General features: G+C 38.6%; 5 protein-coding genes across 7 annotated transcripts; 4 read left to right on the plus strand and 1 right to left on the minus strand.

Moving 5' to 3' along the window:
• Positions 1 to 63,103: 63,103 nt before the first annotated feature.
• gpx9 (glutathione peroxidase 9) lies at positions 63,104 to 65,553 on the minus strand. Its single transcript, XM_057359132.1, has 5 exons — positions 65,422 to 65,553; positions 64,646 to 64,739; positions 64,084 to 64,214; positions 63,604 to 63,734; positions 63,104 to 63,375 (listed from the first exon to the last, which is right to left on the minus strand). Exons 1-5 carry the CDS (start codon positions 65,551 to 65,553, stop codon positions 63,300 to 63,302), a joined length of 564 nt encoding a protein of 187 aa, XP_057215115.1. The 3' UTR covers positions 63,104 to 63,299.
• A 628-nt stretch (positions 65,554 to 66,181) lies between these two features.
• fbxl15 (F-box and leucine-rich repeat protein 15) lies at positions 66,182 to 70,024 on the plus strand. Its single transcript, XM_057359120.1, has 5 exons — positions 66,182 to 66,298; positions 67,339 to 67,498; positions 67,638 to 68,140; positions 68,351 to 68,545; positions 68,865 to 70,024. The coding sequence occupies exons 1-4, from the start codon at positions 66,234 to 66,236 to the stop codon at positions 68,538 to 68,540; spliced, it is 918 nt and encodes a 305-aa protein (XP_057215103.1). The 5' UTR covers positions 66,182 to 66,233; the 3' UTR covers positions 68,541 to 68,545; positions 68,865 to 70,024.
• A 1,482-nt stretch (positions 70,025 to 71,506) lies between these two features.
• On the plus strand, positions 71,507 to 114,052 carry LOC130569438 (PH and SEC7 domain-containing protein 1). Its single transcript, XM_057359092.1, has 17 exons — positions 71,507 to 71,795; positions 82,903 to 85,208; positions 85,629 to 85,746; positions 86,707 to 87,205; positions 87,764 to 88,210; positions 93,558 to 93,749; positions 94,313 to 94,393; positions 95,466 to 95,578; positions 95,668 to 95,726; positions 97,079 to 97,168; positions 102,855 to 102,898; positions 106,597 to 106,769; positions 107,550 to 107,620; positions 108,350 to 108,507; positions 109,279 to 109,423; positions 109,652 to 109,795; positions 110,982 to 114,052. The coding sequence occupies exons 2-17, from the start codon at positions 83,571 to 83,573 to the stop codon at positions 111,249 to 111,251; spliced, it is 4,242 nt and encodes a 1,413-aa protein (XP_057215075.1). The 5' UTR covers positions 71,507 to 71,795; positions 82,903 to 83,570; the 3' UTR covers positions 111,252 to 114,052.
• Positions 114,053 to 122,982: 8,930 nt separating this feature from the next.
• Positions 122,983 to 135,142, plus strand: LOC130569459 (uncharacterized). Its single transcript, XM_057359134.1, has 7 exons — positions 122,983 to 123,023; positions 123,320 to 123,362; positions 123,556 to 123,672; positions 133,122 to 133,208; positions 133,854 to 134,123; positions 134,223 to 134,276; positions 134,483 to 135,142. Exons 3-7 carry the CDS (start codon positions 123,609 to 123,611, stop codon positions 134,656 to 134,658), a joined length of 651 nt encoding a protein of 216 aa, XP_057215117.1. The 5' UTR covers positions 122,983 to 123,023; positions 123,320 to 123,362; positions 123,556 to 123,608; the 3' UTR covers positions 134,659 to 135,142.
• LOC130569457 (uncharacterized) lies at positions 123,560 to 129,279 on the plus strand. Of its 3 annotated transcripts, none has more exons than XM_057359130.1 (6): positions 123,560 to 123,674; positions 124,871 to 124,941; positions 127,390 to 127,677; positions 127,759 to 127,782; positions 127,912 to 127,956; positions 128,242 to 129,279. In XM_057359130.1, the coding sequence occupies exons 2-6, from the start codon at positions 124,881 to 124,883 to the stop codon at positions 128,424 to 128,426; spliced, it is 603 nt and encodes a 200-aa protein (XP_057215113.1). In that variant the 5' UTR covers positions 123,560 to 123,674; positions 124,871 to 124,880; the 3' UTR covers positions 128,427 to 129,279. The 3 variants fall into 3 exon arrangements, with proteins under 3 accessions (XP_057215113.1, XP_057215111.1, XP_057215112.1); XM_057359128.1 differs by lacking the exon at positions 123,560 to 123,674 and adding an exon at positions 123,681 to 124,680; XM_057359129.1 differs by lacking the exon at positions 123,560 to 123,674 and adding an exon at positions 123,681 to 124,680 and having other exon boundaries at positions 127,762 to 127,782.
• Positions 135,143 to 144,179: the final 9,037 nt, after the last annotated feature.

Below are 144,179 nucleotides of genomic sequence, written 5' to 3' on the forward strand. Positions count from 1 at the left end.
GTTTTCTCCAGCTCCTCCCACATTATCATCTGTTTAAAGTAATTCTTTCATAAATTTAAATTTATTCTTTGAATTGTTTCAGAGCTGCAGAATCTCTCCTCTCAAACCACTGTGATAATAAATACATTTACATCCATTACTTTACAGTACATCTATAAATACACTGTAAAAAACAAATAGTAAGATTTACTTAATTTTGGTGTCATTTTTGCACACAGTTTTTACGTAAATTGTAAAAGTTTTCAAAAACTTTACAAACAAGTAAAATTTACTTGAAAAATTGTGTGGGGAAAAAAACTTTACAAAAAATGTTTAAAGGGGTCATATGGTGCAAATACGTGTTGTTCTGTGTCTTTGGTGTGTTATAAGTTGCTCATGCATGTATTAGACACGTAAAATTGCAGAAATGAAAGTGTGGGAACAAAAGATGCATTCTATTTAAAAGCGAATGCTCACCCAGACCTGCCTGAAACGCCTCGTGTAACCACACCCCCACAAATCTATGTCAGTTCCTGGTATGACTTGACCAAGACCGCCCAAATGTATATACAAGTAAGGTGATGTTACACTTGCAGTATTCGACCAATCACTTCGCACTGGTTAACTGGCCAATCATAGCACACCTGGCTTTTCAGAGCCATGAGCTTCGTAAAAAATCTGCACGTTTCAGAGAGGCGGAGCAAAGAGGAGATACAAACATGCACCGTATGTGGAAAATGAAGCGTTTTTTAACCTTAAATCATGCATACACATTGCGTTACATCTAAAAACAAACCATAATATTTCTTTTAGCCGTGTCATATGACACCTTTAAGTAAAATTTTCTTTATGCAAAACTTGCGCAAATAAACACAAAAAAATAAGTAGATCCTACTAGTTATTTTTTACAGTGTATCATTCCTGCTATGCAGTACATTTTCTCTCCATCAGATATGTTTTCATATATTTGATGTTTTAGAGTACTAAACTATTTTGAATAATTAAATAAATCTTTTGATTATAGGATTGAATTTAAAGTGATTGGAGAGTTTTTGTGTATAGGCAGATGTTGTCCTTTTTGCATCTGTATGTCTGGTGTTGAAGCATATTCTTTTTTTAAGTTGAAGAGATCAAAAGGTGTTTCATGTCAATAATGACCCTTGTAATAATGATGTGTTAATGTGCTTCTGTTATGTTTTATCCTTTCTTCCTTTAATAAAAATCTAGACATATTGAGTTCAATGTGGATCCGCAGCAGTTTGAGTGCTTTCAGAAAGCATTGTGCACATCAACATCTCGACCGCAGCTTGTCACTTCAACTGTATATAAAGATGAATTACATTATGTTAAAAGCCACTTAATTACAAATTAAAATTTTCTGAACGTGGTCATTTTCGAGCTGCCGAATTAAGTGTAAGGAGCTCATTAGGAGCATTTCATTGGAAAAATAGCGGCTCATTTTCAAGGATAATGAAAGTGAAACACTGCGGATTAATGGCACTATTTATCTTTTTTAAATTTCTATCTTTCTCTGCTGATGTCTGCCATCCCTAAGGAAAATATTCATAAAATGAAATTGAAGTAGGAACTTAATAGCATATTAAAATTTTCTGAGTGCACATCACTTCCACCGCCTGTAAATTCAATTTCTGTTTTTTTTCTTTACTTGATGAAGGTACAGCGCGCATGAATGTGTGTGAGTGTGTGTGCTCTAATCAAATAGCACTTCAGATTATCATGCAGACGTGTAGTTTGTGAGCAATACAAAAGTGTAAGTGATTTATTTAGAAATAAAGAGTCTGACTGTTTATGTGAGTCTGAAGTAATACAATCTCAGACGACAGCAAAAGCCACCGTCTAGGTAGATTGTAAACAAACATAAGCACTAACTGAAAAGTACCAGTTCGAATGTGATTGGCTGGCTTTATATAACTGATACTGAGTAAACAAAAGTCTCAGATCTGTGTTTGTCAAAACACAAAAGTATAGTCAAAAGTGTGACTGACCCACATTATTTTTTATTAGAAAAATGTAAAACTGCAGAAAGTTTTCTGTTAGAGTTGGGTGTAGGAGTGTGATTAGCGGATAGAAACATATTATTATGTCAGTATAGAAACATTAGATGTCTATGGCAAGTCTCTTTTTCTGAGTACATGTATCAAGGTCAGAGTGATAAATCTGTTCCTCTGAATCTTATGATGTTGAAGACGGTGCTCTGCGCTCACGACAGACTTGCTGTAAATATGTTGCCATAATTTAGCACCTACAGCGTTTTATTTGGCCTGCAAGGACACACCAGCACGCATCCGTTTACAGGCAACTTGTATTAAACATGACATGATTATCTCACAGCATTTTTTAAAACAACCTAGAGATAAAAGTGTTGATTATTTGATACTTTGTGCTGAAGTGCTAAAGTGTATTTGAGTTGATGGCATTGCTTTAAGAGGAACATGACGGTAAACATTTAACATGGGGTCTTGGTGTGTTAATTTATTTCTTAATGTTAAAATACTTCTCTTACACGCGTTTACTATGCAATTATATTCATGGGTGTTTGATTGCATCGGCCGTCCAACATTTCTGTCGACGGTGGGTGGGGGGAGTTGTGGGTGTTGTATGTAGCGTGTCATTGTGTTACATGTATACATGTCATACATTAGCGGCCCACCGGGAAAAGTTCTGATACTCCAGATGGCCGCTCCGCCCCTGGTCACGGCTGTAGGCCGTCGGTGAGATGGCCGTTCTGGACTTTCACAGAATGTCCTACTGGTCAGTCCACCCCTGTATTTGGGTCTACAAAACAACACATAACTTTTGATGTTCATACATGTGTTCAACTATAGCTGCAACTTTTGACTGTTCCAATATGGCGGACGACTTGTGTATAGCGGCCCATAGAAATGAGGAATCTGTGAATGATAATTTTTTCATTTTCTTTTTCCTTAATGCACACAAAATTGTTAGTTAATTTATATGTTGACATACATGAAGCAATAAAACATTGCGGCTCATTTTGTGAGTTCCGTCATTACAGAACACAAGTGGCCACACACAGCCTGCCACTCTTTTCCAAAATAGGCGTCGTCACTCACCGTCTGTCAGTTGTATTACTTACTGGAGACTGTTGTGCGCCGCTCTCCCATCAGTTTGAAAATTAATAACATTTTGTTCACCCGTTTCAGGAGCGGATGGCACGCAGATTCATCATTTCCGAGCTCAACGCTTCGTTCCCCCAAGGTTTGTCTCCTCGATCTCTGCTTAGAAATTCTGCATGCCGAAAACCTTCAAGTAGAACATATTGAAGTGCTCAGACAAACCGACCGTGTTTATACAGCAGGAAGCCGATAGGCTGTCGGACCCCCAGCGGGCAGGTCCTGAATGCAGAGAAACCATCCTTTAAACTGCCGAGCTGATGCTGCTGGATAATGTAACAGATAAATCAGACAATAGACCTGAATATTTCATTTCACATCCATATTCCTCATGGGCAGAAATGATAGCCAAATGTAAAAACAGCGATTGCGGCCCCTCCGGAGAGGGAACGTGCTGCTGTTTTTCGGTTTGGGGATGGAGGTGCTTTGATGGCCCTGCCTGAACCGCATCCATCTCTCAGGCAGCTGGAATCGCATGTTTTAATGCAATCGCATGTGATCGCTGTCTCTCAGCGGTCCTTTGTAATGCCTTTAGCTTTGCCATGTGAATTAAAGGAAGGAAAAAACATGAAAGCCATACAGTGACAAACTGAGAAATCGGATTATTGTTGCATTATAACAACCCGTATGAAAAATATCCAGGGGTTTTATTACAGTAAAAGTGTAGTAAACATTGTACGATCACATTCGCATGCTTTCATTTGATCTGATTTTGCACCCATGCCCAGTATCACTGTAAAAAAAAACGTAATTTTTCACATTTCATGTATTTTTGAAATACGCTCAAAAACCGTTAAATTACAGACAAAGACCGCACATTTACAAGAAAAACTGGAAACCATGTAATTTTACAAAGACACAGTTTATTTCTGTCGCCCCAGACTTTTCAAAAGTTAATTTTTGGAAATGTGGTCAAAATCCGTAAAATTACAGAAAAGGACAGCAATTTTACAAGAAAAACTAGGAAAACTATTTATTATATATCCTTATATTCTGTAATTTTACAGGTATTTTTTTTTATTTTATAGTATATTTCTGTCGCTCCTGCTGACAGAAAATGTTGTTTTTTACAGAATAGTTTTTTTACAGTGTAGGTTTCTTCACGTTGTATAAATGTATACACATTTGCAGCGTTATTACGAATTCCTGTGAGATCAGGGTGGCAAAATATAAAAATGAGATCTTGATTTATTTTGAACCCAGAACATTCCATTCTAAGTCTACAGATCCAGGTTTAAAGTGAACTGTGCCCGTGATGACATCACTTCCTCTTAACTCTCTTGACTTCCTGTCCTGATTCTTTCCCGTCTCTGATTCACCTTCCCAGCTGCCCTCCTGCAATCTCTCACCTCCTCCTCATAAACTTCAGCTCATTTTCCACCATCTGCTTCAGCATCTGCTCAGGGGGCAGAAAGAGGAATAAAAAATGATCATGAAACAGAGAACATCTCCCTTCCTTCCTTCTTCCTGCTCTCGTCGTCTCTTCTCAATCTCAGTCTTTTCTCGTGCCTGGGTGTGCTCTCTGCTCTTTTAATCCTCTTTAAAGTTTAATTCAACATTTAAAGCTGATCCCCCTCAGTGAGGGGCAACTTTACACATGAGAATAAAGAGCTTTCTTTGTTTGGGGGGGTCACTTCCTTTCCGTGTCCAGTCCGTTTGCTTTGTAGATGCAGTCAACAGAATATCACAATAGATCAAAAAAAGTGTTATTGTAATATTTGAACAAAAGCTTGGGGTGTTTTCAGAAGGGGAACAGGCCGTGTGGGCTTTTGCTGTCTTTTTGCCCCAATCCAAAGCTTCCTCTCTCTGTTCTCTTTGATGAAGAAAGACAATGGGACGGGCCGTTTCAATGGTAAGGGGGCAACAGAGCCCCAAACCTTGAGGATTACACATTCTTGGAGGCCCTGGCTATCTGTAATACCTCAGCTGCTCTCTCTCTCTTTCTCTGTTTGTGTATGTGTGTATATTGCCAAAATATTGTAAATAATGCAAGAAGTGACAAGTAACCAAAGGATCAGAAAAGATAAAAAAATATGTAATATACAGACAATATGACATTATAAACTTTTAATAATATTTTGAACCCCCAAAATACACAGTGGAACAGTTGTTGGTTTCTAAGGATGTAAAGTTTTCTCTCTCTCTCTCTCTCTCTCTCTCTCTCTCTCTCTCTCTCTCTCTCTCTCTCTTTCTCTGTTTGTGTATGTGTGTATATTGCCAAAATATTGTAAATAATGCAAGAAGTGACAAGTAACCAAAGGATCAGAAAAGATAAAAAAATATGTAATATACAGACAATATGACATTATAAACTTTTAATAATATTTTGAACCCCCAAAATACACAGTGGAACAGTTGTTGGTTTCTAAGGATGTAAAGTTTTCTCTCTCTCTCTCTCTCTCTCTCTCTCTCTCTCTCTCTCTCTCTCTCTCTCTCTCTCTCTCTCTCTCTCTCTCTCTCCCTCTCTCTTCCTTCTCTTCTTTTCTCTCTTCTCATCTATCTCCACCATTTTTTCCTTCTTTAAACTCTTTACTCTCCTCTCTCTCTCTCTCTCTCTCTCTTCATCTCTCTCTCTCTCTCTCTCTCTCTCTCTCTCTCTCTCTCTCTCTCTCTCTCTCTTCTCTCTCTCTCTCTCTCTCTCTCTCTCTCTCTTCTCTCTCTCTCTCTCTCTGTCTCTCTCTCTCTCTCTCTCTCTCTCTCTCTCTCCTCTCTCTCTCTCTCCTCTCTCTCTCTCTCTCTCTCTCTCTCTCTCTCTCTCTCTCTCTCTCTCTCTCTCTCTCTCTCTCTCTCTCTCTCTCTCTCTCTNTCTCTCTCTCTCTCTCTGTCTCTCTCTCCTCTCTCTGTCTCTCTCTTCTCTCTCTTCTCTCTCTTCGTCTCTCTTCTCTCTCTCGTCTCTCGTTTCTCTCTCTCTGTCTCTCTGTCTTCTCTGTCTCTGTCTCTCTTGTCTCTCGGTGTTCTCGTGTCTCTCTCTCGTCTGCGTTCTCTCTCTCTGCTCTCTCTTCTGTCCGTCTCTTGTTCTCTCTCTCTGTCTCTCTCTTCGTCTCTCTGTTTCTCTCTCTCTCTCTCTCTTCTCTTCTCTGTCCTTGTCTCTCTCTCTCTGTGCTCCTGGTCTTCTTATGTCTCTTTAATGCATTTGGGAAAGATCTGGTGAAATGAAAATTGCCGTTTTGTTGCTTAAAGTCTAGAATTACGTTGATAGTGTTGCTGCTCGTGAAAGTTGTCAAAATGACCTTTTATTATTTCTTTTTAAATGTATTTTCTCTTCCAGGTAAACGGACCAATCATTGTGCACTACACCACCACCATCCGATCATTTGTTGTGTAGAACGTGATCGCTTCTCTCCTGAAAACATCTGCAGACAACTTGCAGGTAAAGAAAACATTTTTACACATCCGGATCGAATGCTTTAAAATACACTGTAGAAATTCCCTCCTATTTCAACTTTACAACTTCAGCTCAACATTTTTAAGTCAAATGTCATTTCAAGTTGATTGGTGTTGAAAGAAATTACATTTTCAAATTATTTAGATGAGTTGATGTAATCTAAAACATCTTACCATAATTACACAATTTTTACAGTTTTTATGATTGTGTTTTTTTTTTGTTGCCATATTTACTTATTATTAGTCACCTTTTATGTTTGTCACTGGGTTTTGCAAATATCCAACCAATAAAAAGTATTAAAAAGTTCTTGTCAACTTTGACAACACATTATGTAATCGTTTAAAAATATAGTGTTTTTTCCGAAGATGGCGATTTTGAACATCCGAGGTTCGTGTTTTTATGTACAGTATGACTGTAAATGTGTTGTTTGTAAATGCTATCATGACTTATTCTTCATATGAAGAGTTTGCAAAAACAACTCCGTTATAACAAATGTTTAAAGAACATGTATTATGTTATCATGTTTCTATTGTGTTAGTTAGCTGTATTTTGAGTTATTATTACTTAATCGAAAAACCCATCTGCAGTTTGATTGATATTACTCTAGTTGGAGTGCACAATAAATTGCTCAGTCAATTAAAACATATTTTTTATATTATTTTGTGTAAACATGCATGTGACACGAAGGCAAAACATTCAAAACTCTTGTGAAGGAGAATGTGTGTCCACTGGAATCTGAATTGTGTTTTCAGTCTTTGGTTGGACAATATTGGTTTTAAACAGCATGAGGGTATGTAAATAATAAAGGTCTTTTAAAAGTTAAGTCTAAACTTACAAAATCTTCTTAAATGTGTAACAATAACAGAGAGACATTTTGGTATAGTGCATTATAGATTTCGTTTATGCATTTGTCAGATTCTTTTATCCAAAGCCATTTACAGTGCTTTTAAGATATACACTTGTGACGCAAACCCATCACCTAAGAGTAGGGTTTTTTCTGAGCAGCCGCGGTTCTGCATTTACGGTCGATCGCTTCATCTCTAAAGCATGGGCGTTTGTGACCATGATAAGTTTCAGTTCTCTCTCTCTCTCTCTCTCAGCTTCATAATCGTGATAAGGAGCAGATGCCTCGGGCGATTCCCGTGCAAATAAATAAAAGCTGACACGGTCCTTTCTGCAGATTCTCTCTCGTGAGATTAAGCCTGCAACAACAATTATTCCAAATGTCAGTGATTCATGCCCAAAGGGCCTCGGGCAAACGAGGATTAAATCTTTAACACAGTGAGGAATTAAAATATGCTGCTCTAGAGAGAAGAAACAAGTGTGGGCTTCACATCACACGCGCTTTTGGCTGACTGGTGTTTTCCTTTCCTGAGTCAGACGTGATGTGGAGTGTATTAGTGCCGCTGACGGCTGTTAACCTCTCTGTGAGAGACGGGCAGCGTGTTTGATCGTGAGCAGAGGACACATTAATGCAGCCAAGAGACTGAAGATCATGACTTCATCTAACGTGGACTTAAATGAACAGTTTGTCATATAGTTCACTGTTGGAGAAGCTGCTTGCCAAGTTACATGCTACTCATAATTTAAAGGGATAGCTCTGCCAAAATTCAAATTCTTTCTCTCCCGTGTCACTTCAAATCCGTATGACTTTCTGTCTTCTGCAGAACACATGAGAAGATATTTTGAAGAATGCTGATAATCAAACAACATTAACGAACACAAAACCGCTTAGACATTTCTCAAAATATCCTCTCTTGTGTTCCACTGAAGAAAGCAGGTCATACAGGTTCACAACCACATGAGGGGAAATAAATGATGACAGAATTTATATTTTTGAGTGAGCTATCCCTTTAATAGTAATATTGTCATCAGTCAGTTGTGTGTCTCTTGACTAATCGCTTTAAAATGAAAAAGCTAGAATCCAAATCTGCTGTATAGCCAGTTGTGAATTGACTATAAGTTCTTGCCTATGTAGAGCATTTCAAGTCATTGGTTCATGACAGGCCCGGCTCCAGATATGAGATGAAAGGTGGGCCAAGTGATTTTCCAGGTGGGCGGAGGGGGACATTTTTTTGCCCCAAACTATTTACTATAAACGAACTATTTACAAAATAACTATTTAGCTTTTTGAATTATTCTTAAGTCTAGTATTTATATTGTATAACATTTTTATTTTTACATGCTTATGTGTATACATATTTTTTTTACATTTACATTTATTTTACAATTTAGTAACTTTAGATTTGATAAAAAGAGCTATAATATTCACACCATTATAACTTTCTGCTCATTTTAGAGAATTCTGTCACAAATTCCTCCATGTCCAGTCCATGTTATTGCTTTTTCATGAGCTAAAACATAATTTCCGTCCTTCGGATGAGACGTTAAACCGAGGTCCTGATTCCCTGTGGTCATTAAAGATCCCATGGCACTTCTCTTAAAGAGTAGGGGTGTAACGCCGTGTCCTGGCCAGATCCCCTCCACTGGCCCTTGTCAATCATGGCCTCCTAATAATCCCCACCCTCTGAATTGGCTCTATCTCTCTCTCTCCTGTCCACCTATAGCTGGTGTGTGGTGAGCGCCGTTGTGGCTGCCTTCGCATCATCCAGGTGGATGCTGCACACTGGTGGTGGTTGAGGAGAGACCCCCCTCATATGATTGTACAGCAATACACAGAAAAGCGCTATATATAAATGCCTCATTCATTCATTCATTCAAAAGTACAAGTGTTTTCCTCTCATGAAGCGTTGTTCTTCGGAGTGGTGTCAAAACCATCACCCGTCAGGGTAAACCGCTATTATTTGATGTAATGGATGGAATAATTATTCATGTGTCATTTGGGGTTCGGGTGCCGGTCGGGAAATAAGACGCGCAGGCGGAACGCGGATCCAGTAGCCAAGACTATTTCGACTCACCTCACGAAGCTGCTTTTACACGGTCCTGTGCTTATTGTGTTCAAGCTCTGAAGAGCTGATTTCTAATTGCAGCGTTGAGCATTGTTGCCAATCGCGTGCAACTGATGGACAGCGATGAGGACTCGATACTCTTATCACAATTTAAATAAACGTTTTAGCTCATAATGCTCCTGGTCCTTTCTGCATTAAGCTTTATTTCGCCTTGATGGCAGCTTAGACTTTATCGGCTTGGTATAATTTTACAGAAAGAGGTCAGGGAAACTTGAACATATCACATGAACAATATAATACACATTTCATAAATCACTAATCAAATATTGAATAGCTACTATAAGCTAACAATATTTTAGTGGTTTTCTTGGTGGTCTCCCGAAACTCTGCATATTTAGTTACTACATGTTTAAAAACGCATTACCCAGGAACTCCTAATATTTTGATACTTGTGTGAGAAAATAAATGGTTTACTTTTGCCTACATCATGTAGATGTAATGCGGGTGCGGTTCGGGTCGTGGCATTTTTGTCAAACGGGTAGGGTCGGTACGGGGTACAGCGACAAAACGTTGCAAAACATTTTTTAAACGGAAACAGTGGTGCGGTTTTGAAATCCTTGTTGTTTCGAGTCTGACGTCATCACGCAACAGTGCGCAACAGTGTTTTTTAGACGATTTTAACAATCATAGGTAGTTTAGATGGTTAGAGTAAGGTTAGGGTTAGGGTGTGGGTTAGGGTAAAGGTTTCGTAAGACTTGAAACACCAAAGATTTAGTCAAAACCAACAAGCCACGCCCACGGATCTGACTCGAAACACCAAGGATTTAGTGAGAGCCGCGGTTTTTTTGAACACCCTGTTGTGATGACGCAAGAGTTGAACTATGGCAGCTCAGAAGGCCATGCTTTGTGTTTGTGAGAATTTTCGGAGCCTGATGAAATCGGTATAAATACGTGTTGAATACTGCAAAATACATCTCTTCTAATATCTTCAATTGTTGCGTATACCGAGCTGCAGCGGACACATTTGAATTTACAATGCGGGATGTTTTGTATGATCTATCAACAGAAATGCAATATAACATACAAAACTGTGTCTTTAGATGTGTATAAAAACTTTACATAATGAAAAGTTATGTTTTTATTACCTTAGAATAAACCAGTTGTATCTACATAGGGAGCTGGCCTATCTACATGGTATTTGTTATGTTGCGCAGCCATGTTTTGTACAGTAAGCTCTAACGGACAAACAGCTCTACAGAGCGCGTTTCGTATATGTTGGTCTTCGTGTGTGTTTTTAGACGCAGCTTGCGTCATCACTGAGTTGAAGACGCACAAAGTAGTAAGTCGTAGTACGGAGAGAAGGAGGAGTAGTCGTCGTTTAGCTGAAGCAATTGATTGTTCTGTCTTAGAAGTTTTGATAAAATGGAGGACCATGCGTATTGTGCACAAGAGCTGACAGAGCGTGAATCTCCGTCGTCAAAGAAGCGCAAACGTGATGCTGCCAGACGAATTAGAGACAAACAGCGGCAGAAATCCAGGATACACATCGGTGTATCTATTACCAGATGGAAGGCACTGTTGAAAGACAAATGTTTTCAAGGCGACGCCGAAGTTGCCTGTTTTCTGCTAGACTGGTGAGATAATTCAACATTTTCAATTTTTCCACTTTTTCAATGTTTACCAAACAACTGTTTTGTTGAAACGGAAACGTTAGCATTTTATACAAATGGCCATATAACCTCCGAATAATAATGTTTTTCCGTCCCTGCGGATGTACTCCGGTTGTTCCTGACTTTACAAAGGGGGAGACAAACGTCTACTAACTTACACCTAACTGCCTATGTGACTGTCAGATCAAACGCTTTGAACAGCGTTGCTATTTACGATTAGCTAACTTTAGTTACTTCACTACTCTCAGCGTGTACTAGATAGCACGCAAGAAATATATCTAATTATAGAATTGTAACAGTAACTTTCGCAATAGAATACATGTTAAATGATTAATTACGTTAATATATTGCCTTAACTTTGCAAAGAAACATCGTTGCTTGTATCACTGCTATCCTCTGTCTCAGTAGACGACATCTTTTTTTACTGTTGCGGCCACCGTCGTACTTCGTAAGGGAGGGGTGGGCAAATGACTCAGAGATTCGTTGCAAAACTATAATACAACGCTAGTGGCCGCTGATTTTCAAGAACTGCGCCTTTAAACGACTTTACTTGGACCCATTATGTGAGCTGTCTCTTTAATACCGCGTGGGTTACGTGTTGCTGCTGATTGGACCGACATTCTTGACACACCCACCAAACAAGAGAAAACGTATCTCAAACCTGGTGCACACCGTTGCAAACCGTTTCCAGGAAACGTGTCGTTCAACCCGGAAACGTTGCGCACTGGTTTGAGCTTGAACATGCCCCTGCTGTCGGATGTCGGGTGTTCTTTTAATTACTACGGGTGTGGGTTTATCAAACAGGAACCGTGCAGGCTGAGGCAGAGTCGCTGAGAGAGAGAGTCGCGCCAAGTCTGTTCACTGCAATGGAACAGTTTTTTCACAGCAATGGCGGTTCACGGATCCTCTCTCTCTCAACGGCTCTGGGTGGAGGCATGGGTGGGCAAAGCTTCTGATAAGGTGGGCAAAGCCCACCCTGGCCCCCCTGTGGAGCCGGGCTGGTTCATGAGCGTATCACTGTTAGGATATTGACTGAGATGGCAAAGCAGCGGGTTGCCAGTTATTTTGTTAATTTTTCATTGCAAATAAAAATCCTCCTAAACAAGCAAATTAAGTTTAAATGTTTTATTGAAAATAAGATCTTTTATATGGTGAAAGTTAATCCCATGACACAATATCTGATTGCACACATACAGTAGTGGCCACGAAGGATGTCCAGAGGGTATATTTGTACAATATTTGCTGTTTATTTCTCCCAGATTTGAAAAGAAGTAAAATACAAAATGGAGAAAACAAAATTACTCTGCAAAAAACATACATATAGCATATTTAAAAATGTTGGGTTTATTAAATAAAAAAGCAAAAACAAAAAGCTGACAGTAAATTAAGCAAACATTGAGTTTGGGCAGTCATTCTCCTGGCTCTTGACCCTACAAGTTTAACAAATTTTTCACCAAACCACCTTTTAATTATTTTCAAAGCTGAACTTAACGGTCCTAGTACAGCTACCCAACATGCATACAAAAACACTCAACACACCTTTAACAGTCTTATTTGAATTAAGAGGCGACATCACTTTTGATCACATGTTTGATTTTTATCACTTTTAATTCAAAGTTATGCATGAAACGCATATTAATTAGACAATCATCTTTTTCACCTGCAAACAATAATTCGATCTTTCTCTCTCTTAATATACATATATACAAAGTAGGAAAATCATGCTGGTCAGCAAACTGTAAGCTTGAATGAATAAATGGTTAGTTGGTGCAGAATTGCCCAGCGGTCATAAACATTCTTAATTATCTTGCTCACCCAACCTCAGTGCATGTGGATTTTGCTGTTTTAAAAGAAATCAAGGCAAATGTGCGTATTTGTGTGAATTTATCCACCCGGCGTTATAATTGCCGCATTTTCCGAAAAAATTGTAACTTTTGTATGTTTGGGTTTGTACAGTATATTGTTGGTTAACATCAACCTTAAGAAAGAAAAAAAACGTAACATTTCTCCTAGACATCAGCGAGATTGAATGAAGAGCAAACTGAAATTTTAGCTCAAGTCTCATTTGTGTCTCAGATATTTCTCCTGAGAAAAAGAGTCCGAAATCTCAGAAATGTCTCTGTCGTCATTAAAGTTTCAGAGGAGATGTCAACAGTGTCTCGAGTCAGTAGTATTAAAGATCTCAATGTGAAGGCAAATATTTGTTAAATTTAAGGAGACTTTAGCACCGGCTGCCATTTGCGCTGCAAGTAACGTTGATTTTAATTCACGGATTCAGACGTTTCGTGATTCTCAATGAGGATGAATCAAGAGTTCAGGAGCTGTCAGAGGAGGTGAAACACTTTGTATATTGAGAATAAGTGCGCGGCGAGGCCGTTTTCCATTTTAATTGTAAAACAGATAAACGCTAAACACTCCTCAAGAACAAATGACTTGTGAGTAATTATTGTCTAATAGCTCTCCTCCCTCGAGAGCTGTTTACGTGGCCCAGATGGCTTCCAGAATGGGATTTAGGGAGAAAATTGACAACATTATTCACTCAGACATTATCAATTACCTGCGTATCAATTGTACTGTAATCAAGTTGAATATGAGGAGGGATTCTCAGAGTCAACGTAATTAAACTTTTTCGAGATTGTGGACATTTGGGTGTCGTTTGTTATTGAGATTTATACGGCGGCCTCGGACGGCCCTCCTTCTTTTGTAATGGATGAATGTTGAAGGGAAGACACGGATAGTCCATAAAGAACAAAGAAAATGGCTTTTATGTGCCGTGTACGGGCTCCATTACCGCGGACGGCCTCGGCAGGGCACGACGCAGCCGCCGCTATTAAACCAAAGTACCCCAATTCCCAGCGAGCATTGGAGAGAAGCTACATTAGACCTGGGTTTAGTAGCCTCATTAGAGAGGTTTAATTAACCTGCTCAACTCGACTGTGACTTTCATTTTCCACAGAGCTAGGTGCTTTATTTGGGCTTTATGCCGTGGCGTGCCTCTGTGTGATCGTAATGATCCTTCCAACCTGTATGGAGAAACCTAATGGCTTTAGTATGATAATGCCGGCTCTTCTGCGGCGTCGAGTTGAAATTCTCTCCGATTGACCGAGCGAATTAAAGCCCGCGTCTGTTTTTCGACGCAATGCTGCTCTGTTTTTATTCGCAGAGGACAGAAAAGTACAGGTTTATAGTGCAGTAAGGTGGAAGTGTCATTTTTGGGTGAGTTGTCCCTTTAAGACTGAGATCAGACTTCAAGATGATGGGGCAGTTTCCAGGGATTAGTTTAAACCAGGACTAGGCTTTAGTTAAATTAGGATATTTAACTCATTTTTAAAAACAGTTTACAAAAAAACATTACTGGTGTACATCTTGAGACAAAACAATCACGCTTGTATATTTTAAGAAATGTCATTGCAAGTTGTTTTCAATCAGGAGACTTAAACCCTGTCCGGGAAACCGCCCCGACGACCTATATGTGAATTCTCGAGATATTTTCACCTTATTCCAGTTTGTGTGCACCCTCATGAAAACGGACAGTTTAAAGAAGTAGTTCACTTTAAAATAAGTCCCCGTTGACTCCAGGAATAAAAATACTATGGGAAGCCAATGGGGACTCATTTTGAAGTGAACTACTCCTTTAACGATGGCGTTTGTTGTAAATTAGTAACCACAAATTTACCACGGTCTTAATAGTAACCGTAATTTAACCCAGAGCCATTGAGAAAGAGAGTTGCGTCAACTCCGTTGACTCCAATGGAACAGTTCTTTTCACAGCGGTTCATGGAGCCTCTCAACAGTTCCCGGAAGTTGCTAGTAACTCATGGCGCTGCGGCAAAACAGACCGATTGTGACGAACGCATTTAAAGACGTAAGTCATTTAATGAATAAAATAATGAAAGAAATAAAGCATTTAAAGAGAAAACATAACTTCCTGGAACTATCTGAAGGCTCCATGAGTCATGTGACAGGCAAAAATTTTGAACTTTTGAACTGGTTTAATCGTAATATTTGTAGTGAAACTATGGAGATGCAAATAGTAACATGGTTATTGTACTTTTACTATAGTAAAATTATGGTTAATTTGCCTAAAGACACGTCTACTGAACCTGCTGAAATGCATACCCTGTTGATAATTATTATTTATGTTTAATTAATTTAATAATCTTTATTGTTGAATACTGTCATATAAGGGGAGTTACAAACTTAGAGGATATCCATACAAAGATTTTGTATAGTATCGGAGTTTCGTCCAGACGGATCGGGCGTTTTGGGAGCCTGAAATTGCTATTTTTTTTAAACCTGGTCACAGAGTGGATAAATCTGAAAACAACACCCTTGCATTTTCGTTTGTACAGCCGTCCTAAAACGATGATGTCAGAATCAGAAAGAGCTTTATTGCCAAGTATGTTTGCACATACATGGAATTTGTTTTGGTGACAGGAGCATCCAGTACACAGAAACAGCAACAACAGTACACAGAGACCATAACACAATAGAATACAGTACACAATGATTTAAATAAGGGCCTATGGGTGTAAAAAATGAAGAAATACAATACAATAAACATAAGATAAAGATAGAGAGAGTGTAAAGCTGTGTGTGTATGTAAATATGTACAAGTAAAAAATAATAATAGACTATTGTAGTACAAGGTATGTGCTATATACAGCTTAATTAATGAAATATAATTTACAGAAAAAGTTGTATAAAAATAGATAGTGTATTATCTGGAGGATATAATTAATATTGCACTTAATTATTATTGCACAGAGTTATTAATTGCACGGTGTGTAAAAACATTGAACTGTTCAAGAGGTAGATGGCCTGAGGGAAGAAGCTGTTTTTGTGTCTGGTTGTTTTGGTGCTCAGTGCTCTGCAGCATTGTGAAGAGATGATGGCTTGGATGTGAGAGGTCCAGGGTGACGTTCTGAGCCCTTTTCCTCACTCTGGATGTATACAGTTCTTGGAGGGTGGGCAGGGGAGCACCAATGTCTTCTGATGTCTGACTTTGTGGCTGAGCCAAACCAGACAGTGATGGATGTGCAGAGGACAGACTCTATGACAGCTGAGTAAAACTGTTTTAATAGAGTTTGTGGTAGGTTGAACTTCTTCAGCTGATGTAAGAAGTACAACCTTTGCTGGGCTTTTTTAGCAATGGAGCCAATGTGATTGTCCCACTTCAGGTTCTGAGAGATGGTGGTGCCCAGGAACCTGAATGACTCCACTGCTGCCACAGTGCTGTTCATGATGGTGAGAGGGGGGAGTGCAGGGGGGTTTCTCCTGAAGTCCACAATCTTCTCCACTGTTTTAAGTGTGTTTAGCTCCAAGTTGTTATGACTGCACCAGACAGCCAGCTGCTCAGCCTCCTGTCTGTACGCAGACTCATCACCATCCTGGATGAGGCCAATGAGTGCGGTGTCGTCTGCGAACTTCAGAAGTCTGACAGAAGGGTCCTGGGCAGTGCAGTCATTTGTGTACAGGGAGAAGAGCAGTGGGGAGAGAACGCACCCCTGGGGGGTGCCAGTGCTGATTGTGCGGGTGCTGGATGTGAGTTTCCCCATTCTCACGAACTGCTGCCTGTCTGTCAGAAAGCTGGTGATCCACTGACCAGTACCAGTCTCTCGAATGACTTAATGACCACAGATGTGAGAACGACGGGTCTGTAGTCATTCAGTCCTGTGATTTTGGGTTTCTTTGGGATGGGGATTATGGTGGAGCGCTTGAAACAGGAAGGAACTGTGCACAGCTCCAGTGATCTGTTGAAGATCTGTGAGAAGATGAAGGCCAGTTGAATAGCACAGCTTTTAAGACAGGCTGGGGAGATACCATCTGGGCCTGGTGCTTTTCTTGTCTTTTGTTTCCTAAAGACTCAGTACACATCCTCTTCACTGATCTGAAGTGCAGTAGGTGGGGTGACTGAAGGTGATAGGTGTTGTGTAGAGAGAATGTCAGAGTTGGTGTTAGGTGTAAAGTTAGCATTTTCAAATCTGCAGTAAAAGTCATTCAGATCATTGACCAGGTGTTGATTGCCTGCAAAATTGGGGGATGGTGGCTTGTAGTTGGTGATGTCTTTAAGGCTTTTCCACACAGACGCAGGGTCGTTGGCTGAAAACTGGTTTTCCAACTTTTTAGAGTAGTTTCTCTTAGCCACTCTGATCTCCTTTGTCAATGTGTTCCTAGCCTGCTTGTACAAGACGTTGTCCCCTTTTCTGTAGGCATCCTCCTTGGCTTGGCGAATCTGTCTGAGTTTTGCTGAGAACCATGGTTTATCATTGTTGTATTTTAAGGAAGTCCTGGTAGGAATGCACAAATCCTCACAGAAACTGATGTATGATGTTACAGTCTCTGTGAGCTCTTCCAGATTGCTGGTAGCAGCCTCAAAAACACTCCAATCGGTGCACTCGAAACAGGCTTGTAAGGCCCTCTCTGTTTCGTTGGTCCATCTTTTAACAGTCCTTACCATAGGTTTGGCAGCTTTTAGTTTCTGCCTGTAGGCTGGGATAAGGTGAACCAGGCAGTGATCAGACAGTCCTGAAGCTGCTCTAGGGACAGAGCGATGTCATCACCCCAGCGAGTTTATGCGCATGCTTCAAATCTTCTTCTCCGTTTTTAGTGTATCATTGTGGCAGAATTACAGCGCCACATACTGATTTGACGTGTATGTATACTACATCGTTTTCAGTCGGTTTAGCGGTTTTGTGAGTATTCAGATATTTCTTGAAACGACGCCGGATGCTGTGAAAAGGAAAAAAAAGATAGTATACGGAAAGCTCTGGCTTCATGTGGATGTGGCCTTAATTTCTTTGTATTTGTGCAATAATAATTGATACCATACAATTGCAAAAAATATTTATTCGTTCATTGTCATTCATTGTCACAATTGACTGTGCAGAAAACACTGAAAAAAATATTCACAAATATATATATAGACTTTTAATTAATGTCCGATAAAAACATTTGGTAAAAATTGTCTTCTGATTATTTTGTCTTGCCTAGTTTATCTTTATTTTGTGTGTGATAAGAGCCAGTGAGCGAGAGAGTCGCGTCCACTCCGTTGACTCCAATGGAACAGTTTTTTTTCACAGCAATGGTGGTTCGTGGAGCCTCTTGATAGTTCCTGGAAGTTACTAAACGCATGGAGCTACGGCGAAACAGACCGATTAAGGTAAAGTTTTAACACATTTAAAAACGTAAGTCTTTAAATGAATAAAACATGAAAGAAATAAAGAATTTAAAGAAAACCATAACTTCCTGTAACTATCTGAAAGCTCCATGAATCACGTGACGCTCGAAAAATTGAGATTTTACGGTTTGGCGACTCTCTCTCTCTCAACGGCTCTGTGTTTGATGAAGTGACGCAAACTTTTGTTTCAGTCAGACAGGTCCGCTTTAAAGTCAGATAAATCGGGTTGCTTGACCCGATGTCGTCCTGCTCAATTGCTTTTGTGCGACAGATTCTTTCATCGAACATAATCCAAACATTTTGATGACATTGATAAATGCTTATAAACCTTAAAAGATTTGTGAACCTGAGAGCACAATTAGACCCTGAGATCATAATTCCTTTTAATTTGTGTCAGTGACGTGAAGAGGATTCTAGTTAGTTAATTAAAATCATGGCAGTGTAAATGATTTGTTCAGGCCATCTGACAGTGATGTATATTACAGCCTTCATCTTCAGCTGCTCCGACTGGATAATTCATCAGTTTTATTTATGCAAGAACATTACGAGTAATAACTTGATTTATCACAACAGTGTCTGCGGAATCATTAAAGGCATTTAGGGAAAAAACTTACGATTTCAAATGCTTCTGGTGTTTTTCTCTGGATATCTTATTAAATATGAGAGATGATTTTAACTGGATCAACTCGACCAATTACCAGTTTTTTTGTCGATGATAATAAAGATAAGATAAAAAGAAATTTATACAAATGTTTTATTCTTTGATTAATTAAGTTTAGCCATTCCTTAATCATTTAATCACATGTAGGATTGGTGTAAATGGTGTAAATACTTTAGTTTTAGTTTAAATTCATAGATTGTTTTAAACCTTACCGTAGTAAATATTAAATTATGCAACAGTTTTCTACTACAGTTATTGAATTACTATATGTGTAAATACTGAAGAATAAATGTATTGTACATTACCAACGTTTAGTAAGTGCTATAATTTACTACAGTGTACTGCAATTTACTACAGTTTTCTATAGTAAATATTTAAACATACTATAGTATTTACTACAGTTTATTATTTAGTATAAGTAACACTACTGAATACTGTAGTATACTTTCACAAAGTGTAGGAAATCCTAGAACGTTCTACAGTATACTACAGTTTACTATAGTAAATACTACATGTATACTACAGTTTTTACTTCAGTCTGTCAATTCATTATAGTAAAGAACACTACCGAATACTGTAGTATACATTGACTAAATTCTACAGTACAGTTCAATTTACTACATTTACTATAGTAAATATTAAAATATACTATAGTATTCACTACAGTTGATCATTTACTATAGGTAATACTACAAAATACTAGTATACATTTACAAAGTGTAGGAAACCCTATAATATGCAGTATACTGCAATTTACTACAATTTACTATAGTAAATACTAATGTATACTACAGTTTTTACTACCTGTCGATATCAATTCACTATAAAACAACACTACAGAATACTGTAGTATTTATTAACACAATTTTAGGAATAACTACTACATTACAATTTACTACAGTAAATACTAAAGTATACCCCAGTATTTTTCTTGCGGGGACATTTTATGTCATGAGAGTAAACCTTGAGCAGAGGTCGTATCCTGAGTGTAAACCTCAGTTTTACAGTGAATACTATTATAAAGTAAATACTAATGTAATATTGTAGTGAACTGTCACGCTGGAGTAAAGTGTGGAGATTTGTCAGATGAAGGTCTTCAGGAGGAAGGGCTGTTCAGCTGGCCGTGTCTGTAGTCCATGAGTCTCTCCCGCGGTGAACTTATCAAAATCTCACTCTGTATCAAACTGTGACCGGTACAACGAGATCCATCTTCATGATGTTTTTCTTAACATTCTTTATATGTGATAATCAATATCTGCGTTATGTGTGTGTGTGTGGTGACCTTAGGACTGCACCGTTCTGTTGCGTGTCTCCTTGAGCACATGAACACGTGCTCAATCATTCAGCGAGCCTTGGCGTTACCTGACCGCAGCGGTGCCAGCTTTTCTACTGTCTCTGTTTGCGAGAGATACCTTAGAGAGCGTTTGTTTGATGAGGAAATTGAAAAATGTATCTTTATTTGGTGGTTTTCCTTTAGGGTTTTAAAGCTTTGGAAAAAGAACTTTTGTGACAACCAAACAATAAATGTATGTACTTGTTAGTGGCTTTTGTTTTTAATATTGACAGATATAGACAGGGTCAGTTTAATCAAATAATTTAAAATTATTATACATTCATAAATCTCTTTGTATGGCAAAATCTATAGCTGGCACATAATGCATCACGGCTCACATCCTGTTCTGAAACCAATTGATTTCTTTGTTGTGTTATTTTAGGCTAAATCTTTAATAGTTGTAACAAAAGCATATTGTGTTATATCTTGGGGCCAAATAAATGCTGTATGTGGCAAACAAATAAAATAATAATTGATTTCAGGTAAACATTCTGTTTTGTTTGCAACCCATTGAGAGCCAGATGTGTGTAGAGCGCACTAGATTTCGTTTTTCTGTGTTTATGGAGAACAGACTCCTGTTTAATTGTCAACATCACACCATTGACCAGATCTGATCGCTGTAGATGCATTGAATGTAAGATCAGGTCTTGAGTTCATCATATCGCTTCACATGAACTGGATCATATAGAGTCATTTTGAGCGCCACAGAGAGCCTCATGCGAGTAGATGGCCATTAAATCATTTTGTAATCGCTTTCTGTGTCCTGATTTACTCATGCATACTCAACATCCCATTCCAGAGAGGTCTGTGTGATCCCACACTACGTTTGACCCCCATCTGCACTGTAACCCCCAATACCCGTAAATCAAGACTATATGATCGCCTTTGTTTTTTTAAAGCTTTGAATGGATCACCAAACTTTGAAAGACTCCATGAAAGCAACTCCATCTGTATGCGCTATTAGAGTTCAATTTAGATATTTACACATTTAAATCGTTTTTTTTTGTTGTTGTCCACAGCCTCACATAAAAGAAGAAAGACTGGCACGGCGGGTATAGTGCTGTTTTTGAAGGAAACACCAATTCAAAGGTAAGAATCATTACTTTCTCTGAAGTATTTATGTGATGCAAGATTACTAGAATTTACAGAATAATGTTACACATTTCTTCAAAAAAATAACACTGGTTCTTATGTTTTTGTGAAGGGTTTTCATGTGTTTCATGGCAATATTTTATCTATTTTATGAAGTGGCTGATTGGTATGAATTTGTCTCATTCGCTTTGTTTTAGTGGTGAAAATGCGTTTGCACCAGTTAGGTTTAGGCTTGATGGATCATTTTATTACATATACAGGCGCGGTAAAAAGTAAGAGACCTTTTTTTTTAATCATAGATATGTGTTAGGGTAAAATGATCATTTTGTTTAATTCTGTGAACTACTAATAATATTTCTCCCAAATTTCACATAAAAATATTGTTTCTATTTGCATTTATGAAGTTATTTATTTATATATTATTTATATTTATTAAAGTTCACTTTTAAGCAATACAACAGTAATATTTGTATTTAAGTTCAAAAATTATTTTCCTATGTGATAACCTGGATTTTGATCACAGTTTCCATGTGTCTTGTCATGCTGTCAGTCTTTCACAGTGCTGTTGGATGACTGTATGTCACTCCTGACGTTTGATTTTGTTGAAATTCAACATACACTGTACTCGAATGACCACAATACATCTAGAAATTTTGATTAAATGGATGTTTGGAATGGTCTCTTAATTTTTTCTGTGGCTTTAATTGTACATTCTTGTACGTTTAGCCACTTAAAAAAAACAGTAAGATCAAGTTGGGTTGTCTCAGATTCCTCCTTGTGTTACTTGTGCAGTTTATAAATATTTGAAATATACATTTCTGCCCAAATAATTACAAGACTCACTTGATTATTGTTTTGAATGATTATATATTTAAATCATTATAAATGTAATATCTGGCTCGTGGTTTGAGACGGTGTGTTTCTGAAAGACGTGTCGTGGGCTGACGGAGCGAGTCTCTGGTTCTCTCGGTCATGTCGTTATCTGACAGCTCTTGATAGAAATCAGTGACAATCTGTCTGTAACAGATCACCAGCTGTACAGGTATCAGGGCTTTAGATTAACTCCAAACCGTGATCATTTCTCTGTCACTTACCTGCAGACCGAGGGCTTGAAATGTCACGCATCGGGTCCCATCTGAACTGTCCATTACTACAGAGAGAGGAGAGACGGCCGTATTACACCTGAGGGATGAAGAGATCTCTATATTCAAGACTTCAGGACTGACCAATCTTCAGAGAACTCAGTCAAGTCATTTGTTAGTTTCTGAGAGGTTTTTACAAATGTTCAGATATTTCTCCTGAGAAAAAGAGTCAGAAATGTCATAAATGTCATTAGAGTTTGAGAAAAGATTTCAACAATGTGTCAAACTGAGCTCAGATTTGTCAAGTCTGCAATCAAAAGTTAATATTATTGAAGATCTCAATATGAAGTCTCACCAAATTTACTCAAATCCAGATTATTTTGCCCCAACAATTTTACACCCCCATTACACCTCCTCCTCACCTCCTTATCTCTCCTCAGTCATTTTAAGAGAAACATCTGAGACTTAAAGTTATTCTTGTGTTCTCCACATAAATCCTCATAAAATCTTCACAATCTCACTGCTGATATCTTGTGACCTGTTTCAATCACCGACCTCAATTCTGACTAGAAAAACGTTTGAAGAAATCTGGAGAAGTCTTCGTCGGTTTACAGGACACAAACATTTAGGTTTCAGCAGTCATTTAAGGTTCATTACATACAGTTATGTGCAGTTTGTCAATCTATTGCAGACCCATCTTGAAAACTTGTTGAGGAGCTCCGCCCCTCATTATGTAGTCAAGGTAAAGATTTAAATATCACTCAAACGCCACTCCAAGTGTAAAAGAAAATATGCAAATGAGCGCATATCCATCAAAGAATGTTTCTGCCGTGGCAGAAAGCTATTAATTTTTTTCCATCGGTTACTGACACTTGAACGTGTACATCACCCTCCGATCGCAAATGATTTCTCTCGTGCGTGCGCGCGTCCTTCCCCCTTATTGACGCGTTTTATTTTCTTTGCGTTCGCATCTTGTTATTGTTCTAAAGTTTCCCTGTCTAGTGTGCATTAGTGCGGCCTGATTGAAATTTTTCCCACAAACTGAAATATGACGCTGTGTTTAATGGAAAAAATAATTACACGTCAGGTGAAACAAAGCATGACTCATAGTTACCGAGGAAAGTGACTGGAGACACGCGCCGGCAATGAGGTCAACAAGCGCGCGCACACAATTTACAATCTTCTCACTCGCTATCTCCTGAACTACCTAATTTCATTTCATAAACATCTTCATAAAGCTCTTCTAAACGTTTATCCTGTCTTTGGTGTTGGCTGCGTCTTAATTTGCACTAAATGTATGCACTAGATTTGCCGGTAAAGGAAAGGACGTATGCCAGTTTTGGGCATTGCATCTTACCCTGTATGTCAAATATTATTTTGCATGCATTACTTCAATATTAGGTTTATAAATAAGAAAATTGGGCAATAGTTTAATAAAAATGGAACATGTTATTGCTCAGATGTTGCTGTTTTATAAGATTTGATGGAGTTCTCATTTGTTTCATTGAAGTATCAACTTAGTCTTTAAAAATGGCTTAGAACAAACAAAAAGAGAAACAAATGAGACATATGAAGAGTATGGAGGTGTAAAATGAATGTAGATTGTAGAGGTAAAATAATCTGGATTTGAGTAAATTTGATGAGAAATGTTTGAGTTCATATTGAGATCTTCAATAATATTGACTTTTGGTGGCAGACGAGACAAATCTGAGCTCCGTTTGACACTTTGTTGACATCTCTTCTCAAACTCTAATGACATTTGTGAGATTTCTGACTCTTTTTCTCAAGAGAAATAACTGAGACACAGATGAGACATGCGTTTCTGTTTGTTCTCCATTTATTTTCATTGGTGTCTTTGAGAAATCATTGAGAAAATAAAGAAAATCTGTGTCTTTTCTTTCTTGTAGGCATTTACAAATATTGCTCTGGGAACTTAAAGTTAGCAAGCGTATGTGCTTTAAATGGACCTGAGGTCTCGGATCTGTCTCGCTTCACTTCTCCGTCGTTATTTCCATTGTGTCACCGACTTCTCGGCTTTGCGTTTAATTAGTGGTGAAACAGGAGACGCTTCCAGTGCCAGATGGCAGAATTATTTCATATTTTCCTAAATCGGCTGCAGAGCCTCATTGTTGGTCTTGATATTTTTAATTAAAACTGCTTGTCGAAAAAGGCAATCTAAGGCTAAATTGATGTTACGCGAGATACAATTAATAAAATGTCCCTGACGTTCCTGTTAATTATTCAGAGCGGGTACATTTGTTATCGAGTCAAACATCAAGTAGAACTGAAAACCTTATCAAATTTTCCTGTTTCGCTTTCTGTTTGATTATAAAATGAGCGCACGCTCGAGTAGAAACTACATGACACGCGTGGATGTTGTTCACACCTTGTTGTGCGATCTGACCCAGAATTCTCATCTGACACTGAACGCTGTGGTTCAAAGCAAGCAGCAAACATGTCACATGGTTTGTTAAACAATCGGAGCCGCTCGTGACACCTGCACGGACTAAATGCCCATTAGAAAGAAAAATCACAGATGAGAGCTCTTTAATATCTCAGGTATTTCTCATAGACATCAATGAGAAGAAATTCAGAGCTTTGCTTAAGTCTCGTCTGCGTCTCAGATATTTCTCCTGAGAAAAAGAGCCAGAAATCTCACAAATGTGTCTGTCATGAGAGTTTGAGAAGAGATGTCAACGATGTCTCAAACTGAGCTCAGATTCGTCGAGTCTGCAATGAAAAGTCAATATTATTAAAGATCTCAAAATGAACTCAAACATTTCTCATCAAAATTGTACCCAAATCTTTATCACACTGAACACTACGTGGGGTATTTTGTGAATGGTGGTTTGGTATCGGTGTGTGTCCGATGTCTCAGTTGGTTGGTGTTTGTCAGGTGTAGTCATCTTCATTGTGTTTGTCCTTGCTGTGGAGAGCCGAGACCTATATTTATTTCAGATTCTTTTCCTGCTTGAGCATCTCATCTTTTGGCCTGTTTGACAGATTGTCGCTGTCTGTGAAGATCAGAGAAGATTTACATTCATGAAGATGCTTTAATATGTGGGGTGGAAGTCACAGTTTCGAGGACAATTGCAATGAGTGCAGAGAAATGTGACCTAGAAGCTAAAGTATCAGAGAGACTGAAAATTAAATGAACACTTTCGCTGCGTCCGAAATCGCCTACTTCCATACTATATAGTAGGCGAAAACGAGTATGAGTCATGATAGTATGTCCGAAACCTCAGTACGCAAAAAACAGTTGGCGAGAAATACCCGGAGGGTCTACTACTTCCGCCGAGATTCCTGAGTGTGGATCGGATGGACACTTATCTATCCCATGATGCCACGGGAGCTCAGCAATGGTCGAATTTCAAAAGTATTTCAAATAAATACTACTACCCACTCATACTACTGTATATAGAACGTACTGTTTTAACGGCCGACAGGTAGCTACTTATTCAAATTCAGTACGTACTGCACAGTATGCGATTTCTGACGCAGCGTTTGAAACTGTGCTCCTAGAGGTCAGAGGTCAGCGTGTGTGTTTGCGACGGCGGTTTAATGATGTTTATTTAACCTGTTTTACTTTTGTTTATGAGGTTACTTGTGTGCTTGCCCTGGATATGATGAGACATTACCTTCTCAACATCTACCAGTCAAGGTCAGGGGTAAGAGAGGATTACCCCCAACTAAAACTCTCTCTCACAAACACGAATTAAGAATTAAGATTACGTACAGCTGCAGCAGAAAAAAAGAGAGACCATTCCTAATTTTAATTTAATGAGCATTTTTAGATGTGTTGTGGTCATTCCGGTCCAATTTTTTGTTGAATTTCAACATTTTGAGGTTTGAAAAAATACACAGCATCTTTTCTGTTATTATTGTTTCTCCAGTTTTCATTTTCTGCAAATAAATGCAAATAGAAACGAGATTTTTATTTGAAATTTGGTAGAAATATTGTTAGTAGTTCACAGAATGAAACAAAAATTACCATTTAACCTTGACACATACCTATAAATAGTCAATAAAAAAAACCTGAAAATAATTTTGAAATGGTCTTCTAATTTTTTTCCATGATTGTGTGCTGTGTTTTTTTATATATAAAAAAAGAATATGTTTAAAAATATTAATTCCAAAGTCAACTATCCCCAACATCTTAGATGTACTCTTTTTACTAAGCTCATCGCAATGCATTATGGGATTGTACTTGCCAAATGACACAAGATAAGATGCTGTCTTAGAATGTGGTGTAAATGTCTCAAATCGTGTGCAGTGGAAGCGCACTAAGCATGCTCAGTAAATGTAAACGTTCACGACTGAACATCAGACAGCGCTGCACGTCACACAAACATCTCCACGCAGCTGTACCGCTTCTTTCATGTGTTTGCTGATGGGACAACAGGTTTGGCACATTGCATAGAGAGTCTCAATACGTGTTTTATCACCTGAAACCCCAATGAGTGAACGTGCGGAAACAAGCTTCGAAGTCTGACATCTGCAGTGCGTGTCTGAGCCGCCACACGCTACGCTGCCCAAGTGTGTGTGCTTCTGGAGAGGACTGAATCAATACCATTTTGACACGACTTGTTGGAACCGGCCTCTGTATTTCACACCATACCTTCCGTTTGCTCTGGGAACATTTATCATCTGTCAGCTAATAGAGATTGCTCTTTAGTCTGCGTGTGATGGAGGACTGAGGTTATGATACATGTTGATGGTTTGGGAAGATATTGACACCGGGACAAATGCAGGACCACACTGCCTGAAAAACTGCTCAGTAGTTGCTCTTTCATAGCTCAGGAGATTTGATGGAGATCTCACTTGTGGTTCATTGAAGTATAAATCTGGTCTCAGAGGAGAAATAAAAAAAATCTAATGAGTATAGAGGTGGAAATGAATGTAGATTGTATAGGTGAAATCCTCTGAATTTGTGTAAATTTGATGAGAAATGTTTGAGTTCATATTGAGATCTTCAATAATATAGACATTCAGTTTCAGTTTGACACATCGTTGACATCTCTTCTGAAACTCCAATGACAGAGACATCTGTGAGATTTCTGACTCTTTCTCTCATGAGAAATATCTGAGACACAAATGAGACATTGGCAAGTTTCTCATCTGTGATTTTTCTTTTTTAGTACATTAAATGTTACATTTCAAATGATTTCAAAGCTTTCTAAAAACAAGTTTAGAGAATAATAGTGCTGTTCAGCAGGAGTGCAGGTGTGGCAGAGAGAACAGACTGCGTTCACAGCACATCTGGGAGAAAATGCAAATAAAACAAGAGAAAAGAGGCCAAAAACAAATGACACGCTCCTCCTAGAAATTCCTCATCCTGTACAGGTCCGATCGGAGCAGCTCTCCTGGCTCCTCTCGCCCGTGACTTAACATCTAATCCTGTGTGTACGTTATTTTTTTATCTTCCACAAAAGTTTGTCAAAGCCGGGCTTTGATTTTTTCCCCGGCCTGATTTTCCCCCGGTGGCCGGCGCTGCGCCCGCGCAGACACATAATTTATGAGCTACCCGCTTCCTCCTGACACATTATTAAAAGCAGAATTAGTTTTTTGCCTGGGATCTGTCCGCTGGGAATAGAGAGGGCTGCGCTCAGGGCTGTGCGGTCCAGCGTGGGGGCTCGGCCGTGAGCGCGAGGGGCTGTGATGGGCGTCGAGCCACTAATGAACAGAACGCACGCTGGCAGCCATCATGCGGCGGTCAAAAGATGCATCCGGTGCTCTGGGAGGAGGTTAACCTCCTGCCTGCTAAGACCTTTATTAGATTGTTTAGAAGCATGATGTTGTTGTCATGGACTAGTGCAGCGTCTTGGGGGAACGTGTGTGTTTGTGTGTGTGACAGAGAGAGAGAGAGAGAGAGAGAGAGAGAGAGAGAAGCAGCACAGCTGAGCACTTGAGTTTAATCTTATGCATCATTAACCTCTCAGCAGTGCATAAGCTCCACCCACAAACACCATCTATAGCCAATCAATATAATGATGACATAACGTTTCATTTCAAAATAATTTATATTGTGGAAAATAAAAGGAAATAAAATATTTGTAAATACTATATTTGAGGTTTTATAAAGCAGTCTGCTTCTCATGATTAGGCCCTCAAACCTGTTTAAACGGACAGTTCAACCAAAAATAAAAATTCAATCATCATTTATTCAACATCATGTGGTTCCAAACCTGTATGTGACTCTTTCTTCTGAAGAACACAAAATAAGATATTTTCAGAAATGTCTCAGTTGGTTTTGGAGTTCAGTGTTGTTTGGTGACCAACGTTCTTCAAAATATCTTCTTTTGTGTTCTGCTGAAGAAAGTCACTTGAAGGAGAATAAAGGAAATCCCTCTTGGCTGTTTCTGGTTGCCACATATTAACAGTAAGAAAGGAAGATGAAATGGAAGATGAAGCTCTCTCTTTGTGTTTATGTGTGTACAAGTTTTGCTGTACTTGGGACAAATCATCAAAACTGCCCTATTTTTGTCACTTAATGAGTGAGTGATTTTGGCTAGTCGTCATCCTGTAAAACGGACCGAAGAAAATATGTAGGTTAATCTTCATATTTTTGGTTTGTATTTAACGTTCTGAATGAGTAAAACATTTTATTAGCTTGCTACAAAACAATGAAATCTATGAGATGACCTCACTAATGAATGTGAGTTTGTAAAATGTGAAACGTGCGTGTGTGTGTGTGCGTGTGTGTGTGTTGATGGAAGTTCATAGCTCAGCAGGTTTGAACTCAATGGTGCATGTGAGCCAGTGCCAAACAGCCAGTCAAGAACAGCACGGCATCATTCCCATTCTCCCACTCGCTCACTTACACACTCTCTCTCTCACCCACCCACTCACTCTCTCACCCAAATCACCCACTCACTCACTCACTCACTCACTCACTCACTCACTCACTCACTCACTCACTCACTCACTCACTCACTCACTCACTCACTCACTCACTCACTCACTCACTCACTCACTCACTCACTCACTCACTCACTCACTCACTCACTCACTCACTCACTCACTCACTCACTCACTCACTCACTCACTCACTCACTCACTCACTCACTCACTCACTCACTCACTCACTCACTCACTCACTCACTCACTCACTCACTCACTCACTCACTCACTCACTCACTCACTCACTCACTCACTCACTCACTCACTCACTCACTCACTCACTCACTCACTCACTCACTCACTCACTCACTCACTCACTCACTCACTCACTCACTCACTCACTCACTCACTCACTCACTCACTCACTCACTCACTCACTCACTCACTCACTCACTCACTCACTCACTCACTCACTCACTCACTCACTCACTCACTCACTCACTCACTCACTCACTCACTCACTCACTCACTCACTCACTCACTCACTCACTCACTCACTCACTCACTCACTCACTCACTCACTCACTCACTCACTCACTCACTCACTCACTCACTCACTCACTCACTCACTCACTCACTCACTCACTCACTCACTCACTCACTCACTCACTCACTCACTCACTCACTCACTCACTCACTCACTCACTCACTCACTCACTCACTCACTCACTCACTCACTCACTCACTCACTCACTCACTCACTCACTCACTCACTCACTCACTCACTCACTCACTCACTCACTCACTCACTCACTCACTCACTCACTCACTCACTCACTCACTCACTCACTCACTCACTCACTCACTCACTCACTCACTCACTCACTCACTCACTCACTCACTCACTCACTCACTCACTCACTCACTCACTCACTCACTCACTCACTCACTCACTCACTCACTCACTCACTCACTCACTCACTCACTCACTCACTCACTCACTCACTCACTCACTCACTCACTCACTCACTCACTCACTCACTCACTCACTCACTCACTCACTCACTCACTCACTCACTCACTCACTCACTCACTCACTCACTCACTCACTCACTCACTCACTCACTCACTCACTCACTCACTCACTCACTCACTCACTCACTCACTCACTCACTCACTCACTCACTCACTCACTCACTCACTCACTCACTCACTCACTCACTCACTCACTCACTCACTCACTCACTCACTCACTCACTCACTCACTCACTCACTCACTCACTCACTCACTCACTCACTCACTCACTCACTCACTCACTCACTCACTCACTCACTCACTCACTCACTCACTCACTCACTCACTCACTCACTCACTCACTCACTCACTCACTCACTCACTCACTCACTCACTCACTCACTCACTCACTCACTCACTCACTCACTCACTCACTCACTCACTCACTCACTCACTCACTCACTCACTCACTCACTCACTCACTCACTCACTCACTCACTCACTCACTCACTCACTCACTCACTCACTCACTCACTCACTCACTCACTCACTCACTCACTCACTCACTCACTCACTCACTCACTCACTCACTCACTCACTCACTCACTCACTCACTCACTCACTCACTCACTCACTCACTCACTCACTCACTCACTCACTCACTCACTCACTCACTCACTCACTCACTCACTCACTCACTCACTCACTCACTCACTCACTCACTCACTCACTCACTCACTCACTCACTCACTCACTCACTCACTCACTCACTCACTCACTCACTCACTCACTCACTCACTCACTCACTCACTCACTCACTCACTCACTCACTCACTCACTCACTCACTCACTCACTCACTCACTCACTCACTCACTCACTCACTCACTCACTCACTCACTCACTCACTCACTCACTCACTCACTCACTCACTCACTCACTCACTCACTCACTCACTCACTCACTCACTCACTCACTCACTCACTCACTCACTCACTCACTCACTCACTCACTCACTCACTCACTCACTCACTCACTCACTCACTCACTCACTCACTCACTCACTCACTCACTCACTCACTCACTCACTCACTCACTCACTCACTCACTCACTCACTCACTCACTCACTCACTCACTCACTCACTCACTCACTCACTCACTCACTCACTCACTCACTCACTCACTCACTCACTCACTCACTCACTCACTCACTCACTCACTCACTCACTCACTCACTCACTCACTCACTCACTCACTCACTCACTCACTCACTCACTCACTCACTCACTCACTCACTCACTCACTCACTCACTCACTCACTCACTCACTCACTCACTCACTCACTCACTCACTCACTCACTCACTCACTCACTCACTCACTCACTCACTCACTCACTCACTCACTCACTCACTCACTCACTCACTCACTCACTCACTCACTCACTCACTCACTCACTCACTCACTCACTCACTCACTCACTCACTCACTCACTCACTCACTCACTCACTCACTCACTCACTCACTCACTCACTCACTCACTCACTCACTCACTCACTCACTCACTCACTCACTCACTCACTCACTCACTCACTCACTCACTCACTCACTCACTCACTCACTCACTCACTCACTCACTCACTCACTCACTCACTCACTCACTCACTCACTCACTCACTCACTCACTCACTCACTCACTCACTCACTCACTCACTCACTCACTCACTCACTCACTCACTCACTCACTCACTCACTCACTCACTCACTCACTCACTCACTCACTCACTCACTCACTCACTCACTCACTCACTCACTCACTCACTCACTCACTCACTCACTCACTCACTCACTCACTCACTCACTCACTCACTCACTCACTCACTCACTCACTCACTCACTCACTCACTCACTCACTCACTCACTCACTCACTCACTCACTCACTCACTCACTCACTCACTCACTCACTCACTCACTCACTCACTCACTCACTCACTCACTCACTCACTCACTCACTCACTCACTCACTCACTCACTCACTCACTCACTCACTCACTCACTCACTCACTCACTCACTCACTCACTCACTCACTCACTCACTCACTCACTCACTCACTCACTCACTCACTCACTCACTCACTCACTCACTCACTCACTCACTCACTCACTCACTCACTCACTCACTCACTCACTCACTCACTCACTCACTCACTCACTCACTCACTCACTCACTCACTCACTCACTCACTCACTCACTCACTCACTCACTCACTCACTCACTCACTCACTCACTCACTCACTCACTCACTCACTCACTCACTCACTCACTCACTCACTCACTCACTCACTCACTCACTCACTCACTCACTCACTCACTCACTCACTCACTCACTCACTCACTCACTCACTCACTCACTCACTCACTCACTCACTCACTCACTCACTCACTCACTCACTCACTCACTCACTCACTCACTCACTCACTCACTCACTCACTCACTCACTCACTCACTCACTCACTCACTCACTCACTCACTCACTCACTCACTCACTCACTCACTCACTCACTCACTCACTCACTCACTCACTCACTCACTCACTCACTCACTCACTCACTCACTCACTCACTCACTCACTCACTCACTCACTCACTCACTCACTCACTCACTCACTCACTCACTCACTCACTCACTCACTCACTCACTCACTCACTCACTCACTCACTCACTCACTCACTCACTCACTCACTCACTCACTCACTCACTCACTCACTCACTCACTCACTCACTCACTCACTCACTCACTCACTCACTCACTCACTCACTCACTCACTCACTCACTCACTCACTCACTCACTCACTCACTCACTCACTCACTCACTCACTCACTCACTCACTCACTCACTCACTCACTCACTCACTCACTCACTCACTCACTCACTCACTCACTCACTCACTCACTCACTCACTCACTCACTCACTCACTCACTCACTCACTCACTCACTCACTCACTCACTCACTCACTCACTCACTCACTCACTCACTCACTCACTCACTCACTCACTCACTCACTCACTCACTCACTCACTCACTCACTCACTCACTCACTCACTCACTCACTCACTCACTCACTCACTCACTCACTCACTCACTCACTCACTCACTCACTCACTCACTCACTCACTCACTCACTCACTCACTCACTCACTCACTCACTCACTCACTCACTCACTCACTCACTCACTCACTCACTCACTCACTCACTCACTCACTCACTCACTCACTCACTCACTCACTCACTCACTCACTCACTCACTCACTCACTCACTCACTCACTCACTCACTCACTCACTCACTCACTCACTCACTCACTCACTCACTCACTCACTCACTCACTCACTCACTCACTCACTCACTCACTCACTCACTCACTCACTCACTCACTCACTCACTCACTCACTCACTCACTCACTCACTCACTCACTCACTCACTCACTCACTCACTCACTCACTCACTCACTCACTCACTCACTCACTCACTCACTCACTCACTCACTCACTCACTCACTCACTCACTCACTCACTCACTCACTCACTCACTCACTCACTCACTCACTCACTCACTCACTCACTCACTCACTCACTCACTCACTCACTCACTCACTCACTCACTCACTCACTCACTCACTCACTCACTCACTCACTCACTCACTCACTCACTCACTCACTCACTCACTCACTCACTCACTCACTCACTCACTCACTCACTCACTCACTCACTCACTCACTCACTCACTCACTCACTCACTCACTCACTCACTCACTCACTCACTCACTCACTCACTCACTCACTCACTCACTCACTCACTCACTCACTCACTCACTCACTCACTCACTCACTCACTCACTCACTCACTCACTCACTCACTCACTCACTCACTCACTCACTCACTCACTCACTCACTCACTCACTCACTCACTCACTCACTCACTCACTCACTCACTCACTCACTCACTCACTCACTCACTCACTCACTCACTCACTCACTCACTCACTCACTCACTCACTCACTCACTCACTCACTCACTCACTCACTCACTCACTCACTCACTCACTCACTCACTCACTCACTCACTCACTCACTCACTCACTCACTCACTCACTCACTCACTCACTCACTCACTCACTCACTCACTCACTCACTCACTCACTCACTCACTCACTCACTCACTCACTCACTCACTCACTCACTCACTCACTCACTCACTCACTCACTCACTCACTCACTCACTCACTCACTCACTCACTCACTCACTCACTCACTCACTCACTCACTCACTCACTCACTCACTCACTCACTCACTCACTCACTCACTCACTCACTCACTCACTCACTCACTCACTCACTCACTCACTCACTCACTCACTCACTCACTCACTCACTCACTCACTCACTCACTCACTCACTCACTCACTCACTCACTCACTCACTCACTCACTCACTCACTCACTCACTCACTCACTCACTCACTCACTCACTCACTCACTCACTCACTCACTCACTCACTCACTCACTCACTCACTCACTCACTCACTCACTCACTCACTCACTCACTCACTCACTCACTCACTCACTCACTCACTCACTCACTCACTCACTCACTCACTCACTCACTCACTCACTCACTCACTCACTCACTCACTCACTCACTCACTCACTCACTCACTCACTCACTCACTCACTCACTCACTCACTCACTCACTCACTCACTCACTCACTCACTCACTCACTCACTCACTCACTCACTCACTCACTCACTCACTCACTCACTCACTCACTCACTCACTCACTCACTCACTCACTCACTCACTCACTCACTCACTCACTCACTCACTCACTCACTCACTCACTCACTCACTCACTCACTCACTCACTCACTCACTCACTCACTCACTCACTCACTCACTCACTCACTCACTCACTCACTCACTCACTCACTCACTCACTCACTCACTCACTCACTCACTCACTCACTCACTCACTCACTCACTCACTCACTCACTCACTCACTCACTCACTCACTCACTCACTCACTCACTCACTCACTCACTCACTCACTCACTCACTCACTCACTCACTCACTCACTCACTCACTCACTCACTCACTCACTCACTCACTCACTCACTCACTCACTCACTCACTCACTCACTCACTCACTCACTCACTCACTCACTCACTCACTCACTCACTCACTCACTCACTCACTCACTCACTCACTCACTCACTCACTCACTCACTCACTCACTCACTCACTCACTCACTCACTCACTCACTCACTCACTCACTCACTCACTCACTCACTCACTCACTCACTCACTCACTCACTCACTCACTCACTCACTCACTCACTCACTCACTCACTCACTCACTCACTCACTCACTCACTCACTCACTCACTCACTCACTCACTCACTCACTCACTCACTCACTCACTCACTCACTCACTCACTCACTCACTCACTCACTCACTCACTCACTCACTCACTCACTCACTCACTCACTCACTCACTCACTCACTCACTCACTCACTCACTCACTCACTCACTCACTCACTCACTCACTCACTCACTCACTCACTCACTCACTCACTCACTCACTCACTCACTCACTCACTCACTCACTCACTCACTCACTCACTCACTCACTCACTCACTCACTCACTCACTCACTCACTCACTCACTCACTCACTCACTCACTCACTCACTCACTCACTCACTCACTCACTCACTCACTCACTCACTCACTCACTCACTCACTCACTCACTCACTCACTCACTCACTCACTCACTCACTCACTCACTCACTCACTCACTCACTCACTCACTCACTCACTCACTCACTCACTCACTCACTCACTCACTCACTCACTCACTCACTCACTCACTCACTCACTCACTCACTCACTCACTCACTCACTCACTCACTCACTCACTCACTCACTCACTCACTCACTCACTCACTCACTCACTCACTCACTCACTCACTCACTCACTCACTCACTCACTCACTCACTCACTCACTCACTCACTCACTCACTCACTCACTCACTCACTCACTCACTCACTCACTCACTCACTCACTCACTCACTCACTCACTCACTCACTCACTCACTCACTCACTCACTCACTCACTCACTCACTCACTCACTCACTCACTCACTCACTCACTCACTCACTCACTCACTCACTCACTCACTCACTCACTCACTCACTCACTCACTCACTCACTCACTCACTCACTCACTCACTCACTCACTCACTCACTCACTCACTCACTCACTCACTCACTCACTCACTCACTCACTCACTCACTCACTCACTCACTCACTCACTCACTCACTCACTCACTCACTCACTCACTCACTCACTCACTCACTCACTCACTCACTCACTCACTCACTCACTCACTCACTCACTCACTCACTCACTCACTCACTCACTCACTCACTCACTCACTCACTCACTCACTCACTCACTCACTCACTCACTCACTCACTCACTCACTCACTCACTCACTCACTCACTCACTCACTCACTCACTCACTCACTCACTCACTCACTCACTCACTCACTCACTCACTCACTCACTCACTCACTCACTCACTCACTCACTCACTCACTCACTCACTCACTCACTCACTCACTCACTCACTCACTCACTCACTCACTCACTCACTCACTCACTCACTCACTCACTCACTCACTCACTCACTCACTCACTCACTCACTCACTCACTCACTCACTCACTCACTCACTCACTCACTCACTCACTCACTCACTCACTCACTCACTCACTCACTCACTCACTCACTCACTCACTCACTCACTCACTCAGTCAATCCTTGACTCCTTCGCTAGGATTGACAGTTTATCCTGATCATGTTGTGTACGATCATGGCCGTACTAAACCTGACAGATACACAAACCTGCTGTGACATCACTGTGCACACACACACACTCACACAGATTGATTAATGAATAAGTAGGGGCGAGCTCTAATGAACCTGTAGAGTTAATTGCATCCAGCAGCAACTGGCTCAATTGTAAATTAAATGATCACAAAAGTCACAAAAAAAGAAACAAAATGAATGAATGCTGAAGAACAGAAAAATCAATAGCCGTCAAATCTTCTTCTAACCGTCTAAACATTTAATAATTAAATATGTAAGTTCAATTTTAATCTATAAATATACTAAGCGTTTGACTTGAATTTTAGGAGCATTTACACAAGACCCAGCTGCTTTCCTTATAGTAACCTGCACGTCTTTTTTATTCTCTATCGCTTTTGTATCTATTTTCATGCCTGTTGACTTATTGTTGAAATATTCATAAATATTATAAATAAAATAGTCTGATTATTTAATGCAGGAACCATTTAAAAAAGCATTCATTTTTGGTTCCTTGTAAACTCTTAAAGCAGCTAAAAGCCGCATTATGCAAACTAAAGTGATGGCAGGACGCATTTGTCTGCAAATCGCCTTTCAGGTCTGTCTGGTTGAAGCGTCGCGGCCACCAACACTGAAAACATTTTTCTTTCCCGAGCAGGAAAAAATGAACTGTCAGCCTTTAATGACAGATATTTGCATTGTGATACAAATTGTGTCCTTGGCCATGAGCATACGATACGGAGCCATTAATAACCAAAGCAGATGATGGCTTGGCTTTTTTTCCTGCACCGCTGTCGAAACATCTTCATGGATATATGCACCTATCAGCGGTGAGCGCCGAGAAAGTCAGGACAGGATGAGGCCGTCCATTCATCATGCTTTGCTCTCTTTATTGCATATTGTTCACATCCGATATCATTGTACAGCTTTCCATTTATTTTCACTTGCAGCATTGAGTTCTCGTGGTTTAGTGTTTCGTACGTCCGCGTTTGGGTGGAATCTTTTACCGCGGTATGGGTCATTTTAAAACAGCTCGAGCAATGGTCCTTCAGATTTAAAGCTGGAGGCATGTCGACCATCATACCCCGCGTTCACATACAGTACATTTACATGAATCTCACATTCTTCGCTCTGTTTCTTCACTTTTAAGTGTCCTGGGGAGACATGGGGAGGGGGTGAGAGACATTAGCTTCGACTCATCATTAAACTGAGCGTGTGTGTGTGGACCACAATATTTATATCTTTGTTGGAGTCTAGCTGGGCTGTTCTGATAGCCTTCATAATGACTGCCAATGGGACACTTACCCTCCCTCTAATGGTGTCTTCTGGAGAAGAATAAATAAATGTTAGCCGCGCACCCCCATCCTTCGCTTTTTAAGTCCGTCTCTCTGCAATTTAAGATCAGGAAGAAGGGATCGCGCTTCTTCATTACGCCGTTATTTACTTTATGACTTCTAATGCTTGGGTGGTGAAGAGGAATTGTGCCTAAACCCACAGTTCATTAGCGCCGACACCACAGAGCAATGAAAGCGTGCTGTCGTATGGAGATGAGTTTTAAGCATGCAAAGCATTATGGGCTCTAAATGATTCCAGCTCTGATTTTAACACTCGGGGTAAATGTATTGGAAATTTGAAATGGTTTGATTTTGGTGTAGTGAACGTAATCGCTGGTTGAGTTTTAAATGAATTATACTTCAATTTAGTCAAAATCGGATTTTTTACAGCAAGCGGTGTAATCTTCATCAGCAGATATCGAGGTCTACACTACCTGGAGAGAATTGACTCATCTGACATTAGCTGTGTAATATTCTCAAGACGTTTAAAGAACTTTGACAGAAATACAGAGAGAAAACTTTCAGCCATGAGAATTTAATTCACATTATATACATCAATTCAACTCAACTCACATTAATTCTCACGCTGTAAAAAATCCAACTTTCTCCTTACAAAGATAAATAAGTAACTGGAACGTATAATTTTTAGTTAAAGGAGTCAAATGATTGTTTTGCTTATACTAAACAAAATTAGTCTAAACATGTTTCTAACAAAGATTATTTTGTTGACTGGATTTAGATTCTCAAGGTTTTGGCCAAAATGCGTCCGAAAGTTTGCCCAACTTACAAAACAGAGTATTCTGAACAAACAATATTGCAAGAGTTTGAAAGTTCCCAAGATGCATTGCAGCATGTCCAATTCTGTGTTTCTTATTTGTTTTTCTTTTAAAGATTAGTGTTGTAGTTCTTGCTGGCTTAATTTATGCTTGAATATCGTTGTTACTGTTAGTTATCTGTTGTGTTCAGAGTTTTTTAAATGAATTTAGGTATTTGATTGTTACCGTGGTTGAGGTTTGTGTGATCAATGTTGAGGCGTAAGTGCATGACACAATGGCACAGCAGGTATAAATGCACTCAACACAATCTGTTACACAGTTATTTGATCAACGTTTTGGTCTATTTGAGGGAGAAAACATGTGCAATTGTAGTAAATGACAAATACATTTAAATAACCTTGACCATATAATCTATATATTATTTATGTTCAGCCAATAAAAAAATGATGTTCCGTTGTTCATTAAAAAAACTCGACTATGTTGTGACAACTAATGACTTAAACTAGGGCTGTTCGATTCTGAATTTTTTGGAGTCGATTCCAATTCCTGGTTTGGGAATCGAAAGAATCGATTCCAAGAATTGATTCCTATAGCTGCGGTTTTCGATTCCTGCTCAATTCCCTGTTTTACTACAGATTTTTATTTATTATTAAAAAAATAAAAAAATTTAATGCATTACAATTTTCTAAGCTATCACTTTTTACATGTATTAATTGTTAATTGTTTCTAACAAAAACCTTATTCCAATTCCATTGTTTCATTAATAATATCATTCATAATCTAATTTACTAGCTGTTTTCAAAAATAAGCATGTCAAATTACTATTTTTCAAATTTCATACTTTAGGAATATAGATAGACAGATCGATAATCAGTTAATTGTATTAAAATATGTAAGAATACTGTAATATTACTGTTGAATCTTAGTCTCTTGTTGAGTTAACTCAAAAGCTTGTGATAGGTTGCCTTATTATTTTAAGTTGACTCAACTATTTGTTTTTACAGTGCAGTTATAGTTTTAGTTCCAGGTAAAGTAATATATAATATAATAATGTTTATATTTTATATATGAGTGTAAAAAAATAAAAATGCGATACAGAGTGTAATGTTGCTTTATGTGATGTTAAATAATGAACGTTGGTCTTGGTGTTGATATTGTGCTGGTTGATATTTGCAGGAAAACATCAGATTGTATGATTTTTTAAGTGAGTAATATCAACATTGAAGCTTGAGACTCTAAGAACCGGCGAGAGCTTTGAAAACACAAACCGTCTGATTTCACAGCCATGTCTCAATTATGTTTCAATTTTTGTAGCAATGACTTGAAATAAAAATCCCAAGTTTAGCATTATTTCCCCGTTTGCTTCTGGTTAGTTTCATAAACCTCATTCAATTTAAAAACGGATTATTGACTTATAGACTAAATTAGTCTTAATTGTACAGTCTTGGAATGTTCACGCGTCTCTGATTCGGAGTCCAACTCGAGTCTAAAATCAATTGCATATGAGTCCAAGTCCTTTGTTTTGTGAATCAAAGTCATACTCACAAAAGCTGGACAATTCCAGTCAAATACACCTGACGTTGAGTCTCACACCTGTATTTCTGTCTCTTGTGTTAGTAACTGGTCTGGTTTTGTCTGACTGATTCCACATCAAGAGAAAAGTCTGTGTTGCTCAGGCAGCAGGACAGAAATCCATCTGGCGGATGCATTGACGTATCAGACAGAGCAGCCGAGCAGAAATGGCCCTCATTGGTTTCTGTAGCTGATCTAATGGCAGCTCGTGTTCACTGGGCAAACATTGACACACTCCGAGTACTGGTGAGCGGACGCTCTTCAAACTCGTACTGGAACCACCTGAATGTGGTTCAAACTGTATATGTTGTGTTCCTTATCGATGTGTTTTAGGATTTTAATGGACACATTGGTTTTCATAAGCTTTGTTATTGAACCTAGTATGCTGCCTACCTAGTGTCCTGAGTGCACTCCTGACACAAGTTTTCACAGGTGTTGATCAGGAGTCAGACCGTTACAGATGCTTTCATTAACCTTGATTTCACTTGCATCACTCGGGATTGGGTTTGTGATCGGCACAACATCTCTGAACATGTGAGCTCACGGAAGGATTGAAACTCATTTTCATGTCTCTCTGTGTCTTCCTGTCTCTCGTTTATGATTACTCACTTTTTGAATATTACACTGTCGGAAAAAAATACAAAATTGTACCTTTTTCCATAGCTGGTACTTTTTGTTCAATAAAATGTTGTACTTTTTTGGGTTCATAATTGAACCCTAAGGACCTACTGTGTACCTTTAAAGGTATAGTTAAATGTACCCTTTAACTACCACTTCAGCAACAGTAAAACGGAGCATTTTGTGTTTTTTCCTGAAAGTTTAGGATGCATTGGTATTATTGTGCTGTTAGAAAAAGAAAGAAATATTTGAACACTAATGAAATAACTTTGTATGTATTATAACTTATTTGTTCTATTCTATTCTATACCATGGTCTTTTTGAATACTTGATTCTGATTGGCTGGAAGGTGTGCGTTAAAGGATTTTAATGCACTTCGCAGAGGCGACCAGAGGTTCTTGGCCTCCACGTCGTGCATTAAAACCCTTTGGCTAGCTGTGGATTATCCCTTACTTAATAAGTATAAGCACAAAATTATTGGTTTTATTTATATATTTATACAATAATAATATTTTTATTGACCATTGCAGCTATTATGTTTTTGGAACAGTTGGGCTGTTAAAATTATTATAATTACAATTGATTAAGTTTAAATATTTTTTTATATTTATATAATCGTTTTATTTATTTGCATTTTATTGAGACAGATACAGAGATCAGACTTCCGGTCATCTGTCATGACTCATTATATTTGGAGTCGATTTGCATAATGCAAACGGAAATCTAATTATATTAATATAATGTATTTGATTAGACTTGTTATTGGCTTTGAGTGACATTGATTTAGTAAACAGGTTGATTTAAGGTTAATAGTGTCTGTCACCCAGCAGGAGAGCTTCAGTATATTGATCATTATTAACAAGTTTCTATCCTCTCGCTCCTGTATGAGCGACATCCCCTAAAATCTGAGAAACCCAAATAAACACCCTTTATCGCTAGCTAAATAATACAAATATTTTCTACAGGTGAGATCGGTTTCTCCGGACATCTTTATGGCTGGTCTGTGTTTTTTTACTGGACACAGCTGTAGCAATTTTACATTGACCTTTGAGTGCATAATATGAATGTTTCACCCCATCCTCATATAAAACCTTTTTTGTAACAAAAGAATTTCATTTCATTGACCGGTCGCATACACGCAGCCACATTAATTCATGATAATTGCCTTTAGAAGGGCAAATAAAGAAGGGCTAATGGTCAGCGTGATTATCAGTTTCCCTCCGGAACGGTCTACATTTCTAAATGGGAAGTTTCTCATTCCAGCGCTGTTGACTGGGACGTCCAGTTAAGTATAAATTAGCCCGTCCTTCACTAGCAAAACACAGAGAGAAATCATTGAAGCAAATGAGACTATTAACATTGTAAAGAGAGTTTGCATTGAGGATCAATAGAGGCTGGTCTTCTTTAGAGGACCCTGCTGCGTCCTAAAGTCTTAAGAGAGAGATTATGAGTCCGTTCATTCATTACGCGCAGATGGACCGATAATTATCGACACCATCCGCACTGATAATTAAACTACAGCCACAGCTTTTCATTTAGGTGTTTATTTATTCGTTTATACATCGGGCATGCTTTAATGTATTTGTTTTTCTCTTTTATAAAACTACTGCAGTGGTATCCGGTGAAAATGAATAATTATATTTCTATACTGTGTACAAAAGCCATGGTAATGGTAAGACACGTTTATGAGGCAATTAGTGAACGAAGTGAGAGATGGAACATGAAAATGAAAGATGTCTTATGTTGACATCAGTAAGACTAAATGGAGAGCAAATTGAAAAGTCTCATCTGTGTCTCAGATATTTCTCCTGAGAAAAAGAGTCAGAAATCTCACAAATGTCATTAGAGTTTGAGAAGAGATGTCAACAGTGTGTCAAACTGAGCTCGGATTTGTCTCGTCTGCAATCAAAAGTTAATATTAGTGAAGATCTCGATATGAACTCAGACATTTCTCATCAGATGTACACAAATCCACATTATTTGACCTCTCAATTACACTCTCATTTGTTTCTTTTATTATATCTCCCAAGAGAAACATCTGAGACTAAGTTGATACTTAAATGAAACAAAACTGAGCCATTAAAGAGCAACATCTAAGCAAGAACATTTTTCTTTGGGTTAGTTGGAGATCTTTATGACACTATGGCCCGGTTTCACAGACAAGGCTTAAGGCAAGTCCCAGACTTAAATGAATGTTGGAGCTGTCTCGACTGAAAATAACTTGCCCTAACATATCGTAAAATATGTCAGTACCTGTGTGCATCTTTAGACAAAACCATGGCAATGTTTCTTTCTAAAGTTTTTTATAAAAGTGACTCAAATATCCTAATCCAACTAAGGCATAGGCCTGTTCTTTGCTGATTGTGTGACTTAAGTCTGTTGTTTTGTAGTTTTTTCAGTAATCCACTTCATTAATGAAATGTTATTTGTCGTTGTGTTTGTTATTTAGACCACGTGTTGTCACCTTGTTAAGACAAATCACATTTCAACAAAGGAAAAGCTGGCGGTGCAGTGTGTGTGTGGGGGGGAATTAAATAAATAAATAAGTTATGTTTTCATTATCTATCTCGTGCTATTCTCTGGGCCACCCTGTCCACACAGCTCAACTGCTAATCACAATGAACGCTGCCTCCGCCTGCGCCCGCCCGCCGCAATAATGCCTCTAAATGGGAATAAAATGGCTTTTCACTTTCATTTGTTGTTATGCTAAGGCGCTAACCCTAAAGTGACCGTGGTGGTGGGGGGTGTTCGGGGTAGTTGTGAGGAGGGGTGGGAGGTTTGACCAAATGCTAAATGAGAAAATAAGAGCCGTCTGTTCTCCATATGGCTGTATTGTGTTGATAATGCTGCACGCTTCAGGCCCGCAGCTAAAGAATCAACTGCTGCTTTCATTCACACACACACACACACACACACACACACACACACACTCACACACACAACATGATCCAGTCATATACATATATGCACAGACACTCATGTTCATCTGTATGACATCGTGTTTTTTTCTCACAATACAGTGGGACAGCAGGGTTTCAGAAGTCATTTTAGTGGTAATGTATGAATATACATTATCTCGGGATCGGTTCCACATTTTTGGAATGATCTGCCCGCTGCTACAAGATCAGCAGATTCTGTGGCCATCTTTAAGAACCGTCTGAAAACACATCTCTTCCGTCAGCACCTGACTGATCAGCTCTGACTTCTATCTCTTTTCTACTCTTTCAAAAAATAAAAGCTCTTAGCTCTGTATACTGTGATACCAATTTTCTTTTTGCACTTATGCTTTTTTTTGTCCTTATGTTGTTCCAATTGCTTCCATTGTTTCCCTCATCTGTAAGTCGCTTTGGATAAAAGCGTCTGCTAAATGACTAAATGTAAATGTAAACGTAATATTTCTGGATAGATCAACCATTAGCTCTGATGTTGTGCTAATATTCCTGGCGAAGAATAAAGTACTGTATTTATAATCCTGAGAATCATTTCTTTTACACTCAAATGTCATCGCTCAGATGTTGCTCTTTCATAGCTCAGCAGATTTGATGGAGCTCTCACTTGTGGTTCATTTAAGTATCATTCGTCTCAGATGTTTCTCTTAAAATTGTTTGGGAGGTATAAAAAGATAAACAAATGAGAGTGTAATTGTTGAAACACAAGAATATGGAAATATGTAGAAAATATTTGATTAAATTTGATGAGAAATGTGTGAATGGCTGAATGTTTTCCTTTAGCTCAGTGGTAAGAGCATGATTGGTTGAATTTGACTGGATTTCCGGGAGACATGCGTGTCGCGTTCTTTAACGGTCCGCCTGGAAACAACACGAACTATGTTAAATGCAAAGGTTCAAGTTACTTCATTAATAAGTGAGTCATTCATTTATAAGCTTTCCAAGATTCCATGAAAATGTCAACCTTACCATGAAAAAGAAAAGGTTTTTACTATGCTAACAGCACAGATGTCAACATTTGGTGGTTCAAAAACCCATGTGAGGTCTCTCTTCAAGTTTTTAAAGCATTTGTTTTATTATTTGTGCATGATTTTTCATAGTCAGGAATGTGCCGTATTTAGGATTTTCACATCCATGGGTGCGTTTCCCAAAAGCATGGTTAGCCAACTTTGGTCGCAAGTTCCGTCGTTTCAGCATAGTACAACGATTCAAGTGTTTCCCGAGACGCTTGTTCCAACGATCAATCGCAAGCAGCATCGCAAAGTTGTGTGGTTGGAGCTACAGGTCTAGAGCTGTGGTTAGAAGCATAGTTCCTTATTATTATGACATGTAGACTTACATACATCATGCTTTTGAGCAAGGTAAACAAGCAACATGCAGTGCATTCTATAACCATCCTTCGAAATCTACAAATTTAATTTTACATCTTTTAGTTTGTCAAGAAAATACAAGCGTTTTTTTTTTTAAAGTGCGCATGCGCCTGGATCTACATGCTCTAGGACCCTGGGGAATCCCTGGTGATCCCCGTTGAACCAACGTGGTTCAAACAACAGATATGCGACAAAGTTACTATGTTTTCGGGAAACAGTCGTGAGTAGCTAGTTAGTTTCTCAAACGATGCATCGTACTATGGTGGTTAACCAGCAAGTTATGTCGTTGTTGGGGAAACGCACCCCATAACGGTATATATTCCTCATAAATGGACACATGAAAAGTCAAATAAAGCAACTATTTTTTGTTCATCCCTTCTCCAGTTGTTGTGTATGTCACATCCATAACGCTGGAATTGCCCAGCCTGTTTCGGTGGAAATTGACTGTTTATATGTTTTGTATGAAGTTAACCTAAACAAGTTGCCCGGTTTTAATATAAATATATGTACAGTATATTGCACAATATTCTACATTAAAATATGTATGAAAAAGGGGTAAACAGAAATGTGTTTACTTTTTTTGAAGCGGCGTGCTTTTAAAGAATATGTGTAAAATAATTATATAATGTTGAAAAGTTAATTCGTAAATGTACGGAATGATAACATTCACTTTTTCATTAACCTGTTTACAGTAACTTTCTTACTTTCTTTTTGCTTTTCTTTATAAACTCTTCTTCTTCTGTGTCCAGTATGGAGAGTAAATAGTTTGAAGTCGTCTGGCTGTACACCGAGGGCCCGGCAGCGCTGAGGGGTCACCTGGTCAATGAATATGAAGGTGCTTCCTATTACAACTCTGTCAAAGACAAATAACAAAGGAGGGCTAAATGAAATGCTACATTGCACCATTTTGTGGAGGACAAGAGACATTTTCAGCTTGGCTGATCGCGCACTCGCCTCATGGCGGGCCCGGGAAAACCACTTTGTTTGACCCTAAGGAGTGAGAATTGACAAAGTAAGCCGGGAGCATTTGTTTCATCTGCTAAGTCAAAGATTGAAAATGATTTCCCAACGTGCCGTCTGAGGATCCCGTGAAGGGGGTCATCAATTATTTCCTCCAATGTGTCTGAGAGCTGGAGCTGTTCTACTGCAGGGGATCGCAGTGATACCGAAAGCTTTACCTTATTGAAGAAACAGAAATTAAAGACTAAACAGAGCTCCCGCAGTCACAGGCGTGAAGTTTTATCTCATTGTTTTTTTAGACTCAATTCATATGATTTCCGTGATGCGGAAAAACCGTGGATGGAATCGTTGAAATCCATGGATTAAAATGGAATTTGATGAACAACGCGGAATGGAGCGGAATCTTGCAAAGGTAGAACGTCTTAATCAGAAAATAGCACTGAACAGCTAATAAATAAAATAATAAATACATTTGTGCTTTGAATAACATCGATAGTGATTCAGATGCGGTTTGAATATGTAATCCGCCTGTTCTGCGTGTTTCCTGTAACTTACTGCACACATGACACTTCTGTTTACAGCATCTCACTATATGGGGATGCGAACACATCTCCAGAGCTGGTCTGAGAGTTGACTATATGAGCATTTCACCGTTTCATTTGAGTAAAGCTACTGTCAAACATGCACTAAAAAGCTCTTTGCGACAACACTTCAAAATAAAAGTCCTGTTAACGTAAATTAACTATGACACACCCACATGAATAAACTATGGTATATTATATTATTTCCTTTGTTAAAGTAAATGTACTGAAATAAAATAAAAATCTAACATTTAAGTAGGTGTGAAAACAAAACAAAAGAAAAACAGAAAATGCACTGGAGAGATGCTGGTTTAAGCCATATTTTATGGGGGGGTTTTTTACGTAAGGTTCAAAAACACTGTAGTATCTAGTTGTCTTACTATAGTTAATGAGTAAATGCTATAGTATAGGCCTACTGAAGTATTTTTCATGTGGGCAAAAATATTACTATTATATAATATATAATATTACTACTAATTAAAGTTATAAACAATAGAAGAACATCTTAAGCATACTGTCAAAAAACAAAAGTTGACTTAACTTAAAATTTCAAGGCAACTCACTGCACGTCGTTTTTGAGTTTACTCAACTTTTGGCCAAGTAGTTTACCTAACTCAATTAACTAAGTAATGACACATGACTCTCAACTGAAAAAAAATAGTTGAACCAACTGTGAGCAACACTCAAATTTTTTTGTTCACTCATCTATGGATTTGTTTGACCCAACTGAAGAGATTCATTACGAAAGGCGACAAACAACGGTAAAACTGAGGATCAATCAGGATTTCTGCTATGTTAAGTTACATTAGCCTAAGTAGTGGCGGACAGGGCCGCTGCTCCTTAATTCCTGCTCCTTATTTTGCCGTCACTGCTTCAGAACCGGGTCGGCCACCGACATTTACGTTCTCTGTGCTCTCTCTGTGCAGCTGGCTGCTAGCCTGCTACGACTCCTGACCCCGGCCCCGGGGTCCTACGAGGAGCTGTTAGCTGCCTCAATTGTGCCTGTAGTAGCGGTAACCATAGTGATCAAATGCCATCGTCGATGACTGAGCTGGTGATTTTTCTGGACTGAAAAAAAATGGACTGCACAACTGCCACATAAAGGCGATGAAGAGAAAAAAGCAATCACCTCGTTTTTCAAAAACCAAACAATATAAGTGTCCTATGCCTGTTGACTTTTCCCAGATGTGGCAGATTAGTTTTGTTATATTTGTATAGCTAGTCTTTTGCACTTAGCAAACACAGCAAAATGTGGAGAGCAGACTATGCAATTAGGGGAGTGGACAGAGGCAAATAGCGAAATAACACAAAAAGAATGGTTGGATAAATCAATCTGAAAATGTATCTGGACTTGCAAGACTAAATTAGGGTCCTGGCATAACATTATTATCTAACCCAATGTGCTCTATAGGTTGACTGAGGTAAATTGACTGATTTATGTTTAAATAAAACATATTTTGCAGAAGGCATGAAGTTTTGGTGGGTGATAAGCATACTAGACAAATAACCGTTTGATCATGCATTGCTAGTGTTGATAGGTAGGCCTTTGTTCATTGTTGTTTATCCATGATTTCAAATAAGAATCCTCCAATGGCTTTTTAGTGCAAACCATTAGCCCAACTTACGCTAAGTAAATACTTGAGCAGCCCAATTTACGCAAAATAACTAACTGAGTTGAAATCATTTGCTGACAGCTTGGTCCCCCCCAGTTAAAAAATCCCATCTGCGCCCCTGATTATAGAGTTTGAGAAGAGATGTCAACAATGTGTCAAACTGAGCTCAGATTTGACAGTCTGCAATCAAAAGTCAATATTATGGAAGATCTCAATGTGAACTCACACATTTCTCATTAAATTTATCCAAATTCAGATTATTTTACCTCTACAATCTACATTCATATTACACCTCCATACTCTTCATGTGTCTCGTTTGTTTCTCAGTTAAGTGTATTTTTCCTTAGAAATTTTTAGAGATACATCGGAGACCAAGGTGAAACACAAGCGAGAACTCCATCAAATCTCCTGACGTAAGAGCAACGTCTGAGCAAAAACGTTTTCTCTGCACAGGTTTGTGTTTTCGCTGAGTGTGAAGAGTCCCATCCACTAACTGCAGTTTCTCTGTATAAATGGGTTTTTAAATTGAAGCTCTTTTTTTCTGTGTGGGAAGCTAATTTGTGGATCTCAGACTCGGTGGCTGGCCTGGCAGTGATTTATTGCCTGCTCCGGACACAAATTGACTTGTATGCAAGAAATGTAAATGGAAGTTGGACATTTGATGGAGAAGCTTGTTCTTCTGCTTTAATGTTTTAAATGAACCACAGAAAGTCGTGCAGAAGTTAAACGCCGCCCGGCCTCTTTTCAGCCCCAAACATCAGATAAATCATAAGTCAATTTATTAAACAAACAGTCATATTGCGCCAGATTCACAAGGATCAATGAGTTTGATGAAGAGGTTTCATTTTGGGAGATCAACCTGTGAAATTAGCCCTGGAAAAGAGTAAATATGTAAACTGATTTATGGAAATGGGGTGTGCTTCTGTTCAGTTTTCACAAAACTCCAACATTACAGCATAACACCACTCACAAAATACTAAATAAAGTAAGTGAGCAAGCCTACTAATTCATTACATTAATAATAATTAATCATTAATATTAATGACTTTATTATGCACCTTTCCAAAATAAACGTGTTTTAAAAATATTTTTACTATCCTTATCCGTCACTTCACATGTTTTGTCAGAAGTCATAATTGGTATAAAATCATGTGCATTAACTCAGAGATCATACAGTAGTGTGTTTTTCGGGGGGTTTGAAAGGATCCTGCTGTGAGAAGAGCAGTCAGTGGGGTATAAAGCCTCTCAAAAGCCCCTCGGTTCCCTCTGGACCCTCATTAAATGTTATTCCATCAATACACAGACACTTTACAAGCTGCTGCTTTTGTAATGTTATCGTGTTTGAGACTCTTGAGCTTTTGTGTCGTTCTCTGTTGGTGTTTGAAATGCTCAGCAGGGCTGTTTGATCGCATCGATGTGTTCAGAATGAGAAGACGTTTTATGCCAAATCTGCGTTAAAAAAAACGTGAATGGCTTAAAGACAAATAAGAGTGTCCTGATATGTATTAAGAGCATGTTGTTAAATTAAAATACCTCCTCCTATCCCTGCTGAGTATACAAAAATTATTTCAAAATGATTTAAAGAATTTACTATAGGTATGTGTTTAGGTAAAATTGTCATTTTTGCTTCATTCTCTGAACTACTTATAATATTTGTCACGAATTTCAAATCAAAATATTGTTTCTATTTGCATTTATTTGCAGAAAATGAAAACTGGCGAAACAGGTGAAAATAACAGAAAAGATGGTGTGTATTTTTTCAGACCTCAAATACTGCAAAGAAAACAAGCTCAGATTCACTTTTGCGATACAACAGTCATTGTATCATTAAAATTCAACAAACACCGGACTGGAATGACCACAATACATCTAGAAATGCTGCTGAAATAACAAATGTGGAATGATATATGGAAGATTATCAAATCTTATCCCCCATTGACTCCCATAGTATTTATTTTCCCTACTATGGCAGTAATTCGTGGATGAGATCTGACATTCTTCCAGATTTCTTCCTGTGTGTTCAGCAAAACAACGAAATGTATACAGTTATGGAACTATCTAAGGGTGAGTAAATGATGACAGAAGTATCCTTTTATTAATTAAATTGTGTCAAATGTGTAAAAGCGTATTGCTACATTTCATTCATAACATGCTGCATGCATCTCATTTCTTTCTTTAGACACTTTTGCTGTGAAGCAGAGGAACAGTAAGGATGAAGTGGTGTACTGAAAATGCTCAGAGGTTGCTCTTTCATTGGAGTTCTCTGTAATGTTTCATTTAAGCATCAACTTTTGTCAGAGATCTAGACACACAAAAACGCTAATGTTGACAGAGTAAAAGTGTAAATCTATAAAATAACGTGGACAGCTCATGATATTTGGTCTTGACGTGTGACCTTTAACATATGGAATACGTTTTATTTCAGTATATCTGGAGTATCTTCTTAGCCATGTTTAGTGTACTGTATGTGCTCTATTTGTATGTTTTAGTATTGCACATAAACATACACACAAGAGTGCATTAACATTTTTATCCCCTGTAACACAACCAATATGCTTCTCATACTGAAACCAGACCTTCACTAATGCACTGCCCCAGGCCATGAGAACACACACGCACACAAAACACACACTTAACAGGCTTGTCCTCACTGCAATCATTTTCGTGTCATTTTGAGATCTCGTGTTTTGAACAGAGTGTCTAGATGATTCTGGAGACACAGACTGACAGATTTTACAACAAACTGTAAACCCCGATTAACTCAAAAGATTTGTGGAAACGTATTACCTCAAAACTTTTAAGTTGATAAACTCAATTTTTTGAGTAAAGAACACTAAACACATAAGAACAGTATACTCAAAATAATTAATTTTTTATAAACTTCATTTTTCATTATACCATTTTTCAACTTGAGTTTCACTTTGAACAATGATCAATGTTGTCATGAAGGAACAACAGCCAATTACAGCTGTAGCATCACCAATGTAGTGCCTTCAGATCACACAATCAAGATTTGAAAATCACTAAAATCACTAATGTTACAAAACTCTTTAAATAACAGAATACTAAACATTTTAAGCCTCCTCTCGTGGTCATTTTGATATAAATAAGTAAAATAACAATTTTATTAAAAATCTTAGTGTTCAGATGTTGCTCTTCAGTTCATTGATCTGGAGATTTGAGTTCTCAGTTTTAGTCGCCAAAAATGACTTTGAAATAAAAGAGAAACACATGAGTAATGAATGAACAATCTTTATTTATTTATTTATTTATGTTGCGATCTTCAATAATATAGATTTTTTGACAGGGACATTTGTGAGATGTATGACTCTTTCTCAGGAGAAACATCTGAGATGCAGATGAGACTTCAGCAAAAAGTTTCAACAATTGGAGAGCGATTCAACCACATATTTTGGCTGTATATAAAACATACCAGATTCAACAATCAATACATTTCTCCAATGCTGTTGTTTACATTCATAATAAGCGAAACCCAATCCAAGTTAAACGTTTTCAACTAAACACACGCCACTGCACCAAGACGAACTTTTCCATCCCAACCCAATAACCGCGTGACTCCCGCTGCGTCTCATATGCACTTTAATGTGCTCTTATTTGAGCGAAACTTTTCTGTCAACAGAAATAAAGCTACAGGGATCTTCCTCGTCTTTTGCACGGGCCCATTGAGATAACCATTAAGCAACACGCGCTCTCGCTGCGTCAGGATCACGGTAATAATAATAATCCAGAAATAAATCCTTGAGTTTGGGCCGGTTAATCGCGTGGCTCCTGGAGGGGGCCACATTAACAGTAAGTGAGTATAAGTGACAGAGATTGTCCTAAATACGATCCCAGCGTGAGTCCGGTTTTTGGCTCTAATTCACATCTGAATGAAATACCCCCTGCTAAGATCTCATCAGCGTTATTGCCCCCGCGTTAGCCTGCGTTTATACTGATGTCCGCCAGCGGATGCGCGGGCCTGTGGACCGCTACACTCGATATTTAGATGCGTCAAAGATGCGGCCTAATGTCGGTTTTGTGGATTTTGGGAAAAATTTAGAAAAAAAGAGATTGGATTAGATTCGTGATGTGAATGTTTGTGACTTTTATGATTAAAAATGTGTTAAAAGTATTCATATATGTATTTACGCACGTATATAAAATGTTATCCAGAACCTCTCATAGTGCATTTAATTTTTATGTATTACTTTTTTCCATTTTATTGTTTAATTTTTATTTTATCCTGGATGACCCATGTTTGTTAAAATACATATATGCACATATTAACCCACATGAAAAAACATAGTAGTATACTCTTGTATTTCCTATAGTAAACAATAGTAAATTGGAGTATAGTGTAGTATATTATAAGGGTTCAATATTACTATAATACATAAAAAGTGCTATAATGTATTATCTAGAAACTTTACCACAGTTTACTATAGTAATTACCACATATATACAAGTTTAGTACAGTATTTTTTCGTTTGGGAATATTTGGGAATTTTTTCTACTAAAACTATTTTTACATCTGTTAAAGTGATTTATTAATTTTTTATTAATTTTTTATTAATGTCTTGTTGCTTTTATTCTAAAACTGCAAGGAGCAAGTCATCACATGTACATTTAATCTGAGAGCAGTAAGGAATGATCTGAAAGGCCAGAGAAGATCAAGACTGTGTTTGACTCCAGGCCAGCACAGAAACTCGTCTGTCCAGTTGATTTAATTCACTCTTTGATAAAGAAGCCTCTCACGGAGAGCCGCTCAGATAAATTGATCTGTTGGGTCACCCACGGCTCTGACTCCTCACGGCAGGGCAAACGGAGAGCTCAGTTACCTCACAGCGATATCAATAAAACTCAACAGTACACACCCACTGAGCTGTGTACACTGAGAGAGAGCCCGAGAGCTCAAATGAAATTGTCGTGCAGAACCGTTGGGCCATGACCGACAAAATGGGGTGTAAATGTTAAATACAGTCAGATATAGCACACCGGCGCATTAGACGAGCCGTGTAAAAAAGCACAATCCAACAAACTGCAAACAATCACTATCTGAAACCAGTGAAATGATCCTCTCTGCCAGTTTAAATGCGTATGCAAAGTAAAGTTGGGCAAGATAATAAGACTTTGTCTTGAGTTGAGGTTTAGACAGACAGACACTTTTAATAACAACAGTAATCAATGATTCAAAGGAATGATTAACGTTTGTCTTAAAGTGAAGGACTGGTTGAAAAGTTCATGTGATGTGACGGTGGCCTTTAGTGGAGTTTTAATGACAGTTCTGGCCTTTAGAAGAACATCATGGCACTCTTCATTTGGTTTGTTGCAGCTCAGCAGTACATCTACCGTTAATGAAGTTTTAATATCCTTAATGACAGCAAAAGAATGATGTAATTAAGGACGCCATGTTTGGAGAAACGCTGACCGACACTTTTTTTGCACAATATCTTGATAGCACTTCCAATAAATGAACATATTATATTAATGGAGCGATTGCCTTCGAGGAAACGTTCGTGACCAGGTTGAGATCATAAATTAATTGAGCTAAATTATATATATGTGACACTGGACCACAAAACCAGTCTTGAGTAGCACGGGAACAACAGCCAAAAATACATTGTATGGATCAAAATGATAGATTTTTCTTTTATGCCAAAAATCATTAGGATATTAAGTAAAGATCATGTTCCACGAAGATATTTTGGTAATTTCCTACCGTACATATATCAAAACTATATATTTGTGAGTAGGCCATGCTAGGGACTTGATTTTCTCAATGTTTTTATTTTTTGTTCCCTCAGATTCCAGATTTTCAAATTTTTGTATCTCGACCAAATATTGTCCTATCCTAACAAACCATACATCAATGGAAAGCTTATTTCTTCAGCTTTCAGAAGATGTAAAAAGCTCAATTCGAAAAACTGACCCTTAAGACTGTTGTCCAGGGTCACATATATATGTATGTAAATAGATTTTTTATTCTGCTATTGTTGGATTCCTATTAAAAAAGTACAAAAATGTTCTTTAGAAACAGATATTCCAGTCTACCTTTTACAACTACAACAAATACATATTGAGGGTTGGATAACGTAGAAATATACTTTGCATTGTATATCTGCATTGTATTGCATTACTTGCTATTGTTTTTAAGTGGCGGGTGGTTTCATTGGTAGAGACATACTGTACATGTTTAAAGCATTTTATTGGACAAAAAATGTTCATGTTTATGCATTCTTCTGAAGTTTTTTTTTTGTCTTTTAACTCTAAACACTGTTGTGTTAAACACAACGCAACATAAACTGTCCTTAACTGATCTCAGTGTCTCTTTAAGGACGACAATATTACTTTTAACCCAACCTTTTGTTGTTCCTTTTTTTTATTTAAAGTGATAGTTCACCCAAAATTCTGTCATCACTTACACTTTCAAACCTGCATGAATAACGACGGTACCCCTTGACTTGGATTGGCTTTGAATGGATACCGCCGTTGTTCAGTTACCAACATTCTTCAAAATATCTTCTGTTCTGTTCTGCAGGAAAATGAGTCATACAAAATAAATTAAAAAGGATGACTGAGTTTTCGTTTCTGAAAGAACTTTAACTAGGGATGAAACGATTAACCTGAGCCGGTTGAAAATCGATTATAATATGTGACGATTCTAGTCGGTTGAGATGTTATTTGAATCGCAATGCATGTTTTGAACAGCAGAGGCCGCTGTGTTTACTGCAAACTTGGAAAACATGGATATGCTGATATTTCTTAAATGTAAAAAAATCCAAGAAAAGCACAGATAAAGTCTTAGTTTGTTTATTTTAAAGATACTTTTGTATTATTATTATTTTTATTTGATTTGGAATTTGTTTTAAATTTGCATTTTAGTTTCGTTATTTGACATAAATATATTTTTAGTTTATTAAGAAATGTGCAGCATTTTAGGAATAATAAAAGCGCGGTTGTTCATTTCTAATTTATCTCAACTCAATTTTGTAAAAGTAAATGGTGAATGAATCGTATAGTGAGCTCAGTATCGTGAATCGCATCGCATCCTGAGCTGAGCGAATCGTTACATTCCTCCCTTTAACACAAAACCAACAAAACTTATGGCTAACCAATTTTACACCAGAAAATGTTTAGTTTGTTTAGATCTTTGACCCGAGCAGGTAAAACTAAACTGTGATGTGGGTACAGAGAGTAGATGTCCTTTAACCGTTTCATCTTACTCCGAGAAGGAGGAGTCTTTGTGTTATTGATTCAAAGAGAAGGAAGAATCCCACAGGCACTAAAAGGAACAGGCAATGATTAATGTCCCTCTCGGAAAGAAGAAATTATATGGAATAAATTAAACTACTGCAGCAGCAAATTGAAAAATAAGGACGCAAATGAGGTTTGAATACTTAATATCTTATGAAGAGAAATAGTCAATGGAGCACAAAAACGTTGAGGGATTGGCAAAGAAATGTGACATTAGCACTAAGGACCCGGTTTGTCTGTCCTGTCAGAATTCACCTGTCACAGCGTGCCGAAATAAATAAACATTTTAAAATAGAAGAACAAGATGCTTGGTGTATTATTTGTTGTTGATATGATATGCATTCAATCAAACCGTACGGTATATATTTTTTTATCTGTCACAAATACATGCATGAAAAAGTTTTTCATTCTTTTCATCAAACTACGGTTCAAACTATGTCAAAACAAGTTTACATGCAACAAAGAATGAAAGTGTTGCTCTGCCGATTAAACGGTAACATCTCTGTTTAGTGGTTTTGTTCAATATGTCGCGATTTGAGCCTTGAAATTAAACGCTGTCGGTTTTATTTAACATTTCTGAATGTAAGATGGATCGATATCTCTCATCAATCTTGAGAACTTTTAAGAGTTCCTCGCGCTGTCCTCGTGCTTGTGCGGCGTTCATAACAAATGATTTCCAATGCAAATGATTTATACAACACCTCAACAACTTATAACAAATGATTCATATTTTATCGACGCTTATTCTTTTTTGTCTTTCCCGAAAAAGGTCAGACTGTTAAAATAGGCCTCCGATGCATCACGCGTTGTCATCGCGCCACTGTTTTAGCTCTCGAGGTGCCATCAATTAGATGCTGCTGATGACATATCTATCCCACAATGCACCTGTGACGCTGGTTTCAGGAGCAGCACTTCTCCAGCGAGGCGTACGGCCGTAAATGAAGTGTTTTAGATGTTGGGGGAGTGTTTGGTTGGAGGATGCTGGATAGCCACACCCATTACCTGAGACGGATGTTTGGGGAGGGATGTTAAAACACTGATCGGCCGCATGTACCACTTTAAGTACTTTCATTCTGGAGCAGCATTCACATCTGCGTGCACACACACACACACACACACACACACACACACACACACACACACACACACACACACACACACACACACATGAGGGGTTTCTATGTTTTATGGGGACATTCCATAGACGCAATGGTTTTTATACTGTACACACTGCATGTCATATTCCCTACCCCTAACCCACACACAACTGTCTGCTCTTTTAGATTTTCAAAAAAGTTCATTCTGTATGATTTATAAGCGTGTTTCCTCATGGGGACAAAAAATGTCCATCTTTGTGGGGACATTCTGTCCCCATACCGTAGGGTTTACCCTTCCCACACACACTCACGCACACACTCACACACACACACACACACACACACACACACACACAGCGTCCTTACCAAAATGAACCCTTTCAAAGTTAACCTAGTTCCTTTTATGATAGAATATTTTGAAATATATCTTTATTATTTGCATAAATGCAAAAAATGTATCATTGAAACTAATTTAATTTAATTTGATTTAATAATTGTTGTTTATTTTGTTGTAAGGTTTATAATTTGCTGTGGTTAACAGTAATACTACACAGTGACTATTTGCAAGACATGATGTGAAAATACAAACACCTCACACATCTACAGGGTTTGCGTATCGTTTAAATTTTAAGAGGTTCCAGCACAAATTGCTTGTGTTCTCTAAACTCTTATTAAATAATGTTTATTGCCATAAAAACCTCTGAACCAAAGAGCAAAAACAAACATGTAACATTTTATCTCCCCGTAATGGTTTGTTATGAGGTCATTTTAATACGTATAAAATCTTTTCAAATGACTGTAACTTTAATTTGCTCAAAGGTTTTAAACATTTCATTACTATGATTGTCCCACCACACAACTTCAAATGAATGACTCACTTCTGTTGATGGACAATCTTTAACAGTTTACCTGTAACTCTTCTATTGGATTGAGGTGTGTTAATCTCGTAGTAAAAGTTTATTAGAAAGTGTCTGACTAAGTACTCTGTATTTTACGAGCCAGCTGACTCTTGCATGAAAATAATATTAAAAAGTGTTATGAAGATTCTTCAGTGCCAAAAGGTGAAACAGATTCATAACTCTAAGTTCTGATAGCAGGCTTCGTTTTGAAAGTTCTGTGAATCCAAGAATCGTTTTTTTAACTTCATGCATTTAGGCATTAACTCCTGTGCTATTCAAAAGTTGAGGGTCACTCATTTATTTTGTTTTTTTACCTTTTAGAACAATAGTAAACTCAATCCAAACTGAATGTTATATTTCCAGTGTAGTCACCCTTTGTCTGGAAATTGTAGAAATTTTCTCTTGCCATTTTATTTTTTTAAGGAAAAATATTTTTTTTTTTTTTATTGAAGGATTCATCTTGATATGCTATATGAACAGTATTAAATTAATTCTATTATGAGCTTTTTTTGGCAGTTTTTTATTTTTCAGTCAAAGCACCTTAAAAACATTTAATTGTTTTGTTTTATATAATGAAATAATGACTTGGCACAATTATATGTGTATCTGCAAAAATAAGTTTAGACTTTTAAGTCTCTCTCTCTCTCTCTCTCTCTCTCTCCCCCTCTCCTCTCCTCTCTCTCTCCTCTTCTTCTCTCTCCTCTTCTTCTCACACTCTCTCTCTCTCTCTCTCTCTCTCTCTCTCTCTCTCTCTCTCTCTCTCTCTCTCTCTCTCTCTCTCTCTCTCTCTCTCTCTCTCTCTCTCTCTCTCTCTCTCTCTCTCTCTCTCTCTCTCTCTCTCTCTCTCTCTCACAAACACACACACACACACACCGGTTGGAGTGTTGTTGTACCTGAACATGTACGGTGCCTGAATTGGTCCACATGTCAGTTTTGGCCCATTGGTCTTCTGAGGTGATGGAAAAATGTCAAAAAGACATGCAGCAATTTGCTCCCTGCACAAAATAATCATGTTTTACTCCGGGAACAAGGATTGAGGATATTAAAACGGATGCAAGGACAACGTTTTAAAAACAACATTTCCAAGTGAAAGGAGTGAATGACAACAGCATGTTTATTTGTGTCTCATTCACCGGTTTTCTTTCTCTCACTGGGTTTTTTCTCTCTCAAACCCCATATAAACAAGAACATTTAGAGAGAGAAAAAATCACTTGAAAGATATCACTGCTTTACCAAATGCGTAAAATAAAGGGTAATGTTTGTTATTAGTAGAGAGCATGTCAGGTATTTTGTGCATGGATGTGTAATTTTGCAGGCAGGGAGAGTTTGTAAAGTAGAGCGGTGCATTAAGCGTTTTTCTCTTTTAGGTGGTTTCATTCATCAGTGTCACACACACACAGGGTTTATAAATTTAAATGCACTCAAGCATGCTGTTGTCTCCAACCTCCTGTGGCACTCAATAGGACGATGTGTGTGTATATTAGCCATGGAAATTCATGCTGCAATGTTTCCCAGCATTGTCCAGTCAGACAATAATAACAAAGGCAATGTGTTTGTGAAAGTAATATTTTTGTTTGTAGGTTTTCTATAACATGATATGGAACAGTCTGAGATTGTGTGATCCGCTTACACAATTGCTTATTTTCTGTAGCAGTGATTTATGCTGCATTCACATACAGTCTGAAATAATAATGTGAATTCTGTCCTTCTATATCCAATTTATGGTTGATATGTGTGGAATATAATAAAATAGATTTTAACTGTGTATTTTTAACAAATGTCATGTTTTGGCAGATTGACACATGACCATAACCGTTCCATAACAAATTGATTTGGCATTATTGCCAAGTGGTGACCGAAAGAATGACAAAAGTAATGACATTTTAAGTGCATTTTGAGCAAAAAATACATAATAGGACATGGTTCTAAAAATACAGTTTTGTGACAACTTGCCCCGGTGTAATTTCTACTGTATGTCTGAAACATCGCACCTGATTTCCTCCACAATTAGGATTCAGTAATGGCTTCTGGGTAAATGACTCCAGCACAAACATGTCAATGCAACAGAGCACACACTTTCATTGACTTACCTACTATCTATACCTATTATCTTCTAATGTTGTTTGCATTTAGTTTTATTATTATAATTCTTGAAGGCTGTGATTTTAAACTGGAATAAATTATCATAGTCACAATTCCATTACAAACAAAACTTAAAATGCCACTGATTGAGAGATTGTTAAATATATTTAAAAATATATAGTTAGGTTCTAAATGATTATTCCCTATTTAAATAAAAAAAGGATTATGTAAAGTGGTTTGAACAGTTTAGGATTGGGTTAAGCGTATTTCAACTTTGGACACTTTGCGTTAGCAGACAAAGAGAAACATACAGTCAAATGCATGTGACCTTTATGAAAAATATGTGTACTTGTCATTTTTAAGAAAAGTTTGTTATCTTAAGTATACAACTAGTGTACTTGCAAGGGTACTATTTTATTACTACTAGTAAACTAAATTGGCTAAATGTTTAGTTTATGAAAGTATACTTTTAGTGAACAGTAAACGTTTTAGTGTAACGCTGACTTTGAGTGCACAACTAAGTATAAAAGTATAGACTGAAAGTATACTTTCTAATTTTAAGTTGAAAAGAAGTGTACACTTGAGTAAACTTCTTTTTCTGTATGGGTTTACTCTTATTTGTTATCAAAGATGTGCTTATAGGCCTAACATAAAATCTTTTGAGTCATAACTAATAATATTCAGCTCATATTGGCCAGTGGCTCTTGTAGTGTAGATGTATAGAGAGTGTGCGGTGAGCAGTCCTGCATTCATAAATCACATCTCAGGCACAGGGACACATCATTGACTCTCATGTCTGTGTTAAATGTGCTGCTTATAACTCTTTGTGTTGTGTAACGGATGATACAGTGAGGTACAGGACGGATGTCCACCCGCTGAACACCAGGAGAATATGAATCAATAAATCTCACAACGTTGGGACTCAATGAGATAAATCTGATCTGCTGTTCTGGTCACTTCTACACCGATGAAAAAAAAACATTTCATTTGACATCTGCTCATTTATTATTTATTACCCAAGATGTTGAAGCAGAGCAAAACAAATAATTGCTTTTGTGCATACAGTATATGTAAATATACAGTATGTGTGTATTTAAAGATTTTTTAAGTTTGCATCTGCGCAGTAACATTTTTCTCTGTTTTAGAATGCATTGTATTAATAAATGTAAAATGGTAAAAATGTACTTAATGAAAAGTTCCAGACATGTCAAACATACAGTGTGTGATAGTTCAAATTGTTCCAATTATTGTGTGTGAATTATACACCTCCCAACTTCTCACTAATGAGAGTCACTGCTGGATTTAAAAAATCTTCATTATAAAGACAGAAATGATGACAGCTCACATGTTTCAGCACTATATTCAGATCTGTCAGGACCTGCTGCTGGCTCACAGAATAATTACAGCCGTTTCACATTTATTTTTACCAAAGAGAACAATTACATCAGTCAGAAACATGCAAATGCTCCTGTACAGATCATCTGAAACATGTTCTTCTGTGAGCAGGTCATTAACAGAATTAGAATACGTTTTATTTGCTATGTGTGCTCACACACAAGGAAATTGTTGCGGTTACAGGAGCTCTAAGCAGAATGACTTGGATAACAGAAAACAAATTTAGATATGCAATGCAATTTTATGCTTCGCAACCACCATGCATGTGAAAACGTATGCTATGTTTTAAGAAACACTGTTCTGCTTTCTTGTTTTCATCAGTAAACTAAAATAGGTATTTAATAAAGGTAATGCAGTATAAGAAGCAAACCATATTTAATAGATGTACTGTAATCAGCCTGTCCAACACTGCCATCTAGTGGATAACCAATGCCATCACAGACAAATTTACTCAACGGTACAGTACAGTTCACTGGAAGAAAAAAATCTGTCATCATTTATTCCCTCTCATGTGTTTGTAAACCTGTATGTGACTCTTTCTTCATTGGAACACAAAATAAGATATTTTGTGAAATGTCTCTCTGGTTTTGCGTTCACAATGGAAGTCAATGGGGTTCTGTTTTGTTTGATTATTAACATTCTTCAAAATATCTTCTCTTGTGTTCTGAAGAGGACAGAGTTTTGTAATGACATGAGTATAGGAAATGATCGAATAGTTTTAGTTTTGTGTAAACTCTCTCTCTTTAAATATCAGCATGCTATCCTATTGTCTTTATTCAAGCAACATAACACACTTCTGTACAAATGCAAGTACTAGCCTATCCTGAGTAGCCATGTCCCACAATGCAATGTGCTCAACGTTCCTTTTCTGTGGAATTTGTTTGTTTACAGTATGAGTATAGCCTATTTATGTCACATAGAAGTTACATTTTTAGTTTTAATTAGTTAGATGTATATCTACGGTTAAATGACTTCTTTCATTGTGTTTATACTGTATAACTCTGGTCCTGTGAGGCGCAACGTTTAGTTTTCTTGTATGTATTCAATGACAGTAAAGCTCATGGACTTAAACTTGAAACTTGGACTGCCACACTTTTAAACAAATTCATAACTATGTTTTTTCATGTATGATAATTTGAAGGCAACAATGACAACACTGATTGAAATGTTTATCGTTGCAGAGAATATGGCTTTGAGAAGAAGGGCTTTGGATCATTTGGAAGGTTTTAAATTTGTGTGGATCGTAGATTTAATAAAAGAAAGAATTCTCTGACATGAAAATAAATCCAAAGAGTTAAAAGGATCTTTACTGTTCTTTAGGTGTCATTGTAACATCATTGAGGTATTTGACGGAGATCTTCTCTCAGTGCGTAGTGTCGGGTCAGGAGAGGAGCGGAGTGAATGCACTAAAGATCCGATCTTCTCTTTTCCCCTTCAGATCCATCAGCTTCTAGTGTTTACTGAAGGACCGTCACTGTGACACCTCACTGAGAACAGATCACAGGAGCGAATCTTAAGTATCAATGCTCTGTGATTGTATGATAAATCTGTATTATGATCCGTGGCTTCCCTTCACAAGCATCGCAATATGCTTCTCCACGGCTTCAGAAGGACAACGAAGATCAAACCTGCAATACAGAATTCAGAGAGACATACTTATTGTTTTTGGCTTGTTGATATACGTAATTCTGATTGGTCTATAAGCATTCAAACAAATATTTTTAACTAAAACGTCCATTAAAATGGTTGGCAAATGGCTTAAAGCAGGATCTCTTTGCACAATACATTTTCAAAAACGAAAAGTGAATTTGATTATAAATTTGAGAAAGTTGAAAGTGAATTGTGAATCTTGATACCGTCTGTAAGGAACTCCGTCTGCTCCGATGAGGAACTTCTCAAAGTTCCATCGGACGTCATTCACTTTAATGGGAGACCAGTGGAGTTTCTTGATGTCTCCAACGACAGGGTTTACAAATGGAAGAGATTCCTGAAAGAACAAGGTGGTCAACAAGAACTGTTTTCCCATCGCAACAGCTAGATTTCAACTGAATCGATTAAACTGAATTGAATCGACATTATCTGTTCCACATGATGGTGACAGCACGAGACTACGAGAAACCCAACCCTCATTTTATTCTGCTCGCTTCACTGCACAATGTCAAAAACTTGATTCAATTAGAAATTTAAGTGAATTTCATAGAAACCCTCCAAGAACATGTCAAAGTCATAATTTACCCCCAAAATCAATATCAAGAAATAAGTTTAATTATATTTTGCTGAAATGAAATGAAGTCTTGGTTTGTATTGTAACATTATTTGATATATATTTGAATTACCTTCAGGAAGGCATACAGAGGATTCTCATCATCACCGTTCACCTCGATCTTACTGAAGATGGGGAACTGGGGCGTGTAACCTCCTCCCGGCCTCACGCACCTCAGAACATTAAGAGTTTCATGATTCTCTTCTGAAGGAGAGGAAACCCGAATTATTGTCAGGGTTTAAAAATTAGGGACAAAATGTTGGAATGAACAGACTTATTTGCTTTTCAGCGAAAAGAATGAATTATAGTAAATAATAGTGAAAGCAAAACAATTCATGTAAAAGTAAAATGAATTCCAACCCTTATGACAACTTCCCCAACCTGAGACTTTTAACAGTTTATTCTGTCATTAAAATAAACTTGTCTCTATTTAATAAATACACAAAAATCACAGTTTGAATGATGTCATCATGTCATTTGAGATATTTGATGTAACTGGCAGTACTGTCTGTTGTATTATGTCTTGTGTGGAAAAGCACTCAAAAATGTTTTTCATTATAGGCTACTTTGTACACAGTACACATAATAAACAATAAATCACTCTGACGTTAAATAAGACCACATGCAGGTGTTACCAGGTGACTGTAGTCCAAACTGATTGCATGGGAACCCGAGGATGACGAAGTTCTGATCTCCATACATCTTCATGAGTGCATTCATCTTGTGATACTGTTCAAAAGGCACATTCAGAGGAATTATCATAATATCAAATCAAATCAAAATTTATTTATAAAGCACTGTTATAAAAACAACAGCAGTTGACCACCGTGCTATATCATACTAAAATGATCATGAAAGGAAAATGTAATAAAGGCCGCAATGCATTGAGAAAAAAAAGAAAATAAATCAAACACCAATAAATAATGAGGCCTCAAAAACTTTAGAAACAGTTATCTGCCTGTGTGAAAAGATATGTTTGAATTTAGATTTATTCAGATGAATTTATTTTGAGGGAAACCGGAAGATTATTCCACAGTTTTGGCCCAACATCTGAAAAAACTTGGTCGCCTCTCAACTTTAACCTGGAACTCGGGACCATCAACAATCTTTGTTAATATGTATATATAATATAACATATTATATTATAATACATATCACAAACAAAAGTATTCCTTGTATTCTCAGTATGTACGTCTTTAAGACAAGTTACATGTTTCAAACTTGACAGTATTTTGTGTTGTGACATAAAAGCCATAAACAGTAAATATCATCACAGATTCTTGTGTGTGTCATTATACTGTAAGGCGTTCCACGACTTCTTTATATCAAACTTTTTTTTAATTATGTGTTTGAGATAGTTTTCTCCATTTTAGATTCAATTCAAACAGTCACAGGGTTTACACACACGCACCTCTTCAATGGTGGACCCTCAGAAGGTCGCCACGTTCACAATGAGAAGAACTTTTCCTTTGAACATGTTGAGTGGAACTGCTTTCTTCTCCAGGTTCTCCGCAGTGAAGTCATTAACTGAATTTGCTGTCATATTTGCTGTAATATGTTGTATCAGAGTGCTCAATCTGTGCTAACCCGTGCCTCTCGGCTGCGTTTCATTCAGTGTTTGTACCTCTCGGCTCAGCAGTGGTTCTGCATGGATGAATCTATTGTTTCTCTCACCCCAGTGAATTGAGCTGTGCGTTTGTTCTAGGTTTGCAATGCTGACCCCAATGGTCATGTGACTATTCTCTTCTTTAACAGCCAGGTATAGTATTACTGGTCAACACAATCCTTAAAGCAGCCACTAATAAATCTATTGATAATAAATAGGCCTATTTTTTCTATGAGTAAAACTTAAAAATAAATTCATTATTTATCTGTACTTTTGGTTTGTACTTTAGTGTGCTTTTGTGTGTCTATCAATATTACAGGTGCATTCAATCATTCTTTCAGTATTAGAAACTTTACAGATAAAAAACTAACTAACTATGATGTTAATTATGTTCAAATATGTGCGTAACACCCTGACGTTTATATGGGTTAAACATTTAAGTGTGTTTTTTTAACAGTACCGATTCAATCTGTAAAGTAACGGTTTGCTGTAATGCTGGCGCACCTAATCCTCCAGGTCGCTAGATGACAGCAGTGCGCCACCGCGTCCTCGTGAATCAGGCTTAGCGCGCGCCGAAGCAGAACCCGGATGTTCGGGTGGTCAGCTGTTAATCAATAATGACAAATAATGAAGAAAAACTCAGCATGGAGCAAAATCCTGATGATCGCTTGCCGTGCAATAGGTATATTTATACTTCCTAAAGAGAGACTTATTAAACGGAGACCCAGATATTTGTGCACGTATTTAAAAATAAACGCGCATCATCCACATCAGTACTCAAACGCTTGCAGTCAGTGTATGAAACTGTGTCAGCTGATTTGAATGCATGCTGTATTGTTCCTCATGTGTAAAGTCATATTTACACCGTATCGCAGTGCAAATGAAGAGTTTGGTTCCAAAATGAGATAACTCCGTTTTTATTTTTTTTACAAAAATCATGTTTTTTATTATTGTGCATTGACTGCATTCCAATTAATATCAATCAAACTGCAGTTGATTTGTTTCGATTTAAGCCATAATAACAAAAAAATACGGCTAAATAACACGATTAAAACATGATAACAAAATAAAAAATCATGGTTTTTGATTTATTTTTAAAAGGGGGTTATCTCGTTTTGGAACCAAACTCTTCAAATACTGAACAATATAACAGTTAGTGTAATATACACTTTCATATAAAAACGGCCAGTTAACATGTAATTTATTTTTTAGTGTTTTGTGCATTCTGCTAGAAAGTACAAGTAGTGCAAATAAATACGGGGTTTTTTTGTTAATCAAAGTTGTGCAAATGTATATATACAGTACATATGATATTTACTACAAATATATATGTCATATACTGTATATATACATGAAATAGTAGAATATAGAAATAAAAATACAGTGAAAACAGATTTACAAAAAATACACATTTAAATAAGAGAAGTGACATAATATTAGTTAGATATGCTGGAAACATCGATTAAGGGCAAATGTCTGCGGAATGCACTTAAAAAAAAAAAAAAAACATCTAAAATTCTGTGTTTTGTGTGCAGCTCAGTTTCGTTTTGATCACATCATGGACATAACCTTTCTTCCTGTGGCATCCATGTTTTTCTGTGTCTGTCCTTCTCTATATTCTTTATGTTTAAAACAAAATGTCCATTTGTGAGCTACACTACTGTGGTGTTGTCAGTCAGATTGCTGATTCATGTGTGCGTTGTGTATTTTGTGTTATGACAGTTGTCAGCTGCTGGATTTGCCCTGGGAGGATGTTTTAGTTACACACGTCTTCTGCTACCTGCCGCTGCGTCACCTGGTCAGCCTGCAGCACGTCAGCAAGAGTTTTCGCTCTCTCGTTCAGGTGTACCTGGCCAACTGCCGCACATTCGACCCTGCACAGGTGAGACGCTTTTCACACCCGCAGCGATCAGTCTTATAATATTTCTTAGATTCCACACTGACTGGCGTTTATGATAATAGCTGATATGGATATCTAACGTTTTGGATGCCACTATATTTACCCTTCTTGCATTACTCAGACCGGACCTCACATTCCCAAAGAAGCGTTCTGCTCCATGCTTCACAACAATCAAGTTCTCCATCACCTCTGCATCCACAACTGCTCTGATTGGATCACAGACAAAGAGCTGTTGCCCGTGATTGGTCAGAACCAGCACCTGCTGCGCGTGGACTTGCGGGGCTGCGTGCACTTGAGCCGTCACGCTCTGGTAGCCGTGTCTCTCAGCTGTCTTCGTCTGCAGCACCTGAATCTTGCTCACTGCGAGTGGGTGGACGTCTTGGCGCTCCGGAGCCTGGCGGATCACTGCTCGGACCTACGCTCGCTGGACCTGACCGCCTGCAGACAGCTGAAGGACGACGCCGTGTGTTACGTGGCCGGGAAGTGCCCGGCGCTTCGTTCGCTCTCGGTGGCCGTTAATGCGAATATAACAGACACAGCGGTGGAGGAAGTGGCCAAACGCTGCAGAGATCTGGAGACGCTGGACCTCACTGGCTGCTTACGAGTACGAAATGAAGCTATCAGGTGTGTTGTGTGATTTTTCAGTGCACCCAGAATTTCTTTTGAAACTAAACTGGAAAAGCATTTGTTCGGGAACAGACAAGACCACATTAATGAGTCATTTTTATAGTTGTGGATGGTTGTGTGTTGACGCACTCGTCTGTGTTATAAAGATGCAAAAACTTTGTTTAGATCTTGACTAATTTTGGATGAGACATTGTGGTGTGTTTGCAGGACGCTGGCAGAGTACTGTCCCAAACTGAAATGTCTTAAAGTCAACCACTGTCACAACGTAACAGAGTCCAGTCTCGGTGTCCTGCGCCGACGTAATGTGGATATTGATGTGGAACCTCCGCTGCAGAGAGCGCTAGTGCTGCTGCAAGATGTCGTGGGATTCGCTCCGTTTATTAACCTGCAGATTTAACAGGAGTGAGTTACTGGTTTAGAACTAACATCCACATCAACACAAACTCAAATCTCACCTTGTGTCATTTCATAATTCATGTTTCTGGTGTTTTGTGTATTGTGTTTCTGTGTACAATATTGCAGATGAAAGTAAAATAATTTGCTTTTCATATGACGTTCCCTAGACAGTAGGCCTATAGCCAAACAATGAAATTCAAAATCAAAATATGTGTCATTTCAGCTAACTTCAGATGAGCATTCGAGAGGATTTTGTACAGTTTTTTGAATCCCATCATGGAGATTTGTGCGCATGTCTTAATTGAATGTTTGTTTTGTTTTATAGGAATTGTCTCTGGAATACCGACACGCACATTTTTACACCGATGCAATTTCACTGGACATGAAATCGACAGTAAATCCACAAGCGCTTGTGTGATTTGGCGTATTTTAGCATTCAGGCTGTATTAGATCTGCTCCCCAACTTTATTTTTGAAATACTCCAGGAATACGGAGGAACGTTTGGGAAATCCATCTTATTTATTGATGCAGCTTTCCTTGTTTTCATGCAGATACCAAATGCTGTATAATTTTGCACTCATGAAATACTGAAATACTTGCACTTTTTCAATACATCTTTTGGACTAACAGCATCCCCCAGCATTATTAAACCACAGGATTTCCTTTCTGTTTAATATCACTTATGAAAAAAACAGATAGCGGATCTTTCAAGAATGAATCCTGGAACAATCGAGTTATGTTTTACAGAATGCACACTGTGTTGTTTTTAGTTCCATTCATTTAGTAATGGAAAATAATGTGCTAGCATTACGTTAAAGAATTACATTTCCAAAACAATTCGGACTTTTATTACATTTGAATGATAGTCTCGAATGGAAAACAATTAAGTGAACTTCAGTTTGATATTTCAGACTACTAAAATTCACTCTTGTGTTTATGTGGAAAATACAGTATAACATTGTTTTATTACACATGAGAATGCAATTTGTCAGACCATTTTCATGTTTAAATAAGACAAATTGTACTTTGTATATTTGATCCACTAACACACACAGAAATGTTAACTGTCAAACTAGATTTTTTTCTGCTGGTTTTGCTCCACATGTCGTTTTGGTTATATTTCATAAAGATCAAAAATGAACATAATTCTTCATAAACTGAGGTGAGTTCAGTTTAAAGGTTTATAAGTGTGCTTATTTCAAATGCTGGGGGTCTATTTAGGACCACTATACTATACAATGTTGCTTTATTCTGAGTATTTCAATAAGACAGCAGGGCAGTTGTTTTGTTTTCATTTGTATTTTTTATTTTGGGTAAAAAAATGTATCACGTTTTACAGTATCACAAGTGATGTTTGCACATGGGCTTTGCTTTAATGTTTATTGCTTTTGTATAATTGTGAAAGCACTTGTTGCAAACGGGCGATTGTAAATTATTAAGTGAAAATTAATGCAAAGTGCTGAGAAAGTATAAAGTGGTATGTAAAACGACAAATGTTTGTTATTTCTTGGTGGGGTGACATGACATTTAAACACGGAGATTTGAATGACACTCATTTACCACCAGAGTGCATATGAGGTCAACAAAAGCAGTTTTTCACTTAATGTATACACAAAGCCATCTTACTTATGATCCATGATAGGACAGGGTTGTCACAGCACTGCAAGTGTTGAGTGCTCCACATTAACAGAGGAAAGGTGGTGCCCAAATGACCTGAATTACAGAAATTTTAGGCATGAAACGTATACTGGTGTAAAACAGTTTTCATGTGCAAAATAAAGAAATAGGGAAAGAAAATGTCAATATAGGCAAGGAAAGGTGTAAAATATTAACCTGGCTGGCACCATATGCTGTGCGTTTGAACCTTTAGCTCAGTAGGTTTAACGTCATACTGTGAATATGAATGTTTATGTGAGCAACTTTCATACATTCTTGTAAAATCTAGTCAAAGATTATTTATGCAAATGGACAAACACAGCATGCATAGCTCCTGGCAAAGCAGCTGTATCTTGTGCCAACACTTCTGTATATGCGTAATTATGTGTGCGTGAGAGTGATGCACGAGACAGACGTGTGAAAACGCATTCTGTCCTTTCTACTGAGAGAGAAAAGAAACTTGTTTTGCATCTTTATCATTAACAGTAGTGAAAAATCTCATTCATTAATCAATCTATAATTTTATTAATGTGGTTGAGTCTGTGTGCCTGCTGAGACTCGACCTGAAAAACTCGTCACAACTGTCACGAGAGCGCGCACTAAGCATGCGTGCGTCCGGATTGCCATACTAACGCCATAAACGCCCTGCCTACTTCGAACTACATTTAGAAATATAAAAAGTGTGCAGAATGGATATTGACAAGGTGTCTCGAAATGGGCAGGACATAACAGCCCGTAAGGTATGGAATTTGATGTCCTTTTTTCGTATGCTTGTTTTTTTGTTTGTTTGCATAAGCTTCCAGAGCACAGAAGACAGATGAAAAGGTCCAAGAATGATTGTAATAAAAATGTTAGGCTATACAGAAGATAAGTACATTTCATACAAATGTGACATGTCACAATGTGTAAAAGTAGTTATAGCTATACAGAAAAAGCAATATAGAAACAAGTTAACATTAAATGATAGAAAATTATCAAATATATAGAACATTTTGAAAAAAAAAGTTGTACAACATTGCATAATTGTCTTGCAATTTCATCATATTATGTCTTGGAATTCACAGATTGAAACAATTGATGTGCAATCATGAAGCCAGAAAGTCCCAATGAAGGTTTTTTGAGCCAGTAAGCGCCACCTGAATGGAAACAAACCTTCTGTCTAATATAAAACACTAACAGTTTTGGCCACTGCGCGCGCTGCACGACTTTAGGAGCAGTGCGGTAGCGCGTCATTTAGGACACGCCCGGTGCGTTACCGGTGGGGCGGGTGAGAGAGAGAGAGAGAGAGAGAGAGAGAGAGAGAGAGAGAGAGAGTGAGTGAGTGAGTGAGTGAGTGTCGGCGCGCTCGCGCTGGTACACGCCGATGTGCGACTCTTATTAGTTACAAACACACTCTGCACTCTACTTTCCTTCTTCCCCTAAAACACGAATGCAGGGCAGTGGCGAAGCACAGACTGGACTCCCCACACAGACCCGGTTAGAGTCCTCGGATGATAGAGATGAAGAGGATGATGATGATGATGCGGTACGCACGCGGACTGCAGTAACAGCAGCAGGGACAGACCGCATTCCGGTATCCATCTCTCCACCTGAGACCCCGGTGAGGCTCGATGTGTTTCTTGCGTGTTTGCTGGGTTATTTATAGATCGAGTATCCCATGCATTGGTGATGGTGCTGATGCATGCTGCATGCAGAAGCGTTTTCAGCTGACTGTCATGATCAGATTCGTGCTGGATTAGTGTTGATTTACATGAGATGTGGCCTGATATTGCACGTGCTTTACAATTGGCCTTTAAGGCACAAATGGGAGATTAATTTGCCACTGTTGTAAAGCAGTGGGTTTGTACGTTTGTGTTAGAAAATAATGCTGGAAGTTTTTCATGGAGATTGTGGGAATCAACCAGTTGATCATTCTAGGACATCGAGGTCATAACTCAGAGATGTGTGCATTCATTGTGACTGATGCTCCGCACACCTAAATGATTTTATTCTGTTTAACCGTAGTCTGTTTTTATGTACTCTTATGTTGTATTATTTGACGTGTCTGTCAAATGTTTGTTGTGTTTTACATGGCCTTAAAAAAGTCCTGCAGGTGTTTGGATGAAAATCTCTGCAAGTTGCTGTAACATCGGCTGCAGGTGCGACATTACACTGAATTGAGTCTTTGAAATTCCAGTTTGTCTCCTGAATTAAGGTAGACAACAAGATGCAGAATGGGGAAAATTATGATGTAAAGAAATTCAGATAATGCCGGAAGAGTGGATTCGAGCAATATATTTCTTGCTGAAGAAAGGCCAGTACTCGAAAAGCTCCCCAAAGTCTCCAAAATGGAGGCAAACATCATGAAACAGCTGAAGGCTTGTCTTGCAATCTAAGAAGTTTTTTATTCCTATTTTGTTGAAAAACCTGTTGTGTCGTCCTCCTGTTATTCCAATTCAACGTCGTATGGGGTGTGACCGCCTTTCATTCAAATCCCAACCCGAGATTGGTAAAGAAGTTCATTCTTAAATTCAGACTTGACCAACAGATCAGTCCTGGAATCTGTAATAATGTGTTAAAGCCGCAAAACTCTGTTAGGTCCGATTTCATCTGGTTCGGCGGCTCTGCGTTGATTCCACCCTGTTGTCTGTCCGCTGGTGGCAGAACAGATGTTGTCCCCAGAACGACATTCTACTCCTTAAGGATGATGAATTGGAGAGGCTGAGAGAGAGCTGCAGGTTTCATCGCTGCGGGTTACGAACGGCACGACCTTTAGCGTGCGAGAAAGAGCCGTAGAACACAGAACCTGTGCAAAATGACAGACGGAGGCTTTAAACAGAGGAACAGGAGAGCGATGGAGTTGTGTGGTGTCTGTCTGAGGGCCAGCGATGATGTTTCGTCTTCATTAGCTGATGTTGCCTAGAGGTTTCAGACAGCTTGACGAGACTGAGATGTTATCCCGGTACAAACATCACTCTCTGTCTTAATCTCAACACTTTGTGTTCTGCGTGACCTCTCGAGGCTGGGATTCCTGTCATGTTTGCTCTTTATCATTTAATGATGATCAGACTTTGTGCTGGCACCATAAATGTTGTTTGTGTATGCATGCACATGTCGGTATGTGGACAACTCTTATTTTTTTAACACGGTGTTTTCTCTAAATATGAAAGTTGACATTCGTTTCAGACTTTACAGGTTGTAAATGTACCTTCATTTCAGTGATTCAGAGCACATATTTATTTACATATATTTGATTTCTTATTTGCTAAGAGCCATTATCTGTCCCGCTCTCTGTCTCACATGTGTCATTCTGATCTCTCTCTCTCTCTCTCTCTCTCTCATCAGTATGTTGTCCCGCCTGTCGTCCTCTCGCGTAACGTGCTTTTTATCAGGCCTGAGAAAATGAGCCGTCATGAAAACCTCATCTTTCCGCCTGCTGCCCACACGCGCCACTTTCTTCTCTTTCTCCTTCACACTTTCAATAACCTTTCGTACGTTTTCTTTCACACGCTCCCGTCTTGCTCCCACTCGCACCATCTGTCTTCAGACGAAATGAATCGGTCCTATTGGAAGTGCAATTTCGTTGGATGTGTAGCATGTCATGGCATTACATGAGTGAGATTTAAACAGATGTTTAGGCGTCCTGATAGAGGTGTGCCGGATGAGAGCAGGGAGCTGTTCTCCTTCATCTTCAAGTCTGTTGCTAAGCTGACATGATGTGACGCCAACGATCACCGCCCTAGACAATATAATGATGTTATGGAGTTCAATTTCATGCAACTAAAACTCAATAGAACAATACACACGTGCCCAATAACACAATGAGCATATGTTTGCTATTGTTTATAGATAGCTTACTTGAAGAAGTTTTTAAATCATTAGGTCCCCATCAGTTGATTTGCTGTCTAATACATGACATTTTATTTTAAGTTTGCTTAATTTGATCTCAAGTTAACTCACATTTTTCATTTGTTATGCACACATTTTCGTTTTGCATGCTCAAGTTTATGATTAGTCAAGCTAAAATGTTCTCGTAGAAGTAATCATAATAATAATTGATACAACACATCACTTTTGGTTATTTTCCTTGATTCATTTGCTTAAGTGTTGAACCCTACTCCATTACTCACCTCTTGTTGACATCTCGCATTAGAAATGAGACTCCAGGTATTTATTACAAAGTGTTTTTTTTAATTTAGATGGTCTGTCGGGCAATGTGAGTGACCGACTGTTAATCCTAAATGTAAATAATGACTCTAAAAGCATGTGTGTAATAGCTTTTGCGTGATTTGTTCTGTGTCGTGGCGCCCAGTTAAGTGTATAATTGTGTTATTTTGTGAAGTGGACATCATGAGGACTGAATTACAGAATTAGTTTTTGTGTGCGTGCATATGCATTCATGAGGTCTAATGTGACAGGTTGAGGGCCGAGGTGCTGTTTGAAGGTTGTTTATTGTGCTGATGAATCACGTTTTGGAATGAGATCAAATCTCATTTGGGGCCACTTGATTTTATTGTAAAATTGTTTCATCGGGTAAGTTTTCACCAAAGTCAAGGAGAGACTTGCTTCGCTGACACTCTTGTGTGCTTTGAGTCATTGCCATTGTATTAAATTCACCCACCCGGATAGTCGATAAATGAAATACTTTTTGTGTTTCACGCATAAAAGACGACTTCGGAACGACACAAAGTGTCGATGAGTAAATCATTACGGAGCTGAAGTTTTTGGGTGACCTGATTCATTGCTAGTCATACTGTAGAAATATGCTTTATTTTCTTGGAGGAAAATATGATTTCTTATTTTGGTAGGACACGCAGGTTAGGAATAGAGACACAGATGGATAGGAAGGTGTGGATGGGGCGTGTTTGCTCCCGGATGGTCTCAGATTAGCCGTGTTAATGGAAGAGCTTGGCTCAGACCTGCAGGTGTGTCTGTGTATCACAGGAGGAGGATATAAATCCTATTAAGTAGAGAAGGAGAAAGTAGGTCTTTAGCAACTGTGTGTGTGTGAGAGATTGTCTCAACCTTATACGACATTGGACCACATCAGCGCATGCTATTTTTGGCTCCTTATTTCTAATCTTTGCCTCACAAACACAAACACATACACGGATTCTTGCATGAAGCCGTATTTCATGACAGAAGATATTAAAATCAATATGAAATGTCACTCACACAACCTGTTTTGCTTCTGTAATCTGACATTATGAGTCAAACAGGATAGTCAGGTTGCAAAAAATGAGACTGGATTTTTTCCATCGGGGCCGGGCTGGATTGTGAGAAGTGGCCATTACGTATAGCAAAATAGACGTGGGTTGTTGGAAAGAGGTTTTCAGGGGGTGAAAAGTAATTGATATGCTGCACATGATGTCATTAGATAAAACGTTGTTTGAATTTATTAAATTGTTCATTATAAGACTTGAAATGAATGGGATAGTTCATCCAAAAGTAGAAATTCTCTCATCATTTATTCGCCCTCGTGTGTAAACCAGTATGTGACTCTTTCTCCAGTGGAACATAAAATAAGTTATTTTGAGAAATGTCTCTGTGGTTTTGTGTTTCATACAATAGAAGTCATTGGGGATCAATGTTGTTTGATTATCAACATTCTTCAAAATATCTTCCTTTGTGTCCTGCAGAAGAAAGAAAGTCATTCAGGTTTGAAATGACGAGATTGGGGAATAAACTGAACTATCCGTTTAAGAAAGTGGGGTCAATTATATTATTTTTAAATTGAAGCCCAAACTCTCTTTTTGTTTCTCTCTGTGTGAGTGTACGATTATTTTTCTTCCTGTTGTGTTGAAATAATATGTAGTTATTTGTTTTATAATAATTAATGCAAAATATTGCTGATTTGAACCATCACATGTAGCCCTTAAGGGTCCAGTATGAAATTTAGCGGCATCTAGTGGTGATGTTGCGAATTGCAACCAACGGCTCACTCCACCGTTCAGCCCTCCCTTTTGAAGCACTACGGTGGCTGACACAGCACTGCGATGTCGTCACGTTTTCTCTTCTATGCTAGTCTCTCAAGTTCTACAAATAATACACACCTACAAATACACAAACACTGGCCAATGTTACTTGCATGTAGCTTTGAACACACACAGAACTGTAAAGACAGGTGGTTTCAGACTGGTTCAACCATTACTGACTTCTGACCTTAAGGCTGATGGTATTATTATGGTAATTTAATATATAAAGTCACCTCTATCCCCTGACTCATACGTCTTTTTGACAGCACAGAACTGGTGTGGGAATTAAATGATTAGTTTTCTAACGGCTTGTTCTGGCGGATTAGATGTACCTGTGACTAAACTTTACGTTCCAGGTTGCTGCAGGTTTTCAACCTCTCATAAGGTTAAAATGCAGACTTTTTATTTCACCTCTCAGTTGAAAAAAATATCTATGCCGTTGTAAAATGTTCTAGATACTCGAGGATGAGCTGTAAGGCCTGACCCTGGAGAAAATGACATCACTTGTTTTTACAAATATATTTCAGAAATGAAGGCTAGTCATGGCATGTTCACGATGACACATCTCCACATTTTCTCCTCTGGAGCACAAGGACAGTTGATAAATGGCATGTGCATTCATGAACATTGCCAACTAGTACACGTCAAATCTTTGCCGTGTTAGTACAGTAGTGTGCTTATTTGGGACATTGCAATTTCCCAAGAAAACATGTTTGTTTGGTCGTCCAGTATTATAAGTCATCCCACATCACCTGTTGCAACCTGCTCTATTCATAGAAACATTTGAGATGTTGTGCTTTGTCGGTTTCTTTGGATGGAAATATTTAAGTGGAGAAAGAGAACGAGTGACAGAGAGAGATGGAGAGAGAGAGAGGCTTTTCATTCACATCGAGCTGTCTCTATGACTACAGCTGTCTGCTCGCTGTGCTCAACAAAACAAGTTTATAATTCAAGGCAAACATGCATCCATAAAAGTGCTAAGAACCATGTGGATTAGTCTGTGCAGAGCTTCACTGTAATAACTCGCTTTACTTGTATTCTTTTTATCGTCGTGTTCGTCTCGGCTACATCAACTCAACCAGAGGTGCACAGCTTACATTTTTGAAAAAAGCCCTTTTTATGTTCCTTTTCCAAAGTTTGCATGCATATATTTCAAGAAGATTTAAACGTATTTTAATATTAGATTCAGGTTCTTAACAAACTTGTATTTTGATACCTTCTTTTTACGAGACACTACATTTACATTCACCCATTTTTGTCAATCCGAATGAATTCAATCTGATTGCAGATACTTTCAGTGCTGTTTACATGTCCCCTAAATGTTGCAATACGATTCAAAAACTTGTTTACATGTACATTAAATTCATTCCGAACAGAACTTCTGTGCAAGCGCACAGCTAGGTTGCCAGATTCGTGTAATAAATCCACTCCAATGGCTATTCAAAACAATCCAAAAACTAGCTCAAATGACCTTGCATAGCCCAAATATCGACATCTGATGAACTACATTATTCCTCTTTTAACCCGAAAGAAACCGTTTAAAAACTTTTCCGACCATCCATGTACTTTAAGCATAGCGGGGCCTGGCAACACTGCACACGCATCTAACATCTCACTTCAAACTTCATCTTTGGATGGATGTATGTACTGTATGATCTCAATATATTCAGTATTTTCACATTTGGAATGAAAACATTATTATTTCGAATAATACTATGTACACGAAGGCTGTTCAGTCCGATTGAGCCATCAATCCGATCGCAAGTGGATTAATTGGTTGCATGTAATCGTGGCCATTGTGCATTTCTAAAGACGCGGGGATCTGAATATAGCCCAAACAAAAAACATAAAAAATAGACCAATAAATTAAAAAAGTGACAAAAACCAAAATTGCTAAAACTTTTAACTAAAATTAACACAAAAACGTAAGTTAACTAAAATTAACACAAAAACGTAAGTCTAAAAATAAAAGCTAATGTAAAACTATTAATAAAACTAAAGTCAAAACTATAATAACTCTGAATTGTATAATTGTACCCAAATATACTCATTTTCAATTGTCATGAATCAAAATCGCCTACAGTACCAATCTCTGAGTTTTTTATCCATTAAAATTGACCAAATTCTATGTGAACAAAGTCATTTTGACTCCATCTAGCAACGGGTTACTCTATAAATATTCATCCATGCCATTCTCCAGAAAAAAGCCAAGGACATTTCCAAATAAATGACATACGCAAATGCATTTCATTTATTTTGAGGTGAAACAGAATAGTCCACACATGATTCCATATGACATTTGGTTGTGTTCAAAACTCAGGCTGTGATATTGTTGCTCAAAGCTGTAGCTTGTTATTATAGTGTTTAATGCGTTCTTATTTTGTAATGTACTGTAAATAGGGTCCGTTTTAATTTCACGTTGTTGAAGGCATTCAGCAGTCGCGTGTTGTCCTCAGAAGGCCTGTCTCTCTCTCTCGGTAAGTGCTGAAGTGTCATGACTGTGGTCAGTCTGTCACTAATATTAGCACACTATCTTGTGCTCTATAAAGAGATGTGCTGCGTGCTTCTGGCTCAGTCAACCTGTAAACAGGCAAATACAGACACTTGGGAGGCACTGAGGCCTCAGAGGGACCATTAAATCTTCTCCGTCTTTCCTCCTTGACTGTTACATCAAGTGTTTGTGTTGCAGGTGACTTGTTATGGTGAGAGGAAGATCAGTCTGAGATGCACGGCCGCGAAAATAAAGCAAACGTATTATTAAACCTGTGCATATTTGACTCTAGAAATAAGATATTTTGCTTAAAGAAAAATAAAGCCTTTTTAGAACCATTAGGTTTTCTTTTTTATGTTAATGCTGATGTGTTATGTATTCTTTTCTTGACAATTAATTGCATATATTCAGTGGTCGAATTGTAAAAAAAATTCAAGGGGGATGGTGCGGTCAAATTTTTGGGTGTTAGGGGAGTGTATGTCTCGTACCTTAAACAACAATTACAAATTATGTGTAATTTATAAATAAATATTAAGAATTATTTAGGGCTGCTCGATTATGACAAAAATCTTAATCACGATTATTTTGGCCAATATTTAGATCCCGATTATTTAACAAAATTACTCATTATCTTTTAAAACAACATAGAAAAATAAAACATCTTGCCTTTTAAACTGTGAATTCAACTGAAAAAATAAATGTTAAGAAATAGCACAGCTGAACCACTACTGTAAAGGAAAGGGGTGTGCTTTATATACGGTTATATAAATATATATAATACGGTGGATTTATACCACAAGAAAAGAGATGATCCTTGCAAAATGGAACGCGGCACAATAATTGTTTTACCTCAATTATTTTGTTTTTGTAATTGTTGAAGGCCAAAATTGACGATTACGATTAATTTTCGATTAATTGCACAGCCCTAGAATTATTAGGACTGTAAGATTTATTCAACGAAATTTGAGCTATCCAAATATACAATCTTTTGAAACAAAGTCTCTTGATAAACAAGGCAAAAATAGAAATATTGCAAAATATTATTACAAATTAAAAGTGTTTTCTATTTGAATATATTTTAATAATGTACTGTAATTCCCTTGATGACTTTTCAGCATCATTGCTCCACAGTATGCCGTGTCACATAAACTTAAATGAGGTTTTTGACCAGTAAATGTGGGACATATACTGTTTTTTTTCCATCCTTACAACAATCACATCAGAGAGACGCTCTAAATGTGCGCGGAACTTCGTTCACAACAGAGACTGGGTGGCTTTATAATGTTTGACTGACAGCTTGATGATCCAATGAAGCTTCAAGGTTTAGTCGCAAGCTCTTTTAAACACTTTTCATTGGTTAAACATTCGCAAAACCCACAGACAGATGTAAAGTCTAAACAATAGTTATGATTTATTTAAAAAATCCCCTCGCATCCCCCTTCAATTCGAGCCCTGCATATATCTCCCCAGTGTGTATTGCAGTGAGTAATGCAAACAAGAATCTAATTATTGATAAATAAATAAAAACAGTATACAGTAAAATATAAAGTATATTTAAATTATGGTTGTGTCTGCTATAATGCTTTAATTCTGATATAAATAAAATATTATATTATCCACTATACAATTACCCTTAAGATTAATGATAGTTACAAAATAAAAGCCCTCTAAAGTAAAAGTTGCAATTCTTCATTGTAATGGGAATTTAGAGGAGGAAAATGTTCTTAATTGAAATAAAAATAGTTCCTGGTGTGACGCAATTCTGTTCACTTGTAACTCGTGTTATTCAACTGGCTGGAAAATTTCAATTAAAACAAATTCAAGATAGCCATTTTAGCTTATGCAGGCTAAAATGTGGACCGTATTAGGCGTGTTTCACTACATTTGTATCCTCGATTGTTTCTTTCAGTAAAGTGCAAAAATTAACATCCAACATTTTATATATGAACTTACAGAATAAGAAACTCAAATGTTTAAGCATAAGCATAAAAAATGGTGTTTATTGTCGGTCTGCTGATTGTAGGGCGGTATATCTTCAGTGTTTATCAGTCTGCCCCTACTGATGGAAGCTGGAACTACACCATTATTCTACAAAAAACATCTTCATCTGTCACGAGCACTAATGGAAATGCTATTCGATATCTCTCTTCAGGAATAATTGACCTCAGTGGAATGAAATATTATGGACCAATTTGTGCTCTACACTAATGCAAGGAATCTTTTATTATCTGTTTGATTGTCTGAAGTTGATTCTGTAGAGCTGTGTTTATTTACCTTTTTTTTGCCTTTAATTGTACAGCTATTGTTTTAGAGAGGACAGGAAGCTAAGTGGGAGAGAGAAGGGGGTGGGTTCGGGAAAGGACCACGAGACGGGAATCGAACCCGGGTCGGCCGATGCGCAACCACGCCACATGTCGGAGCACTGCCCACTAGGCTATCGGCTCCGACTTTATTTACCCTTTTTCCACAGCGGCAAAGTCCGAAAGACACTTTCACAAGAGCATGCGTGTGTGTTTATGGTGAGATAAATCACAAAATCATCGGGCGTCTCCGAGGCTTCAGGAACTCTTTTGTAGAGGACATTCTCCTGTCTCCAGTGAAAAGAGCACAGATGTGTTCATTTGTGCAGGTGCTCGTGTCTAAACCTGTAGCTGTATCTTTGTAACACTCGATTCTCATTGGTCAATAGCTTCAGTCTATGATTAAATAATGATTTGTTATCAGTGTTAATCGCTGACGCTGTGTTAGTTTGATGTTTTCTGTTTCACTCCACAGTCTCTCTCTCTTGTCATGATGCCTTCAACCTACTGACGGGATTATTTCGTGATGATCATCATCTGACTTTACATTATTCCTTGCATCACTGCTCCCTCAGACCTTTAAGGAGAGACAGATCTGTTGACAAAGTCTTGTATTGGTGTTGCTGAAACATGACATCGGTCCAATTTGGATGAAATTTTACTGGAATGTCTTTAAGCAAATTTTAGCAGTATTATTTATATATGTCTGCACTGATAACATTTCCTGTAGCTCAGTGGTTGGAGCACTGCTAGCACGCTAGCAACGCCGAGGTCATAGGTTCCATCCCAGGGATTGCACACACTCAGAAACAGAAATGCATTGTATAATGCAACGTAAGTCGCTTTGGATAAAAGCGTCTGCCAAATGCATAAATGTAATAACATTTGGAGTCCTGACTATGGCTGTAATGTATGAGTCATTAAGGATTAACACTCATGATGTACAGTAATTCTGTGTGTGTGTGTGTGTGTCAGTCAGTCTGTGTGAGGTTTCAGGGATTTATTTCCTCTACTTTTGGTAATTACGTCTGCTATTTAAACCAGACTAATTGCAGAACCGCTTCGTTAAAACGTATTTCTGATGGCCGCTGATGATATCATCTGATTGCTTCCTCTGTAATTGTTTTTTCAACTGATACGAAAAACATACTCTAGTTTTCTGCCACATCGTTTTTTTCTCTACAAGTTTCGGATGTTTATTTTCACAGCAGGCACATTTAGCAGATAGATAGTTATCATACGGTGTATTTGACTGTCAAAAGTTACTGTTGTTATTTCACATATCGCTAAGTGAAACACTGAACATCACTCATTGGGTAAAACTAAGGCAGCCTTTGTGACATCATCTAAGATGAAAAGTTGTTTAAAGTAGACAGTTGTTTTTTGTATAGTTTTAACTAGGGATGTAACGATTCACCGTGAGCCGGTTGAAAATCGATTATAATGTGTGACGATTCAAATCGGTTGAAGTGTGAACTGAATCGCAATACATTTTTTGAACAGCAGGGGCCGCCATGTTCACTGCAAACCAAAACGTGGACATGCTGATATTTCTTAAATGCAAAAAAATCCAAGTAAAGCACAGACAGTATTAGTTTGTTTATATTAAAGATACTTTTTCTATTATTAATTTGTTTTAAAATTGCTGTTTAGTTTTGTTATTTGAAATAAAATATTTTTATTATACAAAGAAACGTGAAGCATTTAAGAAATAATGCAAGGGAAGTTGTTCATTTCTCTAATTTGTTTCAACTCATTTTGTAAAAATAAATCGTGAATAAATCGCATCGTGAGATCAGAATCGTGAATCGCATCGCATCGTGAGCTGAGTGAATCGTTACATCCCTAGTTTTAACAAGTAGACTAAAAACATGTATATATATTTTATGTTGACATTAAAGATTCCTGACTTCAATAAATAATTTTATTGCAATTTAATATCTGTCTTTTTTTCTTTCTCAGGTGCGATGGCTTGTCCTCTCAGATGAAGTGTCTGCTCTAGCAAGAGAGGTTTTCTGAAGAACAGCGGCTTGAGGAACCAAAAATAAACTTGCACTGGAGTCTACAAACTGAGGATCTTTGTTCTATTTATAACGTCTTGTCCTCTTCTTTGTTTGTCGCCTATTTAATCTTGTTCTGTGTCACTTTGTGTTGGCTATGACGCCATGTCTCAAACTGGAAAAGTCCTTCATTTGTATGTGGAGGTGAGGTCCACACCCTAGCATGCTGGGAATGGTAGTTCCTGTGAAACCTCAGTGGAGGAGGATGGTCCGGTTGAGGCGTTTAACAAATTAGCGCAGGCAGCACCTGCTAGCAGCGCACAATCCTGTGGAACATACAAACCAAACGTTAGCTTCCGACTTCAGCCCTCACACGATTCCCGGGGTTCCCCACAAAGATGCAGCATTCCCCAGCAGGAGCCATTCCAGCAGGTGTCCAACAACATTGACAGTAAACAGTTGAAACATGCCCACTCTTTATCATACTCTGGACCAGGGACTCCTTGTCGAGCCTGCAAACATCACCAGAACACCAGACCAGAGGTTGGGCAGAGATCGGTGGTCACTTTCAGATACATCGAGAAGCCTCACATTAAAACCGTGGAGAGTCCTTGTAAGAGTCCCTGTGGGATGAAAGAAGGGAGTTATTTACACAAGAGGTGTATTGATCCAGTCTGTTCCGGGCCTGCTGAATCTTCCTGCAATAACAGTCAGTTTTACCAGCACTCTGGTTCTCCAGGATTTCATCAATCTACTTTGGATCCCATTGGTCAAGCCTCAACGCAACGAGCCTTGGAAGAGTTTGGCTCCCCCCTGCTGAGGTGCAAGTTTGCTCGTGGGTCTAACTGGAGTCCGAAGTCTCTCCAGCAACAGAGGGCACGTTGCCAATCCTGGGAAGGCTCATCTGTGCCAAATTGCAGTGCTTATCGCCATGATCCTGGTCCAGGCAGGGTAGGAGCTATGCGTGACATCCCTAAAAGTTCAGGGTCTGGTGGTTTCTCATCCCACACTGGACAACAACAGAAGTCCACATCCATGCCGCAAGGATGCTCCAACCAGAAACTTTCTTCAAAACAAGACTGTTCCACTCCAGTCAGTCAAAATTGGGAAACAAGTGCAAACAAGCCTCTGCTAGAGCAAAGGACCAGTTTGGCCAACACACCCACCGGTGGATTGAACCAGCTGAGTGGAAGCAGTAACTCGTCTGCTCTGAACAGTCCTGAGGTTGTGCGTAGGATCGCGGAGGAAGCCACCAAGGTTTCTACCATTTTCAATGAAGTCCAAAGTTCTCCACCACCTGCTGTGTTTGGGGGATCTCACCTGAACAGCACAAACTATGGGTATCCATCTAGAGATATCCATCACGAGTCCCTACAACAGAGTCCGGTGCAGATGGCTGTTAAAATGAACATACCTGTGCATGAACCCCAACCACCTGACTGTCCTACAACCAATGGGGTTCCTCCCCTCCAACCTGAAGCACCAGGTACCCAGCGTTTGGGTTTAGTTGAAGACTTGGCCCATCACATGTCTGGGTCTATCCCAGTGGACAGTGCCCCTGATTCCCCTGCCCTCCCTTCCCGTCTCCTTCGTTCAAGTCTGTCCAAAGCAGATTTGGGTTCTCCGCTGCGAGATCCGCGGCAGCTGATAGCTGACCTGCTGGTCACGGATAGCCCCACCCCGCACCGACACAAGACCCCACAGTACACTGGAGAGGAATGGACCCCTATTGACCCATGGTTCCTAGAGGAGGATGACTGGGGTGATGATGTCATCGCAGAAAGTATTGAGATATCCAGACGCTTGTTTATTGGTCAGAATGTCAACGATTCTCCAGTCAGCTGGACGTCCAGACAGCAATGGAAAGAGCAAGCAAAAACAGAAGTAGGGAAGTTTAGTTTGCCACAACCACTTGAAGGGACTTTAAAAAGTTGCAGAACAAGTGAAAAGGTTGAGGTGACAGACAGAGGAGGAAAGCATGTTAGTGACTCAGTAAGTGGAACAAACCATAGCCCAGTGGACAAAGTAGAGGGGATGACCATACTAACACAACAACAGAGGCAGACAGAATGGAGGAAAAGGCAGGCTTTGCTTCTAGGGCCGGTGGTTCTAGAGGAGGGAGATGGAGAGAGTGGAGAGCACCCCTGCCTGGCTGGGTCATCCCCGAGTTCCAGCGGAGTGACGGGGAGCCTTGGAGACAGAGATTGCATCTCACCTGAGTCCAGCCAGAACAGCAACCAGTCAGAACATCCCTCTTCAGGAATACAGGTGAGATGTGTGCGTACACTGGGGCTTTTATTGTGAAATGTGAACAGAATTTGAACTGTTCTAAGTTATTCTTTCGTAGACTGTCACTTTCAATATAATGTGTGAATGTTTGTAAAACCAATTGTGTACAAATTGTCACGTTCACACAAATGGACACTTTTGCTCCTCATTGCATCTGTCATGCTCTGCAAAAAATGACCTAGGATATTAAATCTTGGTTCTTTGGGTAAGAAAAATAAACTTGAATACATTTTATTATTTTAAGTTGAAACTTAAATTAAGTTGATTTGTCTTACTTCACTGGCAGACTCAACACCTCAGGTCATACATTAGCAGTTAAGAAAAAACAATTTAGTATTAAGAAGCTAGTTTGCTGCCTCTTGTAAGCTAACGTGAGTCTATTTTGTGTACGTGTTGCAGTCGGATGGTGGTTCCGTGATTCCAGGCCCATCTCTGCACTGTCAGAAAATCGCCCGCGCCAAGTGGGAGTTTTTATTTGGCACTCCTGCAGAAAACACTGCCAGCGGACGAGAAAAGAGTCAGTAGCCTCCATTTATCTACTTTGCTCACTTTAATAACATCAGACCCCATAATAAACCAATTAGATTACAGTACTAAAAGCTGATTGTGTTCAGACTGTTTACTTGTGTTACTCTCTTACCCCATATGCATTTAATGCATGAAAGCTGGTCAGCTTCATAAAGAGCTGTAACACTATTTAAATGAAATACTGTGAAGGAGCATAGATGAAAATTACATTAAGGTAAATAAAAGTGCCTTACAGTGTAGTCAAGATATACAATTGTTTGTGGGTTCCATGGGAATCCATACATTGCATCTTATGTGGTAGATCTTTGTTTTTATGCATACAGAAATTTGCATACTATACAGTATAATAAAGATACATTACATAGATCTGTTTAAGTAAAGCCATAATTTTATTGTAATGTGTTTGTCGATGCCACCTTTAACCACTCCAAAAACATCAAAGTGTCCGCCATATTGGAACAGTCAACATTTTCGTTGCTAACACCGCTCGCAGTTAAAATCAATGAGTTTTCCAAAATGACACAACTTTGCACGACTTCTGATTGTAAAAACAAATAAATAGATTTAAATATTATACAGAACAAATATGATAACCTTTTACACCTTTCAAGTGCGTTTTTGTATGTATAAACTCAATACTACAGGTTTAAAACTATGGTCATCTTTTAATGTTTTGTTAGCTAACACCTTTTGTATGTTGTATTGTGTTCGTATAGCAAATATAATGTTTGTGTCTAAACAACAGCTGGTAACATTTGTTATTTATACATGTGTATAACTACGGTTAAAGACGCGCAACCCGGTTGAAGTCAACTTGCCCTTGACCGATTTTGACTGTTCCAATATGGCGGACAACTTGAATATAGTGGCCCATAGAAACAGCTGCTAAGAACGCATGTGTGTATAATATTATTTATGATTCTTTCTAACAAATTTGTCATCCATCTAGATGTTCCTGAACCCTCTACGGCTCCCCCTAGTGGCCACTCCACTCCAATCCCACCCATGTATCTTCCCTTGAAGGAGCTGGCTCTCAGAGCCAATCACGATGTTCATCAAGTGGAGGTTGAGCTTGTGACTCCGCCACCTGCTGCACCTGGTACCTCTCCCAAAACTGGAATAATTAGACGGACTTTAAAATACTCAGAGACCGATCTGGACGCCGTTCCGTTGAGATGTTACCGGGAGACGGACATAGATGAGGTGTTGTTAGCCGAGCAGGAGGACGCTGATTCAGCGTTTGGGAGCAACCGAAGTGTCATGGGAACTTCCTGTGCCGAGAGCAGCCCGTTGCCAAACGAGAGAGCAGATGGGCAGGAGGAAGAGGAGGTGGAGGAAGAGGATGTTGCGAGCTGGGTGACTGTCAGGATGCAGGGGGACGTGAGGAGGCTGTTGGCTGATCAGGAGGTGGATGATGGAGAGGAGTTTTACATCATCATGATGAAGAGGTGTGAAGAGGCAAAGGCACTTTTATATAAATGTGTACACACACTCGCTCTCTTAAAGTGACAGTTCACCCGAAAATGAATATTCTGTTTACTCACCCTCATGAATAATGACCGAAATGTTGTTGTAAAAACTTGAATTGTTGTGCTTGTTTATCATACAAGAGTTTCAAGAATAATCTAGTTTAACACAAAAAATAGATTAAAAAATAAGAGATACTTATGCATATAATACAACATCAATTATTATAAATATATAATATTTTCAGAACTGGATGACATAAATGCACATAAGGGTGAGTAAAAAATACTATTTTAATTGTTTTCAATTTAATTCAATTCAAATTGATGTTTTAAATATTTGTAATTTTTTCATTATTATTTGACAATGTGCATTGTTTAAATAAAATTTAATATAGCACTTAATACAGAAAGAATATTAAAAAATAAAGAAATGATGAAATATTTGAAATACACAGCATAGTTTTGTTGTATATGTGTATACTGTTTCTCTAGCAATCTGTTAGTAAATCAGAACTAACACTTCTCTTTCTTTTTCAGACCCCGTGATCATTTCATTAATGACCTACCGGCTCTCAAATCCCCTCTTCTGCTCCACGGCCCCCGCAGGAAGTCTGGAGACAGTCAGGACACCTTCAGTCGCCATTTTGAGAGTATCATGGAGTCTCACCGTGCCAAGGGCACATCCTACAGCAGTCTGGACAGTCTTGACCCTCTGACCTCTAGCACACAGACCGTTCTGACCTTTGACCTCCCCACACTGACCCCTCAGGTTCAGGGTCAAATCTATCAGAGCGCGCGGCAGATCGTTGAGCTCAGCTTCGCTCCTCTGGCACACGTGGAGATGCCCAGCCTCTCAGAGTCGGCAATGACGATAACCTGCGACACTGACGCGACGCGGGCACCGTCCAGCGAGAGGCTGAGCAGCGGGTCTGATGATCGGAACAGGCAGAGCTGGCACAGCAATCCTGCACTTTCACTGCCGAGGTGGGTGGACGTAATGTCAAGCACATCGTTTATGGGATGTTTATATAATATATTCATTCACATTGTTTATGTGATGTTTATATAATACTGTACATTCATTCCCACAAACTGTTTCATAAGTCTGCAATAGCTCAGTATCACCAGAATAGATCTAGAATAGATCATTGATCAGATAATGATCCTGTATTTTGCTTTGCAACTTTAGCTCATAGGTAGATCGTATGAAAGCTCCAAAAACAAACAAACAAACAGATTTTTTTTTTAACACGAACCTTTTTCGTTGTGACTTAATTTTCACGACAGTGATGCATCCACCCCCAAATCATTTGCCATTCTGTTAGACAGCTGTAAAAAATAATGTGATCATTAAAGCCACAATATGGAATATTTGGACCGCTAGATGGCGCACTTTCGAAACAACAACAAAAGGCGAAGCTAAATGACGTTATGCAGGAGAGTGGAATTATGGGACATGTCGTTTTCACCATCCAGAGGCGTATGGAGATCGGCCATCATGTTCACGGACGAGGTAATGAATTAATTTTATTTTATGTCATCGTAATGAATTAGCTTGCAAGAAACGTGGACTGTAATGCTACGTTAGCCCGCGACTGATATTGGACTTTGTAAATTGATCTGGTAGCGTAATGCTACACAGTTTTACCTGTTTCAAACAGTCATGTCGTCGTTTAAAAAGTAAATTTGAACAAACCCACAGCATTTACAAGTAACGTTATTGGCGACATATTTTTGTGCGACATCTACTGTATTTCATAGGGTAACTGCATTCATAACTATTCAAATAATCTTTGCTTGAGTATTTCGTGTACAATAAAAAAAAGTGCTTACCTGTCTATTAAAACACATGCGAGCGGAGTCTCTGTCGAGTCCAAGTTGGTTGCGAAGCTCTCTCCATTTAGAAAACGCCACATCGATATTAATCCTTGTTTTATTTCTTCGTTTGTCCATAAGCCTTGCTTGCCTCGTTTGGCCTACGTTTACGCTTTTTTGGGGGTTTCCTTTACTCGCCGAAGAGTAATCGTGATCCATAATAACAGAACAACAGATGCTGCATCCCAGATGCTGTATAACCACTTCCGCATGTGCGTGTTGCCGTAGTTTCTACAACCGGAAACTGAGGGTAGTGCGGAGCAGCGGATATTAAGTCACTGATATGCGACAAATACAAGGGAGACAAGGGATGGGCCATTGTTTTAAATAGGAATTTCTCTGGAAATAGGATTTGCACATTCTTGGGAACATTTGGGATAATGTAAGTACACAACTGCATGAAATATATCACACTGTGCAAGTGATTTTTGGATATTTCATAACAAAATTCTTCCATATTGTGCCTTTAAGTCATGCCAACATATATTTTTACTTTAACTTGTAAACAAGTTGAAATTGCTTTGAGTTACAGTAACTTTAAACTAGTCAAGATTTAAAATAATGATTTTTGTTGATATTATTATTATTTTCTATTTAAATAGACACTGCTTTATATACAACATCTTTTTCTTCAAAGAAAATGATTTACGTCAGTTTGGGTGAATGTGTTTAATTGTCCTGAAAGAAGTTTCACAATGACAAAAGATCTTTAAAAACATTTTTAAAAAGTCAAACAGCACTTTACAACTAAAGCTGCATTTCACATTTTCACCTGACATCTGTTTGGTTTCACTTGTCAGGGGTGAAATTTTTGAAATTCATAATTTATGTGATATTTCCTTTATCAATGTAAGTGCAGTTAATTTGCTGCATAATGATTTTAAATGAACCGTTAATCTGTTGTTTTTTAATCTTTACAATCTGCTGTGCCTGATGGTGTAGCTGCAGTCTAAGTTTCGTCAGGTGCGTGCGTGTGCGTGCGTGTGTGTGTGTGTGTGTGTGTGTGTGTGTGTGTGTGTGTAGGACAGATCAAAGGCAAATCTGATCGCTGGCAGAGACCTGAAGAAACTGCCGCATAGTTCACCTTCATACACACAGACAGAGAAAGCGAGGGAGGGAGGGAGCAGGTGGTTTAAAATATTAGAATTAAAGAATGTCATTACATAAATGCACATTTATTTGCTTTGTGATGTGATGTATCAGATGTCCCATGTGTCCTTCTGCTTACAATCCACAAATCACTTGTCATCTGTAGTAAATGTGGAGTGTATTTATTTATAGTCACTGCTCAGCAATTGAATTGAACTGCCGTCCTGTAGTAGCTCAACTCATCCACTAGGTGGCGACAGTAAGTCATTTATTAGTAGTGGATAAGCACTGCATCACTAATGTTAATCATCATAATCATTGATTTAAACAAATGTTGAAGTTTTAAACTTTGATGTATAACAATTTATTCGTTAGTCATGTACAGTTCTTATTCTTAAAGGGATAGTTCGCCCAAAAATGAAAATTCGGATATAATTTACTCACCCTCAAGTTGTTCCAAATACGTATACATTTCTTTGTTCTGATGAAAGATATTTTGAAGAATGATTGTAATCAAACAGCTCTTGGCCACCATTGACAGATTTGGTTTGTCTGATTTGAAAAATCTGATCGTAACATTGAGGTTTGGCAGCAGGTTTGATAATTGAAGATAAAAACAAGCACGATTTAAAGACACGTGACACAAATTATTTTATTATGAGTAAACTTGTTTGCCATGTCAATTAAAATTGTGTGTGAGCTATCGGTTTGTCATAGAAGATGGACAACTGTAAAACCTCTCTCTCTCTCTCTCCATCTAAAAGAACATAGAAAATATCATTAGTTTTGTCATCAATCTAAATAAATATAAAGCTGATCTTTATTTCTCTGAGCTCTACATGCCTCATTTGTGACGCATTATGCAATGCATGTGAGCAGACTTATTACCCATGATGCACTGCTCTCACACCCACTCTCAGTCACATCTGCTGACTCAATAATGGCTCGTGCACACTGTTAAGACTCTTCAAAAGGATCTCTTTTTGTGTATGAAATACACTGCGAATGTTTTATTGTGTGTTTACCTTCTTTTATTTACTGTAGATGCTTTTGTCCAAAGCGACAGGTTCTGTTCTGTCTGGCATGTGTCTCAGTTGTGCACTTGTTTAGTTTTAGTTCAGTATACACTGTGGGTTTATCACAAATTGGGTACTACCTGAATTTTTCAGGAGTGACTTTGAACGTAGAACAACACTCATCTAAATAAATCAACTGTGTATAACAAAGTGGATTAAGTGCTCAGGAGACAACTGCTGTATAGCTGCAGTGCGTTTAAGTACAAATGACTCAATAGCTCGTCACCTTTTTTTGAAGAAGGAAATATAATTATAGAGACGGTAGATACAATTACACAGAGAGAGAGCGAGAGAGAGACTCAATCGGAAAGAAAAATTTGCCAAGTTTGGGAACTAAACAGTTTTTCCACAATGATTCAAGGAAGGACTAAGAAATCCAGATCTGTGGAATGCAGAAATCAGGACTAAACATAGATTCATTTATTTATAGAAAGACTTAAAACAGATGTCTGACGGCCAGACCTCCTGAGAAGATTTTCTGATGTTAGATCAGAAAACTGAGTTTTAACACAAATATGGATCAAATCCAGAGGAAGAGTTTTAACCGATGTGGTCCAGGAGAAAGGCTCTTTTTGGCATGTTGGCTTTGTTCCTCAGCAGAAGAAAGAAACACTACAAGCCAACAACACACTGCATTCAGGTAGAAGTAGTAAAAAAACTTACGGACTGATGTGTTATTCTGTTATTGTTCTAAAGTGTTTATTTTACTGCATTCGATAAAAATGGTTAATTATGCGCGTTCTCAAGGCGACTACACTGTTTGTTCTATGAACATATTCATAATATTTACATTTGAAGAGTTTGGTTCCAAAATGAGATTTTTGTCCAAAATCATGTTTTTTTATTGTGCATTCCAATTAAAGGTGCAGTTCGTAACAATTTTGCAGTAAAATATCCAAAAACCACTAACCTAGTGTTTTATATTTTGTTCAGCTGAGTACTTACAATATCTCAAAGGTTTCCAACTACTTCGTGAGAAAATCTAAAATCGTGAGAAAATCGGCATTCTAAACAGTGACACGGGGCTGTGCTGTCGCCTGTCAATGGCGTCATATCCGCGTTCCCCTTTGTTACCCCCTTGTTACTGATGTAGAAACCGGATGACCACAGCGTCGTGGACAAATGCGGAAGTAGTGTCTAGCGTCTAGCAAGCCACTAACTTGTTTCGAGCAGTCACTTATTTATGGACCACAATTATTCGCAACAATTATAAAACTGTATTACTTTACCTCATCCGCTAACATGGTTTTTCATTTCCATCTTATTGATGGCCATCAGCGGTGGAGTTGAAGACAACAGATCCCATCATTCCACGCTCCTTCACAGCGTCATCAAGCTACGGCATTGTTGTTGTTGTTTTGATCGTGCGCCCTCTAGCGGCGGATTTTACAAACTGCACCTTTAATATCAATCAAACTGCAGTGGGTTTGTTTTGATTTAAGCCCTAATAACTCAAAAAATACAGCTAACTAACACAGTAAAACAGAATAAAAACATGATTTTTGAAATTTTGGAACCTTCATTTATACAGTTTATTAGGCAAACATTTGTTATTCTATTGTCTAGCTGATCAGATGAATGGATTTTAAAACATCAAATAAATCTATTGTGATCTTTTATGGATCTGTCACTGTAAGTGTTGTTGTGTTTTCTCGTGGGTGTGTTTGAGTTTCACACGTTTGCTTTGTTTTTTATTCTTATCGTGACTCACCGAAGGCTGAGATGATCATAGCTGTCAATCTGTGTCTCACATTCATTTGAAATCAATAGGCTGTTGTAAAAAATGAACAGAACTGTACATTAGAAATGCAAAGTCTGACCTGCTGTTTGTATCTGTAAATGTTTCCTACAGGCCGGTTTCTCACTCCTATAAAAATACAGCAGTAACCATGGTTTCCATTGACACATATTTACAACAAGCATTTTAATACCGTAAAATCCTAAATGTTTTCTAATACGTGTCTTCTCTTAACAGTGTAACAAGCTTACAAAATTTTGATGTACTGAATGTTTAAAGATGGGCTGCTGAAACTATAGTTACGTTTTTGTAAAGATATATGTTGTGTAATATGCCTTTTGTTTTTTAAAAGAAAGTATCATGTTATTTAAAAGATAATACACACACAAAGTGATGTTTTACTGTACCGCGGTATCATATACTGTCTGATCGCTATATTCTTACAATGCTGTTTTCTTGCATTAATACCATGATGCTATCATCGGACACCATTGGGTCACCAGTTTAAACCTGAACTTGAACTTAACTGTAAGTCTTTTGTGCGTTTGTTTAGAGAGAAGTCGGGCCGGTTCGCTGCAGATGCAGATCTGGATCAGGAACTGAATGAGCGTTTGTGTTTGGACAGCAATGAAACTCTCAGTAACAGTAATCGAGCCGACCTGGAAGCTGCCAAACGTCTGGCCAAACGCCTCTTTAACCTCGACGGCTTCCGGAAGTGTGACGTCGCACGTCATATGAGTAAGAAGTGAGTATGTGCAAAGAAAAACATTCACTGTTTATGAAGCTGCACATCTTTATATTCTTTAAAGTGAAGATAAAGCACACTTTGCGAAGAAGTTTTACTTTTGTAATGTGATGTATCGAAGAGTGAACAAAAATCGAATTGATTTGAAGCTTTCAGAATCTATACAGAGCTAAATTGATCAAATAAAGAGGGCTTGATGACATCCGTCCAAAACAAAAGTAGCTTGTAATAAAATATTACAATCTTTGCACAACAACATCTGATGCATCATTCAAGTGAAATTTGGTCGATTTTGTTTTCATGTTGGCTTCGAAATCTCTCCTTTTTCTATTTTGGGACATATTGTGTCATCTCTGTACCATCTCTGTAACTCACGGGTGTTTGTGTGTGTGTGTGTGTTTTGTAATGCAACATTTCTTCTCTGGTCGTCTTAAACTTTAAAAGCTTTTCTCTATCTGACAGATGCATCATGGGAATTTTCAGACCGCTGATGCTGTGACATGTCTCTCAGTCGTGTGTGTTACACTTTGATTCTCTGTGACTGTGTTTTCTCTCATGTTCAGTAATGACTTCAGTCGTATGGTGTCCGAGGAATATCTGCAGTACTTCAGTTTTACTGGAATGACTCTGGATCAAGCACTGAGGTCAGCACATCAAATACACAAATGAAAGATTAAACATTAGATTATACATATTACACTATTATGTGAATGTTTTGTTAGTTTTACATTACTTCATCACATTCAGATGGTCTGTTTTATCACTGGAATAGTTAAGCTTGGTTAGATTTCATTATTTGTTTAATTTTTTACCTTTTTTTTCTAGGTACATATGAACAGTGTTTTATGTTACACTTCTGTCTAAAGATTCAGAAGAGTGCCACCTTTTGGCTATATACAGACTTTTTTTAGACGTTTGGGTTATTAAAAAGTGAAATATGTTTTTCATTACTCGACTGGGCCAGACAGAAGAGTTTTGGTTCAGACGGCGTCATGAGTTTTGGACAGGATTGTTTATCTGGACAATAAAAGAGGTCATAAGAGTTATTCATTTAGCAGTTCTGTTTGGTATCTCTTGTCGTGCAGAAAGTGAACGCTGCACCTTTATTTAATAAATAAATCATTGGTTGAATACAGTTTTAATATAATAAACAACAATTTCTTATTATTAGTAGTTTGTAATATAAAGCTATGATTTGAAATCTGTTTGAAATGAGCATATACATAAATGTAACAATTTGCTACTTAAACTGTGTCAAATTAAAAAAATTAAAAAATCATAAATAAAAATAAATCAATTAAAAAATTTAATAAATACATTTTTAACTATTTTAATCCAAATAAAAATAAAAATATTATAAATGAATACATTTTATATTAATGTAAATAGTTGTAAATTACTGCATTTATTTATAAAAATGTATTAGGGCATAAACTAACATAAACTAACAAAGTACAATACATTTCACAGCATTTATTAATAGTTCTGAATGTTAGCTAATACAAATAGATTTGTTCATTGTGCATTAACTTATGTTAATAGATACAACTTTTTTCATGTATTTGTAAATGTTATTATGAACAATAACGAAGATTAATAAATGCTGTAGAAGTGTTGTTCATTGTTCATTCATTTTAATTAATTTAATTCACTAATGGTAACAAATGGAACTTTATTATAAAGTGTTACCATAAACTTTAACTTGTATTTTTTCAGGACATTCCTGATAGAGTTTGCTCTGACGGGTGAGACGCAGGAGAGAGAGCGAATCTTGGCACACTTCTCCCGCAGATACCTGCAGTGTAACCCGTCCCTCAAACTATCTGAAGGTAACGCTGCGTGTGCGTGCGTGCGTTATATACAGTACAGTACGATGTGAACTGTTTGTGTGTATTTATTTGTGTATCACTCTTTACAGACAGTGTCCACACACTGACCTGTGCCCTGATGCTGCTCAACACAGACCTGCATGGACATGTGAGTTTAAACATGATATATATGTCATTATTTCATTATCATACAGAACGTCCTGAGGTCAAAAGTTTTGATGCCATTAGTGAACAAAATGTCTCTATTGCATTGCAATTTATCAAAATTTTCTTGCATATTATAGTATCTGCATAACAGGTTGAGTGTGATGTAAGAATCAAATATTTATGCATTTCTTTGTGGGTTGGTTAACTCTCTCCCTGCCAGTGTTTTAGAAAAGGCATCTGCATTTGTATCATTTTCAAAAGAAAAATGTTGAATATCAAATCTTCATTTGTTCTTTTATTTATCATCAAGTGTGACCAAAAAGCTCCTCAAATGACGGAAAATCTGCACGAGCAAACCGTTCAGCTCACAATTGATTTGACATTGATTTGCAGTTTAAATCGATGCTTTTCAGTGTTAAATGGATTATGAGTGTAATTATAACGACCATTTCTCCTTTCGGCCGTTTTCAATGATTTACACTGAGCTCAGCATATACTGCAGTGCATTATGGGATTGCTTTCTAACTCAGACAGAAGAGTAATTGTCTACCTTCCTTTCACACTGTCTGTGATGCTGTAGACAGCTCGCCGGGTTTGGGTTTGGGCCAGAGCCAGTGCACTCATAAATATTCAGAGTGCATGAAATCCTTTTAAAGGAATATTCACGTTTAGCTCCATAGTCGCTATCCGTGGCATACTGTCAATTATTCCAGACAATAATTTTAGCAGCGCATGAATTCATTGGCAGTGAGTTCATGTCTGTGGGGCATCGGCTGGATTTAAGCTGGAGCAGACAGCGAGAGATGATGTGACGGCTGGATTCCATCACTGTACACACCAATATTGTCCTCTAATGATCTTTAGACGTCGCTCCATTGCTCTCGTGGAAGGCTTTAGGACTGTCATCGAACACATACAGGCTGTTATAGGCCAGTCTCGCTGTCGCCATGGAAACAGGTTTACGGTCCTGATGAGAACTGCGAGAGATTTTCCCCTTCTGTCGAAACTGCTTAGAGGTTCATATTATCAGATTATTATGTATTCAGAGATCCTTCTGCAGCTCTAAATATTTATACATTTTCAGCCCGGTTTTCTCACACACACTCGCAGAGTAAATGTAGGACATCTCACGTTAAGTTTAAGCGATGCGTACACTGCTTAAAATGGCCGGCTGCTGAAAAGATGGAGAGTGACTTTCAAATAAACTTTCTTAAAAAGTAGGTGGTTGATCAATCCCACGATGAACGTCTGGGCCATTTTAAACCCCAATGTGATGTCACAAATAATACAACTGTGTGTCATTAAAATCCAACATAATTTGAATAGCGTTCTTTTTTTATGTGCGTTTGGCAGAATATTGGCAAGCGGATGTCTTTTGCACAGTTCATTGGGAACCTGGAGGGACTGAACGGCGGTCATGATTTTCCCAAAGATCTACTCAAGGTAAATCACAAATTGTCTTCCGTGGCGTGTACATTGGGAATATTTATCAACTATGTATGACACGTCCTACAGGTGTGTTGTTTACACGTGTAACTGTATGTTTGTGTGCGTACACCTGCACAAACATCTGTCAGCTACACAACAGTGTTGAGGGCCTTGTGTCATGTGAAGCGGGACGGAACGGTGTCCCGGCGGGAAAGGATGAATCTTTAGTGGGTCATTTATTGGTTTATATCATTAGATTAGCGCTGTGATGTCATTGGCAGGAAGGGAGGAATGTTTTGCTTCCTTTCATGAACCCTGCAGGCAAATTCTGCCGCTAATCTGATGAGTTCTTCAGTTAATAGTAATGAAATAAATGAGCTTTCAGTTTGTTTTGGGGCACAGAGAGGATGTTCTGTCTGTTTTCGGTCTGGAAGGAGTTTTTAAGCAACTGTAGGACTCTGATGGTCGCTGAAATCTCAGTATACTGTATGTTCTTCATTATCTACTTCTATTATATATCTATTTTTATTGGTTTATGTTTTAATTTATGTTCATTAAAAATGAAGAGACCATTCAAAATTTTCATTCAATCAACATTTCTAGATGTATTGTGGTCATTCCAGTCCAGTGTCTGTTGAATTTCAACAAATTCAAACCTCGGGAGTGACAAAAAGTCATCCAACAACTGACAGCATGACAAGACACATGACAACAGAGATCAAAATCCTTATTATCACTTTTTTTTTTTTCTTAATACATGTAGAAATATGACTGTTGTATTGCTTAAAAGTGAATCTGAACTTGTTTTCTTTGCAGTATTTGAGGTCTGAAAAAATACACAGCATCTTTTCTGTTATTATCACCTGTTTCTCCAGTTTGCAAATAAATGCAAACAGAAACAATATTTTTATTACATTTGGTAAGAATATTTGTTTACCTTTCATTCAGATTCTTATTACTGCATTATGCGTCTAGGTCTCTCTCTCTCTCTCTCTCTCTCTCTCTCTCTCGCTCTCTCTCTCTCTCTCTCACTCTCTCTCTCTCTCTCTCTCTCTCTCTCTCTCTCTCTCTCTCTCTCTCTCTCTCTCTCTCTCTCTCTCTCTCTCTCTCTCTCTCTCTCTCTCTCTCTCTCTCTCTCTCTCTCTCTCTCTCTCTCTCTCTGTCTCTCTCTCTCTCTCTCTCTCTCTCTCTCGCTCTCTCTCACTCTCTCTCTCTCTCTCTCTGCGCTGAGCATATAAACTGAAGCTGTTTTTTCCAACATATGAACGGTGTGACTTTTTGAAAGGTTTACTATAAAATAAATAGCTTTGGCTCTAAAATCTGATTGACATAAACCACACAATGTTATTCAACATTGGTGTTTTCTCATATTACTGTTAAATAAAATGGCTCAGTCTTATAATATTAAACACAGTTCTGAATATCTCTGAATAATTTCACATTGCTGTATTTTGAGAGAATTCACCACAATAAAAGAGCACAATGTAACCATATACACTATATACACAATGACATAAGCATGTATGTATAAATGAAATGGTTGTTGGAGTCACATCCGTGTTGAGGAATTAAGGTCAGAAACGTGCGAGTCTGTGCCCTGAAGGAAGCGTTTAGTTAATGTACTGATGGGTTTGTGATTCTGACGCTCGTCACATGCTGCTGAAGAGACATTGATGTGTGTTGTTGTCATGGAGACAGAGGGGCGGGACCTGGGCACAGATAGGGTGTTCGTGGATGGACTGCTGACCCACTTCAGTACGTGTCTGTGTGTGAGATGACTGCAGATGGAAATCAGCTTGTGGTCTCTTGAGCAAACGCTATGAATTGACAACGCGCGACTGCGTGTTAAATGTCCTGAACTATATTTATATTCGAGGTGTGTGTGTATAGGGTATACACAGTATAACCATCAATCTCTGTATATTGGCATCCATGTTTAAAGAATATAGTCGACCACTACATCCTACTGTAAATTTCTATAACAACCATAGTGTCAACATTCATATGATGCTTAACAGATTACATTTTTAATGCTTTTTACTTTGAAAGGCATTGTTTTGTTTTGCATTTCAGTGAAGACAATGTGAAATCATGTGTTTCGTGTTAGATGTTTTTTTGTTTTTCTGTATTTTTTTTTGTACTGTAACATATTTAAGACATGCTGTATATTCAGAAATGCTTTAAGGTTCGTAAATATTTTGTGATGTGTATAATAATTCATATAACATTGTTTGATCTTATTCGTACATTTTAGGACTTGGGTTTAGGGGTGGAGATTCTGTAATCATTAGGGATGCACGATAAATTATCGTGAATAAAATTTAATAAAAATTTAGGCCGATTATATTATAGCCAATAAATTATAAATCATTTCCTCAGGTTGAACCACTTCACTGTCTATCTGTCGTGATCATTCACTTACTGCTATTAGCAAAACATTTTTGATGTAGTATGTAGATATTAACAAAAGCATATTGTTTGAAGCCGACTGCCGAATGCTTTCTGTCTTGAGACCTGTTAGACTTGTGGCTATTGACAACACCTTTCTGGGTTGCTCTGGACGAACATCTTTCATTTGTTTATGAAATAAACATTATACCAGAAAAGTTTAAAAGTTAAATAATCTTTAATTAGTGTAAAGTAGGCTTGGTACATGATTTTCGGGTTGAAAAAAACATTTTTAGTCTCAGAAAATGTTCTATTAATATTTAGATACTGTATATCGGCCAATATATCGGTTATCAGCTTCCAATGTTCAAGAATGATCGTTGCATATTGCTGCATCCCTAGTAATTATTTATATTAAATGTAATGATTTAAATGATAAGATTCATATCCGATTCATATCCTTGTAAAATATTCATGAATTTCCGCGAGATCAGGTTGGTTTTGATGCTTTTTTCTTGCATTCATTTTTGTTTCATATATTTTTAACAGTATTGTGAAAAAATTACATTTCTTTGTCATTCTAAATTTGTTGTATTAGCGTCAACTTATGCTGATTTAAATGTCATTTTATTGCCGCAGTTTTTACTCTAACATAAGTTTAAAAAAAATCGCTTTGTCCCCCAAACAAATCCATGCAAATTGTTTTTTTGGATTTATGAAAAATATCATTTCTTTTCAATTTCAGTTTCTGTTTTAAAACACGGCCTCTCGTCATCTCATTTCCAGCAAAAGCTCAATGCGCCGTTATTTTCCAGACTGTTCATCGGACACGCTTCCGGTTTTATGATGTTCTTCGTGAACCTCGTCCTCCCATCGTTCCATATTTCTCTGTTCTTTCTCTCTCTGTGTTTCACCTCTGAGGACAAGTGCTGAATGTTAATCAGCGTTCAAAGTAAAGCAAGCCGTGTGTGTCGCTGGAGCGCTGCGATTGGCTGCCTGAACCTGAGAGAGAGAGAGAGAGAGAGAGAGCGAGAGAGAGATTGCAGCCTCCGTCGGGTTTCTCTGAGATTCAGACACATTCTGTCTGCAGAGGCTGAGAGATAAAACACACGAACATTCGTGTAGACGGTACATCGAGATTTTCTCTATTAGGACCAGAGAGACTTGAGGAGGTCGTGTCCGCAAACAGCGACAAATCTTCAGGACTGACACGTTCCACATGGATAGATGCTGGATGCGGCAAAAAGGGGATGAAAGGAATGATGGGCATCTTCTGAAAGCCGCTCTCTGACGCTCGGAGGAGAACGAAAGCCCGCTGAGAAGATCAGAGAAGCAACAGGCTTGCAGATTTCTCTGCAAACATCCTTCATCTGTTTCTCGTTCTGAATTCGGGTGGTGCTTGGGATCTGGTACAGGTGTGAGGGTTCCTGCGTGCCGCGAGAAATGCGTGCTGACTGCTGCGTGCTTACAGTTTGTGTGGGTGTGTCTTCTGAGAGGGCGTGCATGTGTGTGTTTTCTCTTCGTTTCCGTTCGCTTCATTCCATCTGTCGGTTCCTGGCTGTTCTTTCACACCTATGAAGTGTTATCGACCATCTGTGTGTGTGTGTGCGACTGGCCCCTCGCTGGTTTTACGGGCAGCGTTCAGCTTGTAGAAGTTGGTTGGGTGTTGTTTACGACTGCTGCGTGTATGGAGCGCTTGAGATGCATTTTAGCATCATCTGTAGTCTTCGTTTGATTCTGAACACACCCTGAATCTGTATCTGGTCTGGTTGTTTGGCTTTTATTTCCATGTCCAGCAAATGGTTCACAGACAGAAGTTTTGGTGACGCAGGATCTTTCCTTTATCTCCTGGTGGATTTTTGTCATTTAATGAACGCGGACGGTAGCTTGGCGTCTCCTCACAAGCCTTTGTAAACACTTGGATTGTTTTTTTACAAACTGCTTTTTGGAATTACTTCATCCTTTCGGAGAGAGGGACTTTACCAAGTGTTTCATCTGTTTCTCGTTTTCAGCTCCTGACAGTCTATTTGGCTTCTTGTTGAATGCCGTTTAAAAGACATCGGATAGATCTTTTTCTATAGTGCGGTTTGTTTCTGTTGTCCAGACATGATCGGGGTGAACAGCCTTCACTCGGCCGGGCGTTTGCGCTCTCGTTCTCTCTGCTCGGTTCGATACGGCAGAGATTTTCGCATGATGGATCCGTTTCGTTACCCACGAACGCCTCGGTCTCGATCTCTTAAACCTCTGGTGTTCCCTGACCTTCTGGGAAAAGCTCAAGATGGACAGAACCACCCACAGGCCCGCAAGAGAAAGAGGGTGAGCGGTAACCATCACTCATTGATGGAGTCTTCTCTGATGTCTATCTGACAAAAATATACCTTTTTATAGACCTTTTTTATGTATTCGTGTATTTTTTTTATTAAAAATGGATTTGAGGCTGGTACACACTGAACCCAAACTCTCACCTTGAAGAAAAGTATTCAGAATTGATTTGGAGAATAAACAATTTTTAAGTACTTTTTTTAAAAAGTAATTTTCCCTTTTGTGTGTTTTAATTACAAGTTAAAGAATCATTCTTAATGAAATCGTCTCTGTCCTTCTGAAACCTCTCGTTGTGCAAATTCAGGAAATATCACTGTACTTTTTCAATGATGAAATTCTGCATTTTTTAATACTTTTTATTGGTTAGATGTTTGCAAAAATGTTCAGTGACAGAAATAAAGGGCAACTAATAATAATGAAATAAGGCAAAAAATAAAAATGACAAAATATGGAGCGGTTTCAAAAGGACAGCAGCGATATATGTATTCTTTGAAAACTCTTTATTTTAATTCACTTCCCATTTTAATTCCGTACCACTTTTGACAGTTTTTGCATTGTTACCAAAAGCTTTACGGAAAATACATTTCATCAGTAAAGACGTAAGAAAAAAACACCATCGAAATCCTAAGTGAAAAAGATATTGCGTAAAAAAATGCTTGATTTAAGATATTCTTACCTCTATAACCTCTTTGTTAGTTTATTGAAATTAAATTGTAATGTTGGTGTAGAGTTGATGCTTGACTGATGGCAAGGCACTTGATTACTGTGATGGAATAGAAGTGGTTTATTTTTGGCTTCGAGTCGTCTGTCAGGCAGAAAGTGGTTGTGATGCCACTGACAGCAAACTGTATATGATGCAACCCAGACGCCACCTCAGACCAAACACACGCGCGCGCACACACACACACACACACACACACACACACACACACACACACAGAGTGTTTTGTTTGTTAATGTGTTCCTAACTGTGTGATGTTTGTCCTCACAGGCGCTGTACAACTCCATAAAGAACGACAAACTGCAGTGGACAATGTAAGTGTGTCACTCCTATCTCTGTTAATAACGTCCCGTTTATGTTTTATTTCTTGCCAACTACTAAAAGATTGAAAATCAATGGTTGCCAAGGCATTGCTATGTGGTTGCTGCAATGTTCTGGATGCTCTCAAAGTCTGTTTACGGACGTCTTGCCACTCGGCGGACATGTTTGCAACACCTCTGAGTAGCTATTAACAGCGTCTCACGAGAGCCCCGCCCCATCGTCACTCTTTACTGATTGACGATTGGCTGGTTTTACTGGAAGGCGGGATATTGAGCGTTGCATTGCTCGGCATGCATTGTAACGGCAGTGGAGGGTCTTGTTAATATTCATATCTTGGATGCTCTTTGGTACATTGCTAGGGAGTTGCCAGGGTGGTTCCTACTTCCTACCTCTCTCTTTGTCTCGTTCCTTCTCGCTCTCTCTCAGCTTTCAATTTCAATTATTGGCGTGATTTTGTGTAGTGCAAAACTGTAGTGTCGTGTTGTTCTTGGTGGTCTTAAGTATTTTTCTAGGGTGTTGCTTTTGCTCTCTGTTTATGTTTTGGTCTATAATTGTTCACATCAGCCCTGCGAGTCTTTCTTTGGTATTTCTGCACATTTTATTGTTCACCAAAATGAGTCAAGCAAAGCTCTTCTCAATCAAACAAAACCACAATTGGAAATCTTTTTGCTCTGGGAGAAGTGAGTGTATTCAAATGCATAACCTCGAGCACACTGTAATATCGAGCTGTAATAACTCCCGTGGTTTTTGGATGGAAACTATGGTAGCCATGTTTAATATTTCGTAGCGATTCAACAAGTGATGTCATTTGAAAAAAAAAAAAAAACACAAAATGTTCTCAAATCTTTGTTTTGTGTATTCTGTGCGTGTTGTTTGCCTGAAACAACAGCGTGTCACGGCTGGCCGTTCTCACCCTATATTCACATTCGCCAATTAAAGACCCTGGCTTTCCGAGCACCGTCGCTATGGTTACGGCTCCATGGATGCAGCTGCATAGCTACCGCTCTGCCGATATGAATCCACCCCCTCACACACACACACACGCGGTCCTAACCTCGTTGTCATGTAAAACGCTCTTACACGCGCCCACACGCTGTTATCAGGGTCCCGTGTGCATCCAGAGCGAAGCTGAACCCACAGACTCCTACCGCACACCTTAAAATAACCACATCTGTACCTCACAACCGCCCCGTCCGGCACCGTCACTGAATCCTGCACCGGTGGAGGTTGTGTCTATATTGTCAATATTATGAATTTGACATTCATTTCAATGATTTGCGTTCATATTCAAATAGTTAGTTATAATATTTATTTAGTAATCAGTACAAAACATTCATTTATCAGTAATGTTTTGTGTTACGTGTTATCGTTTTCCAGCAGAAGTGGTTATAAATGTATCATTTATGGAGGTGATTCTGAGATTTAAAGAAATATGACGGATAAAAACGTAGAAAGAAATAAAAATGTGGGATTTATTTGACAGGAACACTTATTGTTATGTGTGTGTGAGCGTGTAGATGATCAGTCTGTACAAAACAGTGATTTATGCATTATAAACAACACAAGAAAGAAAAATATTGGATGTGTACATATGGATTGGATATGGATTCTCTCTCTCTCATTTCATTGTCTTTGATGTGATGTTGATCTTTGGTCTGATGCTGTGAGTTTGACACGTGTTGAGCGTCATTATTCTCTGCGTTTGATCGCATCTCTCGTGTAGTCGTCCGCCAGCGTCTCGTGCGCATCATCAGTCCATCTGTAATGACTTATTCTTAAGGCTGCGTTGTTTTTCCCCTGCTTGTCTTTCTCATCAGTTCTCGTCTCTCTCTCTCTCTCTCTCTCTCTCTCTCTCTCTTTCATGCAGACAGTTACCAAGCAACAGGCTTGAAGTTTTATGCACATGCTCCGTGTGAGAGGGATTGACCGATGTTTTTCACCCGTTTGAGCTCGTTTATCAAGCGTTTGGGTCCTGCTGTATTGTGACTAAAGGGATAAAAATAACCCGTTGAATCAGGCCGTGTCAGATTCATGTGACCTGCATCATATTATATTATTATATTTTACTGTTGTTGTTTATTCTTTAAGAAGCTTTCTTTGAAGGTTTAGCTTTCTTATTGCCTTAATAATTTGAACGAGATTGAAATGTAATTTCTTTTTCTCTCACCTATATTTCTGCTTAGAGTTAAAGGCGTCTGTGGTTTTGAACAGTGCTGCACATGCCTTAATATTAGTGAGAACGGACAGAAATGGTGTTTTATATCCTGATATTTTGTCCTAAGCGTCCTACAGTCCATGTCTTTGTAGATGGATGATGCTGTTGGTTTGTGGAGGTGAAGTGAAGGCCGGATGAAGGTTTTTGGGCGGTGTGAGCCGCTGTAGCTTGTGATTTTCATGCAGGAGCTCGGATCTCTAGAGAGACGTCACGCGGACGGGACGGCAGTCTGTCCTTTCTCTTCAAAGGGTCTTTCAACCTCACACAAGAAACGTGTGCGTTCACGAGAAATGATCCAGTTTTTCCAGTGCGATTGTGGTGAGGGACATTTAAAGATGCACAAAATGAGTTTTTCATCCAAGCGGAGGTCGATTTTGGTTTGAAATACATTTAGATGGGATTTATTTCCTGCAATGTAAGAGGAAGGCTCTTTTATATTTTAGTTAAAGCAAAGTGTATTTTTATATGATGCCCTTTAGTGTCCTTCCTTTTAACCAGCCAGCAGGCTGGCAGTGCTATACAGTAATAATCAGGCGTGCAGGATGAAGTCTTTGCACAGCTGTAGAGTTTCAGACGGCTGGTGGCACATGTGAGTGAGGGACCCGCTGACTCCCGATCGATAGCGTCTGCGTAACTCGGAGGGTTCTTTTTTTTGATCCGATGTTTTTTGCTGTAGGCAGGACACACAGCAATATGAGCCCAAAATATCACACAGAGAGGAGCCGAAGCAGAACGCGAAGAGAACAGACCCAGTTTCAATAAACACTGAACACACAGCCTGCATGAAAAATACTGTAATGTACTGTAGTATTTACTATAGTCAATTATATGATACTACAGTGTTTTTCTACCTTACCATATTAAATATTAGTGCATACTAAAGAACTATAGCTTATTCACTATAGTTAATTCCACATGCTATAATTTTACTACAGTAAACAACAATGCATACTACAGTATTTATTCATTCACTATAGTTAATACATCTATGTACATTAAGACGTAGTACTTGCATATATTTAACAGTATACTAGGAAGTACTGCAGTTTACTATAGTACATACTAAAGCATACTTCAGTATTTACTACAGTTTAAGCTTTTGCTACAGAAAAGTGTAGTACCATACTATTCACTACAGTTTACTATAGTAAATGTTAAAGTATACTACAGTATTTAGTGCAGTGAAATGCGGTATGACATTACTACAGAATATTGCTGTATAAAATTAGTAATTACTTCATTTACTATAGTAAATACTTAATTATACCATAGTATTTTGGTATAATTGCAGCATAACGAACACAACAAGCATCTTTCCTGAAGGAACACATGTTAGGCTTTATAAAAATAAAAGTGTTTGTGTTCAAATTATCTAAAAAAAGAAAGAAAGAAAGAATTCAGAAAGAATCTATCAGGAATGCTGAAGTGTTCTGGGTGGTTTTGGAGTGAACGTCCTCTTCCTCTTTCTTTTGTTAGCGATGAAGAGGAATTACGGAAGTCGTTCTCAGAGCTCGGGGAGCAGCGAGGAGACTCGAACTCCCGAGCCGTGAAGCAGATGGGCAGCGGGTTGGTGTCTCCATCCGGTGCCCTTCTCTACAAGACAGGCTTCCTGGTGCGGAAGGTCCACGCAGACTCGGATGGAAAGAGAAGTGAGTGTTAAAGAGGATCTGATGCAATAATCGCAGCTTTCGTCCAAAGTAGAACCACAGAAGTTTCTTTTGAACTTGCCTTTTTGTCACCCTAAAAATGTGAAAATACTGGACTGGACACTGAACTTGTAGAGCCAAACAGAGCCACACAAAAAATCAACAAACGAGAAAGTTTTAAAGATGTTGCATGATGATGTTTATAACAACATAACATACAGTATTATACAGTTTATATTATAAAATGTCTGCATTTGGAAGATGAGATTTACAGTGTGTTCAAACCCCGTGATCTTTGTGTTGCTATGGCAACCTGAAACCAACTGAACAACATGAACATTAGTGTTTTCTAAAGCTGTCAAACGATTAATCGCATCCAGAATAAAAGTTTGTGTTTACATAATAATTGTTTGTGTACTGTGCTTATTAATTTTGTATTTATAAACACATACACATACATGTATTTATTTAAGAAAAATATAAAATGTAAAAATGAACAAACTTATGTATCATTTCAATGATTTATGATGTTAAATGATTTTAGATCAATGATCTAAATGTTTCATACATGTATAAACGTGTATGTGTATGTTTTGTGTTTTTATAAATATTCAGAATGAATATGCACAGTACACAGACATGTATTATGTAAACACAAACTTTTATTCTGGATGCGACAGCGCTAGTGTTTAATAACATTTACAGGGATATTAGTATGTTTGCTATATTTTACTACACGAGAAAAAGCTGTTTACTCTTCTGCTGTTTGTGTGTGAAATGCAGCACCTCGCGGGAAGAGAGGATGGAAAACATTTTATGCTGTGCTGAAGGGACTCATCCTTTACCTGCAGAAGGTCCGTCTCTCTCTCCTTTCTTTCTTTCTTTCTTTCTTTCTTTCTTTCTTTCTTTCTTTCTTTCTTTCTTTCTTTCTTTTTTTCCTTCCTTTCTTCTTTCTTTCTTTCCTTCCTTCCTTCCTTCCTTTTTTTTCTTTCCTTCCTTTCTTCTTTCTTTCTTTCCTTCCTTCTTTCTTTTTATTTCCTTCCTTCCTTCCTCTTTTTTTCTTTCTTTCTTTCCTTCCTTCCTTCCTTCTTTCTTTTTCTTCCTTCCTTCCTTCCTTTTCATTTTCACATTTTCACATTCATTGACACACAATGCACAGATTGTTCAGTTTCTAGAGTGGTTGTAGTCAGATGAGATGTGCCTTTCCCCCTCCGGTCTAGAGAATCTCAGGCTGTTGTGTCCGGTCTAACACTGACAGTATGTTTCCCGTGACCTGAATTCTAAGAGCTCTGTTTTCCATTGGTTGAAAGGCCTTGTTCCAGAAATGTTTCCTATGTTGAACACATTTTTGTAGCATACTGCAACTTATGGCCGTAAACTGTTTCTGCTCATTTGAGATTTTATTTCCTATTACAAAATAGTTTTTTTTCTGAGTAACTAATTTAATTTACTTACTACAGTTATTATCACAAAATTGGTCTATTGGAGTAAAATGACATGAGCATCACATCACATGAATATGCAGCACTTTTTGTGGTTTTTCTTTCTCTTCATACTGAATGATTGCGTCATCATTATTTCAGGGGGAGTATCGGCCAGATAAACAGTTATCAGATGAAGATCTGAAGAACGCCGTGTCTATTCATCATTCCCTGGCCATCCGAGCCACGGACTACAGCAAACGACCAAACGTCTTCTACCTCCGGACGGCCGACTGGAGAGTCTACCTCCTTCAAGCCCCGTGAGTCTGATCTGTTAGAATGCAGCTAAAGCCGTTTGCACATCATTGTAAAAAAAGATTTCAGTTGTCCTTCGTGTCAAATGAATCTCTGAAATCTCAGCATGTCATTTGATTCATAGCAGAATATTGTGTGTGTGTGCGTGTGTGCTTGCGTGTGGGTGTGTGTGTGCTTGCGTGTGTGTGCGATAATACATACATGAGTCTCTCAGGAGAACTTGACTCGCTCCAGTTGAAGTTTGCCCCAGTTTTCACTCTTATCACTCGTGCTGGGAAAATCCACTTTTGTGTGTTTGAGAGTGTGTTTGTTTCCACTTAAAAACATGTAAACTGTTCATTCTCAATAGACGGCAGCAGTGATTGCTCACTTTTAAGCATCTTTGGTTTTGGACAAATTCCTTGTTTCTAAATGCTTAAAGGGATAGTTAAACAAGATCTGTCATCATTTATTCACCCTCATGTGGTTCAAAACCTGCACATCACTCTTTCATCAGTGGAACACAAAAGAAGATATTTTGAGAAATGTCTCAGCAATGGAAGTCAATGATGTTCAGTGTTGTTTGATTATGTGTTCTGCCGAAGAAAGGAAGTCCTACAAGTTTGACATGAGGGTGAATAAATGATGAAAGAATTTTCATTTTTGAGCCATGGACGTCATGCACTTATCGAGTTTTTCAGTGTTTCTTAGTTAATATTTCATCCATTCTCTGGCACTCTGATTAAGGTGATGATTAATATAACAGTATGAACTGTTTGATTTTTTTGTTTGTTTAGGAATGCTGAACAGATGCAGTCTTGGATCACGCGCATCAACACGGTGGCAGCCATATTTTCAGCCCCGCCCCTCCCCGCTGCCATTGGCTCACAGAAGAAATTCAGTCGACCGCTGCTGCCAGGCTCCGCCTCCAAACTGCCACAGGTTTAATGATCAAAACTGCATGAATGTTACAGCATGTACATGATAATACGTATGTGTGTGAATATGAATAAAAAAATGTACAATTTGCATCGTACTAAACATTACATTCAAATTTTTCTGTGAGAGTTTGTTTTCTCCTGATATCTGTGTGTGTGCGTGCGTGCGTGCGTGCGTGCGTGCGTGCGTGCGTGTGTGTGTGTGTGTGCGTGTGTGTGCGTGTGTGTGTAGGAGGAGCAGGTACAGGAACATGAAGGTCGATTTCGCTCAATCTCCACCGAGCTAGCTCAACTTCGCTCTTATCCACCTGACCGGAAGGTGAAAGGTCGTGAACTTGAAGAGTACCGCTTGAGAGAGGAGTATCTGGAGTTTGAGGTAATAGAACACCAGTGTTTTGTTTACATAGTGTGCATGCGTTTTATACAGCCTACTTTGTGATGTAGTATGCAGTATGCAATGACAATGCATCTAAAACAGTAGTGTCACATGACCTCACTTATTTGCATCTTTACATTAAGCAGCTGTATCCAGTTAGCACCTTAGAAATAAAACAATTCAAATTAAATTAAATTGTCAACTAAATGATTTATATACTGGCATAGAAAGCATACTGCAAAAATAGTATGAGTAGTGTGGTAGCCTTAGAGACATGGGTCTCTATCAACTTGTGCGTTCATCAGGGCCGCCGCAAGCCTTTACGGGGCCCAAAGCAGAATTTTATTTGGGGGTCCCCCTGTGCCCCAATACAATCTACTATTGTAAATGTTTGATTATTTGCACGCACACTTTAAATGTAACACATACAATTATTACAAGTATTGTGATTGTCAAAACATTTGATAATTTCATTACATCCAATTTTAGGTGAAGTGTCCCTTTAAATTTTTTGCTCAGACCATACAAAGGTTGTGGAATTTATTGTTCAATGCATTTAACTATTTGCAAAGATTTTATTAAAATAAATATTTTTATTTTATTTTAACCACAACCTATAAACAACCTTTTAAAGCCACACAGCTTTCTTTTTTTTGACATTTTTTTTAGTGTATTTACTTGATAACCATTAAATGAATTTACAATATGCACACAATTATTCTTAACCTTATCCCAAACAAAACGCAGAATTAACAGATAATTATAAATGACATGAATCACGTAAATCACATATTTTTCATCTAAATCAGCATTTTGTCGTTTGTATCAGTGAATACTGTCAGGTGTTCAACATTTCTATTGTAAACACTAAGCAGTTGTCAAATATTACTTACAGTATGTTGTGTGTTGCACAGCATTCTTTCGTGACAGTAGCTCCGTCTTCTTTGATTTGATTGGTCACTTGGCTCTGTAACCCCCGCCTCCTTTCATTTGATTGGCCACCTCACTTGTTTTGATATTGCAATGTTGTGTTTAGTCAGTAATTTCACAAATTTTGAACCACAGAAAAAAATAGTGGGTACGGCCCTTTTGGGGGCCCCCTAGTGGTGGCGGGGCCCTAAGCAGCCGCTTAGGGAGGGCGTTCATCCTCACATCCTCAAATAAAACTTTCTCCCTCTCCTCGCAGAAAACACGCTACGAGACGTACAGCATGCTCCTGCGTGCCAAGCAGCGCTGCGGAGACGATAGTCTGTCTGTGTTTGAGGACATGCTTCTGGAGGAGGGGGCGTTACAGAGAGCTCAATCCAGCCCCACCTTACAGGACAGCAGCATGACCTGCAGCACCAGAGACGGCGCGAGTCAGAGCGCCGCCCCGCAGGATCCTCCTGGTAACAGCAACGGCTGCTCGCGCGGTCAGGGCCAAAGGCACAGCTATCGGCAGGCCGTCCGGAAATGAGCGCCACCCGCAGGAATCAAATGGTACTGGAGCGAAAGCGAGGCCTCTCATTTTCTCGTGCGCGCCCTCCTGCTGCGTCAGGACGTGGTGTTGATTCAGACTCTGAATCTGACTCTGTGATTGGCTGATGGGTGGAGGATGTCACATAAGGTGCTAAGGAGTGTTCGGGACTCCTCGGAGGAATGACATACAATAGGAATGCAGGTGCCATCCGTCATTTTGCCTTCTTGGTTTGTCGGCGACCTCTTTATCCCATTGCGCATTTCTAAGGCCGGCACAAATCTGGGCCTTAACTTCGTTTGTAAAATGCTATTGAATGAAACATCAGTTTATTTTCACCATGCTGTGCGAAAATGTCACTTGAATAGTGAAGGGTCTGATGCCATTTGACAAGAACCTTGACCAGAATGCTTCTTATTTATTTATGGGATTTTTTGTGTGGTGTCATGGACCAGGAGACAAACAGAAAACATAACTGGTCATTGCAGATCTAGTCGATTCCTCACGTTGTTCTCCAGCATTACTATTTATATAAAAATGCACTTGTGATCATTTCAATCTATTTATAATCGATCTACAATCTGTTTGCCCCAAAAACGTATTTTGCACTGAACACGAGTATTATTACACTGCGAAAAAATCATTCCACTATTTTTGTCTTTTCCAAGAAAACATCAAAACATCCTTGAAACACTTTTCTTTGGTTTTAGAGAATATATCTTCGTATTTTTTATCCTACTAGATCTCACAAACTTCAATTGATTTATGCTTGAAACCATTTCTTTCCCCCAATAATATAAATTCAAGATGCATTCTCTAAAACAAGATGTGTGGCGATTTTGCTGACGAGGATGTTTTTATGTTTCACTAGATGACAAAAATATTCATTTGGTTGCACTTATACAGCGTAATATTTGTCTCTAAATATTCTATATTTGATCTATCTAACCTTGTCTCTGCATCAGCTGAATGTTTTCGTCCGCTGTGTTCGGCATGGCTGACTAGTGACAATCTCTCGTGTGTTTGGTAAAGCAGAAACTCAATCCAGTATAGATCCGATAGAAGATGTGCGGCGTGTAGTTCACGAGCGACCCCCGCAGCACACTGAATGTCATTTTTATTCCTGTTAAATACAGTTAGTAAGTGTATACAACGCACCTCCCCGTAATGCTTAACGTGATCGATGAGACCGAGTGTGTGTGCGCGACACTACAGTATATCACCTATATAAGGAATGTTTTTACATGTATAACGAATGTGGTGTGTCAATCAAAACTGCCACCTGCAATATTCAGCATAGACCTGTGTTTGTGTGATGACATAGCACGCGCTTTCAGTGACACTGAGGATTACTTGAAATGGCCACTCGAAGCTGTCGAACGTACTGTGTTTTTCTACAACGGTGATGGGAATCAAATACACAATCTCAAGCTTTGTTCTTTATCCGTTTCTTCTGCAAAGATTGTGTGATGTTGAGTAAACAACAAAAACGGTTCCCCATAATCTCAGAGCTGGCCACATGAGACAATACTGCAGTGGATTGTATTTACTATAGTAAACTGTGGTAAAGTGTAGTATACGGTACTGTATTATATTAAGAGTATTGTCATTTCATTTGTACGTTTTGTTAATGTACACTAGTACTTGGAAACATTACCATGGTAAATATAATAGTATCTAAGAATTATACCACAGTTTACTATAGTAAACACTCAAGGATTCTATGGTCATGTGGGCGTCTTACAGTAGCTTGAAAATGAATGGAATTATTTTACTGTGTTAAGTCTAGAAATACTAAAGATCTGAATTGTAAAAACAGCTATAAAATCTGACGAAAACGCAAGATGAAAATGATATTTTGCATATAGAAGTACAAAGATAAAGCCTGTTTTTAGTGCATCGTCATTTCATGAACGTTAAGCACATGTTATTCTGTAAATGCTGATTCTCGTTAATGTAACACAATATAATGAACACGATGTCACAGTAATGATCTAAAGATAGGCTTTATTTCTTTGAGGAAAGTCACATTTTGTGGCGGTGAAATACTGTATGACCCGGGCATGTTGGTTCCAGAGACCGAATCTGCTATACTTGTACCGATACAGCGCTGTATATCCGGCGTGCATGATGTTATAAATCGTTTTCTGTGTTTTTAGGTGAAACGCTGGAAAGCCATTCTCTGCTCAGGTGTCATGAGAACTAAATGTAAATGTTGCGACGCATCTCGTCACCAGCAGAGAGAGTGTTCAGCCGTGCAGATGTGCTGAAACCGCTTCGTGTCTCTATGTGTATTTATTTGTTCTTTTGTTCGGACTGAGAAACACCTGTCAGGCAGAATGTTGATTTATCGTCTCTTATGCACAAACACACAGAAGCGGATCATGTTTTTCAGCGTCTGTCGTGTCCTATGATGATATCGATGTCATATCAAACCATGTTTTCAAGCAGCACCTGAATGTACATAAACCGCATGATTTCTTCTGCTCTCTTTTGCATCTTGCGTCTTGTTCCGAGGTGAATATAAGCACCCGTTTCTTTAGTGGATCGACTGTCATGTTCTGGATCTTGGTGAAGGATTGCTGCTTGTTTGTATTTCTATATGAGGATGTCGTCCTGGAGAAATTGAAACTGAAGGGAACACTGTTTTGTTTTCTCTTTCGTTCACATTTGGTTCGTTTCTCTTTGTTTCTCTTTCATATGTTGTTCGCTTGTATTAAGTTCTGTAAGAACCGTGTTTGTACAGCCTCTCTTTATGATGGCATAGGGTACTGAAATAAATAACTAAAACTGTCATGAAACGACGTCTTTTTCTATTGCCAACTGTGTTTGATTGAAAGTGACCACCAGAATATGACGTGCTTTCCAGATGTCGTTTTCAAACGATAAACTAAATTATTTATATTTGGGTTTCACAGAAGAATCTACAGTTTGGAAGGAAATGGCAGTAAGTAAATTATAATAGGGGGTTCATATTTTATATAATTATTGCTTTTTTATTGCCGAGATCAGACCATCAAACTCCAATTGAACCCGAATTTTCCGGTGGTGGAAAAGACCCGGGCAAGCCCTTGACATTGAGTGAGACGATTATTTTTAGTTCGGCAGACTGACGGGGAGTTTCACAGTGAAAGTGAAAAGTCCCTAAAGAGGTGATAATATATAGAGGAACCTGTTTTAAGTTCATGTGAAAGATTATGCAGTGACTAACAAGCTGGTTTCAGCAACAACAATTGAATTTTATTCGGCACTTCTTGCAATCTGTGTTGTTTCAAAACTTCTTTATTATGAATAGAGCTATACAAACCATCTGGCCCATCTGGAATAGTTTTTCCGTAAATGGTCAGAAAAGTGGTTTTCTTCTCTGTTTTAAGGGGAACTAAACATAGCCGCTGGAACTTATTTTGAGCAGGGGGTGGTGTGATTTTATTTTTTGCCAGGGCAGAGGTTATGACTGCCATGGGCAGGGGCGTAGCACGCTTTTCAAAAGTGCGGGGATGGATGTGGTTTGTTTGTTAACAATAAAAATGATGAATACAATGACAGAAGGGTACAAAAGGTATAACATACAAGATATAAAAAGCTTCCCATTTAAATGAGTGATACTAGAAAAGTATAAAAACACACTCGGTGCTAAGCTTGATAGTGACATGGGTCTGACAGGACTGTGATTGAGACTGTTTAATTTTGATTACTTGCGCCTTGAAAAGGGGTAAAATAATGTAACAATTTACTGTTTTGAAACATTAAAGTAATATACTCTTTTCTTTCATATTTCTTCAACAGGTATGCAAACAATGACATCATTTCTCACTTTTTTCTCCTCAACAGGTACAATCAAACACAACAGGTAAGTATCCACAAAAGTATTCAGCTAATCAACAAACAATGCTCAAAATATCTAAATCAATTGCACTGGCAATAAACCCATAAATACACTGCTTAACAATGACAATTTGTCCCTCCTCCTCGTCAATTCCCTGCCTTCTTCATCACAGTTACTTTATACATTGCATGCCACATACATAACCGAATTTAGCTAGCTGCTGAACAATATCCCAATTAGCAATTAGCATTATTCTAAAAAATGAAATTTAATACAGAAAACACTCGACATGTCAACAAAACATAAACAGAACATCTTCCCAAACACATATCGAGCTTATTTAAAAACCTCGAAAGCATAAACACTCATTCAAAGTACCTGGAAAAGGGAGATGTAAATAACCATAACCATACGTTCCCGCCTCCTCAGCACGAGCTGACCGATAAATCTAACACACCAAGAGAGGCGGGACTTAAGGCAGAACAGCCAATCATCAGCCGGTCACACTCAAAGCCGGTGTCATGTTTGAGAGGGAGGGGAGAGGAGGCAGCCGCAGCGAGCGCAGGCACAGAGCGGCCAGAGAAACGGAGGAGCGACTGCTGTAAGGCGTTTGTGCAAAACTGCGGAAAAACTGCGGGTTTTGAACCCTCTCACCGGGAAAAGTGGGTGCGATGCCCCTGGCCATGGGCGAGCCGCTTAAGTTTAACGTAAATAAATAACGGAGGCAAAAATGTGTTGCTGCCGAGAATAAAGAAGATCCAAGTGTGGTCATAGGATACAGCATAAAAACAAACACATAAACGCATGTTATATGTATGCCTATAGAGGGTATGCATTGATGTCACTTGCCAATTTATGCATCCCTATCAAATTTTGCTACCTCCATACAAAACAGGACTAACCCCTCCCCCAACCCGACCCTTACACCTAAATAACCCCGCCCCCAACCCAATCACAACAGGGTAGCACAAATTTATGGGTAGCATAAATTGGCAGAACACCGGGACACATTCCTCTGAGTGGTAAAACACGCAGCAAAATGGCTGTGGAGAATAGGAGAAACAAAGAAACCGGGACTAAGACATGCAATTATTTGCTGAAATTACAAGCAGCTGGACTCGACGGTGATCCTTACGACTTCCCTATGACTTGCAAAGGAATCAAGTGTTCCTGGACACTGAAATGTTGCACAGAATTGTGTTTCCTGATATTGTAAGCAGTCATTTTGCTGAATGTTTTGCCCCTCATAGGGGCTCGCGCGATCACGTGGTGTTCACGTGAAAAAGTGACGACACGTCCATACCCTCTAATAGCCAAAGCACAATCTGTTGTACGAAAACTAGCTGCGCTGCGCAGCTTAACCACCCAAACAAAAACCAGTCACGCGATTAAACACAACTGCATGCTGTGCGGCGACAGCACAAAAATCAACACATAACGTAACACATTCTGACCTAGCCACAATCTCAAATCAAGAAATAACTCGTACATTACTGCTGGCCTGCATGCAAATCTCCGAAAGTGGCCTTTCTTTCTGGGTTGACCCTGCTGAAGTCCTGCATTAGGATATAAATGTTCAATAAAAAAAGTCTGAAATTCGTCACCGCTGGTGACACTTGACCTTCACTAACGCCGTGACGTCATGAGACACTCGTTTTGTCATTGTAACAGTCACGTTATTAAAACAAAAACAGTGACGTTATTAATGTTTTCAATGGATATTAGTGAATAGACACATTAATAAACATTTTCATTTACGGAGTGTCTATTTACACAGAGTAATGTTACAAATAGCCCGCCCAAGGCAGAATTGCTTTTTACTCTAACCGAAAACAGCTGTATTTTCTTTGGATTAAGTAAAAAAGTAGTTGGATGCTATTGATACTTATAAATAGTGGCAGATAACGTTCCTATTTGCAACTCAGTATTGTTGTGCATTAAACATTATAATTAATTAATTATTATTATATATATTATTATAAAAATGATGGCAACTTATTGAGATATTAAAGCCCTACACCCCTAACCTTACCTAAACTTTATGAATAAAAATGAATTTTTAGTCTTAAATCAATTTTATTGAGAACAAATGCGAGAGTTGGATTAGAATCCCCCTCCTTTGTCACGCTATACAGAATGTGCACCTTACGCCACTGGAGTCATGGTTTAAAATGAAGTCCTTCTTACACTTTCTCTATTCCAATCACATATTGGTGGGTGGACCTAGTGCAAATAGTCTCTGCCTTTATTTATTTATCTTTCACACGGTTTCATTTTATCAGATTGGAAAAAAACAACATGAGCTCAAAGCCAATATGCAATTATGTGCACGTAAATTTTGTTTTGTACTGTAATACTGAAAGTGAAAGTTTTGTGTTTATTGCTTTATGTCACCTGCAAAAGAAAATCAATGTGACCTAAACCTGCAAACAGTGAAGACGGATAGACAGTAAGTTTAAAGTCTTTCTTGCCATTTAGCCAATGAACAAGAGAATAAACAGCTTATAGTATGGCTTCTTAAACTGTATATAACTGTATACACAAAAATAATGAATGCATTTATTTGATTATTTAATTATGTTGCAAATATTACGAAAATGAGAACATCATTTTTGTCTTTTTGATGTTGCACTTTCAGTCACCCATGAGACATCATAGCACACACACACACAATCTGGTGCGTGAAGTTTGACTTGTAATGTGAATGTCTCGTGCAGAACATAAAACCATGAATGATGTGCGAGTCGTGCTGTTGGTTGCACTGGTTTGCATCTTCACTGTTATCCATACAGGAGAAACCGGTAAAAGCTTCATTGTTTTAAATGCATACCAATATTTACATGCAAGTTTCATAGATCTGTTTAGTTTAGTTTAGATAACTTTAGATAAGCAATTCAAAAATAAAAAGTGATTCATGTCCTGTTAAAGTTTGTGTCATGTCATGTACAGTACATGCAGTATTTATCTTTCGGTTGAGAATAGAATGTCTTCAGTTGCTGTTTACATTTGATATCGTTTGTTCTTTTGCAGATTCCTTCAATCTGACATGTGAAGATGTGACGGGACATGTGGGGGTTGAATTAAATCTCACCTGCAGAGTCTCTGATCAGAGAGGCACATGCTGCGTGAAGATGTACAAGCTTATGAATACAGCAGACAATGACACAACAATCTGTAAGGAGCTCAAAAACAATTCATGTCTACACCGGATGAACTTCACATGTGCTTACACCGCAAATTCAAACATGACGACACAATTCAAGTTCTTTTTGCAAACCACGTGTGGACGTAAAACAGCAGAATTTACTGTGAACATAACAGGTACAGTTTAACAGCATGCTACTTGATTTATGAAAAATACTTGCAATTATTGTATGTATTTTAAATGAACGAACAGTTTCAAAATCTCTTAACAGAATCCTCTGAAGATGGAAATCTTCACAATGAAAGAGGTAATCTATTTATGTATTGTTCATTTTGTTCAAATGTAATTATAGGTTGCTGATCCAGAATACTTGAAGCAGAAGGAAATGATCTTTAATTTCCCACGGAATATTTTTTTATTATTCTTATAACAAAAAATGATATGAAATTAAAAGCAGGAGATGGATGTATCTTACAGCAAATAGACCGTATTTGTTTTTGTTTAGTTGAATGAATGAATGAATGGTGGTTTAAAATCTGTTAACAGAACCCACTGATGATGACATTGCTCTTATAATATAAATAATGTCATAACAAAGTGTAGTTGCACATATAAAGAGTCTTCTTAATCATTTTAGGAGCATTAGAAGGAGGGAGTCGTGGATTTCCGGTCATCTCTATCATCATCGTCGTCATCATCATCATCATCATCATCATCATTATAAATACAGTCATGTGCAAAACTGCAAAATGCCACTGCAGCAAGTCTCATTAAAAAAACTTGATTTTCTTTTTTTCACTTGAACTTTATTGTCTTAACAAAATAGACAAATCAATCTCCAAAAATCACAGCTGGAGAATTAAGTGTTTGTTTGGTCTTAAAGTCAGCAAGTCTTTAAAGCTACAATATGACATTTAAATCACCACAAGTAATTTGAAGGAAAAAAAAAGAAAAACCAAACAAATCTCATCCCTCATTGACTCCCATAGTTTTTATTTTCCCTACTATGGCAGTTAATGGTGGATGAGATCTGTTTGGTTACTGACATTCTTCATAACATCTTCCTTGTGTTTAGCAGAATGTAAAGAAGTTTGGAACAATCGTACGGTGAGTAAATGATGATAGAATTGTATTTTTTGTGAACTGTCCCTTTAAACCAATACAGGTGTTGAGGGGGTGCCACACTTATATTCTTATCTCATAGCACAATTATTGGTATCCCTATGAATTCATATGAGTAAATTAATATATTCCCATTGATGTTAATACATTTTAGCATATTGTTTATCCATAACCTCCTGTTTCACAGGCCACATTCACTTAATCGTGATCAGTGTTGGGTGTAACTATAGTTACTGACTGTAATGTAATTACTTTTCCTATGAAAACGTAAAGTAAGGGATTTCTGTAATTTAATTACAGTTACTTCTGATGTAATTAAACTAAATACTTTGTGTAATATATGTGTGTGTGCAATAGTGGAATTGACATCAAAATTCAAAGTCCAACTTTAAAATCCGTGCTTTAATGTAATTCTTACATTTGTAATACTTTGGTTAGTTAATAATACTACTTTATGTAGTTTTATATGATTTATTTGAATGAAAAGAGCCGTTTGTCTTTCCTTGAATCACTTAACTAATCAAGGTTGATAGGATATAGAGGATATAGGGACTTTTCATTTTTATACAAGTAATAAGTAACTAGTAATTAATTACTTTTTCAGAGTAACTTGCCCAACACTGATCGTGATATATAAGACTGCAATACAGCTGTGATGTCAAAAGTCAAAAGTTTGAAAGTGGTTGTAAGAAAAAAGCAGTTGCAATGAAAATGACCAGAAGGGAAATAATAACTGAAGATGTTATATGAATTAACATGGAGAAGGACATGTGAGTCTATATTGTCCTTACTGTGAAGAGGGTTTAAGTGACCAAAGAAAAATCTAAAGGGCAAAGCTGGAGAATTACAAAAGTTTGCTCTGAGGTCCGAAAGTCTCCAAAACTTTTGGTTTGCCAGTAACTTACTGTAGATTTTAATTTACAATTTTGTTTTAAACATAAACTTACCTATTATACTTTATAAATAAGACTAAATATCTTAGGTCACTTTTCTTTTTATGCAAACGTATCGTAATACGTAAGTTTTAAATATTTTTACTAGAAAACAAGACAAAAATGCTTGGAAAGAATGTCATTTTTTGCAGTGTTGCTGTGCTAATGCCAGTCTCTTCTTGCTCGTTTTGAATCTCAAAAGTCAAAGTGTTTTCATTTTGGTTAAAGTAAAGTTTTATCAAACTGAAAAGTACTAACAGGAAAGTAGTTTTAAGTAGTAATTAAATCTACAGTAAGATACTGGCAAACCTGCTGCAAAACTACAGCAAAGTTGTACAGTGTACAAACGCCCTTTCCCTCAAAAACACACAAAAACAACTGTTTTTAGTTCGCGAGACACTGCTGGAACATTGGAAATGTAGCTCTTCAAATCAAAATTGAGCTTTTTGTTCAAGAAACACCAGACGTGAGTTTGGCACACACAGATAAGAAGCCATATTTTAAAAAAGTACCTGTCATGACCACAGATAAACATGCATTGTTGCATGATATCGTGAAAAACGTCAGACACAAAGTTGGGCTGCATGAGGTTGGTCTAAAACATACAACAAAATCAAATTGATTTGCCGACAACAAAGTCTAGGTCCTGTCGTGACATGGCCATCACGGCCCTAACTTCATAGAAAATGAACTGGGTGAGCTGAAGAAGGGAGTTCTCCAGAATATTGTGGCACACATACATTTCAATAAAAAGTGGGTGTGTAGATAATCATAAACCGAGCCATTGAGTTCAAAAGATTAACAGAACAATGGTGAAACAAGATGAACATGTCTGGTAAAGTGCTGTCTGAACAGGTGTTAACAGGTGATGAAAAGTTGAAACTCTTTTTGAACCTGAAATGACTTACGATGTGCTGCCGGTGCCGTGTATATAAATAGAAAGAGAAGTCATACATGTGGCATCTCATGTGTTAATGTCACAGTGGGGGTTTCCATCTGAAACGGCACATGCAGCAGAATATTGACACTAGCGATGATCCTGAGAAAACAGTGTCTAATAGCATGAGAAAATTTAAATGAGAAACAGATTCGATTCATTGCAAACATGCTAAAAGACATTAAATATACAGTATATAAGCAGTGTGTTTACTTGGATGTTACATTATATCGCAGGTCATGTGTTCTGCAGCTATGGAGCAGTAAAACCCCGGCCTTTTCTGTTATTGAAAGTGAAAGCAGCACATGCGTATTTTTAAAAAGCTTATTTAAACGCGCGTGCGTCCTGCAGAGGGATCAGTGTGATCTCTACAGAGTGTAGACAGTCATTAAGTGTTCACTACTCACTAAACTAACTTAATTAAATTATGGACAGTGGTTCCACACAACAGAAATATGTTATCTCTTCAGCAGGGTCAACCCAGAAAGAAAGGCCACTTTCGGAGTTTTGCATGCATATAGTTATTATATAGTTATATAATATAGTTATTTCTTGATTTTAGATTGTGGCTAGATCAGAATGTGTAACGTTACGGGTTGATTTCTATGTGCTGTCGCCGTGCATCATGCAGGTGTTTAATCGCGTGACTGGTTTGCCCATGGTTGTTTTTGTTCTGGTGGTTAAGCTGCCGCTGCGCAGCTAGTTTCGTACGACAGATTTTAGGCATACATATAACATGCGTTTATGTGTTTGTTTCTATGCTGTATCCTATAATCACACTGGCATCCTTCTTTATTCTCTGCAGCAACTAATTTTTGCCTCCGTTATTTATTTACATTAAACTTAAGCGGCTCGTCCATGGCACAGTCATAACGTCTGCCCTGGCAAAAAAATAAAAAATCACAGCACCCCCTTCTCAAAATAAGTTTCCGCGGCTATGGCGCCGGCACACCCGTGGCTACGCCACTGGGTTGTGTAATGTTTCTATTTATAATGAAGAAACTGTTTGTAGCAGATGTCTTTATTACAGCTCACATGTTTTACTGTCAGCTCTCTTACTCCAACAACAACCATCTGAGGTCCGCCAACCTCTACCTACCTCTAGTGGTTAGTAGTTGTAACCTACATACATTTATATATCATGACAGGTTGGTACAGACAGATTTAGAAGATGGATCATGTAGAAGTCTGGAGTCTTTATAAAAGAGAAGGAGGCGCTACTGTACTGGCTAACAGTAACAGCTGGTCTGGAGTCAGTCTTGTAAATAAATGTTTTTTATAGGTTTTATATTAATACATTGTTTTCTTCTGACTTCATTCCAGAAAATTATGTAATGTATATAGGTAATATATGTGTTGTGTGGTAAAGTCATTCATATACAATTAAATATAAAAAATATATATTTTGCAGATTCCCTAAGCATAACCTGTGAAGATGTGACTGGATATGTGGGGGATAAATTAACTCTCACCTGCAGATTCTCTTATGAGGACAACACATGCTTCATGATGATGTACAAGTTTATGAATAAAGACAAAGATGCAACAATCTGAGATGTTTTTCCCTGTGAACAGTTGACCAGCATCTCATGTCCTTACACTGCAAATGAAGTCACGACAACAACATTCAAGTTCTTTTCACAAACCACACATGGACACAAAACAGCAGAATTCACTGCATGTAGCATGTTTTATTACTAAATAAATCGTTGCATTTGTACATCTATCATGAATCTATTAACAGTGGTTTTATGATCTGTTCACAGAGGCCCCTAAAGGTCAAACTGCCCCTGAAGATCATCCTCAATCGGTTAATAATCTCAATATTTCTTTGTCGTTTTCCCCAAACGTTTATGAAACAATAAACATCTGTTTGATTTAACACACAGTGAACTTGGGCGTCCACAAGTTAGGAGACTGGTTGTATATCGCCCTGCTTTTAAATAATTGAGAAGACTTTCATTTTGAAATGTTTCGCTTTCCCTTATGATGCTCTACTTAAATCATGCTGGGACAACAATGTTTTTACAACTGTATAATGTTCATGGAATTAGATGTCGTATATTCATTTTGGGGTGTTTAAATGATGGTTTTAAAATCTTAACAGAGTCGGCACTGAAACTTCATGCAGAGACTCCTGTCCAAACAGGTATTCATTGAAGTAATAAGATTAACATTGTAAACAAAAAATAATATTAATAATTACATTACAATCAAAGTTAAATATATGAAGCACATTCATTCTGATTATTGGACATTAGTTGAATCTTTAGAGTAAAGCTCTACTACCAAATCATATAAACTGCATCATAAATATCACAAACATGTCATATGTTTTTCAGCAGCATTCATCGCTGTCATCGTTCCTGTCGTAGTCAGCTTGATCATAATAGGAATGATTCTCAAGAAGTATAACTTCACCTTCAACACTTGTGGATTTCAGAGAGATTTTAATAAGGGTGTGAGTGACAACAACATGAGTGAATGTTCACATACACAAACTGTAACACAACAATAGAGAAGTGGATTCATGCATTTCATATGAAGCTCATGTAGGATCATGAGTCCTTAAAACCTCTAAAATATCCATTACATTTCTGTGAAATGTAATCGTTACTGTACATTTCTGTGAATATTGATCAGTGTTATGTGACTGTATATATATTATATGACTTAGTTTTTAGTTTTCTGGGAACATTAATAGAAGTTTTTTAACTTCAGTCTGTATAAACATGATATTAAGATGCTCAGACAAGAAAACTTAAGCTAAATTTATAAATGTTTCGACTTCCTGGTCAGGGAGCTGTCAATCCAAATCTCACTAACCAATGAGAGTAAAGTGGCCATAAATCCCGCCCACACGTGAGATTTGTGCCCGAAAGGCGAACGAAAAATTGCGAAGCGTAAACGAAAACTCGGAAAGCGCAAATGAAAAATCTAGCAGCGAATTCAAAACTATTATTTGCAAAAACGAAACTTAGAAAATTGTTAAGAAATCATGTCACATTCTTGCAACTGAGTTTATTGTTTTCATTAGCAAAGTGTTTTTTTCTTTCTCATTGTATATTTTTGTTCGTTTTTTAAAAGTTTGCGTTCATTCTTATTGGCACAAAAGGAATCCCATAGAGATGTGTGTGAGAACAGTTCAGATGTGGAATGCAGAATGAGGAGTTTCTGAACACGAGACAAGCCATGAGCAGAATACAGATTAAACGAAACCGTTTCCCATATATGGTATAAGTTTAACGGAAGCGTTATCCAAATTGCTTTAATTTCAAATAAATGCCATTTGTTCAGAGCAGCGGTTTACGGGATGTCCCAAAAACATCCTCTGTGTAGAAGTACTGCGGCTGAAATCAGAGCCACATGAGTCATTGTGCTGAAATACTTGTGATCTTGAAGCAGACTGAAGTGTTCGCTACTCTAACTTGTGACTTGTGGTTTTATTTTGTGGCTTTAAACGTTTGGTAAGTGTTTCTAAAAGTCCTTGAATACATTTTTTATCAGTTTTCATAGACTGTAAATCATTAATGGATACAGTAAATGTACAGTATGACCCATTTGTTAATACTGTGTAGGCATGTATGAGATGTCTGTGTGGGTTTAATTTTTGTATGAATTGATGCCAACTGCAGTAAGAATGACGTTTCTTTACAGGAGCCGGATCATGGGTGCTGTTGGTGTTGTGCTGCTGGTTGGGACCTTCACAGCTGCCTGTAAAGCTGATGGTAATATAATGATGTTTTTCTTGGAAACCTTTTTCTTTAATTCATGCTTAACAGATCAAGTTTATGAACGCTGTCGTTTTGCTGGTCGTGTGTGAAACGCTTCAGTCATAAAGTAAATAATAAGTGGAAAATCCGCGTCTCAACATGTTTATTGAGATTTTGTGTGACGTATACTGTAGCTAACACAAAATGATGTCGTGATGGATCATAAAGAAAGAAAGACATATGATTGACTTTAAACTTATTTTAGTAGACAGTTGCATCTTAATGTTAATATGTGCATTATATAACATGTCCCTCACTCTTAAATATAAAGGTGCTTCACGATGCCATAGAAAACCCTCTTTTGTCTAAAAAGAATCTTTAATGTCCAAAGAACGTCAGATTATAAAAAGGTAAGAAATAGATGATCGTTTAAAGAACATTTGACTGAATGGTTCTTTGTGGAACCAAAAATGCTTCTTCTTTGGCAGGGGTCACCGTGAGATGCGTCCGTCCGGACCTCAAAGCCTTTTGACATAATAAATAAATTAATGCCGCGTCAACACCGGACGTGGCGCGGCGCAATGTTCTAATGTTGTGTTCACACCAAATGCGAATTAATCGATTTGCGTGAGTAAATTACATACAAAGTCAATGCAAAGACGCGAACTCGCGGCAGGCGATGCAAATAATGGGATTGTCGCGCCGCACCGCGCCACGTCCGGTGTGGACAAAATTTAAAAAGATATTGTCTCTTGTCGCGCCGCATCGGTTAGACATGGCCCAGATAGCACAGGTACATCGGTAAGATGTCTGCTAACGATCTGGAGATCTGGAAAACATCTGCTGTGTAAAAACATCTGCTAAACATCTTAGAAAGAGCTGTTGTACATCCATTCTAAATCTTATACATCTTACAGACATCTTCTAGAGGTCTATATGACATCTGACAGCAGACGTCTCAGAGATGTAGGGCAGATGAGCAAACAGCATCTGCCAGATGTACGTGTGCTATCAGGGGGTGTAACACTATTTTCTAAAGCAATCAAATTTATACCAGGCACATCAAGGTCCGCTCAGTAGCAGTTTGGGTCCGGCGCCACGGACAGTGAATGTATGCCCACTATTGCTACGTTCAGACATCGAGTCGATGAGTGAAGAGAGCCGAGACAGATCGCTGCACAGCACGCAGACAGATGTGACTGTCAGTGGTTGAAAAACAATGTCCTTTTCAAAAGTTAGAAAAGTTGACGATGAAAACCATGTTTTCCGAGATGAACGGGTCGAGAGATTCGCATTTATTCTTCCTGCATCGATGTGTACGAGGCCGGTTTGTCTCATTTGCTCGGAGTCGGTTGCTGTTGTCAAAAGTGGAAACCTCCAACAGCATTATGAAACTAGACGTAGACACTTAGAACAAGAAACTTACCAGCAGGAGGGGGAAAGGACACAGAAATATATTAGCTCAAAACCCAGTAGTAGCGATCTACACGGGTCCTCCCTCCCTCACTTACCGCCTAACGACGAGCATATGAATGTTCCCTCAGTGTAAAACACAACAAGCTCTTTACTGATGGGAAATAGAAAAAGAGTGCATGCAGGCTGCGTGTGAATCACTTTTACAAGGAAAATAAACAAACCTCCATTTCAGCTGCACCAGCCCCCAGAAGAGCTGAAATGTTATCAGAGGATGATCAGTCACGACTTGATGCTGCTATTTGTTATCTCAGTTCAGCAGAAAACAACACTTTAGATTTCTTTTAAAGTTGTTCATGTTGAAATGAATGTATGCTCAGTGCAGGTTTAGAGATAAAGGCATTTTGCACAAGGCATTTGTTTCCTTCATTATATTGCTGTCAGACGTTGTTACTGGTTGATCTTAAATATTTCATAACAAAGCAACTTAAAGGACATTACAGAACAGCATTGAAAGATAGGTTTTGTGAATGATTACTTGTGTCGTCTTATAGTTATGAAAAGACATGTTTACCCATATGAGAACGTAATATATTTTCAATAAAAATGTTTTCTATGCTCATTTCTTTGGTCTGCCAAAAACCATCAATTCATGTTTTTAGGTATTTAATTATCCGGACCTCGGCTGGTAAGGAGGGGGTTCATTTACTGGACCTCAATGGCCAGAGATGCCTCTTAGCCTCATATTTATTTTTTCTTTTCTGTTTCTCGTGTTATGCATGTGCTGTGTGTTTAAGAGCTCCTGTGACCAGAACAAATTTGTGCGTGTATGCACACTTGGCGAATAAAGCTTATTCTGATTCTGACCGCTGTGAAGAACCTTTTCAGCACCTTTATTTTTCAGAGTGCTGATTGAGGTCCAAATTAAGAAAACCTTATTTCCTTACATTTGTAATTCATACAATAAATCATCATGGGTTACATTCGTTTCATTTATGAAGATGTGTAGTTGCTGTACCATACATTCAATATAATCTGTTCTTTTGCCAGATCTCTTCAATATAACCTGTAGAAATGTGACTGGACGTGTGGGAAAAGAATCGACTCTTAACTGTGAAGTCTCTTATCCCGACAAAACATGCTGCATGATGATGTTCGAGTATATGAACACACCAGACACAACTATCTATAGAGAGGAGTTTAGAAAGGATCCCTGTCTACAGTTTACCAGCTTTCCATGTCCTTACACTGCCAATGAAGTCATGACAACAACATTCAAGTTCATTTTGCAAACCAGATGTGAAAACAAAACGGCAGAATTCACTGTAAACATAGCAGGTACCGTTTCACTGTTTCTAACTCGTGTTTTTATGAAATACAGTTTTCAAATCCATTCACGTTTTTTAAAATATTTTTCAGAAGCTGTTAAAGAAGATGACGCAGGTATTTTCTCATTCAATACTTACTGATCACTGAATCCATGCCAGCCTGCTGCTGTCAGTAATGCAAATCATTTACTTTTTTGAATATTTTATATTTCATGTTAGTTTGTTAATTAAAATCTGTTAACAGGTGGTCCAAAGGGTGATCCTACAAAGGAAACTCCTGTCCAAACAGGTATTAACTTATTCAAATGACTGCAGATGACTCATTACTTGACTCCTTGCAAAATAAACACATTTTAAATAGGTTAAAATAGTTCACAAGGTCCAACAGAGCAGCCGACGTGTCATTGATCAAAGCTGATTCCAAACAATCTCATAATATGTATTTTATTCTGCACAAGTACGGTATATTGTGAAGATGTGAGTGTTTTGTATCTCTTAATACACTGAGGTTGTTTTTGTGTTTTAAGAGTTTTATTGAATGCACCTATAATGACTTCTTTTTTTTTCAAACAAGATGAAACATGGATTGTTGTCATCATTGCCGCCATAATCTGTTGCGTCGTCTTTGTCGTGGGATTCCTTCTCATGAAACCACAATGCAAGAACACTTGTGGATTCCGATGTGTGTGTGACAAGAACATCAGTAACAGAAACAGTGTGACAGCAGCAGAACATCAATCTACAGTATTCATGTTTTAAGCGAAGCTCATATATATACATTTCATTTTTATTAAAAAGATTACCCATAAATCCAATAATACAACAAGTTTTGCACAAAAACGCTGTGTCAACGTCTGTTTTTGCTGCTGCATGCTCAGATGCATTTTTATGTTTGTTGAAAATGTAGATGTTTGGTTTGAAACCCAGGACCACTAGATGGCGCACTTGCGACGCAATGCATTGAAAACCTACTCCTGTTCTCATGCGTCAGATGTTTCAGTTGTGTGTTGTGATACTAATGTGTTTTTTAAACTTTCCTAAACTGCATTTTATTGACTCAAGTTTATATTTTCTAATGAAATTTATAAAGATTTGTCAGACAAAGATTGATTTACTGTATAAACCCAGCAAACACATTACAGTAGGCTAGTGCTGTAGTGACATTCAGAAACAAAAAAGATTTCCCTGCTTGAAAACAACCCAATAGAACCCAGCTCAAAGACAATAGTAAATGGTAACAGATTTAATGGTTATGATGGGAATTAAATTGGATTCTATTTGTGGGATGTTATCTGGCAGCTGGGAACCAATAAAACACTATTAAGTCCTATATAGCTTAATGCCCAAAACACACTACAAAAAGAAACTTTTGTAATGGGTTTAATGGAAAAAAGCTAATGGTTCATCATTTTAATGAAAACCATTAAAATGTCTGAGATGCTTTCTATTGTTTTTATAGGTTTCCTAAAATACAAAATAATAACAACTGACGCCATCTGGAACATCAGTGAATGTTTTCACTCATGTTTGTAGCTAATATTTGTATCTCCACGTGCATGTAAACTTGAACTGGGTTCATTTAGATGTGTTCTGCTGCTGTGGGACAGAGATAATCAGCTCTTTAATAGGCAGGAGCGGTTCTAGGGGGGGCCAGAGGGGGCCAGCGCCCCTGTGTCAGCACACTTGGCCACCGCACTGGCCCCCCTAAATCTGGAATCGTTTCTGGAATTTTTTACCTCAACCGAGCAATTTCGGGTGCAATGCACACTTTGTCCTGCGAGTGGCAGTAATGATGCTTGTGTGCCAAAAGGAAGATTACGCAAGCAAGACGCAAACAATGTCGAGTCTGTGTGCCTTCAGCGAGATTACGTCTACATCATACAGGTAATGGAAATATTTTGTAAAAATATAATGAAAATGCATATCATTACACATCATATTAAAATACTGACCTATATTTTCCGGTGTTGCGCATGTTAACTTATAAAGCAGTCGTGACTCGTGCCTATACAAAGAATCAGCTGCTGCCAGAGAACGTGTAACACACTAAAGAAATTGTATTTGTTAATGAAATGAGATCAAATGTAACTCACTTTTATTGGGGTGAATGTTTGATAAAATGCACTTTTGCCTTATAATTAAAATAAATGGTCTGTCATTCCCAAGGAATTGGCAGAGTTCAAGTTATCAATACAGTTTATTCTATACTGTCCTGTATATTACTTGTGGTGTATTTGAGAGTCGAGTTTCATTTACACATTTTCATAATTTTCCCATTTGCAGTTAAAATGAAGAGAAAGAATCCTAAGGACATAATGTCCTTTTTTAATAAGAAAACTAAAGATAATAGTCAGTCAAGGCTGGAGAAAGAAGATGCTTCTGAAAAAGAGTCAGAAATGCACAAAAGCTTAGAGAATGAAGAAAGTCCAGAAGAACAGATGACCCATCAGCTAGGTGATTTAGTTGTGCAGAGAGACAACTTTTGTAACCCTGAAATTCCATGTGAAAAACATGAGTTTTACATGAGTATTTATTTTACATGGCATTCACATGAAAGTGTGCCGAAACCACATATATCACATGTGAAAAATTTGAAATTCATGTTTTTTTTTCTTTGTGTAAAGGAAATACCTGATAATGTGACTCATGTTTAGATGACTGCTTAAGTTGATTTTTGGATATCTTGTTTGTGGGTAGTTTTTCATTCATGTATGTACATTTAAGATGCAGAAAAGTGCCTAAATGTTATTATTGTTGTCATTGTTATTTTGACTATATACAATGTGTTGTGAAATAAATGACCATGGAACATTAAATTGAGTTGAACTTGTTTTATTATCTTATTAGTTTACTTCTAGAGAAAACAGTAATACATGACAGTGAAAAATGACTGTAAATTTATCATGACACATGATAGTGTTTACCCTAAAAGCATAAGTGGCCCCTGCCTGGACCCCCCAGTTACAGTAGTCTAGAACCGCCACTGTTAATAGGCCATATGAGAGAAAGACAAAAGAAGAGTCAATCTATTTGAATCATTTAGTAAACATTTATTGAACGTTATCATTTACATAACATATGGTTTTAAATTTACTGCTGATCGGATCTTAATTTGTGCCGGAACAAGCCAGATCCGGATCAAAATCCTACTCCCCGTGAGATTACGACTCCCCTGTTTTCCCCTACGAAAATAAGAGTTAGATTAGGTGTGGGGGCGGGGTTTAGAGATAGGGAGCAATCACAAAGCAGCATCCTAAGTGAATGAACCAATCAGAAGTAGGGGAGTCGAAATTCGGTACAGCACCGGTGTCGTGCCGAAAACACACTCCCTGCCAGATTATGCACCCCCCCTCCCCACAATGGTTAGGGTGAGGATTAGGTGTTAGGGGAGGGGTTAGGATTAGGATTGGGTGTGGGGAGGGGTTAGAATTAGCCAATCGGACAGCGTGTTATTGAAGGGGGTGCAGAATCTGGCGGGGAGTGTGTTTTCGGCACAACACCGGCATCTCCGAAATCCGATCCGGTGTTGTGCCGAGAAATGCACACCTGCCATATTATGCACCCCCTCCCCACAATGGTTAGGGTGAGGATTACGTGTGGGGAGGGGTTAGAATTAGCCAATCACCTCATTTGGCAAATCCCGCTCCTCAAGTGCTAAAACGTTTGTGCTGATCTGTTGCGTGCATATATTTCATTAAAAAGCACGTATAATAATAATGGCAATAACTATTTTATTTTGATAATGAACTGGCTGTCAAGTTTGAGATGCTGGAATATTGGGTGTGCCCGTATCGCCGACGCAACGCTTGAGCTGTTACTTATAACGGCCGAAACTACTTAAAAAAACTCTCTGATGATGATTTATGGTCAAACAGATATTACTGTGGGTACGTCAAACTGTAAAGATTGCTATACTTTTAGTCGTGTGTGCACTAAAAACAGAACATTGTGCTTTTGCAAAATAAAGAAAACAGGATGCGCTCTGTCATCTTTCCTTTATTTGTGGAACGCTGCGCCTCACAAACGGAACCAAACTCAGGAGCATATTGTCATATTGTCAATTGTTATTCCCTTTCGTTTTGTTAATCTGTTAATTATCAAATATTCCGCGTATATTTATTCGAGTCGCATGTTTTGCATTATATGTTGAAGGGAACTTGTCGTGATGGACACTTCAGAGAGAGAGAGAGATTTGTGTTGTTGGACAAATACTGCGAAGAGACTCCTGAAGAACTGATGAAATACTGTTAACGGACGATTAAATGCTTAATATGCGTAACGTTATACACGGCTGCCTCCACCTGCACCCGCTAAATTTAACGTTAAACTTCTGAATTCTACAAATTGTAAATGTTGAGAGTTGTGTTTTATTTGTTTACATACACAAATATTCACAACATCTTCATTATGACAATAAACTGTTTCCATCACCTTAGATTTATGCAAACTCAAGATAAAATCTGCGTCTAATACGTTAAATTTCTTTGATAATTCGGAGATTATCTTCTCATGTCCGTTTCCATTAGGGTTTCTGTTGCGCATTTTCAAAACATCAAAACAGTTAGATAGAAAACCCCTCACATTCCGTTACTTCTCCCCACCCCACTAACTTGCCGGATCTGCCACGCCTCCTTGTTCCAGCACATCGGAATTTACAAATGAAGCACTGCTGCTGATGACTGTAACAGAGGCAGCCCAGCAGAAGCAAAGTAAATCCCGCGTGTCCTCCAGAAGTCCCGGCCACGCCCACTCGCGATGACCATCCTTCACTTTCTCTCCGTGCGTCAGTCGTTTAAATCTAAACGACGCTGTATCTGACTAGAGGTAAAAAATCTGACTTATCGCTGTGATAATTAGAACTGTGTGAGTTTGTATTATTAAGTTAAATGAGGTCTTCCTGTTTTCCGGAATTTTACTTGGCACAGATTTGATGGATAACGTTAGCTATAACTGCTAAAGGAACGCCTGCTCATCTCTACTGATGTGATGTGATGAGATGTAACGTTAGTCACAATCAGTGAAACATTTTAAAGTGTTTTCCTTCTATGAGTCTCGTTAGTTTCACGAAAATAATAGTCGGCTGTTTATGTGTTTTTTAAATGTGATGCTTTTAAGTTGGACATGATCTACTTAACGTTTCTGCTTATAGCTTTTTTATTTTCTTATTTTTTTATAGGCTATAACTTGTTTTATTCCGGGAGGTGGCAAAGGGGGAGAAGGGCAACTTTTATTATTGTAGTGTTGCTGGAATCGTTTTAACTTTCCAAATATCATTTCTAGAACAACATGTGCTGATGATTGTTAAAGGAATCATTCTCTCACCGTTTGTTTTATCATAGTTTAAACACGAGTAAAATAAATTATTTTATGATTAATATTTGTGAAGTCGTATTGGCATCATATTGATGCTAGAATTTAACTTATTAAATGTTCTTCAACTAAATTCTTCTTTAGCCCACAGGAGCTGGATCATGGGTGGTGTTAGTGTTGACCTACTGTTTCTGCTGGTTTTGATCTTCAAAGCTGCCTGTGAAGATGACGGTAATATCATAAATCATCTTGGATTCTATAGTTTAATATAAATCTTTTAAAATCATTTTACATTTAGGCTTAATTCATGTTGACATCAATTGATGTTGCTATTTTCTTGCGACTGTGCATTACATTTTAAAGTCACCGTGCAATTAAAAATGATAATACAAATTTTCTTACACGGCGTTGCAGTGATTATTATAAATGATTTATCCATGCACATCATTATTTTTGTAAAATTCATTTGCAGTTGTAATCTTTAACACAAATAGCTCCACTTCCCCTCTATACAACAACTCTTCTCTTCATGATGTAATGCCTGAAAAAGAGGCAGGACTATACTGACTGTCCAATGTGGTGTATCAGGCCAACCTACAACGATCCAATCAATTAGGGGAGGGCGACAAAGTTCCGCCCTACTTTTGTTCAAATTTCAGAAGCCGTTTCATTCAGATGTATGTCACGACACGGAAAAGAAGACAATCGCAACTTCCGTTTCATGGTGACTTTAAATATCTGTGATTTAGGTCAATACGAAGAAAACCTAGTTTCTAAAAGTGTCCAAATTCTTCATGTGTTAAATGCATTTCATTTATTAAGACAAACATGTCTTGTTTAGCTTCTGTATGTTGAATATAATATGTTCTTTTGCAGATTTCTCCAATGTAGCCTGTTACGGTGTGACTGGACATCAAGAATCAACTCTTAACTGCACAGTCATTTACAGCAATAGATGCCATGCAATGTTGTACAAGTTTATTAATAAGGATAAAGACACAACAATCTGTCGAGAAAAGTTTACAAGCAAATCCGATCAACAGCACTTCTCTTGTTCTTACACGTCAAAGGAAGACATGACAACAACATTCCAGTTCTTTTTGCAAGCGGACTGTGGAACTGTAATAAAAGAATTCACTGTAGCAGGTACAGTCGAAAGGCATATAACACTGAATTATGATGAATATGTTGTTGATACAATATTGTAACAGTAATGTTGCACTGGGTTTTAAAATCTGTTCTCAGGTGGATCCAGTAGAATCAAGGGAGACCCAGCAAAAGAAACTTCAGTCCTAACAGGTATAAACCTATTCAAGTAATTATTGATGATTAACTTGCAGCAGCACATACTGTATGCAGTATTTTGTGAAGAGGTGTCGGTGTGTTAGTTAGTATCACCTGATCTGATCTCCAGTCTAAAACACTGATGCTGTTTATATGTTTTTTTTATGTCTTTATCATATTTGAATGCACCTATAAAGACTGTTTTTATTGTTTAAAACAAGATAAAGCTGGGGTTGCTGTCGTCATGGCTGGCATAAGCTGTTTTATCATCTTCGTCATGGGATTCATTCTCATAAGAAAGCACAACGCTAAGAACACTTGTGGAATACAGAAGAACTGTGTGTTTGTGTGCGATGACAACAACTTCAAAAAACACCCAGATAGAGAAACGGTGTGACAGCAGCATCACAACAATATACAATATTCATGTTCCACATTAAAGTGATCATGATGCTAACATTCTTACAAAAATCTTTAGAGAATTATACAGATTTGAAACAACCTGAGGGTGAGGATTTTTGAGTGAACTATCCCTTTAAACTCATTCAAGGATCTCTTAATCCAAATCTGTGTTTTTATTTGTTGACTCTATAAAGTATTATTCATATATTAGATAAAAGAGTATATATATGACCTCTGCACAATAATACGGTTGAAGAGAAAGACTCTTGATATTGAGATGCAAGGAAACTAAAACTGCTTACTTCTCTCTTTTATCAGACGTTTCACTCTTGCATTGGGCGTGTGGTGATATTAATGTGTTTTTTACTTTATCAAACTGCAGCTTTAAGATGATATTAATAGCATATACAGTATACATGGTGTTGTTGTTGTTGTCTATTGGAGTTTATTTTAAATAAATACATCAAATAATTAAATGAATCATCATTTTTAAAAAGATTTTCTCCAGATCAATGTCTCTTTTTACAATCTTAAGTTCTGTTGTATTGTTAAACTGTATCATCACGTGGTGAATAAGAACGCAGAACACAGATGTTTCTCTGCACATACTATACTGTACACTTTCTTTTCTTTAGTTTCTTAATCGTTGCGTAAACACATTCCATTGACTGAATAGAATAACTGAAAACGAAACCTCGTAAATGTGATGTAATGCTGATAATGATCTACTGTGATTTCATCAGATCATGTCGCATTCTTTTGGAAAACCCCAACAAAAAGAAAGGAGATTGAAATGAAGAGCTTGTTTATGTGGTTTGAAATTCTTTCAGTATGTTGAAAGTTTCTATTTTAGACCTCGTTTGACTTCCCTTTCACTTAACTGTTCACTTCTTCACAGGATACGTTTGGGTTAAGCAATTTTAATAGCGGAGCATGTTTCATAGGGCTACTAAAATAATTGTTTAATTGTCAGACATTATTTTACGTTATTACAGCATCTAAATTGACAGATTATGTAAATTCATGGATTCATTAGTTGCAGCTCTATAACTTATATAACTTCCGTCCAATTCTTCCCAATTTATTTGTTTGCATACCGGACAAGAAATGATTCTTACCTGCAGAGTATCTCATCCGAAACTTTTAGTCGAAGCTCCAGTAGATAAACTAGTGATTCATTGATAATATCAATAGAGAGTATATCAAATGCTGTCATACTCTTAACAAATCTCTGTTTTATTATTAATGGTACAGGATAACATGTGGTATATTGTGAAGAGATGTGAGTGTATCAGCTGATCTCCAGTCTTACACACTGAGCTTGTCTTCATGTTTGAAACAGTGCTGTGTTTGAATGCACCTATATTAAACACTTTGTATTGTTTTAATGAGGTAGAGATTTAAGCTTGGATCTTGTCATTGGCCAGGACCATGATGAATCTGTATACTCAACTCAACTCAACTTTATTTATATAGCGCTTTTACAATTTTCATTGTTACAAAGCAGCTGTACATGAGACACATTGACTACAAGCAAAACAATCAAAGTTGTACCTGCAAAAACAAGAAAAGGTTGAAAACACAGAAGACAGACACACCCACACACAAAACACTCCACACACACAACACGCACACGCACCAACACACACAGACACAGAGACACACACACACGTACGTACACAGACAAGTACGCACACACACACACGCTCAGTGAGAGCACACATTTAGGATAAAGGAGAGAGAAGCACAGGTCAAATATAACAGATAATAAATTCCTATATGCAATATTAATTAAGTAAAACTTTAAGATTCTAAAGCAGCCCCCCCGGTCAGGCAGATAGTGCAAAAACAGTATGCAAACGGTGGCGAGGAACCCAAAACTCTAATCGAGAAAAAAAAACTCAGGAGAACCCAGGCCCAACCAGGGGATTCCAGTTCCCCTCTGGCAAAAGCTGCTGCCTCTGCACAAGCTCCAGAGAACTTGCACAACAAGGCTAAATAGTGATGAGAGGTTGAACAGCTGGTTGCTATTATGAGTCAATATAACTTGGATCTGAATACACACAAACTTTTGGAGATAATGCTGGACTCACAGACTCTATTGTACAAAAAAAAACACCCAGCAGAAATTATTCTTGCTTTGTATCAGGACCGGACTGGGACACAATTTCAGGCCAGGAAATTGTACACTCACCCAGTCCACCAAATTAAAAACATCAAAACCCATATTTTTTTACATTTAAATGTATTATACCTACAAACAGTGGGGTGTGAAACATACACTTGTATATACAGTATACTTCCTGAGAGGAGGTTGTCAAATGGTAAACATGTTGTTTTATTAGACAAGCTTTGAACTAAAAGTGTTTCTTTGTTTTGTATGAATGCATTATTGGCTCATTTATTCTCTGTTGGCCAGTAGGTGTTATACTCTACAGTATTTGGAAAAAGGCACAAAGTGCAGCATATTTTCCCTTCGTGTCATGTCATTTATGTATCTTCTTTGTAATGTGTGTTGTGTTCACACAAGAAAATATCCGATCCTGCTGAGAAGTTTTTGTCTCGTCAAATGATGCTATCATGGCAAAGCCACAGAAAGCATGTTTACAGCATATATTTTCCATTCGTACAGTTTGTGGTATCTCCGTGGACAATGCAGAAATTGTTTTGAATAAATAAATTGAATGCATAATTTTGCATTTACATTATGACTGTATGACTTGCATCGTAACATGTTTAAGTACGTTTAAATTAAATACTTTACATTGAAATATGAATTATTGTTCTACAATTCTTCATTACAGGTGTTGGATCATGAGTGCTGTAGTGTTCTACTCTTGCTGGTTTGGACCTTTACAACCTTCTGTAAAGACATTGATGGTACAGTAAATCATATTAGACACCCCAGAGTTTAATTAACATTCACGTTTCAAGTTTATTAACACGGTCAGTTGTCTGAAACACTTGTGTCATACAGCAACCGATGTGTGGAAAGTACTTTAGCAGGGCAGATTTCTTTCCTGATCGCACTTATGAGATCATATGTGTGTTGTTCGGTCCTGAAGTCTGAAGTGATCTGTCTTCACGTGTATTGACGTTTTGTGTAAATGTAAATAGGTATCAGTTCAGAAGATAGATCATGTAGACTGGACTTTTCATGAAAAGAGGAGGTGTTCGTATTGTTTTACATCAGCAGCTGGTCTGGAGTCAGTCTTGTGTGTGCAGATGCAGTGATGGTTTATCAGAATTCCCTTTTAAATCTTTTCTGGAGGACATATTTGCTTGTGACAGTATATTACATACATTTTATGGCTGATTTATTTATGTTTTGCATATACCACAGATAAGCTAACTGAATAGAATTAGTAAATCATACAGTAAATATTCATGTTTTACATTTATTTTATGTATTAAGATAAAATTGTCTATTTTTTTATACAGTTGCTGTTTACCGTATATTGAATGTAAACTGTTCTTTTGCAGATATCACACGTGAAGATGTGACTGGACGTGTGGGGGATAAACTAACTCTCACCTGCAGAGTCTCTGATCAGAGCGACACATGCTGCATGAAGATGTACTAGTTTATGAATACAGCAGACTATGAAACAATCTGTAAAGAAACGTTTAAAAGTGTTCCGTGTCTACAGATGACCAGATTCTCATGTCCTTGCTCTCTTGACACTGCAACTAAAGACATGTCAACAACATTTAAGTTCTTTTTGCAAACCACGTGTGGATAAAAAATAGCAGGATTCACTGTGAACATAACAGGTACAGTTTAACTGCATGAAACACTGTTTATTATTGAATTATTACTTGCAAATGTACATCTATCATGAATCTATTAACAGTGGTATTTAACTCTTGCACCAGAAGATTTAATAGAGCGACAGATGTGCCATTTATCAGATCAGAGTTTCCAAACTGCCTAATATATTCTACTTAGTTTGATATTGTTTTCCATCAGTGTGATTAGAATGAAACACTACAGTAACACGTGAGGATTGTATTAATTGATTGTGATTTCACATGTTTTTCAATAAGGTAAAACAACTTCTCCAATCCTTGTGGATGCCAGAGTTTATGATACAGGTGTGTAAACCACAGCCGTGATGACAACATAGGCCTACACGTGAACATTCACAGTATAAACACTGTTAGATACACAATAGTATAACAGCAGCATCATATCAATATGCAGCAGTGAATTTTGTTTCACTTTGTTTGATCAGAATGTATAAATTACTTACAAATTAAATGTTTTATTTTCCTGTTTATATGAAAAGGAGAAAGCATCTTAACATGAATTCTGTATAAACATGATATTAAAATACATACATCTTGCTGGTATTTATTGATTAATAGGATTTTGATTAATAAAATTGTAAAATTGCTGTAAACAATTGTAAAACTCTCTAACACCGGACGCAGCACACCGCGGTGCGACGCGATAAAAGACGATAGAATGCATTAACCCATTATAATTTTACATTTTGTCCACACTGGATGCGGCCCATTAAGAACAAGCCGTTGTCGTGTCGCAGCCGGTGTAGAGAGAGAGTAAAGTCTGAAAGTTATTTTTGCAATCTAAAGTTCTATTGAATTGTAAATTGTATCACATGGTGAATTAGGACAAATAAACACTGCTGTACTGTTTCTGTTTTGGTGTATCTTTACTGTTCTTCACTATCTTTAACACTTTCTGTCTTTGTTTATCGATTCAGTCTATCTAATGTTCCATTGACTAAAGATGACCTGATCTAAAGACATTTTTTCTCCTATTGTTTAGATGATTTTTAGCTTGTCTTGTTTCCAAACACAGACACACAGCGATTCAACACACTGCATTTAAAATTAAGCAAAATGGTCTGTAAATTATAGGAAAACTGAACATAAAAGAGCATAAATGTAATGTAATGTTGTTGTGATTGGTAGTTGTGATTCATTCACATCCTGCTTTCTTTTGGGAAAAAGTTGCTTTCAGCATCTGTCTCAGAGAGGGAAAAGTTTATTTTGCAGTACAAAATATGGTTTACATATTGAGATACAGCATTTAATGTAACCTATGTCTAAGTCTAAATCTTTACATTTTTTAACAGCGGAGATGTCTTGCGGTTTCTATTGTAAAACTACAGAGAAAAAGTTGCACAAAGCAGAGACCTTTAACTGCAGCTCTTTCATAAAATAGTCTAAAATAATACAGAGGTTGTTCAAAGTCGCATTGCCAGTAGATATTCTTATAGAAACAAACCTGGCTGTTTCCTGAGCTGCTGCTCTGCTGTCGCTCTGACGGTGCTGCAGTTCTTGGGAGTGCTGTAAAGGTCTACGTATGTGTGTCATTACGTTATTCCAAACGTGATGTAAAGGTCCAGTCATTACGTTATTATTATGTAACGTTAAAATGTATAATCTAAGCGCGATCAGTTTAATGTTACGCTACACTGATACACAGGGCCGTGCACAGACATTTTGAGGGGCGGTGGCCAAAACAAAAAAAGGGCATTAAGGCTCGGGGCAGGAGAAGACAGCACACGCTCTTAGAAATGTCTTTCTACTTATCACACTGCAGCACTCAAATATATACAGTGTAAATCTATATTTTATGTTGTACTATGTTAAGTTACAACTCTTTTAAAACATTTATAGTATCAATACGCATTTTAACAATAATTTTTCAATATTTCAAACATTTTTCGCGGGTGCAAAAGCGATGCATTTGGCAGACGCTTTTATCCAACGTGACTATACATTTACTTCTGAGCATGTGCAATCCCTTGGATCGAACCCATGACATTAGTGTTGCTAGTGCCACGCTCTAACCACTGAGCTACAGGAAATATTGATGCATTAACATTAACAAATGATTCAATGGTTTTTACATGCTCTCCTGCTATCTGATGAGTGATATACTGGGGGGAGCGAGCGGGAAAACACGGGGTGGATAAGCGGAATCAGAGGATGTTTAGCGGAGTGTTAACAGACGTCTTTTAGCGGGGATCTTGAATGGATGACTGCCCGGAGGTGGGGGTGGGGTTGAGAGGGGCACCTAGAGGATGAGGGCAGAGGGACAGTGGCTCGGCCACCCCCTGTGCACGGCCCTGCTGATACATGATGTCTCACTCCGTGTTACTTTGTTGCACTGGCTCAGCTTCGCTCTCTAAACCGCCAGGGATGCCAGCCAGGACAGGTTAGTCCGTCCCAAGGATGTCTTGCAGCATTTTTGCACAGTCCGATAAGTCAGCCGGCAGTGGGCCTCCTCCTGTTTGTTAGTTTAGTTTTCCTTAGTGACACTATACAGCAGCACAATCTAATAAAATAAAATAAAAAATGGAGTTTTAACTTACCAGTTTTGTTGGATTCCCTCTTATAATGGCTCAACTCTTTTTTTGCTACGACAGAGATGTTTTCATATTTTTTTATGACCTCCTGAGCCATCCTCTTCACATCAAGATTTTGTGCGTTAATTTTCTCCAGGCCATGTTCAGACCTGACTTCTTTTTGACAAGAAAAAGTTGACAAAAGCGATTTTTTAGTCAAAAAAAAAATGCTCGCAGCCTTTGGTTACAAATAGCCGAACGCCATGACTGCGGAGGCAGCGTCTGTGCACGGAGGCAGCCCAGAGAAACAGATAGGCAGCGTAACGGAAGTCTATTTAAATTATAAACAGAGAGTGTCTTTGCAATAATCAATCACATATTTAAAGGAGTCATATGACACGGCTAAAACGAATATTATCTTTCGTTTTAGATGTAATGCAATGTGTATACACGATTTAAGGTTAAAAAACGCTGTATTTTCCACATACCGTGCATGTTTGTATCTCCTCTTTGCCCCGCCTCTCTGAAACATGCAGATTTTTAACAAAGCTCATGGCTCTGAAAAGCGAGGTGTGCTGTGATTGGCCAGTTAACCAGTGCGTAGTGATTGGTGGAATACTGCAAGCGTGTGAGGAAATGTAACACCTCTGACCATATTCGGAACATCAGGGCTGCGTTCAGCCCCGACAAAACGTTGCAAAACGTTTTTTAAACGGAAACAGTGGTGCGGTTGAACACCCTGTTGCGATGACGCAAGAGTTGAACTATGGCAGCTGAGAAGGCCATTCTTTGTGTTCTTTTTGAAGAATTTTCGGAGCCTGATGAAATCGGTATAAATACGTGTTGAATACTGTAAAATACATGTCTTCTAATATCAGAATCAGAAAGAGCTTTATTGCCAAGTATGATTGCACATACAAGGAATTTGTTTTGGTGACAGGAGCATCCAGAACACAGAAACAGCAACAACAGTACACAGAGACCATAACACATAGAATACAGTACACAGATGAACATATCTTTAATTGTTGCGTATACCGAGCTGCTGGACACATTTAAACGACTTTACTTGGACCCATTGTGCGAGCTGTCTCTAATGGGTCCTCTAGTGTGGGTTATATACATGTTGCTGCTGATTGGGCTGATATTCTTGACACACCCACCAAACAAGAGAAAACGTATCTCAAACCCTGTTGCACACCGTTGCAAACCGTTTCCATGAAACGTGTCGTTCAACCCGGAAACCGTAGCAAAACGTTGCGCACCGATTTGAGCTTGAACATGCCCCTGGTTCCAAAGCAATAGAGGGTATGGACATGTCGTCACTTTACCACGTGAACACCACGTGAGCACGCCCCAGTGGGTGGCAAAACACTCAGCAAAAAGACTGCTTACAATATCAGGAAATGCAATTCCGCGCAACATTTCAGTGTCCAGGAACACCTGATTCCTTTGTACGTCGTAAAGTAGTCGTAAGGATCACCGTCGAGTCCAGCTGCTTGTAATTGCAGCAAATAATTTCATGTTTTAGTCCGGTTTCTTTATTTTTCCTATTCTCCTCAACCATTTTGCTGGTTGTTTTGCCAGAGCGTGTCCCAAGCAGTGTTGGGCAAGTTACTCTGGAAATGTAATTAAATTACTGATTACTCCTTTTAAAAGTAATCAAGTTACTAGTCTGATTACTTTATTTCAAAAGTAATTAGTTACACTACTCGTAACATTACTCATTACATTACTACCCCCCACCCCTCAAAAACACAAAATAACCTCTTTAGCCTTCTCAAGACTAAACTTTTTTGGGAAGTGCATACTCTACTCTATCTCGTCTTTAATTATTTTAATACATTCTTTCTGCTTATTCCATACTAAAGCCTGTCATAAATAATAATAATTAAACTCTGTGACATTTTAACTTAAAACATTTTTTCATATGTGTTAAATTTCTGGTTCCTTACGAACACTAAATTTCTTTCTGTGTTTTGGATCACCAGTAAAATCAAATCAGAAATAGGTTGGATGTTGTGAGAGAATTCTTCTGCAGATCTGGGAGCACAAAAACAAGACACAGAGAGGCATCTAGCTTTTGAACTCATTTATTCTAGAAACTACAAGTCTTTATATACGGTGCCAAAAGACATCTGGCAGGTTTCATATGTCCAGGGGTTCACAGAATGACCAAATACGGTATAGCAGTTCGGACAAAGAATGTTTAGCTTAGAAGGAATCCCCTCCTCCCATGAATAGCCAGATGGAATCCCTTGCTCCTATATAGCCAGCAATGTATTCAGTGAGCTTAACAACTTCACAATTCTTTATTTTGTGGGCTTGTATTCATTTATGCGGAAATTAAATCTAACAATATGTTAACTAGTATTTCAGAACCTGCATACTCCATAATGTAAAAAGTCTCTCCTTAGTTTCTTATAACTTGTATATCTTAACTAGTGCTTCTGCATATTTCTATGATGATTTCTTCGTCATTTAACAAATATAACTGCGTTAGAGCAGCAAAAACTAGTCTGACAAAACATAACATGTTGCTAATAGCAGCCTGGCACTCGACAGTAGAAGTTGAATCATTGCGCTCTGTGCCCGGTGACGTCACTTTCTCCAGAAGTTTAACCGTGCTTGTACTGCCCTTTCAGGTTGTTTTTCGCGGGAGAGAGGGTTTTGCATACCTCCACATGACCGACAACGCACAACAATATTCTTGCCTTTGACAGAAATAAACTCAAAATAATGATTGTATTTCCAGCTACAGAACGCATACGTTTCTCTCTCCATGCTGAGTTTGTTTTCGCTGGTAGTACCAAAGATTGTCTTGTGATAGGGAGATGTATGGGTCTGTATTAATACTTACAATTGGAGCATAAAGGCTAACATCGATCACGAGAGGCACCTCAGCCAATCATATCCGGTGTCTAGTCTCCTTGCCTGCGTTCCGCGCGGCGATAGCATTGGCCGTTACGAGTTTTCAGCTTAAGGTGGCAGGCTTTCCATGGAGTGGCTTTGGTAGTACTTTCTGCGCAGGCGCGTTTCAGTTTGATGACGTTACGGGTGCGACAGGCAGGCATCCAGATTTTGAAAAAGCTATGGATATTGGTAATAAATGTTCTTTCTGTAATATGCAGGAGGAAAATTTGGCGCATTTATTTTATAACTGTCATGTAACTCTTAAATTTTGGTCTGATGTTAG

Source organism: Triplophysa rosa, linkage group LG18 (genome assembly GCF_024868665.1).
Source record: "Triplophysa rosa linkage group LG18, Trosa_1v2, whole genome shotgun sequence".
Lineage (NCBI taxonomy): Eukaryota > Metazoa > Chordata > Actinopteri > Cypriniformes > Nemacheilidae > Triplophysa > Triplophysa rosa.

Excerpts from the sequence above, each read along its gene's own strand:
- LOC130569438 (XM_057359092.1), top strand. The coding sequence starts at position 83,571 with ATGAAAGAAGGGAGTTATTTACACAAGAGGTGTATTGATCCAGTCTGT. Across the intron at positions 88,211-93,557 it reads CCTGCACTTTCACTGCCGAG|AGAGAAGTCGGGCCGGTTCG; the intron begins GTGGGTGGACGT and ends GCGTTTGTTTAG. Across the intron at positions 95,727-97,078 it reads ACACAGACCTGCATGGACAT|AATATTGGCAAGCGGATGTC; the intron begins GTGAGTTTAAAC and ends TGCGTTTGGCAG.
- fbxl15 (XM_057359120.1), top strand. The coding sequence starts at position 66,234 with ATGACAAATAATGAAGAAAAACTCAGCATGGAGCAAAATCCTGATGAT. Across the intron at positions 66,299-67,338 it reads GATCGCTTGCCGTGCAATAG|TTGTCAGCTGCTGGATTTGC; the intron begins GTATATTTATAC and ends GTGTTATGACAG. Across the intron at positions 67,499-67,637 it reads GCACATTCGACCCTGCACAG|ACCGGACCTCACATTCCCAA; the intron begins GTGAGACGCTTT and ends TGCATTACTCAG.
- LOC130569459 (XM_057359134.1), top strand. The coding sequence starts at position 123,609 with ATGATTCTCAAGAAGTATAACTTCACCTTCAACACTTGTGGATTTCAG. Across the intron at positions 123,673-133,121 it reads TCAGAGAGATTTTAATAAGG|CCCACAGGAGCTGGATCATG; the intron begins GTGTGAGTGACA and ends ATTCTTCTTTAG. Across the intron at positions 134,277-134,482 it reads AGAAACTTCAGTCCTAACAG|ATAAAGCTGGGGTTGCTGTC; the intron begins GTATAAACCTAT and ends GTTTAAAACAAG.
- LOC130569457 (XM_057359128.1), top strand. The coding sequence starts at position 124,580 with ATGAGTCATTGTGCTGAAATACTTGTGATCTTGAAGCAGACTGAAGTG. Across the intron at positions 124,681-124,870 it reads TTTGTGGCTTTAAACGTTTG|GAGCCGGATCATGGGTGCTG; the intron begins GTAAGTGTTTCT and ends GTTTCTTTACAG. Across the intron at positions 127,957-128,241 it reads GGAAACTCCTGTCCAAACAG|ATGAAACATGGATTGTTGTC; the intron begins GTATTAACTTAT and ends TTTTCAAACAAG.